This window comes from Panthera leo, chromosome A2 (genome assembly GCF_018350215.1).
Source record: "Panthera leo isolate Ple1 chromosome A2, P.leo_Ple1_pat1.1, whole genome shotgun sequence".
NCBI lineage: Eukaryota > Metazoa > Chordata > Mammalia > Carnivora > Felidae > Panthera > Panthera leo.
The window spans coordinates 124,478,107-124,622,285 of NC_056680.1; the positions used below are offsets into that span (position 1 = coordinate 124,478,107).

The 144,179-nt window shown below is 40.0% G+C and overlaps 1 protein-coding gene and 1 long non-coding RNA gene across 2 annotated transcripts; one reads left to right on the forward strand and one right to left on the reverse strand.

Annotated features, from left to right (window-relative positions):
* Positions 1 to 9,396: 9,396 nt before the first annotated feature.
* On the reverse strand, positions 9,397 to 65,803 carry TBX20 (T-box transcription factor 20). The gene is made up of 8 exons (XM_042927622.1): positions 65,677 to 65,803; positions 62,080 to 62,335; positions 60,876 to 61,040; positions 57,071 to 57,179; positions 52,793 to 52,951; positions 42,220 to 42,296; positions 11,681 to 11,793; positions 9,397 to 9,740 (listed from the first exon to the last, which is right to left on the reverse strand). The coding sequence occupies exons 1-8, from the start codon at positions 65,801 to 65,803 to the stop codon at positions 9,400 to 9,402; spliced, it is 1,347 nt and encodes a 448-aa protein (XP_042783556.1). The 3' UTR covers positions 9,397 to 9,399.
* On the forward strand, positions 31,793 to 47,550 carry LOC122213525. Its single transcript, XR_006199559.1, has 2 exons — positions 31,793 to 32,169; positions 47,144 to 47,550. It is a non-coding gene; the product is annotated as an uncharacterized LOC122213525 (long non-coding RNA).
* Positions 65,804 to 144,179: the final 78,376 nt, after the last annotated feature.

The window sequence follows — 144,179 nt, forward strand, 5'->3', positions numbered from 1 at the left end:
AAAAGTCTTAGAATATATTAAAGTGTGAATTGTAGAATATGTGTGGGCAGATTAAATGCAAAACATAGCAAAACAGCAATGCTGCATAAGGCATCTGTGTGCTATGTTTTATTTCACATAATATTTTAGATTGATTTAAGATTTAACTTTGATTATGACATAGTGGTCTAGAAATATCTCTGCACTGAGCCCAGTATGTTTTGGACCATTTACTTCTCTAGCTTTTATTTCCCCAACTATGGAATAAAGACTTTGGACTACATGGCCTTATTACATTCTTTTATTTGATTCTGGTTAGTATTTGCACATATACTTAAGTAGCTGGAAAAATGTATCTGTTGAGTCATATAGTGCCTTGTACCAACACTTCCCTTCTCTCCTTTGTGTCCAGCTATGTTTGGATTCTGCCCTGAGGGTCTTCATCTCTGCGGTCTATCTACTCCACAGTTTATCCCCATCCTGTACTCCAGATGCTACACTTCACTGCCAACCCAGATGAGCTAAGCCTATCTCTGTCTAACCTGTTCAGCCCAGCCCCAACCTGGCCCCTGCTCCATCCCTGGTCTTTTCTTCTGGTTCCTCCCTGACTCCACTTGCCCTCTAGTCTTTCAGTACGGTGGGCTTCATTGTTTCTATTTTCTAATTATTTCTGTGCTCTAGAAGAACTAACTTGGAACCAGAGTTTAAGGGAGAAGGAAAAGTGTCCCTAAGTGAGTACTAAGTGTTTACATCAAGACCACCAGTCTCTTGCTTTGGGCAGCAGAGTCCTGCTTTCACGTAGACATTGACCCATCCCCAAAAGATGAATGTGGAACTCTAAAATTCCCTCCTGTTCTTTGCCATAATCTGAAACTCTTCTTGAGACACTTATCAGTGACAATTATATAATCCACTATGAGAAAATTTGTTGGATCATGCAGCTTTTATGTTTCTTGATTAAGGTTGTGTGTATATGGGTTCAGTAAAGGCAATGTGCACGCTTTAAGTTTTTTTCTTAAAATTTAGAAGTATTTGTGGGGTTAGCACAGTGTCTCAGTTATGAGTACAGACAGGATATGAATCCTGCCTATCTCACTGAGGTAGGTTCTGAGAACTTAATTTCTCTCTGCCTCAGGTTTTTCGTACCTCAAATGGAAATAATACTAGCTCCTACTCCAGAGAGCTGTTGCAAATATTAAGTCAGATAATGTATATGAAGTGCATAGATATAGCAAATGTTCTATAAAAGGTACCAATTATTACCATATCAAGGCTCAGAGTGGAGAGGGAATTATTTATATCATCATCCCTCCCTCCCCCCACTCCCCAGGGAGTCCAAAGAAATAGCTATGATTCTTCCTAGGAAAATTAAAAAAAAAAAGGAGGGGGTAAAAATAAATAAGAATGGAGAGCCTAATAAGGCTGTACAAGGCTAAAAAATAGGCAGTATCATCTTCCTTTTACAGATTAAAAAAAAATGAGGCAGGGAGAAGATTCTAGATGGCACACTCAACTCACAAGTACATAAGATTTATTCCCCTGGAAGTCCTCAAAGTTGACAAGTTGGGCACTAAAGACTGGAAATAAAAAGATTCACTGCATAGCTTTTTCTTTCATGTTTTAAAATAACAGTGAGCTATAATTCAAACACCATAGAAGACATTCTTTTAAAGGGTAGAATTCAGTGACTGTAGTATATTCACTAGGATGTGCAACCATGACCACTAATTCCATGTTTTCACTACCCTCAAAAGAGACCTCCATATCCATTGGCAGTAATTCTCATTCCTCCTACCTTCCAGCCCTGGCAACCACCACTCTGTCTTATATCTCTATGAATCTCCCTATGCTGGATATTTTATATAAATGGAATCATACAATACATGGTTCTTTGTGTCTGGTTCTTTTACCATGTTTTCAAGATTCGTCCATGTTGTAGCATTTATCAGTACTTCATTTCTGTCTATAGCTACATATTCCTTTGTCTAGATATGCCAAATTTTATCCATTCACTAGTTGATAAACATTTGGATGGTTTCCACTTCTTGGCTATTAAAAATGATGCTATGAATATTCATGTACAAGTTTTTGTGTGGACATATGTTTTCATTTCTTCTAGGTGTATGCCTAGGAGTGGAATTCCTAGGCCATATGCTAACTCTGTGTTTAACCTGTTGATGAACTGCCAGACTATTTCCCAAACCAGTGCACCATTTTCCCAACACCAAAGTGCAAGGTTTATTTTCTGGACTATTGTTTTGTTAATCTACTTGCCTACTATTTCACCATACTGACTTGATTACTTTAGCTTGATAGTAAGTTTTGAAGTCAGCCTCCAACTTTGTTCTTCTTCAGTATTTCGTTGACTATTCTGGGACTCTTGCCTTTGCATATAAACTTTAGAATCAGTTTGTCGACAGCCATAAAACTTGCTGGGATTTTGATTGGGACTGTATCAACTTTATAGAAGTGGAAAAGAACTAATATCTTGGCAATATTGAGTCTACCTACCCTCAGACATGGAATCCCTCTCCATTTATTGATATCTTCTTTGATTTCTTTCATCAGAGTTTTATAGTTTTCCTCATATAGAGCTTGTATATATTGTATTTACACCTAAGTTTTTTTTCCCCTTTTTGGGTGCTGATATAAATGGAGTTGTATTTTTAATTTCAAATTTAGATTGTTCATTGCTGATATATGGAAAAGCAATTCATTTATTAACCTTGCATCCCACAACCTAGATATGATTTTTTATTAGTTCTATGAGGTTTTTGTTCGAAGCATGTTAATGTATGTTTTTTTTAAAAAAAATTAGTAAGAATGAGAAGGAAAGAAAATCCTTCTTTAAAATTAAAAGCAGCTGGCTGGCTTAGTAGGTAGAGCATGCAACTCTTTATCTCAGGCTTATGAGTTCAAGCCCCATGTTAGGTGTAGAGCTTACTTCAAAAAATAAATTAAATAAACACATTTATTATTTTAAAAAACCCACAAAAACAAAACTGTAAGCAACTGAACAAGTGAACCCAGTTGTATTGTGAATGAATAACATAACCATATAGGAAGATGAAGAAGGAACTAATCTAATGGCTAAACATGTGATTTGACTGTGTTCCTTTGGTCAAGGAGTGGGTAGAAGGGGACCAACTGCAAACAACCTCTGAACTCTTTTTTAAAATGTTTGTTTATTGCAGTTTTATGGATGAAGCAAGATGAAGTTATTTGGGGTTTATGGTTGAATTGAGTACATAAGTATGTTGATGTTGGGAACCAGGGAGAAGGTACATGCAGATAGGGAATGGGGCTAAGCAAAAGAAAAGGCCCCTGTGGGAGTGTACTGGAATTGGAGATAGCAGCACAGACTCATGATTTCTAATACGTGCTGTACACACACACACACACACACACACACACACACTAATGTGTGTGCTTATACACATATATGCATTCCCAACTCTGCTGGCTGAGAGAAGCTAGAAACAAACATATCCCATATGGTACATATCTGGTACCCAGATCTTGGTTTCTAATATATTCCCCAACTAAAAGGAATCTGGGCTCCTTGGAGAAATGGCTGGTTCCAGAAAAGGTATGAGATGAGCCCCGGACAACGTGTTATGCCAGAAACTGAAGTGCTAAAAAAAAAAAAAAAAAAAAAATCAAGTAGGGCATGTCAAAAGGACATAGGAACCAGCTTAAGGGGCTCCTGATGACCAAATCCGGGGTGATTTGAGCATCAAGATAACTAAGAATAGTAATAAATTATAAAACATTGAAAAATAAGAATTCTTTGCCATGAAAGACACAGAAAGGTTGCAGAGCTGTACCAGCTTAAATGAGACTGAAGGAACAGGATAACTCCATGCAATATGTAACCCTGAACTGGATCTGTACTGAAGGAAGAAATATGCTACAAAGGACATCACTGGGTTGGTCATTTAACAAAACTGGAGTACAGATGGTAGGTCACAGTATTATATCACCATGAAATTTCCTGAAATTGCTAACTCTTCTGTAGATATTTAATGGAATCTTCTTGGTTTTAGGATGTGCACTTTGAATTACATAGGGATAGTGGGGCAGGATATGTGAAACCTACTCTCAAATGGAGGAAAATAAATTGTATATATTGCATGTGCTTGGGTGGGGGGGGGCATATACTACTCAATGTAAATGCTAATTGTAAATCAAATGGGCAAAACATTAACAATGGGTGAATCTGGGTAAAGAATATACAGCATTTCTTTATATTATCCTTGCAACTTTTTGGTAAACCTGGAATTATTCCAAATGAAAGATTCTTAAAAGGTTGGCATTTGGCATGCACAAAAAATTAAGTATAATAGAGCAGACTTCTGAAAGCACAAGGTATGATAATGTCAAATACCCTGAAGCACAAGGTATATGATAATGTCAAATGTCATGTGGAAGGATTAAGACTTTGAATTTGGCTAATCTTATTTTGTATCAACCTGCCTTCTGTAATATCATTACAGCACATCCAAGAGTTTATGGCTAGAATGAGAGGTAGATCTTTAAGCTTTATGGAGTCTTCAGTATCATCCCATACAGAGAGGTGCAAAGTCCTGTAATTTTAAGATTTCATCAGGTGGAGTAAATGAGTGAGGGGACTAGGTGTAGGAGAATAGGAACCGGTGGGGAATTAAGGGCGCTGTTTTCTCTAAAGGCTTCCAAATACAATTAAAGACAAAACCCAAACCCTGTACAGTAATCCAGTTGGCTGTGTCTGGACTGGGAGTGGCCAGCTATGACCCCTACTCTTACCTAATCCTCCTTTTTTTTTGTTGCTTTTCAAGGTGAGGAAACAGGTACCAAAAGTCACAAAGCAAAGTGTGTAAGATAATTAAAGGTGTAAATGTGTGCATATATATCAAAACACACCATTTTTAATGAAAGAAATTAATATCCACACATTTGTACTTCTGTACAATTTTGGGTAATATATAATTTTAAGCTGTTTACAAATAACATGTAATGCTTCAAATATTACATAATGTTGATAATACATTTCTAGCAGAAATAAATATATTGCACTTAAAAAGAACTTCGTTAGGTGTTACTTCATAGTATTAGGCTTATAACTTCTTTTTTCATAAAACATTTCCCATGCCCTTCCCCCCACCCCCAACACACACACTTCATTACAGTGACTGTTCTCACGCAATTCATTAAAGCAAACGGACACAGCAAACGATATAACTGTGATAGAGTCTACTAAAGAGGCTATATCCAATTTTATCCTCTAGGAAATAAAAGGGTTTTTTTAGGTTTCTGAAAATAAGGAAAAAAACCACAACTAAACACATATTTTAATGTATCAGAAGTAAAATACCAAACTGTATTTTTTGTCCAGATGTATTATTTTACCAATGTTTTTATTTTCTTATTATCAGGGAAGGGGATTGGAATTGAGGAAGGGATAGAGAAAGAAGAGTGAGAAAATACTTATGGGTTATTTGCCTATCAATATTTATAAATGAAACTTTGCATATTTAAGCATGCCAAAGAAAGATAAGTATTAGAATATTTTATAACTGGCATGGAATAGCAGTGAGGAAATTATTTTATGGTTTTCTAAACATTTAAGAATTTGTAACCTTCTCTTTGCCTGTTTAAAATAAAATCCTTGCATTCTGAAATAATATAAAAATATGTAAAATCCATCCTCCACCCAAGCTGCCTAAAGGAGCCAGCTGAAAATCTTTCTGTCCAGTGCTTTATTTCTTTCCAGTCTAGATTTACAGTATAATATTGTTTTGTTTCTAATAATTATCAATTCCATACATGTTTAATAACAAAAACAGTTTCCTTACTTAGTCAATGGAAGATTGAGTAAAAATATTGTTTTCCTTGCAGTATGTGACCCTGGCACATTACATAACTGAATTTTTTGAACTTTAGTTGCTGAGTCATGGCTAAGCTTGACTGCATATTTAATGGAGTGGTAAAGTCCTTCTTGAAGCTCATTTTTTTCAATATGGTTCAGCTTAAATATAAACAAGACACCTGAAAAGCTAACATGAAATTCAGAAATGGATTAAATATCCCAACATCTCTCTGAAAAATTCATAGGTATGGGAATGGTGATCTTTTCTTCTAAAAATACTTTTTCTTGGCCTTTTGGAGGGTGTCCTTTTTATTTTTTTTGCATGGGGGTGGGGCAGGAGATGTTGTGGCTAGAGAAGCACAGTGACAGAGATGTGGATGAAAGTGAGGGAGGGGGGAGACCTTGGAATACCCCAGAAGTTAATGTAACTTCTATAGTATAGCCCGACACAGGGTTTTTCTCAATATCTTCTTAATATCTCCCATTCTGTGCCCACCTGCTAGGAATAACAACAAACCTTCGTCATAAACTCAAACCAGCGGTGCAACCTAAATTCATTAATGCAGACCTTATAACCTAATAATTTGTGATATGTTAGATACAAGATGGAGAGATTTTAGTTACATACCGCTAAGGGTCGGCAAAGGAGGGGGAAGACTTGTTAAGTAAAAGAAATAATTGAACTTACTCAGCATTACTGATAAGTGTTCTAAAAACAAATCACATACGCAGAACCTACGGAGTTACAAATTAATTCCTTCAGGTTAGACAAAGCAGTTCTGGAAGGGCCTCTTTGTAGCAGCACTGCACATTAGTCATGCTTTTTGATACTGTGATATACCTGGTGGGGGCAGGGGGAACCCTACATTTATTCCAAATAGTCTGCAACTCATGCTCTTAATTATTCCATTGGCTTTCCCACTAACTATCTAGTTCTTGCAATTACTTTTGGTAGAATTAGACTTTAAAATCTTAAATACCTGAGGAGTTCAGTAAGAATCAGCAACCAGAATAGTTCAGAAAGACCCTGGGGTTGGGGTAAATTTCTACCCTTGGTTCTCACGGTTAGAGTGACTTTGATCATAGGTTAAGTTCCATGTCACTTGTGCTTTTTCTTCCTCTTTCAAATAATGCCAAATACTTTAAAAAAAAAAATCCAATTTAGAATTTCAGGTGTTATTTCCCAAAAGCATGCTTTGGTATCTCAGTCTTTGCTTTTCTCTAAGCACACTACTTATTTTTAGTTTTATATTGCATAATTACAAAATAAAGTTATGAAGTCAGGAAATACTGAAGTAAAGCCATATTACAAAAACAAACCTACTTTAAGATATGTCAGTTGGGAAAAATGTCTAAATAGTATTAAAATGATGCTTTCATTCTCATTGAAAAGAAAACTCAGATACAGATTCACTGTAGTAGACCAGTAATTTACCAGAATATCGAGTAGCATCATGTTAAATAGCATCTAGTTTTGTTATTCCTGCTTTAAGCAGCAGTACTGTGTATTAAATGGAGCACTGGCAGCAGGCCAACTATTAAGTATCAAATCCCTATCCTAAGCTCTATGGATACTTAAACATTACTTATAGCTGTTTTTTTTTTTTTTTTTTAAATAAACGCACATCTGTGCTGTGTTTGAAAACAAACTACCTGTGGATACTATAGCATAACATGCAAGAAGTTAGAAATTAGCCTACAGTGTCTGCCATAGGACTTTGAGATGCTTGGGGAGCACAGTCCATGCTTCTCCATACTACGGGACACAGTGGAGAAAAACAATTGCAAAGTCCAACAACAATGGCATCACATAGACAGGCTATGCCATTATGCCTTGTTTCATAGACTAGAAATGCCCAAGAAAGGCATTTGATATGGAAAAGCCTAACAAAATAACTAAATAAAACCCCATGCACTCTGATAAGTATATTGCATTTACCCCCCTCTCTACTCTCAGCAGTGATATTTCCCATCTCTTTTAACAGATTTAATACTTTTGCAGTCAGAACAAAGTAGATACAAAATTTAATTAGGATAAAATAGAGTTGTGGAGAGTTTTCTAAAGAAGACAGGTTATATCTTACAGCTAGAAAGCATTATAAAGTTGAAGGACTATAAACTTTATTAAAGTTGCAAAATGCCAAATACTACCCTGACTTCAAATGCTTAGATACATATTGCCCCCTAAATATAGAGATTATATATAATTAAAATATAGTTAATTATTAAACATTAAAGGAAGGTTTAAGAAAACAATAAGAACTCAAAGTGAATAAATACTTTGGATTGACTTATAAACACTGCCAGTGTTTCAGTCAGAGAGTCATTGAGTTGACATACAATTTCATATAATGGACTAGGAAAATGATAACGGAGTCACTGAACGGAACAGTAAGAAAGAAGGACAAATAATTTGTATGACTCATAATGCTTCATGAACATAGGTTAAGTGGTGGTTATACGGGCATTCAGAATGGTCATTCATAAATCTTTGTCAATCGGTGGTAACAGCTAATCTAATAACAAAGCAGATTTACCAAAAATGAGAATTTGGCCCAGTGCGTTTTACCATCCATAAGGTCTCCCAAAGCTGAAGTAAAACTAAAGGGGCCTTTGGTACCCATGGCAGAGAAATTCCTTTCAGGACAGGGCAACCATCTTGGTACTGCAGATTGAGAGAAAGCCTCCCGTGTCATCATGTAGAGGCTTTAGAAGTGTTCCCCAGTGAATGAGTCAGCAGCACACTTAGAATGCAGCCCAGAAAAATATAACCTCAATTGTGTAATGTAACACATAGAGCCTCTTGCTTCAAAATTGTATATAGGTTTTTTCTATGTAAATGGCAAGTCATTGCAAGAAAGAGAATTAGGAAGAAAAAGATAAGACTGAGAAAGAGTTTGTCAGATACTGGCCCTTCAGTGTTACAAAAAGAGCTTTGTAAGGTCATTACCATCTATTCATCCACAAAATAGGATGTGTTAGCATTATCTCAGCCCTTTACCCAGCAGACTAATACAAAGGAAAACTAAACATGCTTAAGCTTCAGCACTACAAATATTTCTCTGTTGGCTCTCATTTTCCTCAGAGAGAAATGGACTTAAGTTAGTCATTATGCATTATGGTCGGTATGTTATACATATTGCCTCTTTGAAAATTCTTTAAACCTGTGGAAAGCAGAAAGATAACCTCTACACATTGATTTTATACATTACTGCGCTGACACAGCATTTTTAACTGCTAGGTATAATGCACCTTCAGATTCCTCTGCCTTGTGTTATTCAATTTTCTGGGTAAGTTAGTATCCTATTGGTTGTAGGACTTAGGCTGGCTAAGAACTTGACACTGATTCTCTCTTGAACCCAAGAGCTTTCTCGGAGCTACACATGAGTCCTGGTCTGTGGTGCATTCCCTCAGCAGTAGGCTTTATTGTGAGTCCAGCTCTCCTCTTTAATAGGTCCCATGTCTCCTGGAGAGCCCCTGCTCCACACCCCACATCCCACCCACCCCACCCTCTCCCACATTTCATACCCATTTGCACATTCTGGATCTGGATTCTCCTAGGTTTAGAAGAGTCATACAAATGGTGTCATCACCGCGGAGGAATGGCGCAGTCCTTGGATAGCAGCATAAGGCCCCTGCTGAAAGTAGTGATGATACCGGGGCATGTGGAAGGAGGGGAATGTCGGGCCGCTCCCCTGCATGGAGCCGGCAATGGCCGACGGGGTCAGAGGCACCCCAAGTCGGCTGTACGGTGGCAAAGAGCCCTGTATAGGGTGAGGAATGGGTGTCGCTATGGATGCTGTGCTGGTGCCGAGAGCAGCGAGGGACTGGGGATGCTGAAATCCAGGAAAAGTGGAAGAAGAAGAGACCCAGGAGCTGAGGGACAAATTATCAGATGTCGTAAAGGCTGACCCTGAAACAAAAAACCACTCATCAGACTAGAAACTCTATTTCAGTGTGCAAATCAAGAATTACATTATCTGTGCAGATTGATTTATTTTTTTAGAATATATAATAGATCTGCAATTTAAAAAGATAAACACGTGGGGCGCCTGGGTGGCGCAGTCGGTTAAGCGTCCGACTTCAGCCAGGTCACGATCTCGCGGTCCGTGAGTTCGAGCCCCGCGTCAGGCTCTGGGCTGACGGCTCGGAGCCTGGAGCCTGTTTCCGATTCTGTGTCTCCCTCTCTCTCTGCCCCTCCCCCGTTCATGCTCTGTCTCTCTCTGTCCCAAAAAAAAAAAAAATAAAAATAAAAATAAAAAAAAAATAAAAATAAAAAGATAAACACGTCAACCATGAGTCAGAACTACCTTTCCAGATAAGAAGATACCATTTATACTATAAGGAAGAGAGAATTTACTAAATAGAAAAAGACTTAACTCATTAGATGGCCTGTATGTTCCTGGAGAATGGTCAAAATACAAGTATTCTGCCTGAAAGGAATAACTGGATTCCCTTTAAAGGAGCTCAGAGGGTACCTGGGTGGCTCAATTGGTTAAGTGTCTAACTCTTGATTTGGGCTCAGGTCATGATCTCACAGTTTGTGACATCAAGCCCCACGTTGGGCTCTGCACTGACAGCGTGGAACCTGCTTGGGATTCTCTCTCTCCTTTTCTCTTTGACTCTCTCTCTCTCAAAATAAACTAAAAAAAATTTTAAAAAACAAAAGGAGCTACAAATAGCTGGTACCTGTCCTAAACTCTATAGCATCCCTATAAAGAAGGCTGGACATAAAACGAGACTCAACAAAGCTACTTGGTTTCTAAAGGCCTTGTGAAAACCCACAAGAATGTTTTTCTTTTTCTAGCTTCTTTTTCTAGTTGCAAGAAAATTTTTCCTACATCACAGCATCCACAAATTTAAACAAAAGTTGACGCTGGATTTGCCAGCTGTATAATTACCAGTAGTTCATTTGGATTTAGTTATAAGAGATGTCCTATGTTTTGACAGCTTACGCTATTCCATAGAAAGGACATAAAAATATGACAAAGGGCTCTCTCCTCACACAAACATCCCTATGCTCAGCGTGAAGCACCGTCTGGTTACTCTTCTCTGGACTCCCAGATGCAGACGGCTCCTCTGTGAGTCTTTGGGACAGAGGAACTTTTCAGTACTCCCCTACTGTCACCGCTGGGGCCACTGCCTCTACATAATGCCCTTCGCTAGGAACATTTTCTTTTTAAAAGGGTTTTCCATTTTAGTCATTGGTCCTAATAAGATATTCCTGGAACCTCTTATAAGTGGAACAGATATAGTCCCTGATTTTCGGATGATAAAATTGAGGTTCAGTAAGACTAAAGGATTGCCCCCAAAGTCTAATAGCTCTTTGGTGGTAGATCACAGACAAATAACTCCTGAGCCCTGACTCAGAGGCTGGGTGTCCTTTCACTAGAAAACAAACCACAGGAAACCATCAGGCAGAACAATCACTTAAGCCTCAGAGGCAGGGGCCCCTGGGTGGCTCAGACGGTTAAGCGTCTGACTTTGGCTCAGGTCCTGATCTCGCAGTTCTTGAGTTCGAGCCCCGCGTCCGGCTCTGTGTTGACAGCTCAGAGCCTGGAGCCTGCTTCAGATGCTGTGTCTCCCTCGCTGTCTGCCCCTCCCCCGCTCACACTCTGTCTGTCTCTCTCAAAAATAAATAAACATTAAAAAAATTAAACAAACGAACAAAAAGACTCAGAGGCAAAATAATGACCTGTATGAAAATCAGGCTCCAGGGCTGCCCTTTCCTCAAGAGACTCCTGAAATACTTTTGGGGCAGACTGCACGCTGAGGACTAGGAGTCTCATCACCTACCTGCCTCTTCCTCATTCTGGATGCTCTTGCTCTTACGTAGCCCGGAAGCTGTCTTACCTCGATTCTGTGTTGTCTGAACCTCATCCCCCAGCACATCATCTTCTCCTCCATAGGTACGGATGGGTGAGCGGGCATAGGAATGCTTTTGGATCAGGCTCTCCACACTTTCCCTAGGTTAGAGAATAACAGATCCTAAATTAACTAAAAAGTATTCAGAGATGGAGACGGGTCTTAAAGATAATTTACTAGTCAGTAAAACTATCTTCTCAGCCAAAAGACCCCCCGCTTCAAGAAAGACGACATTCAAAACATGTGTGTTTATGCCACTGTAGACTGCTTGGAAACATGACATCAGGCATATAAATACAAGCAACCATAACTGCATAGGATAGGAACAATCCCCTGAAATTCTATAAGATGAAGGACAAAGAGGTGAACAAGAACCTATGACACCAGACTATAGGAATGTAGAGTTTAATGAATGAAAAATGAGGAGTTGCAATGAATCTCTGACTTCATCGGCTAATGAATATAAAGCAAATACTCAACTGATATGAACTGCACTTATTCAACATCTGATGAAATGCTGGCCAGAAGTTCAGAATATCACTAGTCACGAAAAGACTCAATACTCACTAATAAATCCAGTAAATACACAGATTATATGACAATATGGGTAGTTTGGATAATGGACTATTTGAGATTCCTGTTTCTTTAAGATGGAAAATTATAGAAAACCTGTGAAGGACACATAAAATGGCCATTAGGAAATTGAGGCCCCCAAGTAAATTGGTCCATTGACTTTGAAAGTAGTCTTCCTGTTGAAACATAGTCTATCAACTAAAGAATGCAATTAATTTTAAAAGCAAGAATTATTTTGGTATTGACCCATTTGACTTGCTGCACTTGCTGCTGTTAAAAAAAAAAAAAAAAAGTCAGCAAGAATTTAGCCAAAGAGGGGCTCCTGGGTGGCTCAGTCGGTTGAGCATTGACTTCAGCTCAGGTCATGATCTAGCAGTTCATGAGTTCGAGTGTCATGTTGGGCTCTGTGCTAACAGCTCAGAGCCTGGAGCCTGCTTCAGACTCTAGGTCTCCCTCTCTCTTTGCCCCTCCCCTGCTCATGCTCTGTCTCTCTCTCTCTCTCAAAAATAAATAAACATTAAAAAAATTTTTAAATAAAAAAAGAATTTAGCCAAAGAATTTTTCGCCGGAAATGGAAGTTCATAACAGGTAGCTTACACAGTATACAACTCCAGAATAGCTGTAGCCTAAAGACCAACACTGCATTAACCATCAAAGGACAAAAGAAGAATTAGAAAATTGAAGAAATTGTGTTGAATTAAGAACAAATCAAACACCAAATTTCACATTGAGGGGACAAGGAAAGCAAATAGAATGTCATAATAACTTTCAAAATGTAGTACTTGTCAACATTTCACATAGATATACAGACTTGACTGCTAAAAAAAATATTGACTTATAGTGAATTTGGCCTTCTAAAAAACTTCTATACTCAGAGTTTCATGAAAGCGTTTTGTCAGATTATGTAGCTTGCAAATGAGGATTTAAAAGCAAGCCTAAAAGAAAAGTTAATTCTAGCAACTATCCAGTTACATCTTTGTTTCCAAAAAGTTTTAAAATAAGCATATAGTACCAACCTCAGGCAGTCACAATGACTGGGATCTATACCCAATAGATTCACATACAGATATTTTAAAAAGTGAAACCATTCCATATTTATTGCAATGGAATGAACTCCAAGATATAGTAAGTGAAAAAGTTAACTACAGAAAAAATGTATAAAGTATGCTACCATTTGTGAATTTAATTTTTTTTAAGTTTGTTTATTTATTTTGAGAGAGAATCAGTGAGAGAGAGCATGCATGAGCAGGGGAGGGACAAAGAGAGTGAGAGAGAATCCCAAGCAGGCTCCACACTGCCAGCATGGACCCCAATGTGGGGCTCAAACCCATGAACCATGAGATCATGATCTGAGCCTAAATTAAGAGTTGGATGCTTCATTGACTGAGCCACCCAGGCGCCCCACCATTTGTGAATTTAAAACAGGGAATATATATGTTTGCATATGCCTATATATACATAATATATGGAAATAATATTTCCAGAATGATCCAGTTTCAGAACAGGAAACTGCCTAGAATAGGTTGTCTCTGTAGGGTGGAACCAGGGACCTGAGGGACTGGAGCAATGATTCCCAACTTTGTCTTGATTTTCAAACTTGTCACAGATCCATTTGAGACACGTGGAGCTCTTAAAAAAGAAAAATTACATTGAGGTATAACTAATATACAACAAGTAGCACATATTTAAAGTGTACAATTTGACCACTTCGGGCTGATGTGACCATGATACCACTACTACAAGTAAGATAAACTACCTAACACCTACAAAAGTTTCCTCATGCCCCTCATGCTCCCTGGTCCCCATCCCAACAAGTTTTGCCAAGGAAACCACTAATATGACTTCTGTCCCTACAGATTAGTTTGCATTTTCTAAAATCATATAAAATGAAATCATATCTCATGTTTCTTTTTTTATCTGGCTTCTTTCCACTCAACATAATTACTTTGAGATTCGTCATTTTGGAGCATATATCAATGGTTCATTCTTATTCTGAGTAGCATTCTGTTTTCCAAGCCATAGTGTATACTATAGTTTACCTATTCACCTTTTGATCTATATTTGCCTTGTTTCCAATCACTGACCGTTACACATGAAGCTGCTACCCATATTCATGTGTACTTTTTTTTAAAAAGGACATATGCTTTCACATCTCTTTTTTTCTTTGCAGAAATATTTTTAGTTACAAATTCAAAACCATCAGATTATCTGTTTCTTCTTGAATGAGTTTTGGTAGTTTTTGTCTTCAAAGAATTTGTCCATCTCATCTAAATTATTGAACTTATAAGTGTTCATAATATTGCTTTTTTATCCCTCCTTCTGGTATCTGTAGAATCTGTAGTGATGTTACTCCTCTTATTCCTGACAATGGTAATTTGTGTTTTCTCCCTTTGTTTCCTAATCAGTTTGGCTCCAGGATCATCAGTTTTATTAATCTTCTTTGCTTTTGGTCTCACTGATTTTCTCTATTGTTTTCCTGTTTTCTATTTCACTTATTTCTACTCTGATATTTATTATTTCCTGTCTTCCACTTACTTTGGGTTCAATTTGCTCTTCTTTCCCTAGTTCCTTGAGATGGAAGCTGAAGTCATTGATTTGAGACCTTTGTTCACTTCTAAAGTGGGAATGTAGCCTATAAATTTCCTGTTTTAGCAGCATCCTACAAAGTTTTGTGGGCTGTATTTTCATTTTCATTCATTTCAAGACATTTTCTTTTTTTTTTTTTTTTAATTTTTAAAATATGTTTATTTATTTTAGAGAGTGAGAGAGAAAGCCTGAGTAGGGATGTGGGGAGGGCAGGCAGAGAGAGAGAGAGAGACACAGAATTTGAAGCAGGCTCTAGGCTCTAAGCTGTCAGCACAGAGCATGCACAACGTGCAGCTCAAACTCCCAAGGTGCGAGATCATGACCTGAGCCCAACTCAAACACTTAACCAACTGAGCCACCCAGGAGGCCCAGCTCAAGATATTTTCTAATTTCCTTTTTGGTATCTCCCATGATCCTTGGGTTATTTAGACATATGTTATTTAGTTTCTAAATGTTTGGGAATCTTCTAGTTATCTTTCTGCTATTGCTTTCTAATAAAATTCCATTGTGGTCAGAGAACATACTTTGTATGGTGACTTGAATGCCTTTAAATTTATCGGGACCCTCTTTTTGTGGCACAGAGTATGGCCTATCTTAGTAAATGCTCTGTGTGCACTTGAAAAGAAAGTATATTCTGCTGATAGAGAATGGAGCATTTTATAAATGTCACTTGGGTGAAGGTGGTTAACAAAATTGCTCAAATCTTCTGTATCTTTACTCATTTTCTGTCTACTCATTCTACCAGTTTTTGAAAGAGGGGCAGTGAAATCTACAACTATAATTGTGTATTATTCTATTTCTCCTTACAATTCTATCAGTTTTACTTCATGTACAACACTTTGAAGATCTCCTAGGCACATAAATATGTAGGATTGCATGTTTTTCCCATGAATTAAAACCTTTACAGGCGTACCTCAGAGATACTGTAGACTCGGTTCCAGAACACCCACAATAAGGCAAATACTGCAATAAAGTCAAATGAATTTTTTGGTTTCCTAGTGCATATAAAAGTTATGTTTACACTACACTGTAGTCTATCAAGTGTGCAATAGCATTATGTCTAAAGAAAATAATATATATACCTTAACTAAAAAATATTTCATTTTTTAAAAATGCTAACCATCATCTGAGCTTTCAGCAAGCCAATCTTTTTGCTTTTCAGGGTGGTGGTTGCTAAAGGTTGGCATGATTATGACAATTTCTTAAAATAAGGCAACAGTGAAGTTTGCCACATAGATTGACTCCTCCTTTCACAAATGATTTCTCTGTAGCATGTGATGCTATTTGATAGCATTTTACCCATGGTGGAATTTATTTCAAAATTGGAATCAATACTCTCAAACCCTTACTGATGCTCTATCAACTAAGTTTATAATATTCTGAATCCTTTGTTGTCATTTTAACAATCTTCACAGCATCTTCAGCAGAAGTAAATTCCATTTCAAGAAACCACTTTCTCTGATCATTCATAAGAAGCACCTCTCATCTGTTAAAGTTTTATCATGAGATTGCAGCAATTCAGTCATATCCTCAGGCTCCACTTCTAAATCTAGTCCTCTTGCTATTTCCACCACATTAGCAATTACTTCCTCCACTGAAGTCTTGAATCTTCAACTTGCAAAAAATGCAGTATTCACAAATCACAATAAAGTGACATGCAATAAAATGTGGTATGCCTACATCAGTATGAAATGATCTAATTTATCCACGGTAAATTCTTTGCTCTGAAATCTGTGATACTGATGTAGTCACTCCAGTTTTCTTTTGATTGGTGTTAATATAGGTATATTCTTTCCATTGCTTTACTTTCAACTTGTGTCTTTATATATAAAGCACATTTTTTATATGGCAGCATATATTTGGATTTTGCTTTTTAATCCAAACTGATAATCTCTCCCTTTTAATTGAGGTATTTAGTGCATTTATATTTAATGTGATTATAAATATGTTTAGGTTGAAGTCTATCATCTTTATCACCTATTTGCATCCTACCTTCTCATATGCTATTTACCTTTTCCTTTTTTTTTTTTTGCCTTCTTTTAGGTTGTTTCTTATTATTTCATTTCATCTCCTTTGTTGGTTTATTAGCTATAACTTACTTATGTTATTTTAGTGGTTGATTTAGTACTTATAGTAAATATTTTTTACTACAACCTTCTAGGCAACTTGAAGTACACTATAAGACTTACAATAATATATTTCCATTTCTCCATCTTTTGTGCCATTCTTGTCAAACCTTTTACTTTTACATAAATCCTACATTATATTATTATGGTTAATTTAAACAGTTATTTTTTAAGAGATGTAAATAATATGGGAAAAATTGATCTACTTATCCTTATAGCTACCATTCCCACTGCTCTTCATTTCTCTGTATTGATCCAGATTGACACCTAATCTTCCTTTTACCTGAAGAACTTCTTTTAACATATCTGTAGTACAGTTTGATGATGGTGAATTCTTTCAGGTTTTGTATACCTGAAAAATGTCTTCATTTTATTCTTTTTTTTTTAAAGTTATTTTTGCAGAGTGTAAAATTCTAGGTTGACACATACGTCAAAAATGGTGCTCTACCATCTCATTTACTTTGTTGTCTGACAAGAAATCTACTCTCACCTTATGTTTAATGTAATATGTCTTTAATGTAATATGTCTTTAATTCCCTGGCTTGCTTTCAATTTTTATCTCTTCATCACACTTCTGAGCAATGTGATTATGATGTGCCCTCCCTCATGTTATTTCTTCAAGTTTTTGAGATTGAGTTTGTTGGGCTTCTTTGGATGGTGTTTCCAGTTGTCATTAAATTCTCATTAAACTTGGAAACATTCTGGTTATTATTTCTTAAACATAATTCTTCTCCTATCCCTCAACTCCCATCTACCTTTCAGGGACTCCAATTATGCATATATTAGAAAATGCACTTCATTTTTAAAAGTTTCTCTTTGTTCTCTACGTTTAATTTTGGATTGTTTCTATTGCTGTGTCTTCAAATTTACCAGTCTTTTCATCTGCAATGTCTACTCTCATTAATCCCATCCAGTGGGATTAATACATTTTATACATTAGATACATTGTAGTTTTCATCTTTAGAGTTTTGATTTGAATCTCTTGGACACCTCCCATGTCTGTATTTAGTTTTTTGAATATATAAAATAGTTATAATAATTGTTTTAATGTCTTTGTCTAGTAATTATAATATTTGTGTCAGTTTTATTTTCAACTGATAAATTTATAACCACATTATTGGTCATATTTTCCTTGCATATTTCTTTGCATTTCTGATAATTTTTTATTGGATGCCAGACTATGAATTTTATCTTGTTGGGTGCTGGGTGTTTTTGTATTTCTATAAATATTACTGAGTTTTGTTCTGGAATATAATTAAGTTACTCGGAAATAATTTGATCCTTTTGGGTCTTGCTTTCAAGATATCTGAGGGAAGACTGGAACACTGTTTAGTCTAGGATTAAATTTTCCTCACTACTGACGCAAAACCTTTCTGAGAATTCTATCAAATGCCCTGCAAATCACAAGGTTTTCTAGTCCACCCGTTAGATGCTATTCCCACCCTTGTATAAATACTAGGCAGTGTTTCCTCTAATCTTTTCAAGTATTTTCTTTTTTCTTTTTAATATAATTTATTGTCAAATTGGCTTACATACAACACCCAGTGCTCATCCCAACAAGTGCCCTCCTCAATGCCCATCACCCATTTTCCCTATCCCCCCACCCCGTTCACCCTCAGTTTGTTCTCTCTCTGTATTTAAGAATCTCCTGTGGTTTGCCTCCCTCCCTCCCTCTCTGTAACTATTTTTTTCCCCTTCTCTTCTCTCATGGTCTTCTGTTAAGTTTCTCAAGATTCACATATGAATGAAAACATATAATATCTGTCCTCTCTGACTGACTTATTTCACTCAGCATAATACTACTCCAGTTCCATCCATGTTGCCGCAAATGGCATGATTTCATTCTTTCTCATTTCCAGGTAGTATTCTATTGTATATATAAACCACATCTTCTTTATCCATTCATCAGTTGATGGACATTTAGGCTCTTTTATAAATTGGCTATTTATAGTGCTGGCTATTTATTGTTGATAGTGCTGCTATAAACATTGGGGTACATGTGCCCCTATGAATCAGCACTCCTGTATCCCTTGGGTAAATTCCTAGTTGTAGGGTAGTTCTATTTTTTAATTTTTTTTTGATGAAGTTCTATTTTTTAATTTTTTTTGATGAAGTTCTATTTTTTAATTTTTTTTGATGAACCCCTACACTGTTTTCCAGAGTGGCTGCACTAGTTTGCATTCCCACCAACAGTGCCTTTTCAGATTTTCTACTCCCAGCCTCTGGTAGTTTCCTCAGATGCATATGCTAATCAGATCTTAGCTGAACACTCAAGAGGGATCCCAAGGGATCCCCTGAAGATCTCTGCAGTTCTCCTATCCTATAATCTATCCTGTGGATTCTCAATGTTTTAGTCTTATCAGACTCTAAGCTCCTACTGCTAACCTCAGGAAATCTGCCAAGCTCTGCCTGTATTCTCCATCCTTGTGCCATGACCTAGATACTCTCTTAGACTATAAAGCTGGTGCCATCAGAGGGCTTACCTCATTTAATTCCCATCCCTTGGGGATTACTGTCTTTTGTTGCCTAATGTCCAATGTCATAAAAAATGTTTCATATATTTCATGTGTTTCTTATTTAAGGCAAGAGAGTATACTTGCTACTTTACCTGAAGCAAAGTCCCCCCAGGGGATCTTCTGAAAATTCCAAATCCCAGGCCACACACACAGACTAAGTAAACCACAATCTCTTGGGGTGGGACCCAGACTACAGTAATTGTCAAAGCTCCCCAAGTGACTCCAATGGGCACACAAGTTCAGGAACAGAAGAGTGGTATGTGATGGATGCTTTTTGCCATATACTCCTCTGTACCATTTGAACTTTGGGCATATGTATTGTTTACTCAAAATTAATAGAAATTATAAAAATATCATGAAAATACTACCCTGCCAATGAACAAAAAGAACTGCCGAACTAACATCAATACTTGGTAGATTTACTATAATGAATTGATAAAAATTGTCATTAACATGCTGATTTTTTAATATAGTAAATGCACTGAAGGTAGAGAGTAGTATATTGGAAATGTCATGGGCTTTAAAATCATTTATCAAATGGATGAATGGAGAGATGAGTAGGTGGACCACCTAGAACTATTTTTACATTCTAGTTTTGTTACTTCCTTAACCTCTCTTCATCTGTAAATTGAGAAGAATACTAGCCTTACAGGGCCACTAATCCAGCCAAAAAATATTTATTGAGTACTTATTATGAACAAGGCACTATTCTATAGCAGTAAGCAAACATAAAAATCCCTAACAGGGAAGGAGGCTCAAGAGGAGAGAGAGAGAGAGACATTAAGAAAAATATGAAGCACATTAGATAATGATAATAGTGCTATGGAAGAATAAAGCAGGGACTAGTGCTAAGAATGGTAACTATGGGGATTAAATATGATAAGGTATTTGCACCAGCCAAAACGGTGTCTGGCACATAGGAGGTATGTAGTAACCTATAAAAGTATACCTAAAGCAGGTAAAATATTTTATTTTCTTAGATTATATTTTTCTCCAATTTATCTACCCATCTGAATCATCTTAATTCAGAGCAATGAGATCCAAATTAGAGGATTCTTCTTGTTGACAGAACATTAAAGTCAGCAGAGAACTTGACTAGAGTGTTATTTGCAGTATTTAAAAAAAAATTAATGTTTTATTTATTTTTGAGAGACAGAGTGCAACCAGGGGAGGAACAGAGAGAGAGGAAGACACAGAATCTGAAACAGGTTTCAGGCTCTGAGCTGTCAGCACACAGCCCGACGTGGAGCTCAAACCCACAAACCGTGAGATCATGACCTGAGCCGATGTCGGATGCTTAACCCACTGAGCCACCCCGGCGCCCCTATCTGAAGTTCTTCTATAAAATTATACCTATCATAAAAGGTAAAATGTTAAGCTTAAGTGAGTCCATATCGCTTGTTTAAAAGTGTAACCTATTTTTAAATCTCTTGTACAGACCTGTTTAATCCTCTGAGTTAGACTTGTTGAAATGAAAATAGTTTATCATGTACTAAGAGGCACCAGTAAATATATTAAATGCAGAAGTTAATAGAAAAGGATAATTTGGCAGGACAGGGACCCTAATTAACCAATTTCCCAACTGTCACATATTTTAACTTTTATATGTCCACACTCTGGTAACGTTGGACCCCCACAACCTTAACAGCAGATGTCACTTACTCGAGGACTTATTTTACTACAATATTAGAGAGTTACTGTCTTTTGGGGTAACCTGGGCCATTAAGAAAATAGTCAAGTAAGCTTAGCAATCCTTAAAATTAAAACTATAACATACATTCAAGCTGATGTCCTTTTAGTCTGAGCCATGTGTCGTACAGTTAATATTTAAAATGAACATAGGTGGTTATTTTCACCAAGGAACTTGCTTCAAATACCCTAGAAAACATTTTCTCTTTGTGTAGTTAAAAGGAATGGCCATCGATAGGCCCATTATGGATGGTATATCTCTGAGGTATATTCCTCTCCCCATCCTATGCATATAAGCTGTTCTATCCAAGCATTTAAATTCAAAAACAAAATGCAGTATTTGTTTCTCTAAAAATATCCTTGCATAAAATCACTTAAACATCTTTCACATACACAACCTGATAAATCATTTCCCAAATAACATAATGAGTCACTGCCTTATAAAATACCTTGCTTTTCTATAAGAAGAACATTATATTCACTTTGTCCTTGGTAGATCACTAGTATCATTACTTATTTTCATCTCTAGGAGGGAGAAGAAAAAAGGATTTTATCGAAGTGATTTACTTGTGTCAGGCCTGGAAGTGAATGAAAGCAATGGCAGGTCTTATATAAAGGGTGCCATAATTGAATTATTGCCTTTTAAGTGATTGAAAACAGTGGTGCAATATCAGGGCCATCTCTTCGAAGATGTTACAAAGAGTAGACAGCCCCCATTCTTTATATCTAATCCCTGTTTCTAGCAGAATGAAAAGTGCAAAGAACCTGTTTAGGCCTAGAAGCCCTATTGCAAGGACTTCTAAAATACTGTACCCTGAAAAATAAGGGATGACTCACCTAATGGGTTAAGTGATTTAGATATCACAAGCTATGAGTGTCTTGTAATGCTCAGTTCTCTTATAGCCTAAAGAAAGAGACTGTAACTTTAGTGGGCTTCCTTTGGATCTAGTAGATAAATAAAATGGGTACCTTTACTGAAGTATCATTACCGGCCTTTCTAAAAATCTAACATTAAATTATTTTTCTAGGTAAGAGAAATACATTATCACTTTAGGTATCTCTAAAAGATCCCTTTTGACTATAATGTAACCATCAATCCCAAGAATAATATACATGTGAGAGGCACTATCATAGCCAGAAGGTGGGCAAGATAAAGGGTAGCTACAATGATGATGTTGATATCCTGCCAAAATGTTTGGACCTGTTTGAAGTCACTGTTTGTTCAAACCCCAAACAAGCAAAACCAAAGCACTCTATGAGTATTGGAACTGACTGCCCATCATCTACCTCTGAAACTAGAGTGCAAATTTCTCAAGGTTCAAAAAGCAAAACCTTCCTTTCTCCCTTACATTCTCCTTTGCACCACCACTATACTTAATATATTCTTCTTTTACTGTACTTTCTAGATTGATCACAATCACGTGCGTGCATGACTATCTCTACTACTGCACCGCTGGCCCTTGAACAAAGAGAGAATAATACTTAATCTAGGCAGTGGTTCTCAAATTTTAGTGTGTATTATGAACTGAATGTCTGTGTCCCCCTGAAAATTCACCTGTTGACATCTTAACTCCCAATTTGACGGAATTAGGAGGTGGGGCTTTCTGTGGCTTTCTGCTTTTCAGTCATGTGAGGACACACTGAGAAGATGGCTATGGCTGCTGACCCAGAGACCATACCTAGAGAACCACTGCCCTAATGTGGTGGTTACAAGTATGCTTGGTGGGAACCTGCTTAGCTTGAATCCTAGCTCTGCCACTTGCTAGCTGTGTGCTTGTGGGCAAATTACTTCACTTCTCCACACCTCAGTTTCCTCATCTGTAAAATGAGAATATTAATATGGTCTAGCTCTTAAGGTTATTATTAAGATTCAATGATTTAATACACATAGAGAACTTATATTGGTACCTGGGATATAATAAGAATTCAATAAATGTTTACAGATAAAAATAAATTCTTGTTGTTATTATTGGGTATCAAGATTGTGTGTTCCTAAAGCTGGTTACAGAGTCATAATCATTTTAGATGAAGTTAGGACTTCCAGTAGCTATAACTTGCCATGCTTCATTGAAGCCATCCTACACTATACATGTCAGGGAGAAAATTAAATATTATTTCAATTTATATTCTAACTTTCTCTCCTAAATACACACCTGGAAAAAAACTATGTTTAGGGAGAAAATGTCAAGTCCACTAAAATCAATTCCAATCTCTAAGAAATAAAATATTTAAAGTTGTTCTTGCTCCTCAATTTGTTCAAGCTTATATCGTCTTCCTGAGCCTTTGTAAATAAGTCCTTGTCACAAAGATTTTCCCAAAGATTTATGCAGATAATGTTATAAATTACTGGAAGACAATCTATCATCAATATCTGTAGCTTCCACAAAGTACTTAATAAATGAGAACTTTACATAATATAATTTAAGATGTATTATAAATGGTTAATTTTAATTTGAGAACTGAAATGTATAATACAATCCATTTTGGAAAAACAAAATAACTTTAATTTTTTAAAAAGCTTTTAGACTCCAGTTTATGATTATTTATTTCACTTAATCCTACTGGTTTTTCTTTTCAGTGGTAATATGCATTTCTGTTTTTATATCATCATTAGCAACTTAAGTAAGTAAACTGGACCAATGAAAAAACCCCCAAAACTATTATGCTTAGTTTCTAAGTCTTACGGCTGTGACAACTAGAAGAAAGGTCTCAAGCAAAGTACAGATCACTCACCTCTAAATAAACATTAGTAAATTGTGAGGCAGGGAACAAATATCCTTCATACACAGATACAAAATCACAAGCAGGTAAAAAACGAGGACAATTCACAGCTAAATGCCAATTGTGAATAACTCTGCGACTCTAACTACCTGAGTCACGGGTTTAACACTGCTTTATAAAAGAAATGCTTTCTCTTAGAAACTGTGGATAAATGAGTTAACGTTTTAAGGACAGAAACACCGCTTGATAGTTAGAGGAATTCCGTGGTAACTAGAAATTGAAAAAAATTAATTCTGTTAAAAGCCATCCCTTTTTTTTTTAATTTTTTAATGTTTATTTATTTTTGAGAGAGACAGAGACAGAATGTGAGTGGGTTAGGGGCAGAGAGAGAGGGAGACACAGAATCTGAAGCAGGCTCCAGGCTCTGAGCTGTCAGCACAGAGCCTGATGCGGGGCTCGAACTCACAAGCTGTGAGATCATGACCTGAGCTGAAATCAGACGCTCAACCGACTGAGCCACCCAGGCACTCCCATCCCTTCCTTTTTGAGATTGTTGTCAACAGATTATTTTACTTTATTCAACTAAGAGATTTTATTTGAAAGCAGACTTTAATCCAGTCACCAAAGAAAATCGCTTTCCTTTTATGCATTCAGGCTCTTCTACTAAGTCTCCTCATTGGAGATGACTTTTTTGTTTGTCTTAAATTCAAGTTAGTTAACATGCAAGTGTAGTCTTGGCTTCAGGAATAGAACCCAGTGATTCATCACTTATGTATAACACCCAGTGCTCATCCCAACAAGAGCTCTCCTTAATGCCCATCACAAATTTAGCCCATCCCCCCACCCACTTCCCAGCAACCCTCAGTTTGTTTTCCGTATTTAAGAGTCTCTTATAGTTTGCCTCCCGGTTTTTATCTTCTTTTTCCTTCCCTTCCCCTAAGATCATCTGTTGTGTTTCTTAAATTCCACATATGAGTGAAATCATATAACTGTTTCTTTCCTATGAAGCTGTGTGATTAGATTCCTCTGTATCTGGGCTTTGATTCCTTCTACAAAATGAGGGGGTCGTAGGGAACGAGGAGGCTGGATTAGATGATCTCTAAGATTCATATGGCTCTAACAATTTATGAATCCTTAAATATGTAAAAAGGAAAAATTAAAAACAGCCATTTTGAAAAAGTCCATTAGTTGTAAAGAACCCTGGGTTCTAACCCCAGATCTTCTACTAACTAACTGTGTGACCTGAGCAAATCACTTGCAGGCTCTGGGCCCTCGTCGCTTCGTTGGTGTAATGACAGATTAATTGGATGGCTCCCCAAATCATTCCAGCCCCAAAATACATACTTCCTAGAAAGCTAGGTTTAAGGTGGTTTTTTTTGGAAGTTCAACTGCAAAATGTCATGGCACACAGGTATGAATACAATTTAAAATATTTTTCTCATGTTTTATTCTGTGTTTAAGAAAGAATGAACTATATACCAATAATTAAAAATAAAGTCATTTTCATTTATAGAAGATTGGAGTATCATATGTTGTTCAACAGTCTCAGAGATAAAATTCAATTTTTAACTCTTTGATTCCTGTCTCTTCATTCTGAGCAACGTCATATTCCTGGGGCCTGTCCCTCTATGCAGAGGTGATACAGAGGTCCTCTGTCCTCCCCTACTGCAGAAGCCCTGGCCTGCTCTGTGGCTCCTGTGACTGAAAGTGGGCCCCAGGGGAACAGTGAAGGTCGCTGGGAGCAGGGGCAGATCCAAAGGGCAGAGACTATTGTTATTAGCTTTTGCCATTTACTATTTTTAGCATGTTTATTTGCAAGTATCTTGATATGCCGCTGCCGTCAATATCCAAGGAGGGTTTTTTGGATTTGTTTTGTTTTAGCAGGCTTCATTAAAATTCTGTTTCAGTTTTACTTCATTACAGACACTCTGGAGTGTGCCTTTTAAGAGTGTCCATAAGACTCAGGGATAGTTGTACTCGTGAAAGATTAAGGGAATTAGCAAACTTTATGAGCCATAACCAATTCTCTATTCAACTCAGCTGAAGTTTAATCTATTTATTTTCTTAGCTAGTATAGTCCCGTTCTCCCAATATACATATTTCTCTCCTTTGCCTAAATCTATTCTGTTGGTGTTCTCTAAAGACAGGATATGAGAGTGATATGAGAACTTACGTTGTTGGCTATCTGGGTAACAGCTATTAGGCTGAAGTAACCACTTCCAAAATGCCTGACTGCAGGAGCCCTGACTGTCACAGTTTTCTTTTTTCCAAAGCTAGCCCAAATGCTTAGAAGAAAGCCCACATACCAGCAGATATCCTAAGTAGGGGAAAGTGAAGACAGAGAGGAAACATGAACTAATTGCACAAAAGTATACTGCATTAGTCTTGTTCTAGACCAATCCTCAAGAAAAAGATAACTATTACATCCAAAATTCAAAGGTAGCGGAGGATTTTTAAAGAAATACTTCTACTATCCGACATCTGGAAAGAGTACGGAGCATGACATCCATTCCGCTCTACCACTGAGTCCGTCAAAACGGTGTGAGTGCCAGCTGTCTGGAGGGGACCCAGGATGTAGACACAGTCCTCACATTTCACTTCACCCGTGGATTGCCACCTCTCCGACTCTACAGTTATCAGCACTGCTTTTAATTCAAAAAGGATTCCACCGGGAAGCTTACAAGAATTCAGTGTAGGGAGAGTCTTGGATTATACACCAACGACTACTCCTGATAAGGAAGCATGAAGTACAAGAGGAGCAAATGAGTAAAGTTTCAAAGGACTGATACCACCTTCTTTCTGTTCCTTAACAACATCTATGAGTGAAGGAAACAGGGACACAAGTCCAGATAACCCTCTTCTGGGAAGTAGGGATGCCCCTCTGTCTTTTGATCAAGGACAATTAACAACAAAGGAAAAAGAAGGAAATCTTTTGGTCATTCCAGAAAAAAAGACTAAGTCATTTAAATGGACAGGAATATTAGATGGCCATGAGACTGTGAAAGTGACATTTTATATCAGGAGACAATAACAGCATAATTAAGATATGACAGGAAAGAAATGTGAGGCAAGGATTACCTACCAAATCAAACCGACTTTCACAAATAAAGGCCACACACTGTAATGTGCATGCAAAAGACAAGGAATATTGGCCCCACGAGCCTTTCTAGAGGAATCTAGTGGGAAAAAAGAGCTTCAGACAATCAAAATGACTGGGAAACACTGATATAAGATATATCAGTGGGCATTAAATCTATATTTACTTGAAGAACTAAGGTTAAGCCATAAAAAAGAATATGGGGGTGACTGGGTGGCTCAGTCGGTTAAGCATCTGACTTCAGCCCAGGTCATGATCTCATGGTTTGTGAGTGCAAGCCCTGCACTGGGCTCTGTGCTGACAGCTCAGGGCCTAGAGCCTACTTCAGATTCTGTGTCTCCTTCGCTTTCTGCTCCTCCTCTGCTCGTTCTCTCTCTCTCTCAAAAATAAATAAACTTAAAAAAAATTTAAAAATAAAAATAAATTTTAAAAATCTTTAATAAGTAAATAAAAAAGAATACATTGTGTAATGAATATATACTCTGACAAGGTAAATCAAGTATAATTCTCAAGAATGGGAGGAGAATGGGGAGGGAAGATGCTAAGTAGAATAAGTTTTAATTATTTATTAACTGAGATTAAAGGAATATTACTTCCAATGCTTAAAAATAGAGAAAATGAGGGGAAAAAATAAGTTACTAGTTAATTTCAATACTGCTTACAGTAGGGGACCTAGAGAAAATTAGAAAGGGGAGACTAGGAATTTTTTAAAAATATTAGTGTACAGGAAGACAAAATAAGAGCACAAACCTTCATAGTTATCAAAAAATTATAAAAAAGAAAGGTTGCTAATAAAATAGACCACATAGTAAAAGATTATTCACATAAAAGCCTCATTTATCTATTTAAATATAACAAAGCAATACAACTGAACTGAACTCCAATGTATTAATATGTATATCACATATATATTTTATACTCACATAGTATAGAGGTAGAAAATGTGTAGAGTATGTTAATATTTAAGAAAAGAAGGAAGTCAGGGCACCTGGGTGGCTTAGTCAGTTAAGCGTCTGACTCTTAATTTCGGCTCAGGTCATGATCTCACGGTTCCTGAGGTCAAGCCCTGGGTCAGGTTCTGCACTGACAGGGCAGAGCCTGCTTGGGATTCTGTCTCTCCCTCTCTCTCTGCCCCTCCCTTTCTCTCTCTCTCTCAAAATAAATATATAAACTTTAAACAAAAAAGAAAAAGAGGAAAAAATATAAATATGTATCTTCTTATAGTAAAAAACACAAAAAACAGTGTTTTTTTTTTTTAATGGTTACTTATAGTAGAAGGAAATAGGGTGGAAAGGATAGGATAGAATCTTGACACCTCTGAATAAGCCACATTCTGTAGATCTGTCTTGAAACTACGTAAATCATTTACTAAGTAATCGTGTAAGAAAATTACATTTTTAATTAAAAAAAACCCAGAAAATACAATAAAACAAACGAACCTAAATGTGTATCATTGGGTAGTAAGCATAACTACATAGAGGAATGATTCCAAGTGACTTCAAAATACTCTAGTAGTAAAATACGGAAAAGAAACTAAGCAAACAAGCTAAAAACAAACACCCGAGTAGAATCTACACTAAGGACACAAAGAACCACAACAAGAATTTTAGCTATTTTTAGGTGCCATGTTGTTGGAGGTATGTGATATGTGTATTGTGAGATCGCTGTGTATCTACACACTGTGAGATAAAGCACATGAGTAATGACAGAACAGTCTATCATTTCCCTCGTTAGTGAGAACTGGATTCTCAGCATGAGAGAAAAGATACAGGTGTAAGGTCAAAGAAGTTAACTAAAGCCTTATCACCCTGAATTTAAATGGAAAGTATTTGTTTGAACTCATGGTGGATTTTATCTTTTTTTTTTTTTTTAACATTCATTCATTTTCGAGAGACCGAGTGTGAGTGAGGGAGGGGCAGAGAGAGAGGGAAGACACAGAATCTGAAGCAGGCTCCAGGCTCCCCACTGTCAGCACAGAGCCTGATGTGGGGCTCAAGCCCACAAACTGTGAGATCATGACCTGAGCCGAAGTCGGGTGCTTAACCGACAGCCATCCAGGCGCTCTATGATTTTATCTTTAATGCCCACATGTGTGTGCACACACCCTTCAAACTGAAAGCATAAGTGGAAAGGTGGAGGCTCACATTTTACTTATTTGAAGTTTGAGTACCTGATTCTTACACATTTCAAATACATCATTTTGCCATTTTAAAATGTGAGTCTGAAAAATATTCAAAAAAATATTTTCTAATTCCCTAACAATAAACTGGATGAGGATGTGTTAGGAGTCTTTCTAACACCTGCTTTCCCAAAAGCCTTTTATACTGTTTTCTAAAGGCCCTGAAAGTTTCTGGTGCTTGGAGAGAAAAAAAAAAAAAAAAAAAAAAATCACAGCCTATTTTCCAGTTCTTCATCATAGCTGAGGTACAAAATTAGAAAATGGGTAACAATACCATAGGTGATTGAAATCTGCAGGAATTCTTAGAAAGTATGCATATCCAGGCTGTTACTTGGTTACCCTACTCTGTCATCTTTCTTCTGGCTTGAACTACACCTGCTAAAATGCCCCTGCGAGCACGTCTCAACCACCACCGCAAAGACAGGAAGGATAAGGTGTTGGCAGAGATCAGATCTCGCCAGTTTTGTCAACAGGCTCAAAGCGAAATTCTGAGTTGCTTCATTTCAGCCCACAGAGAGGAAACATCATCCTATGGACATAAAATTGCTGGGTAGGAGTTTTCCCCGCTGCTAATATTTCCACTGTCCCTTAAAGCTCTAAGCCGGGAATCCTCAAACTTTTTCTAAAAAAGCCAAACAGTAAATGTTTAAAGCTTCACATGCTTTATGGTCTCTGTCAGATATACCCAGCTCGGTCACTGTAGCATGAAAGCAGCCAAATGCAATACATGAACAGAAAAATGTGATTGTCCTCCAGTAAAACTTGATTTATAGACAACAAGACTTAATTTCATATTCTTTTGCATGTCACGAAGTATTATTTTTCTAATTTTTTCAACTACTGAAAAAGGTAAACCATTCTTACCTTGCGGCCTGTACCAAACAGGTGGCAGATAGCTGTTTGCCAACCCCTGCTCTAAGCCGCTTACCTGATGAGAGATAGGCCCCACTGACCCTGCACCACTTCTAATGAACACCTTACTGCCTCAGACACTCTACAAGCAAGCTGAGAGCTGTGTTAGGACCAAACATCACTTTCTTTTTGAAACTGTAAGTCATCACGAAAGACACAGAAATTGTCCACAAAATATGAGCCTCTTTAGCAAAGCTGCCAAAACATTGGTTGCTCTGTGGCTTGATGCAGATGAAACTTCCATCAATTCCCAGAATATCAGATTTGCAACTTTCCTGAAGTTTCCTTCCTCGTCTAAATTAATACAGTGGCTTTGAGCTCTGAGCGAAAAGGCCTGATTCCTTCTGGGCTTCTGTCCAAATTTCATGTGTTTGCAAGTTGTATTCAGTGCCAGGGGATTTTAAACTTATTTTATAGAGACTTTCAGTATGCATCCTGAATGAATAAGGTGAGATAAGCCTATGTATTTAATTCTCTGCCCCACTGACATGACTGAGAAAACAGGAAATCAGGTAGAATGCCAAATGCACGGTTTAGCCACAAACAGGAGAGGAGTGAGGGAAGCACCAAGCAGCGTGTCAGTCATCACTGGCAAGCTAGCTGGGGAGGGAATAAAGGGAAGTCCTCGGTCAGAGCTTCACCTAAACCCCACCTTGGAGCAGCAGAGATGAATGATAAAGCCAGGTCTGTGAACAGCTGACAAGGAGTGGATTCTCGCACTCTGGAGGCTAGGACTAAGGAATCCCAGAGCGAGGCTCTCAGCTAACCCGGGGTGGTTATCGTACACTGAACGCTGTGGGCCCATGGCCGTGGTTGGCTCTGCTCACTCTGACTCTGGAGGAGGGCTGCAAGGCTGCTCTGCCGGGCTGGTTGGAAGAGGTGCTAACTTCTAGCCGCTGAGGCAGACTGAGAGGGGAGCTCAGTCACTGCACGGTGAAAACTCCCTTTCCTACATTCCCTACCCCACCAATCCACCTGCCACAACTCCGTACCCCAAACAGAATAATTATACTTCCACAGTGGAAAAATTATAAAAAATTTAAATTATCACCCTATTCTTGGGTCTGTACCTGAAAGATTTAACAAAGATCCACATGCTTTTATTCAAAATTAATCTCAACTCCCTAACACTAAGCAATCAGATATCCCATTCTGTAGATGAGCTGGGGAAAAGTAATTGGACATTAACAAAACATTCGGCATTTCAAAAGAAGAAAACTAATTTTAAAAACAGGACAAGGGGTACCTGGATGGCTCAGTCAGTTAAGCATCTGACTCTTGATTTCAGCACAGGTCACGATCTCAGGGTGTATGGGATAGAGCCGTGCGTCAGGCTCTGTGCTGATGGTGCAGAGCCTGCTTGGGATTGTCTCTCTCTGTCACCCTCTCTCTCTGACCTCCCCTGCTCATGCTCGTGTTCTCTCTCTCTCAAAATAAATAAATAAACTTAAAAAAATAGATAAAAGATAAAAGCAGAACAAGTGCTCTCTTCTGAAACAGACTTGTTTCAAGAAACAGAAAGAAATATTTTAGTGTCTAATATATATTTTCAAATTTTCAGCAAGATTTAAGACCCCATATTAACAAAACAGGCACTAACGGGCATAAAAAGGAAACCATCAGGAGGCATAAGTATACTCAGAATGTCAAAGTAACAATAACCACATCCTAAAAGAACTCAGAACACAGAACACTGGATGCTGCAGGAAACAAAATCAAACAAATGAGAAACCTTATATAAGAAATTCTCCCAACATCAGAGTAAAAAACTTAAGGAGACGAAAATTATTAATTAATAAGAGAAACAGGGAACAGATTTGGGAGATGTAACTAATGTACATATAATAGGAGTCTTGGAGGGTCTGAATAGAGCAGGCCACTTAGAAGCAAAAAGAGGAGATAAAGAAGAATAAGAAGACAGTCTGCCTGGGCTGAAAAATGACCTGAGTTTTCAATTTAAAGGGTTTATTTATAGAGGAAACACTAATTTTTACAAATCTACAATCAGACAAATACTGGCCAATTTCTGAGTTTCAAAGAAAATATTCTAAAAGCATTTTATCCAGAGAGAAAAAAAGGTAAGTTTCCAACAAAGGGGAGGCAGTGGCACCAGCCTTTATTCCACAGTATTTAAAAGCCAGATGGCAAAGGACAGTTGAAAGGGTCTGGGGGGAAAGACTGCTACCATAATGCTGGCAGATCATCTGGGATAAACAAGAACTCATAAAGCAAAGGATGCACACATCCTTTCCCAGCCAATTACTCAACGTTTACCAACAACCGGGAATAAAGTCAGAACATGATTCTAATAATTGGAAAGACTACAGAAATGAGCAATAAACAGTGAAATGACTAGAATTCAATTTAAATGACTATAGTTGATGTACTGTCATCTTTAACAAAAAATCTTTTGAAAAAGATAAAGAAGATACATGAATAAAAATCTGGATTTAAAACCCCAGATCAGGGGCGCCTGGGTAGTTCAGTTGTTTGAGCATCCGACTTTGGCTTAGGTAATGATCTTGTAGTTTGTGAATTTGAGCCCTGCATGAGGCTTGCTGCTCTCAGAGCATAGCTTGCTTCAGATCTTCTGTCCTCATCTCTCTGTCCCTCCCCCGCTTGTGCACACACACTCTCTCTCTCAAAAATAAATAAAACATTAAAAAAATATCCCAGATCATGTAAACCACAATTATGGATGGAGGGGGAGGGGTAGCACAAAGAAAAATCATATACTAAATATCTCCTATTTTACAAGAAAAGAAAGTATATAGCTTCTGACAATAACAGAAATGTCAATTTTACAATTATGTCTTTTAGAATTTGAAAGCATAATTATTAAAAAGAAATACAGTTAACACTAGAGCAAAGACTTTGGTTTCATAGAAACTATGGTGGGTGCGAAGCTCAACTCACAAATTGTGTGAAGAAAGTACCGATCTCTCCAAACTTCTGCTATCTCATCTACCAAATAGGGATGATAATGGTTCTTTATTATAGGCTTATTTTGACGAGTGACTAAAATCAAGTGTGTAAAGTATATAGCCCACTGCCTGACTGTGGAAGTTCAGCTATAATAAAAGGGGTGGGTGGGGGTAAGGTGATAAATATAACAAAAGAAGAAAAAATAAAATGTAAAGCAAATAGCCGAATTAAACAGTGAGCAGAAATATCAAACATATCAAATTAATCAAACATATCAATTATTACGATACTGAAGAGGGATTACATTTTTCTATTAAAACACAAAGACCTTCAGACAAAATTTTTTAAAAAATACAGATACTCTTGTTATTTTTAAAAAGACAACATCATTATTTACTCAACATAATATGTGAGTATATACTATGTACCGGCCACTGTTCTAGGACCTAGGGATATAGTAGGAAACAAAAGACAAAGCCTCAGACCCATTCAGATATGGGGGCAGCACATTCCAGGCAGAGGCCTGGGCATGCTTAGAGAAAAGTGACCAAGAGGAAGGTACATGAATTCAGAGACAGAACTGAGAAGGTCGGGGCCAGATTCCGTAAGACTTCTCAAGCCATGTCTGGACTGGGATTTTACTATCAATGAGAAGTGAGTCACTGGAGAGCTCTGAGCAAGAGTGATATGGTCCAATTCCCTTTCCTCGACAGTGAAAGTACACCATTCTGACTGGTGTACTAGAAACTGACCTGAGGGCAGTAAGAGTAGAGGTAGAAAGATCAATGAGAAAATTAGTGTAATAATCTAGTAAAGAGATGATAGTGTCTCAGATAAGGGTGGTAGCAATGGAGATGGTAAGGAAGCAGTTGGACTCCTCCGGACATAGTTTGAAAGATTAGCTGACTGTTTGGATGTAGGAAGAGAAAGAAAAAGAGGAGCCAAGGATGACTGCCAGCCTTTTGGCCAGAGCCGTGGAAGGATGTGGTTGCCCACAGCTGAGATGGGAAGGGTAAGGGAAGAGCAGGTGTGGGAGACAATGACTGGGCATCCTGTCTCAGATGTGTGAAATCTGAGAAGCCCTTTATGGGGAGAGGGAAGAGTAAAAGAAATAGCCAGTCAGATCTTTGAATCTTGAGAGGACAGAACCAGAGATGTACATTTAATAGTGATCAGCATATAATATCATGAAACCAGGTCAATTTATCCAGGAAAGAAGTGCAGATTGAGAAAGAGAGGTCCCAGGATGAAGGCCTGGAACACATCACTGTCTAAAGATGGAGGACAAGAGGAAGAACCAACCGGGAGGTGGAGAAAGAATGGCCAATGGAGTAGAATAAAAACCAGAAGAGTGAGAGGTCTTAGAAGCCAAGAGGAAAGTAGGAGAGAATGAACAAGTGTCAAACCTGACTGACAGGACAAGGAAGACGATGACTGAGACTGTCCATTGGATTTAGTGATGGAGAGGTCACCGGTGACCTGGACAAGGGCGGACTGGTGGAGAAGAGGGGGAAAGCCTGAAAGGCAGGGTAGGAAAGACAAAGGGAAGAGAATAGACACAACTCGTAAGGAGCTTTATTATAAGGAGCAGGAAATTGAAAACATCAGTAATTCAAGAGACAAATGGGATCTAGAGATGATTGTCAAATGTCAGGATACTTGATGATGCAAGAGAGAGGGAGTATATTGCTATAGTGACAAAGATTTTTAAAAACTAAAAGGCAAATAAAAGAAAGCAAAAACTTAAAAAGTACAGCAATGTAAGAATAGGCAAAGTAGAATCCAAGACAAAAAGCATTAAATGGGATAGAAATTAATATATATTTCTGATAAACTATGGAACTTAACTAGTTAAACAAGTCTTCCCCGTAAGAGTACTTCACCCAGATGAATTTATGGGGAAGACTGTAAAACTTCCTTGCATTTTTAAACTGATCCCGACTCAAAAGGAACATATTTCAATTCATTTGAACAAACTAGCAGAAACCTGATACCAAAAACTGACAGAAAAGGGAAGAAGAAACAAAGTCAAATCTCTGTTACAAAAATTGATAAAATGTCTTAAAGAAAATAGGAGTAAATTAAATCCAGCAACGGATTACAAGAAAACCAGGTAAAATCCAGACAGGATTTATTCCAGAAATAAACTGATAGCTCCACATAGACAACAGGACTATAATTATTCATATTATTATTTAAAAGTAGAAAAATAGGGGCGCCTGGGTGGCTCAGTCGGTTAAGCGTCCGACTTCAGCTCAGGTCATGATCTCACAGTCCATGAGTTCAAGCCCCGCGTTGAGCTCTTTGCTGACAGCTCAGAGCCTGGAGCCTGCTTCAGATTCTGTGTCTCCCTCTCTCTCTGCCCCTCCCCTGCTCATGCTCTGTCTCTCTCTGTCTCAAAAATAAATAAGAACATTAAAAAAATTTTTTAAGTAGAAAAATAATTAAAATTGTCTCAGATGTTAAAAGATTATTAAATATAAATTCATTTAATATTCAGGACAACAAAAAATTATTTAGGCATAGAAAGGTATTGCCTCAACATGATAAAGAATATCCATCTGAAACCCACTGCCAATGAAAACCATATATGATGATCAAACATTTGAGGCATTGCTAAACAAGTCAAGAACAAGAGAATAATGCCAACTACAACCATTACTTTTCAATAGGGTCTTGGAAATTTTAGTCAGTGTAGTAAAACAAGGAAAAGACATTTTTAAAAGCATAGCTATAAGAAAGAAAAAAGATAAAATTATCATTTTTTTGCAAATTATACAGCAATCTGAGTAGAAAACTCAAGAGACTAAAAGGAAAAATTATTAAAACTCTTTTTTAAGTTTCATCAGAATGGCAGTATGCCCAACACGGATAGGAATCGATAGCTTTTTACAGACTATACTAGGTAGATTCTAATTAAAAATTCTACTTTCAAAAGCAAGCTCTCTCTTCCCAAAAATCTCTCTGGTGCAGTGCCATCCAGTACAAAGGTAGTGTGAGCCATATATGTAATTTTAAATAGTCTAGTTGTCACATTAAAAATAGGTGAAATTAATTTTAATATGTTTAATATGTCCAAAGTATCATTTTTTAAACTTTATTTTGAAAGAGAGAGAGAGAGAGAGAGGGAGAGAGTGTGTGAACAAGCACAAGTGGAAGAAGAGAGAAAGAGAGAGAGAGAAAGAGAGAGAGAGAAAAAATCCCAAGCAGTCTCCAAGCTATCAGCATGGAGCCCGACATGGGGCTTGAACTCACAAGCTGTGAGATCATGACCTGAGCCAAAATCAAGAGTCAGATGCTTAACTGACTGAGCCACCCAGGCACCGCCAAAATATTATTTTAACATATAACAATATTTTAAAACAACTTTTGAGATATTTTCATTCTTTTTTCAAGGAGCCTTCAACATCATAGGGTTTGTTTGTTCTGACAGCACATCTCAATGGGAATAGCCACATTTCAAGTCCTCACCTGACGTCATCTATGGTGACCATCAATGGTCAAGCCATCTATGGTCAAGGGCCATTGATGAAATAGGACAGTGTAGCTCTAGTAGACTTAGCTATGTGCCTAAGAAAATTTGGGGCCTAAGAAAATATGGTTGGGACTTACAAACTTGAAAATCTCAAAACTTCTAAGGAACATAAAAAGACATTTTAGTAAAAGGACAAACATGACATATGCCCAGAAGGAAGTTCCAATACTGTAAAGATACCAATTTTCTCCTCCAACTTATTATATAAATGGAACATAAGCCCGGTCAAATTTCCAATGACTTTTTTGGGGGAAGATCTGACAAAATGATTCCAAAGACTGGAAGCATAAATGCCAAAGAATAGCAAGAAAATTTGAAAATAACAAGTAAAAACGTTTGGAGTTTGCCATATCAGATATCTAAGTATCAGTTTCTTTTTTTTTTTTTTTTTTATAAATTTTTTTTTTAACGTTTATTTATTTTTGAGATAGAGAGAGGCAGAGCATGAACGGGGGAGGGGCAGAGAGAGAGGGAGCCACAGAATCGGAAGCAGGCTACAGGCTCTGAGCCGTCAGCACGGAGCCCGACGCAGGGCTTGAACTCACGGACTGCGAGATCGTGACCTGAGTGAAGTCGGCCGCCCAACCGACTGAGCCACCCAGGCGCCCCTCTAAGTATCAGTTTTTATATATTTTATCAATTTATAAACATTAAAACAATGCAATACTGGAAGTTTGATAAAGAGACTATAAAAACTACTACAGGTAAGAATTTAATATATGATAGGAGGAATTATAAATAAGTGGGAAAGGAATATGTTAGTAAATACATGTATTGGAACCACTTATAAAAAATGTACAGTACACATGTCTATTTTATATCTTACACCAAAATAAATACTGCATGACTTTTTAAGTGAAAAAATAGAAAGCCGTAAGGTGACAGAAGTCTGTAGTTGAACATTTACATATTTATATAATTCTGAAGTAGGGGGCCTCTTAATAGAAATCATAAAGTAAAAGAAAAACAGATTGGTGATAAAATACTCTATCAAAAACATTTAAAAAGCTAATTTCAAACTGGTAAAATGGGTCCAGTATACATAAACAATAAAAATACTAATACACACTAAATATTATATATAAAATACTAAAAATACTATTACATAAGTAGCTTGCATAGATCAGTAAGAGAAAAAATGAACAATACAAAAGAAAAAAGAGAGGGTTAATGACAAACAGGCCAACTTACAAAAGAAAGGACAAATTTTCACCTATCAAATTGGCAAAGATGAAAAGACAGTGATTATGTTTGACAAAGGTACAAGAAATGGGCACTCTTGACCATGACATGGACAATCATTCTTGAGGGAAATTTGGCAGTATGTATGAAAAGCGTTAAAAACATGTGTATCTTTCCCTTTTTCTGAGGTACCTAGACTAAGCAAATTCACAGAGACAGAAAGTAGAACAGATATTACCAGGGGCTGAGGGAGGACCAATGGGGAGCTAGTAGTGAATGAATACAGACCTTCTGATTGGGATGATGGAAACATTCTAGAAATGTATAATGGTGATGGTTGCACAACACTGTGAATATACGTAATGCCACTGAATTCTATACTCAAAAATGATTAAAATGGCAAACTTTAGGTTGCAATGTTACCACAATTTTTAAAAGGTTTTCCATTGCATGACTATAAACATTCATTAAACCATGTTTCTACTATTGAATATTTAGGTTTTTCCCAAATTTTTAACAATTAAAAAATATGATTAAAACTTAGACCCAGTATTTTCATTTGTTAGGATTTATCCTATGATAATAATGAAGGATATGGGTAAAGATATGTATTTTCCTCCTGGCCCTGTTTATAATAATAGAAAGTGGGAAATGTAAATAACTAATATATACAATTGGTCAAATAAATGATCACACACAGTGGAAAATTAGGCAGCTATTGAAAAGTATACTACAGACAAACATCTACTGATATTAAGGGGAAATGATTAAAAACAGTATGTATGTAAACTTTAAAGGAAGTAAATGCATAGGAAAGTACCTGGAAGAATATATAAATTTTTGTTAGCAGTATTACCACTGAGTGAATGGGATTTGTTACATATTTATGCTTTTTTTTCTTGTTAGTATTTTTCTGCAATGAGCATGAACTCTCTTTGAAAAAAAAAACTAATAAAAGAAACTTAATTTTGAAGAAATCATTTAGTAACCCTCCCAGTTATTTCTCCTTTCTCAGAGGTAACACTGTGCTTTCACTTACTATACAAAGTGCCCCCCCCCCAAAGAAAACATCAGCTTGACAGATTGTTTATTATTATCTGACAGACCAGCAGGTATTTCTTTCCCTGAACTAAATAACTATGAATGTGGTTATATGAAGAAATCCCTAGGGCACCTGGGTGGCTCAGTTGGTTAAGTATCCAACTTCTACTCAGGTCATGATCTCACGGCTTATGAGTTCGAGCCCCACGTCAAGCTCTATGCTGACAGCTCAGAGGCTCCAGGCTTTGGATTCTGTGTCTCCCTCTCTCTCTGCTCCTCCCCTGCTCACGCTCAGTCTCTCTCTCTCTCTCAAAAATAAATACACATTTAAAAAAATAAAAAAATAAGAAATCCCTTTGGGCTTTTGTTTGCTTCTAAGCTGTGCAAAGTATCCAATGAAAATACTTTCTACTTTTGCTAAAGAGGTGGGTTTCCTTTTAGAAATGAGGGAGATGCTGTCACTGAGGAGTAATGCTACATGTGAAGCATGTTAGACATTCAAGTATCTGACCGGAACCTAGTAAAATTGAGAGCAAGAAAACCGTAATGCCTTATACAGTATCCCAAAAGCATATGCAACTGTAGAAGAAATAATATTATAATAGAGGTATATAGCAAACAGATCCAGTCCCAAAGGCGTTTTTGTTTGGGTGTCCCATATAGTAGTTGTAAATCTAGAACAGGAAACTTAAAATAATTAAGATCACATATTTATAACATCATATTCGATTAGGTTAGAAAAGTGCAATTTCTGTCATCATGTCATAAAAAGATGTGTTTTTCTCTCAGATCTCTTATAAAGAAAAGTCTCCTCTATTGTTACAGATAGGGCTGTTTTCAATCAGTTACAAGGAGCAATTCAATTACTAGATGGTTTAGTGCAGTAACTGACTCCAGACTAATTTAATTTCTTTAGGTCTCTAAAGATCAATTGATCTGATTTGACCCATCCCCAAAGGCTGTTTAGGGAAAATTCAGACTTAAATACCTGGAAATGAAATCCAAAACCTTGGCCAATTTCACACTAGTTAGGTCATCTTGCAAACTTTCAGCTGGTCACAGAAGATGCTCTTTTTGCTCTCAGACCATTGAAAGCTACTCAGCTTCACGTTCATGTGACTGCTCCCCACATCAGGATGCTTATTCAATAAGTGGAAAATGTGCCTGCATGTATTATTAAATCTGCTGTTCTAAAGGGCAGTCAGTCTGGGGACTCACATCTCGTGAGTGCACGTGCAACTAAGAGGCTATTTTTACTCTAGGAGTAGTTTATTAAGACTACTAAAGTACATTTAGATGGGGCAAAAAAATAACAATATAATTATTTCATATTTTTATATTTATAAGGTATTTCATAAATGTTATCTTACTTGATTCTCATAACAAACCTCTGAAGTGAGCAGGGTTATTGTTCCCATAGGAAACAGACTCAGAGGCTAGGAGACTTCTCCAGGATCACTGTGCCAGTAAAAGGCAGAGCTGGGAGTCTAACTGATGAGTTTGTCACCCAGTATATTATACCCATCCCTTGATTTGAGACAGAAGATAGGGCACACACTACAAAAACACACCACTACGGCCCCACTGAGCCACTGTCTTCATTCTTACCTGCTACCCGACTTAAACAGACAAGTTCACTTATGATTCCACCTGTACACATCTCCTTTGCATAAGTGCCTCTGGCGTTCCAGAAACAAATGAAAAAGGTCACGCTTGAATGAGAGCAGCCTTTGCAAATGGATTCATTTGTCACCCACACTGCTGATGCTACATTCTCACTGACTTCAGTCTCAAGGCCTATCTGCTTGCCTTTGTCCCACCTAATTAGAGAGCTACCCACTTGGAGTCTCTCTGCAGTTTGCAATGGATTTTCTTTTCTTTTCTTTAAAAAAAATTTTTTTTAATGTTTATTTATTTTTGACAGGGAGAGAGAGAGAGAGAGCGAGCATGAGTGGGGGAGGGGCAGAGAGAGAGGGAGACACAGAATCCGAAGCAGGCTCCAGGCTCTGAGCTGTCAGCGCAGAGCCCAACGAGGGGCTTGAACTCACGGACCGCGAGATCATGACCTGAGACGAAGTCGGACGCTTAACTGACTGAGCCACCCAGGCGCCCATGCAATGGATTTTCAACCACAAGCTCAATTTTCTTTCCCTGATCTCAGCACCCACAGCCACTTGTCAAGCTCCCCAACCACTTAATGTCTCTCTTTTACTCAAATCCCATAGCACTTGCCCCACTTTCAGCCTATCCTGCTGGCTTCTCCACCTCCCCACTGAGTCTCTATATCTGTTTCTCCAACTCAAAACCACCCACCCCCCATGCTCTGCCACTCGGGAAGGCTGAGGGAAGGATCAGAAAGATGTTGTTAAAATGTGTAATTAGTTCTTCATCTGCAATTGCCAGGACAGGTTGGAAAGAAGTGCGGAGGTCAGGAGACGTGACCATGTGGTAGGTAACACAGGGTGTGACAGAAACGTGTAGCAGTTAGTAGGGAAATCGCACAAAGATTTGGAGGTAAATTAAACCTAAAGGCTGGTGGTGAGGGTACACCACCTGTCAAAGACTTCAGGCCACATGAAAGAATAAGTTCAGAAGATAAAAAAGGTCTAAAGATCTAACGTGTAACATGGTGACTAGAGTTGATAACACTTTTTGTATAATTGAAATCTGCAAAGAGAGGAGAACTTAAATGTTCTCATACAAAAAAAAGAAGTACAGAAAGTTACATAGTAGGTGTAAGAGTTACAAATAATCAGGTTGAAAAATCTTCTCCCTATAAAAAACACACATTTTTTTTGACATTCCTATGGGCAAGCTATGGATCTCATTATAGTCATTACTCATCACATAGATGGCCTCGCAATGTGTGAACCATTTCAATTAAGTAAAAAGTGAAGTTCCAGGCACACGATTGTCACTTGTCTTCTTAAAGGTCCTGAGATCTGATGTCTCTCCTACAACATAGACTCAGTCTACACCATAGGTAAAATATGTGCCTTGAGTTAAATTAGATCTCCTTGCTTCGACATTCCAAACTACTCATATTCTTCATGCTAGCAAATATGTCCACTTCAGAAGGCAAAGGCTATCAAAATTCCATTTCTCTACAGATTGCCACTCGAGACATGAAGCTTAGTATCATCAAAAGGATTGAGTCATTGATAACGAAGAAACCCTATTTTTTACAGTTGAGTAAATGTCCCAACCAAAAAAAACACTTCCTTGGAAATAGCACAGAGCAGACGCAGACATAGCAGCTGTCAAAGCTTAAGCAGCTGCATATCTAAGGGTTTATAGGTGGAAGGGGAAGTGGGGTGGCGAATCGGAGACTATCTACAGCAAGGTTATGGTTCTTTGGCGTTGAAAGGAGTGTGTTCCTACAAACTCGCTCTTTTTTTTTTTTTATCTTATCTGGACAAAAAAGTAAACAGAAAATTCTCATTACCTCTCAATGTCAGTGAGCCTGGAGGAGTCCCGGAATCCTTTGGCAAAAGGGTTGCTATCTATTTTCAGCTTGGTTATCTGGAAAGGAATGAATGGGCAACAAGACAGTATCATTTCCGAGGTTTGAGTTTGTTTTGTTCATTTTCCATGCCACCCCAAGAAAACTTAACGTCTCTCAGGACCGTGGGAAGGGTGGAAAGTGACAGAGAAGTTCGCAGGAGGGATGGATCACAGCCGAGTGGGACAGCTGATCAGGGAAGGCCTCAGAGAGGAGGGACTTGGAGACCGGCTGGTCCTGGAGAACAGGCTGAAGGTCAACGTATAGAGACAAATGGTGGGGGTGGAGCTTTGTGAACACTGTGGCTGCTCTGTGAAGTATTGAAGAGGGCAGGGAGTGAGGGAGCTGTCTAGGCCAGCACTGGTGGGTGATGGGGAATAGAAACAAGAGTGTTGCCTCATGCTGAGTTGGCAGCATCATTTGTGAATCCTATAGGCACATACATATACCACAATGGATGCAAAGATAAAATGGCCAATAATAGCTTCATGTTCAATACTAGATTGAAATCCATGACATAAATACATGATATAAAGCTTTCAGAGTATAATTTACCCCTGCTCCCCTTTCCATCTGACCAAATTAGAATCAGTCTTTTGTTATCCTCCCGTACAATGCTATTTATAGACTCCGTGCTTACACAGGGAAAAAAAAAAAATTCCCTAATAAGAATCATAGTCTGAAGTCCTGAGTACCTACAATGTCCTAGTCATAATTCCCACAGTATTAATATTAATGTAAAAAGATCCATTAAATCGTATGTACTGTCCATCCAAAGAAATAGACATCAGGTTAAGAAGCAAAAAAATAAAAGAAACACCGATTAAAAGATACCTGACTTGTAAAATTCATGATTAGAGCCGAAAAGAACCCAGGAGGACCAGGACACGGCTAATAGATATCTGAATTAGAACCACAGACACCTTTAAACAGAGTCATAGGCCATTGGTATCAAAACAAGAACCCATGTAAATCTTTAGAGAGAAATGCACAAAACAGTCTTAACCTGAAGAAAAAGTTACAATTGAGGCACATCCTCCTCGTAAGCACTAAACAACAATCAAAATAACCTGAAATACTCTTATGCCAAAATGCAACTATTCCTCTGATCAGAGTGTATCCGCTGTTCATTTTAAATAACACCTAGGGGTGCCTGGGTGGCTCAGTCGGTTAAGCGTCCGACTTCAGCTCAGGTCACGATCTCACGGTCCGTGAGTTCGAGCCCCGTGTCGGGCTCTGGGCTGATGGCTCAGAGCCTGGAGCCTGCTTCCGATTCTGTGTCTCCCTCTCTCTCTGCCCCTCCCCCGTTTATGCTCTGTCTCTCTCTGTCTCAAAAATAAATAAACGTTAAAAAAAAAAAAAATTAAAAATAAATAAATAAATAAATAACACCTAAAGAATTGCTTTTTTTCATTACAAAAGAAAGGCATTTGTTTCCATTTTGAGTTTTCTAAGTATGAACTAACCAATGTACAAGCTGCAAAGAAGCTGTTTGCCTCACGTAAACTAGAACTTCCTGCACTATCCTATTCAGAGACTGCACTGCTCTGCCGTGAACACTGGCAGGATATAAGATTGATCATTGGATACTATTAAGTCTTAAGAGTACTCGACAATATCTCACAAATGTTCATTTTTAGCCTTTTCACACTTGTGCAGCCAAAAAAAAAAATTACTAATTTCCTTTTCAGCTTAGTTAATGGACATTGGTAAATAAGGAAGGAAATAAGAAAACTGTTCTTAGTGAATAACAACAGCTAATTTAAGTTTGCATATAAAGAAATAGCCAGGACCTCTGAGGTTGCCTGGTTGATGGCCACCCAGGGTTCATACAGAACCTTCTCTACCTCTCCACCACCACTTCCATAGCCATGGATTTCTCAAGGGTCAAGTCTGTGTCAGTCCTATTTTCAGAGTAGGATTTAGGTTTGGGCTTTTGTTTGTTTGTTTTATTTTTGTTTGGGGGGGGGGCAAGTGAGCAAAGGGCAGAGAGAGAAAGAGAGGAGAGAGAGAATCTCACAAGGGGCAGGGAGAGAGAAAGAGAGAAAGGGAGAAGTGGGGCTCACCCTGAAGTGGGGCTCGAGCTCACCCAATGCAGGGCTGGAACGCACAAACCGTGAGATCGTGACCTGAGCTGAAGCCGGATGCTTAACCGACTGAACGACCCAGACGCCCCAGGATTTAATTTTCAGGATGAAGGAGAAATTTTTTATTTGTTTGAAATAAACTGTAAATATCCTCTAAAGCACAAGCAACTCCAATGTTCTAAAAACACCAACAAGAGTTTTAAATCCTCAGATAGGAGCTATGTCTCTTTCTACTGAATAATTGTAAGTTAAAACGCTTTCTATTTCCAAAGTGCCTTATAGTTCACGAAAATGCTTTCACAATCATTCATCAACACATCTTTAATGAGGACCGATTACCTATCCTGTACTATGCTAAATGTTGGATCGTGCAAAACTGAAGAACACATGGTCCCTGCCCTAACGGAGCTTAAAATTCCAAGGCACAAAGCAGAGGGATACATAGCTTCCCAGAACAGACGGTGACTTACAGGCCACTAAAGATGGTGGCACCATAGTCACTGAAGTGCTAGTGATGTTAAGGGTGAACCAAACCCAGATGAAAATTTCAAACCAAAACTGTGAGGTAGGACAGTAAAGGCTTCCTTCAGGCTCAAGTCCTATAACCTAATGAATAAATTTTTTTTTAATGTTTATTTATTTATTTTTTTAATATATGAAATTTACTGTCAAATTGGTTTCCATACAACACCCAGTGCTCATCCCAAAAGGTGCCCTCCTCAATACCCATCACCCACCCTCCCCTTCCTCCCACCCCCCCATCAACTCTCAGTTGAATAAATTTTTAAAGTGAATAAAGTTTTATGGAGACAATGGCAGATATCTGATGGAAAAGCTAATTTTGAAAGAAGTTCTTTTACAACCATTCCAAATGTGACTACCAAGCTTTGTTTGAGTCTTCACAAACTAATAGAAAGTATGATCTATCTGGCATAATGAGTAAAAAAGGCTGTTGATCTGCTTTGTCCCTGTAAAGGATTTTAAAAATTATATTCGCTCTTCTTCATTATTTTCAAAAGGTAAAGACTAGTGGCTCAGAATGTGATGACTGTCGTAGAGAATAAATACTCTCAGCATGTGTGTGTTGTTCGAGTGATACGTCACCATATCTCATATTACTGCCATGACTCTGAAGAAGTGAATCACATTCAACAGGTGTTCAGATTTCTTTGGGATTTTCTTTCAGTATTAGAATTTTATTTTATTTTATTTTATTTTTAAATGTTTATTTATTTTTGAGAGAGAGAGAGAGAGCACGAGGAGGGGAGGGGCAGAGAGAGAAGGGGACAGAGGATCCAAAGCAGGTTCTGTGCGGATAGCCTGATGCGGGGCTCAAACTCAAGAACCGTGAGATCATGACCTGAGCTGAAGTCATAAGCTTAACCAACTGAGCCACCCAGGCACCCCAGAATTTTCTAGTTCCAACATCTTTTCACTCCCTCTTTCGTAATCCCCAGGCAGATCAATGGTAGCTTTTTTCTTCACATTTTGATAGGATTTCAAAAGTACAGGAAAGATTCAAGAATAGTACAAGGCACTCTCATACACCTAGATTTACCAATTGGTTATAGCAACGATTTGACTTTAGTGTGCTAATTAGAAAAGGGGCTCAAGACAATAACCAGCTATTTACTTTTCTCTCTAGACCATTTATCGAATTTCAGGGAAAATAATCGCTTTTGGAAGTCAGAAGGAAAAAAGCTGAATCGATGTCTAATTACTAAAATTGTATGGGGGCCCTGGATTACCACTACAATCCTGAACAGGTTTTATTAAGACCTGATTAGCAGCACAAGGACTAGGAGTTAAATTTCCTAATGCATCCACCGTGTCCACAGTGGGTATCACTGGTCTCTGAGTTTGCTGGGGTGTTAACAATAAGACCCCAGAAATGTCTGTTGAAGTTTGCTTCAAGAACAAGCAATCAGAAATACGATTTCATCTTTTTGCCAGTGATGGGCTAGCAAAACTCTTCTTGGATTGACACAAATAGCATTTCATTTTGTTTTCTAATTTTAAAATAAAATAATTTTTAAATAGCAAGATTTTAACATTCTAGGTAATCATGCATTTTTAAAAGGTCATGCATAGATTTTATTCCATGGATATTCCAATAAAAACGAGTAGTTACATCGAAAGACATTTGTTTCTGAAGATAGAGTTGTACACCCCTTTGTGAAATTTGTGATAACTGAAAAAGTTATACCATCCAAGAACTGATTAGAGAAAGGACTTGAGTTACAGACGGTGATCTAAGCTGGACATCATTTCATTTGTTCTCTAACACAGAATCCCTGCCACCACATGCAACACTGTTGAACAATACCATCCATGTCGAGGGTAATACTACAAAAGGGTCCCAAAATAGTGATCAAACATAATACATTCGAAATAAAATGAAACTACAGGTATAGTTTATAGTTCAAAAACAAATTTTAAAAGCAGCAACGTTTTTCATTTTGTGAGGAAAAGCATTAAAGGGCAGGCTTCCTGCAGTCTGGTGGGTGCCTGCATTTATGCAAATCGCTGACTACTTCAGGCCAGAATATACTGCTGTTTCTTCACCTGTTATCTTAATAGAATACATTTCTTTTTTTGTAAGTAGGATTCTTGCCCAGTGCAGAGCCCATTCCATGGCTTGAACTCATGACCCTGAGATCAAAACCTAAGCTGAGACCAAGGGTCGAACGCTGACCCGAATGAGTCCCTCAGACACCCCAAACATAATGCATATCTTAACCAAGAAAAATTCACTCTTTTAACATCTCCTTTATCTATAGATAATAAATGTATGCAGAACTGAAGAGCAGATTTTGACACAGCCAGCTGCACCAAGGAGAAGGGGACCTTTCCCAGTGGTTACTACTCCATGTGATATCACTGGACTCTGAATCCAGCTGGCCCTCAGAGACCATTTCTCCAACTATCAGGAAAAGATCTGTCCAAAGGCATTTTAAAAATGAAACCTGACCTACACTTCAACTCTACGGCAATGGTCTGCCTGCTCAAAAACAATGTATGACCTTTAAATCTTAAATTATAAAATAGTTTGTTGAAAGTGTAATGTATTTAGGTTTTATCTAATAACGTAAGGAAATGCAATCATTTCCTCACGAAAACTGGAGGGAAAAAAAACAACAAAAACTGTCCCATTTTCATTACTTACAAATAAAACTACCAGCCACAATACAGGAGAAGCTTTTTCACAAATTCTGTTGAAAACTGATTTCACTTTTAATAGATATAAAAGTAACAGTGCTATCTAAAGAGATACAAAGGTGAGCCTCAGTGTGAACTTCTAAATCTCTCTCTTCTTTCTATTCTTTGTGCACAAAAAATTCTAATACTTATCCTAAGTACATGTTTATTTCCTATATATTTACTTTATTGTATATCTGCTGTAGGGAAATAGTACACAAGCATGGGATAGCTGTGAAAATGCAGTAGATGTGGGTAGGCTTGAGAAAGAATCAAGGATAACTTTAGAAAATTGCTTAAGACTAAGGAAAACATTAACCCCCAGACTGATTTATTCATCCCACATGTGTTTATTGAACACATGAATTTTGATTGGTCTTGTGAGGTTTATGAACCATTTACAAAACTGGCTTATTAGTATACCAAATTAAAATCTTCCACTATTACCTGAATTTCAAATATATACATGGCATGGGAATTATGGTTTAGCAGTACATGTAAAGAAATAAACTCAGACACAGCAGGATCTATTGAAAAAATTCGTTCTGAATTTAATCACTCCTATTAAAGGTTATTTAGCAATGAAGTGATATACTAATCACATTAATATTTATACTTTATGATGCAGTGAATGATAGCTAGGAACTGGTGAATGGATTTTAAGCCCACTTATAATCTCAATTAGAAATAAACATTTGCAAGATGAAAAACTAGTGTCAGGATGTGTGTTTATTAGTATCTTAGTCTATTTTAATGTATTTTACAAATTCATTGTCCAAACCTTAACACTGTCAATGGTCATTTCCTTGGGCTTGCAATGCCAATAAAAAGGAGAACCTCAGTTTTTTTCATCTACAAAATGGGTCTCATGGGGTCTTCTCCAGGAGACGAGTGTCAGAATTAAACGAGATACTGAGAAAAAAAGAGATTTTTTTAATTTAAATTAAAACGAATAAACCCAAACCATGAACTGTAGTTGGATCCTAGTTAAGAGGGGGTAAATGAAAAATTATAAATTTTTATAACAAATTACAAATTTGTTGGTCCATCCTGGAAATTTTAGTATGAACTGAATTTTAGAAGATATTAAGGAATAATTCTTATTAATTTTCTCAGCTGTGATAAAGATACTGTGCTTACAAAAATAATATTCTTATTGTCAGTATATACTTGTAGAAGTATTTACAGGGAAAGTATCATGACGTATTCAACTTAGTTTCAAATGATTGAAGGGAGGAGGAAAGTACATACAGAGAAACAGGGCAGGTGAGGTCCAGCAAATTTAGCAAAATGTTAAGTGCTGAATCTGGGTGCAGAATACATGAGGTTCATTTTACCATTTATTTAACTTTTGGATATTTGGGGGATTTTTTTAGTCTTTTTTTAAATTAACATACAGTATAATATTAGTTTCAAGTGTATGATATAGTCATTCAACATTTCCATACAATAGCCGGGGCTCATCACAGCAAGTGCACTCCTTAAGCCCCATCACCTATTTAACTCAGATCCTGACCCACCTCCCCTCAGGTAACCACCCAGTTTGTTCTCTATAATTAAGAATCAATGTTTTGGGGCGCCTGAGTGGCTCAGTTGGTTGGGCGTCCGACTTCAGCTCAGGTCATGATCTCACACTCCATGAGTTCGAGTCCCGCATTGGGCTCTATGCTGACAGCTCAGAGCCTGGAGCCTGCTTCAGATTCTGTGTGTCCCTCTCTCTCTGCCCTTTCCCCTGCTCATGCTCTCTCTCTGTCTCAAAAATCAATAAAAACATTTACAAATTTTTTTAAATAAAAAAAAAGAATCTGTTTCTTGGTTGGTCTCTTGGTTTTTGTTTGTTTCTTAAATTCCATACATGAGTGGAATAGTATGGTATTTGTCTTTCTCTGACTGACTTCTTTCACTTAGCATAGTACTCTCTAGTTCCATCCATGTCATTACAAATGGCAAAGTTTCATTCTTTTCATTCTTTTTATTCCATTTTATACATATATATGTATATATATGTATATTCATCAACTGATGAATGGGTAAAGAATGTATATGTGTATATATAGATATCCACACATATAACATCTTCTTTATCCATTCATTAGTCAATGGACACTTGGGCTGTTTCCATTAATTTGGCTATTGTAGACAATGCTGCTATAAACATTGGGGTGCATGTATCTCTTTGAATTAGTATTTTTGTATTCTTTGGGTAAACATCACTGTTGAGTATTTGAAAATTTTTCTAAATAGGAAGTTCAGTGGAAAACAATTAAATGAGAGAGTGTCATTAAAGTGTCTGGCTCCTATTAGCTGTTAGTTTAGGATGATTACTATGTCATTACACTAGCTGCTCTACAGAGTGAACAGTGCCCTGCACGCAGCAGGTAAGTAGTGAGAACTTCCTGAAAAGAAATTTAAAAAATTAACATAAAGAGTTGAAATCCTCTCAAAAGGATGTCTCCGAGTCCATGAGGGTCACAAGCTGAGAGGAAATAAAGTTCTGCTTTCTTGGGGACACCGGGCACCTAAAGCTTAGAGGTTAAGAACACTGACCTTTGAGTCTAACCCCTTGGACTTAAATCTGTGGTGGGAGCAGTAAGGTCACCTTGGATGAATTATTTAATCCCACGCCTCAATTTTCCCAGCTGTAAATGTAACATAAAAATAGTTTGTTCCTATTTCGTAATATCCTTGTGAAGATTAACTAGGACAATGCACTTTAAGTGGTGCCCTGCACACAGTAAGTACCCAAATACTAGTTATTATTATAATTATGTAGGTAAAACCTCCTATCCCATTGTACCATGATCTGAGAGGTGCTACCAGTATTTATGCAGGATTGCTCCTTCACCTACTAAACTGAATCTATGGTGTTATTCTTAGAAACTTCCCTTCAATTTTCTTCAGTTTGTAAGTTTCACTAAAAGCCCACAATTTACCTATTCTTGCTTTGGTTTTCTTTACAGAGAATTCTGATAAAAGCAATGAAGTTTTCACATGACAAGTCTCTATTTGAGTCTCAAACATCAATGGGTTTCTTGTAGTAGTACAAATCTAATGTTTTATAGTACAAATGCTACAAATTCAATGTGTGTAAAGTGAATGTTTCAGGAATGCTTTCCAAATCTATGATATCCATATTACACGTGTCCTCAAATAAAACCTAGTATCATTGGTGTCAGTGTTTCAGATTCTCAGAGAAACAGTACTAAAGTTGTAGACCTCCGTAGGCGTCATTCTATACCCAACTCTTTAGCTTGGGCATTCTCTGAAAGTATCTACTCTCGTGTTGTTACCTTAAGAGATAACCGATCCTGCTTCAAATTCTATGTCTCCCTCTCTCTCTGCTTCTCCCCCACTCATGCTCTGTCTCTCTCTCCTTCAAAAATAAATAAAAAGATTAAAAAAAATTAGAAAAAAGGGGCGCCTGGGCGGCTCAGTTGGTTAAGCATCTGACTTTGGCTCAGGTCATGATCTCACAGTTCATGAGTTCAAGCCCCACATCGGGCTCTGTGCTGACAGCTTAGAGCATGGAGCCTGCTTCAAATTCTATGTCTCCCTCTCTCTCTGCTTCTCCCCTGCTTATGTTCTCTCTCTGCTTCAAAAACAAATAAAAACATTAAAAAAAATTTTAAAAAGGGACGTCTGGGTTGCTCGGTTGGTTAAAGCGTCTGACTTCGGCTCAGGTCACGCCACTAATGTGTTAAAATCCCGAAGGTGACAGATCCTCTTTGCACACTCCGGAGACAGTCCAATAGTAGCCACATGCCTTATTTATAGAGTGCCTTACCATTTCCAAGGCATGTTTACACACAGTACCTCATGTGATCCTCACAGCAATGGTCAAGATGTTCTGGGTAGTTCTTAGCCCCAGTTTACAGGTAAGGAAAATGGCGGTCACAGTGGTGAAGTGATGTCTACTCCAAGTCACAGAGAAATTATAGGTGCTTATGTCTTACAGACACACATCCACTCCTGCCTTTTGCTCACACCCCTTCTCTGGGCTCCCATTTCCTCATTTGTGTAGGGCTCCCCGGGCTCCCAGCTCTTTCCTGAGAGACTCAATACCATACCTCCTCTGGCTGACCATCCCACTCTGGACTCTGAGCCATCTACCAGGCACACCTTACAAATACTCATTCACTCAGCATCCAAAATATAACAACATCAAAACAAGAGGAAAGCAATAGTCCTGGTTATCTTGAAACTAATCAAATAAAAGCAAGATACAAAGACCTTAGAGAGGCCACAAACAACCAAATTTGTCAAGTAAACTTAATGAGTTCCTTTTAGAACAAAAGGAATTCTACCTTTGGTCCTTTATGACCGTGTAAAAGTTTCTTGTCGTCTCTTAGCTTCAGCTTCCTCACTACAGAATGTTCCTATTACCCCCAGCCTTCAAAGTTATGTTGACCAAAAAAGAAAAAAAAATATGGGAATGTATCTAACAGTACCTAGCCCTTAGTTAAGACTTTGATAATTACTTATTGAGTTGGACTAAACCTTATAGATGAAGAAATACATAAGCTTGAAATGTGACATATACCAAAGAGTAAAAAGTATAAAACTCAATATTATAAATTAGATGTCTTGATGTTAATTAAATATATACTGCTTACATGCTCCAGTTTATTATCTAAAGAGATCATTCTACTAGAATTACCTTAAATTACACTAAATAAGCTTCACAAAATATCTAAAATATCAGTAGTTTGGATAGTTGGCTGGAATATGTGTGTTAGTTTAGCAAAAAAACTGAACCTCTAAATTTTATGAAGAAATAGCTATATAGGTATGATATATATATATGTGTATATATATATACATATACATATATATACATATACATATATATATACATATATATATATACATATATATATGTATATGTATATACATATCATGAGGCTTTACCAGAAGGAGAAAAAGGAAGCAGGTGATTTTCTCAAGAACAAAATTTGAGAAGGCAGATAGGGCAGGTTTAGCGGGGGAGAGTGGGCAGTGAACAACCTGACCAAGAGTATAAAGACTCTAGACAAGATGGTATAATACAGACCATCATAACTTTGAGCCATGGTCACTCAACACGCTTAGAGGTCCTGGGGCTGATACTCCATAGCATTCACCAAAGTCAACTTCGATACTAAGTTCTGGGATTTCATTTCTCTCCACGAAAATGAAAGCAGCTCCTAAATCTTTACCTTATTTAGGAAATAAATGGTGAATGCCAAACTCACCAGTTGATTCTGGTAGGCAGTGACTGCTGTGAAAACGGTCTCTGGAAAGATGAATGTTCTGAATTCTTCAGACTTCAGATTGAGCAATGAGGCTGTGTGGTCTTTCTTCTTAATGATGTGCACCCGTGGCTGGTACTTGTGCATGGAGTTCAAAATTATCTACAACAAAGAGATGGGAAGTACTGAATATTAAGTATTTATATTGCAAAACAGGCCAAACTGCAATGAGGCAAAGAAAGAACCATAAAATCTAGTTTCAAATTTAAGTTTTAAGAGTAGAAGCCACCCTTTCCACTCTTTTTTTTTTTTTTAATGTTGATTTATTTTTGAGAGACAGAGACAGAGCATAAGCAGGGGAGGGGCAGAGAGAGAGGGAGACACAGAATTGGAAGCAGGCTCCAGGCTCTGAGCTGTCAGCACAGAGCCTGACATGGGGCTTGGACCCACGAACCCTGAGATCACAACCTGAGTCAAAGTCAGATGCTTAACTGACTGAGGCACCCAGACAACCCCACCGTTTCCATTCTTAAGGCAAATCATTTTCACAGGATGCTGCAGAAACATAGTTGTGAAATCACATTTTACCATAACAAGTGTAAATAATACAAGTTGCTTCAAGGGTCCTTTCTAAACTGATGGGGGGGAAAACATCTGAAGGATAAGTTTATTTGTTTTTTTTTTTTTTAATCAAGTCTTTAAAATATATTTTGTTAGTCTGGTTAGACTGAGGATGTATGTCTAAATTTTCTAAAGTAAGAACTTATATATTCCAGGAGGACAGATTGTTATTTATGGTAGTAGAGGGGAATAAAAAGAATTAAGAAAGGTTAGGTGACATTAGATCTTAGAGTGCAGAAACTGTTACTTTCTAGCTCCTTCATCTTGGGCCAAATGATCTCGCCTCTCCAACTTTGTTTTCTCAAATACAAAAACTTAATCTCACAAGGTTGTGGTGAGGATAAGATGATGTTAACTCTCATAAGTTGCACAGCAAATAGGAAGTGCTCAGTAAACCTTAGTAGTCGTAGTAGTATTTCTGACAATTTTGTTGATTCCTGACTCACTGTTATGAACCAAACATGAATGACAGTGATGACCATCTTCTGTTTTACAGCCAGTAAAAGTTGCCTAAAACTTAGAAATCATAAGTCTACCTTGATTAACCAGGCAGTATTTCTCATGAATGTTTTAAACAAAATATAATGATTCGCCATTATGAAATCCGAGCAACAAAATTCACTTTCATATATAAAGGATTTTCTACATCTTCCCCACTGCCGCTCAGACAGCTACCTAAATCTGCAAAACTGGGCATGTCCTTCCTAGGATAACAGTGCTCACACTGTATGCCCTTCACCCCAAGGGCCTAGCAGAGAGCCTGACTTTCCTGGGCGGCATGTGATAAATAGTGTGGCAGGAGTGTGGTCAATGGCAGTGTTGATGCATCTTCTAGACTAACATGGGTGTGGTAGATGAGTATTTTTGCTGGTTTACTTTAGCAGAGTTAAATACTAGTCACTGTGAGATAACTAATATAGAATCAATCTCTCTCTGTGCTGAGATATAAGCCAACTTAAAGTTACAGGGCATTAACTGGCATTGAATTTTGAACATGCCATCCTTTTATGATCCCAAACCTGAAGAGGAATAACTAAAACAAATGAGAGCTCCAAATGAATTGAAATAGACTTTAAAAAAGTCATTTCTTTATATAAGACATTTATTCCAAGGAGTTTAAGATAATTACGCTCACTCATAAAACTGGAATAAACTCAAAACAAAACAAAACAAAACAAAAACTGGAATAAATTCAAAGTGACAAAAGTAAACTCTTAAAACTGATATAAGAAAAACGCTGGGCATTCATTATGTGTTGTAATAAGAAGTTACAAATAATTTTCACACACATTCTCTCTTTCTCTCTCTCTCTCTCTCACACACACACACACACACACACCCACACCCCCCCCCCCACACACACACACATACACAAAGGACAAAGCCCTAAGCTTTAAATAATGTCCCTTCTCCCATACTTACACCATCCCTAGGTCAATTTCCTTCGGGAAAAGGTGCTGGAGAGGGTCCAACCTCAGACTGAATCTCAGAGCCAGGGCTCCTTGACTATCCGCTCAAGATCTCATTGGGTTAAGGAACACTAAAAGAAATGTGAACTTTGCTTCACTGAAGAACTAAATTCCCTGAAGTAAAAAATTTTCCTGTTATAAAACTAAAAATGCATCTGTAAGAAGGGCTTCTTCCGGACTAATTCAAAGCACTTGGCTAAACTACACAAGATCTAAAAATCTTGCCTTGTAGTTTTCAGAACACACTATTTATGGTGATAAAGGGTTACATTAAATAATAAAACTTTAAAGCTAAAATGGATATTAACAATCATCTAAGACTAAACAATTTGTCAAGGTCTAATCTTGGCATAATCAGACTAGAACCCAGAGCTCCTGAAATCCAGCTTGGTGCTATTCCCACCCATGAAGTTGATATTGAAAGGAGAACATATTAATTCTGGACAGGTGATTTCAAAATGAACTCTCAAGTCTTCCTGGAAAGACTCAAACAGTGCTTCTCAAAGCTTCACATATGGAAAATATCAGAACCATTAAAAATTTCATTTCTCCCTGCAAAGATTTCAGTGGAGTCCAAGAAATTTTAATATGAATATCATTAAGAATGATCTGGCCTACAGAAAATGTCTCTCAGATACTCATCATTTTTAACCTGAAAAAAAAATCCATCAATGAAAACATCTTTTTTAAAAAAACAGAAAAGGACAGTTATCCCAACAGTCTTAAAGATAAAAGTCAATTATCTTTTCCAATACATAAAATAACAGAAACCTATTAACCTACTTGCAACATCCCAACAGCAGAGTCATGAGTACCCGGTTACTCTGATTTGGTCATGATAAACAAGGTCTCTTGTGGGCGAATGGATGGTGGCAACGTCTGAAGTGATTTGTTTGCTTCCAATTTCATTGGAAATTGATTTTCCAATTTGAAACCATGTCTAAAACTCTCTAATATAGGGGCGCCTGGGTGGCGCAGTCGGTTGAGCGTCCGACTTCAGCCAGGTCACGATCTCGCAGTCCGTGAGTTCGAGCCCCGCGTCGGGCTCTGGGCTGATGGCTCGGAGCCTGGAGCCTGTTTCCGATTCTGTGTCTCCCTCTCTCTCTGACCCTCCCCCGTTCATGCTCTGTCTCTCTCTGTCCCAAAAATAAATAAAAAACGTTGAAAAAAAAAAAAACTCTCTAATATATATCTATTTATAACCATCCTTTCTGAGAAAAGTTCTGAAACTTCTAAAGTGCATAGATCCAATAAAAACTAAAACCTGAAGTAACAAGAGCCTTAATAAAGGGGTAAGAGAGAGAATAATGATAGAATATCTAAGCCCAGGGAAGCAACCAGTGAAATACCAATGTGCTTTCTGGCAATTGAGGCAAAACCAAATAACCCAGTATTCTTATCAAAAAGAAGTATGCAAGTCTAAAGTTTTCTTAGCATAAAATCTAAAACAATTTTTATGTCAATCTTTATTTAAGAGCATGGACTAACATCACAATTCCTTACAAAGTAGTCTTACCGAAAGTGTAAAGCCATGCGTCAATGGCTATTTGTACTATTAATTACTGATATGAGCCCAGAATTCAAATTTCTCTTTTTCCATATTTTGATGAACTCCTTATGACATAAAATCAAATGTTTTGTTTTTCATTTCAAGACTTCTCTGTGCCCTAATATTCCTAACACTCTCTACAGCAGGGGTACATAATGAGTAAAGAGCCCTTCGTCAAGTTTATTTGGGCATAAAACCCTTTTGTCCTATTGCGTCTCCCATGAACATGGTCTATAAACACACTTTGGGAAACCCCCAAGGGAGATGTCCGTCCTATTCCCCCTATGCTGTGTCATCTAACATACCGCTGACAGAAACTAGACCTTTAACCCAAGAATGGGCTACAGTAGCATCCAGAATGCACATTCCCTTTGTTTGGTTGGTGCGGTCTTAGGACATTCATAATGCCATAGGTCCCTGACTCTCTTGCATAGAAATGGCACACGGCATCCCTGTAAGTGATGTCTTAAGAAGAGGAAACAAAATTCCCTGAAGAACAAATGGATGTTTTCAATGAATGACTCATAGATGGAGGATGGGATGGGGAGAGGGAGGGGAGGAAGAGATTTAGAGGGAGGAAGTTTTGAGGGACTCCTCCATTCCATCCCAGGGAATCCACATAATCCAAGGCACTGTACTTACATGGCCATGCTGATCTAGTTCATTGTTGGTGAGTTTCACCTTTTCAAAAGACACCATCTGCTTGAGCAGCTGCTCACCAGTAAAAGGAGAATCTGGGTGTACATACAGCCTAAGAAAATTATGAGAGATTTTGTTAATCTTTAATATATTTTTAAAATCTGTCCTCTGTGGGTCATAAAATACTCTGATTCTAAAGGAATGCAAAAACTTCATGTTGGTGAATTTTATTTGCCCCACGTAATCTCAAATTTAATAATACAACAACATCAAAATAAATCTAAAACATCTAAACATGTTTCTTTATGTACCAGTGATCTAAAAGGGGTTTTACCTAATAAATTTTCTATTGTCTGTTCAGCAAGCCGTTTTTAAAAGGCAAATATTGTTCCATCTATCTAATCAACTACTGGTCTGTTTCTGTAAAATATAAAATCTTATTACTGTTGTGGGTATTTTCAAAAGAGAGACAAGCTTATACTAATTGTGTAACAAGTACCTAGTGTAAATACTGTTAAAAGTAAAAAGAACAATGAAGGGATGAAGAACATAAAAGACAAAACAATTCTAGAGAACCCATTCATTTAAACTTGAAGATGATGCAGAAGTCTATAAATATAAGACAAAGTAATTTTACTACAGCGGACTGCCTAACTTTTAATAGTTCACAGATCACAGTCTGTTATTTCTTCTAGTACCTTAAATACTATGACTTTTATCTAGTTAAGTGCCCACTAGATGAGAGTGAAAAAAAGCTGGGTAAACCTCATATTATTCAATGTATTTATTCATATACAACTTAAAGGGGGGGGAGCTTTGATGGGAAAAAATGTATTTACCACGTATTTATCATTTATCAGCTGCTACGTGCAAGAAAACTCACAGTTAGATGTAGGCCATTTGTTCTATCTGCAAAGTATTACACAAAGTATAACTCTGTAAATTCAAATTCTGGTATCCACTGGATATAAGCTTGTCTGAAGTCAGGGGAGATACAGAACTCAAGAAAGAAAAGGAAGTATCCCTGATTTAATAGGACAAATCCCTTTATCCATTTAACAGGCTATTTATATCTCAATTTTATACAGGATCTTTGTATCTTTAACCAAACATAAATATTATGGTTGGGGCAACATCAGTGGGGAAAAAAAAAATCACAAAACATTTACTTGCAGTGTTTCTTTAAAAGAAAGAAAGAAAGAAAGAAAGAAAGAAAGAAAGAAAGAAAGAAAGAAAGAAAAGAAACCAGAAGTCTATGCCATGCTCTGTCACAAACAGGACTAAGAACAGAAGAATTAGGTAGCCGTACTGAAATGTGAAAGCCCGCCAGAAGCAAAGCACAAAAAAGACTAACAGCACTAGAAATTCTTACTAGACCCTTATAAGAACTTTAAAGTCTTTCAGTGTATGTTTGTCTGTCTGTTGGTTTTGGAGGAGTGTTTAAAAATGCCTTTCAATCGAAGTATATTCCTTAATGATACAACCATCATAACATTTCAAGTATACCCCTCCAAGGCTATCACTATATGAAGTTGCTTTACTGGCCAGCACCACATCCTACCTACCCCACCAAAAAAGGTTCAAAAATATTTAAAGTCCTAGAAGTTCATGAAATGTTCCTTCTTTATCAATTCAACATGGGTCTTCACAATAATAAAGACTAACTTATTTAAATATCAATTGCTTTAAAGACAACAAAAGGTCCTATATGAAAATATGACATTATTTTTTAAAAAAAGAAAAGATAACGTTACTTTAGATAATGTATATATCTTGCCATTGTGGAGATCAAATGATACTGTCCAGTATTATTTCTTCTGGTTAGGAACAACTGACTGGTAAACTTTGGTCTGAAACAATATGTTTCAAGGAATAAGAACCACAAGGAACTTCTACCATTAATACAAAAATTATCACCTCCCATGTTCCTCACCTTTCCCTTACAGAGTTATACAACACAGCACTATTTGTTTTAATAATAATAAAGAATATTTGTTTAAAATTGGTAGAATATTTCTACCCTATAACACACCAAACACTTTTATTTAATATCAGTATTAATATACTGAAGATGAATGAAAAAAAGCATACAGGAAGCCCCTCCTCTCTCAAGTCCCCCAGGACTTAAAATTCCAGCAATAGCTTAAACATGCTTCAGTTAAGATAGTGTATTGGTACGTGCTTTCCTTCTCCAACCAGAACAGATTAGTAACATAAACAAGGCATGTCATATTTCCAAAGTCCTGCTGGCCTGCACCAGCTCCTCATACCTTCAGATAGGAAGAAAACAGATGCTAAATAAGAGGGATTAACTTCTTAGAGGAAAGACTTTGGGGAGAGAAAAAAAGAAGATTTGATTGTAAAAATGGTTAGAATACTGCTAAAGCTCGCTCTCTCTCTCGCTCTCTCTCTCTCTCATTTAAAAAGAGTTTGTAAAGTGTGGAAGTAAGCTTGAGAGTAGTAAGAATCAGCTCTTTAATGATAAATAGTAAAGAATATTAATATAATCATTTTAGTACCAACTATAAGACGGTGAATCTTGCTCTATTTAAAAAAAAAAATGGGTGTAACATTTTTGTAAAATGTCTTAGGCCTGCTATTTAGTATGTTATTTAATATACTGATTTGGAAGGGTTGGGAAGATGTCCTTCCTAGTCTCCTGTGGGAATGGAAAAGTCTGAGAGGCTTCTTTTAATCTTTTCTCCAGTGTATTTAGCATACCGTAAGCTCAATAATGTGATCAGTGACTAAATAAGCTTAATATTCCATCTGAACTAGTGTGTGTAAATTGTGTTGATTCTGTGCCTTGATTAAAACTCCAGACTAGATACTTACAAAGAATCAACCAAACTTCAGAGTTCCTAAGTCTGTACATGTAAATAAATTATTCATTCTGATAGGAACTTCCGACAAACTACAAAAATTAGGTAATCATAAAACAACTTAAAATCAGCGAGGCTTGGCTTTAGAACCCTAACTGTAAAGTCCGCTAATATCCTTTGCTTGTATTAAAGTATTCAGTTAGATTCCTATAACTTCAGCTATTACTATTTGCATAAGCTAATATATGCTTTTTTCCCCCCCTTAGAAGGCTAATTTGGGCAAAGCAGCAACAATAAAAAGCAGCATGTGATTTTTTAAACAGAGTTCTCCTTCAAAAACATTACCAATGAACAGCACAAAAATAAACATATATGATCCCTAACATGTTGAGTAACATTTTGCATAAAATAATATTAACCTGTTGTTGAATTACATCCACCCACTGAACTTATTATGGAGAAGGGGTGAAAAAGAGTTTGCTTTTCTTATGTAAAATTTCTGAGTCCCTTACTGGTCAAAAACAAATGCATTTCACCAAAATGATGTTTATTGTGTGCAGATGTTACCATATTACTAAGAAGTACTTACTACGAACAACCACTTTACTCAAATACACTCTTCTCAAAAGGATGTTAGGGCAACCACTTCAGCAGCAGGTTTATTCAGTCTGGTGTTAAGCAGCCAACTAGAAATGATGGCTGCCATATGAAATAGGTCTGGATCTCTAATGAATATTCTAACTGAAATTAGGAAAGCTTGAAAATGAATTACAAAAAAAGAAACAATTAAAGACGACTTTCCGTCTGTGCACAAACTCTGCCTTTCTCAGATATTTTGTAGTCACTCCTCTGGGCTGGGAATGCTCTCTACCAGAGCTCACCACTGTAAAAACAGAACTGCTTAGAATTCAACCAGCCAGACACATTCTGCTCTCAGGGTTCATACGCACTGCATTTGCTCTTCCCGAAAATCTGGAGGCACAAACCTGGCTGGTAGTGGTGGGTCTGCCTTGCCAGCCACCAGCCAGGAAGACCGGTGGTAGGCGTAGCGGTACCTCTTGTTGTCCACGGGGACGATGTCCATCAGGACTATGTACTTGGCCTCAGGATCCACGCCAGAAAAGGATACTCGAATGGTGGGAAACATCCTCCTGACACAAGGAGACAAAGAGAATCCGCTGGAGCTCCTTCCTGGAGGCTAATGAATCACTGAATAAAAGGGCGAGGTCCTACTCCCTCCCCACTGACCCCCACACCCTTTTTGTTTCCACAGAGACTTGAGTACTGAGACCCTCCTTCTCCCACACCTACATAATTTTAGGTGTCACCATCATAGGAGTCCCCTTTGCTACGTGAAAAGTTTTGTTTTGCTTTTTAATACTGGAAGGTCTTCAAGTAGGGAAAATCGTATGCTGTATTATCAAACGTGTCAGACTCCCCCAGACCAAAGTCTCTGGAGCAGACCCAGTCTCCCAACCCTCTTGGGTTGCAGGGAGAAAACTCAGTTCAGCCACAGAAATCTAGGGCAGGTTGGGTTCGGGAGACCCTGCGGGTATTTCCCAGAGTCTACAGAGCTGGAGTGACCAGGGCTGCAGGCCACTGACCTTTAGAGTCTTTGTCCCAGGCCTGGGGAGCCACCTGCACCCCCATGCACTACCCCGTGCCTGCCCCACTAAGGCACCAAGGGGGCCCGCCGCACCAGCACTCCATCCTACACAGTGTGAGTTTCAAATTTCATTCCTCTGGGCAGGTTTTAATTTTAGTTTTTAATGGGAACTGGCAGCTTTTGCAAATTGAGGCCAATAAAAGGGAAGCTACTTGCCTCCCTGGAAGCACCCAGCAGCCTGCCCTACACCCCCAGCAAGATTCCTGCTTCCCTCCAGATGCCAACTCCCCACCCCAAAGCCCTCCCAGATGGCAGATCACTGGTCCCCACATCCCTCTCATCAAGGCCACGGCCACCATGGGGTTTTCCATGGCCAGATCCTGAGAAAGCAAATAAATGCTCAGAAGTCTGTCTCGCAGCTCTTTCCAAAAGCAAGTTGATAGAAAGCAGCCCTCCTTAAGGGAAGCTTCCTCTCGGTGCTCTGGACCAGTGGGGTTTCACCCAGCTCCAGTGAACACCCGAGGCCACTGTCATCCCTGTACCCCTTACACACTAAGCGCCCCACCGCCACCACGGATCGCTACCTGCCCGACTTGGTGATGATCATCTCTGTTCCCAGCTCGTGGAATTTGTCCCAGAGCTCCTTCGTCTCCAGGCTGCAGGCAATTTTGGCCATTTCCTCACTGGGGATGATGGGGGTGGTGGGGATCAGCGGCTCAGTACACAGAGAGGAGGAGGAGGGGCTGCCACTGCTGCCGCCACCGGCAAACTCCCCGTGAGCATCCAGGCTGGTCAGTTCACCCAGGGGCTGGGCACAGGAGGACTTCTCAACAAATTGTTCTGCAGGCAAAGAGAATGGAGAATGACAGCTAACGCTGTCAAGCAAAGACACAGGAAGGAGAACAGCACAACCCAAACAGGTACTGGACTCGACTTTGGAAAAGTGAAGTTCAGAAACTCCAAGAAGGCCGTGATAACCCATCACTATATAAATTCTCATGGAATGACATACCCAGCGCTTGCTTACCGAACCAAATGAGTTCTAGAACTGTGGCTTGTTACTAACATTATGAAAGCCACTTTGGGGACTACAAATGTAAGGAGTGCACAAAGGGAAAGGAGGTGATCGTGAAAGATGAAAAGCAAGTATTCCTACTGTTATCCCTGTCAAGTTCTAGACGTTGTAGCTTGTGGGATCTCCTGCCAGTCCTGCCTCTTTGACAACCAGGAGAGACTTTTATCCAGGGAGACCAAAGGGAACGAAGAGGTCAGCATCTTCCTTACTTTGAGAGAAGCTTTCCCTTCCGTCCTGAGCCCTCTCTCCACAAGAAAAAAGGAAAGGTGGAAGGGAAGGGAAGAAAAGTGGGGATGCGGTTAAAACAAAAACTCAAGTCGCTTCACTTCTCTGCCTGGCTCTCAGTGTGCTAGGCTTTAATAACAGGGCAATTTTACAATACCCCTCCCAGCCTGAGATCTTACAAAAGACTCTAACATATAGCTTATTAAATCACAAAAGTGGGCTCGCTAGGCCATTTTGGGAACAGGTGTGAAAAAATGTCTTGAGGGCAGTGTGTGTATTTTTCTCCCTTTCTCTCAAAAAGGTCCTGGAAGTGAGGGAAACAACCCTCAACCCAGGCTAGCAGAGTATTTAAAGTAGGAAGAACACCATCCACCATCAGGCTGGAATACCGCTGCCTATGAACCAAACATTCTACTCCACAGCTGATAAGGGCCTAGGACTACACCAGTCACTTTGATGGAATACAGGGGGACTTTTGTAATTGTCCCAATTATCTTGTATCCCTTAAAAAAGAAACTACTTGAATCTGTAATGTGAAACTGATCTCTAAACAACTCTGTTCTAAGTGCCAAGGAATTGAAACAAGTTCTAAATGTAGATATAGACATGTATATGTTATGTATCACATAAAGCATTTTATTTCCCATATTTCTCCTTGGCTTAGGGCAGGCAAGCAGGAAGCAGGGAATTTTTACCTTTTCTTCTCTTACAATAATAATCCAACTCACTGTAACATTTTAAATTAAGAATAATCAAATTAAGTATCTTGGCCTTAAATTTTCAAGTTCAAAGAACAAAAAGTACGCCAGGGCAAAATCTTATTTTCAATAAATATTTTCAGAAACACATTCACATGATGTCTTTATAGAGAATTAACACGTAGCTTCAGAAATTTTCTTATTTTTCTGACAATTGGAAAAGGTAGACTCCCTAAGCCCCAGACTAAGGACAGCCAGGGTGGGAAAGTGGAGGAAGAAGAAAATGATACCGAATTTCTGCAACACAATGTTATGTGTCAAGGGTACCTCAATAAAAAAGATCTGAAAGAAATGCTCTAGTGGTTTAAGGAAGGCAGCTCTTCTAAATAAATTTTACGTGTTGAAATGCGCAATCCTGATACACTTTTGAGTCCCTACCCCACAATTGCTTCCACACCTCACACCTCTCCATCCAAAGTACCATATTCTCTGTAACAGAACCTCTAGGTGTTTCTCTTGCGGGAGTCCTCAGCTTAAAGTCACTAATTACACTGTTGAACTACTAGCCCCTGGAAAGGACAAGAATGCCTTCTGGGTCTTTCAGAGCCCGTCTCATAAGCCCAGGGGAAAGAGGTTCATTTTACAGACTGTGTATTTGCGGTGGGGGAGAAGGTGGTGGCTATATAGTTTAGAATTGAGATAGAAAGCGAGTTTTCTCAGGAAAAGAAATAGAAAAGAAAGCAATACTGAAATGACAGTGGAACTGAAAATGGCATGTTTCCCAGTCTGCTGTCTGTAATTCTGACAGGAATATTAACCCGAAGGGCTCTTTCCCTGCTAGCTACTGAACTGTGATGGGGAGTTCATAAAGAATTCAGAGGCCTTCGAAATAGGAGTGGATAATGTTGGGCTGTCCCACCAAAATCACTTTGAAATTGGTGGTTAATATATCTGCAAACAGTTTGGGTTTGTTTCATTGGTTGTTTCCTCTTTTTTTTGGCAGATTTCAGGCAGGTGAGAAGAACCAGAGAAAGTGAGTGAAACCTTGCAGGGGAGACTTTTTGACATTATATTTTCTGGAGATCTTCCTGTTTCCTTTTCCTTGGTTCTAAGTTGCTCTGGGGTTTTAGCTTTCTTTCCTTTTTGCCCAGCCCTCTTATTTTTCATCTTTAACCCTTTGTCTTTCATACTAGGATTGCTGTTTCAGATGTGGGATGTTAAAGTGTTGGGAAGGACAGGGAGAAAGAAAGAAAAAACACAGGGGAGAGTCAAAAAATATATTACCCTAAGTTTGCTATTTGATGTTTCTCACCATTTTCGGGCTATCAGATGATCAGGATGTAAAATAATTTTTTCCTGGGGACCCAAGAGGTGATGAGAACACTCCTTTCTCTGTTAATTGTAAAGGGACTTTGAAATACTCAAGTCCAGCAGTCTCTTTCCCACACAGTTCACTTGTGCTGAGGGGAACATAATCCCTATTTTCCCTTTACTCCAAGCCTAGTGTCTTCTATAAATGGTAAAGGTTGTTAAATAAACAGTATAGCTAAAAGTTGAGGAATTTGGAAAATGGTTACTGGCTAATGTTTTTGCCAACCTCCACTGAAAGTGATGGCGGTTACAAAATGATGTCTCACTGATAAGTTTGGAGCTTCTGTGAAGAAAACGGTTCATGGGGGGACAACTGGCTTATTCTACAGCATATGACAGTGGCTTCAAGGAGTTAATTCTGTTTATTCAAGTCAAAGGAAAAACAAAATCCAACTAGTTTCTTGTTAAGTCGCTAAGAGTCTCCTCGGGATCAAATGCACACGCAGGTGTTACACGCATGGTAAATTCTGTTGAGTCTTAAAAGGGGTTAATTATCTATCTCTGATTGTTTTGGTACCAACCAAGTTACACACTCTCCTGCACAAGTACGACTTGACCTGGGGATTCTAGATGAATAAGTAGAGGATGTGGCTAGCGCACATCCGAGATGCGAAACCGGTTGTCTGTGAAGCCCCCAAAGAAAAGAATCTCCCGACCCCGGCGTGGGGCCCGTGGCCTGAAGATCAGAAGCTGCCTAGAGCAGGGAAAGGCGGCCACCCTCTCAAGCCTCCCGCAGGCAGGGGACAGAGGGACAGACAGATGCGCGGCGGCCCGCTCCTGTCCTAGGCGGACAGTCGGGCAGCCCGACTTACCAAGTGGTTTGATGGTGTTCTCGGCGGCTTCCTTCTCCTTAGAGCCGCCGCTCGACATGAGCGCGGCGATGGAGAAGGCGTTGGCCCGGGAGGAGAGCTGTGGCTTGGGCGACGCCGTGAACTCCATGGCCCCCAGTGTGCGGTCCTGGCCACGCACGGGGCCTGCCGAACTGCCGTCCAGCTTCCCCAAGGGAGACAAAAACCAACACAGAGCGCAAAGTTTCCAATTGCAATCTCAGCGGAGTCGGGAACTCCAGATGAGTCAGCCCCAACCGGACAAGAGCTCCCCACTGCCCTCTGTCCCTCACTGCAAAGCCCTCCAGCCGCAGAGACTTCCCACTAGCCGGAGAGGACAGGAGAGGACCAGCCTCGGGCTCCACCGGGCGCGCGAACCCTGGGGCGCTCCGCAGGACCACAGGCTGCGCCGCCGGAAGCTGGAGATGAGCATCGGGCGCGCAAAACCCGGGGGTCTCGCGGCACCCCTGTGCGTCCTTCCTCCGTCCACGCGCTGGGGACAGCCGGAGCGGCCCAAGCTGCAGGAAGGAGGCTACGGGTGGAACTCCGCAGCGAGGGGGCGGACGCCGGACAGTACCGGCGCCGGCGTGCGGAGCACAGCGCGGCGCGGAGGACACTGCGCCCGGGCGCTCGCAGCCCTGCGCCTTAATTTGCTGGCGGCAGCTATCCCAGCGGCCCGCAGCCAGTCAGCGCCGCCTCACGTCACCGCTTCCTGATTCCGCCGCCGGGGGCGGGGCAGCGGGCTGGGTAGGGAGGGCGCGCCCCGGGCGCGGTGCCCGCTCGGCCTCGCGCAGCAGCCAGCCGCGAACCTGGCACCCGTTCGGAAAAAGTGCCACCACCGAGCTGCCGCGGACTCGCCTAGCCCAGGGCGGAAGGGACTTGCGCGCGGTTGGGAGGGGGTATTTTTGAAGCGGCTAGGACGCGGGATCCCGAGAGTGGCCCAGTGCGGGAACCTAGACCAGAAGTAGCCTGGGGGAGTTCCTGCTTCTTCCGTTCTTTTTCTTGAGCGTGCTCAAAGTTCCAAAAGAAAGTTGGGAAGCTTTAAGTAGAGCGGAAACCCGCGCCACAGAGCCACCACGTACGGGCCAGGTCCTATTCTCTCTGGGCAGTTCCCAGGGCTGGGTGCCCTCACTCGTTGGGCTCCAAAATCTGTCTGCTTGACAGTGGGACTGGAGATACACAGTCCTGCAAAAGATATGCTGAGGGAGGGATGGGGACATTTAGCAAAGGCTGCTGCTCTCAGAACCACGGCTCCCGCTGCACACCAGTGCGCCACTTAACGCGCTGTTCCTGTTCCCGTAAGGGACTCTGGGGAGTGGAACCTCCACCCTAGGGAAGGTGCGGGGCCGGCGCGGGGGCCCGGGCGTGCACCCTGCGGGGACCGGGAGACACGCAGTGGGAGAGTGGGAGATCTACAATGCTTGAACTTGGTAGACAGGGAATCTGCCTTCGCAAACTGGGTTGCGACCAGGACTTCCCACGGCCTTATGGGGGTCGTCCTGTTGGCCTTGTTCAGCTTGAATAACTCAAATTCTCCGAATTCGCAGGGTAATCCGCTTCACTAGGAGCCGTGTAAACTCAGGCTGACACACACACTCAAGCTGTACATGTAAATATTTGCGCTCCTTTCCAGCCAGCCGGTCTGGCGATTAGGAGCCTCTTGGTGGGTCTTAAAATTTTAAAGAAAAAGAAAACATCTTCCATTTCCCACCAACCTTTTTCTCCCTTCACTGCACACGCTGCCGTCCTGAAATAAACTTACAGTGGAAAAAAAGTCAAAGGTTGAGAACTTTTATGAAATGATGACATCTGGGGAGTCGTGATTTAAGCCACTCTTGCCAACGTGTATCAATAGTTTCTAACATGGTGCTGCATGCAGGTGGTAAGAAACGCATTCTGATATCCGTCTTCATGTACAAAGTGTATTTGTGCAGATATTTGGGGAAATTCGTAAAATCATAGGTTTTATTGCTGGAAGGGGTTTGCACCGTGAGTAGCGTATCTCCACTTGCTTTTGAGAGGGAAACACCAGATCTGGCATGGAGGGGACCATCTCGTTTCCAGTCTGCCCAGCCGGCTAGGGGCAGACCTATGCGCAGGACCCGCACTCCGGGCCACCGGTTTGGTCACACCCTGGCCCTGCAGCTGTGTCCGGGCTGTTCAGGGGAGATCGATCCTAGAGCTAACGCCAGCTGAGAGCAAAAGGCTCTCGGATTTTCATCCTCAGTAAGAATAGAGGCTAAGCCACCGGGTGTGCCTAAGGATCAGTTTTCACTTTTAAGCCTTTAGTCTTTGACTGTTTTTGAACAACCCAGACCTTTCGTGGTTGCTGTTGAAGGCCACTTCGCCCCCCAGCATATACCCCATCTCATTGCACCAGTGACATATCCCTCTTGAACGTAAGGAGCACAGGGGTTCCTTCCCTATCTCAGAAGGGAAGATTTCTGACGAGAGGGTTTCTCTTTGTTTTTAACTTTTTATTGGCGCAGGGGGTGATGTCATGGTCAGTCTAGAACTTATTATATGCTTCAAATGGGTGGCAAAGATCTTGTTGGCTACGTTTGGTTTTCAAACACTTATTATGGAATTATACCTCAATTTTTAAAAGTTGCCATTACTTTTCTACACAGAGGAAACCCCGTTTCTTTTCTTAATTATCCTAATGGTTTAGAATGGAATTTTAATAAATTTAATAAATTTCATGACAGGGCCTTTTTTTTTTTTTTTTTTTTTTTTTAACTGGCCCAGCGAGGGGAAAGCTGACTTGCCTCCAATCAGCTTCCACTTTTTTTTTTTTTTCTCAATTGCCACGGCCACGCCGAAGCCCAGTTCTGGGTCTCTCGTGGGCAGGCAACTCCGACTAGTCCTCGTATTAAACGTAAAACAAAAAGCCAAGAAGGCCAAGTGAGCGCGCGGGAGACAGCGGGCAAACCTGAGGAGCTGAAAAGGCCACTTTAAACAAACCCGGGCGCGAGAGGTGGGCCGTTTGGGGATCCCTAACAAGCGATGCATCTTGATGGTGTTGAAACCGTGGCAGTAAAATGTATACTACAACATAATTATCGGGGGTGGGGGGGATGCTGTCCCTTCTCTTAGATTTATTGCCTTTGCAAATCAATATGGTGCTATAAAAACGGAGAACCGGTGCTTGGCAGAGAGACGCGGTCAAAGGGTGATTTAAAGCCATCCCGAAGCGGAGAGCGCTGAAGTTCTGAGGTCCCTTCAAAACCTCAGTGTTAGAGCGGGTTAACAGGTAAAGCCGCCGAAGGGGGTGGAACAAAGCAATATGTTAATTCGGAACGCTTCTCTCCAGGCCCTGCTCAGGCCGACGACAGGCGGGCGGGAGCTGCTTTGGGATACTGGAACGGGCAATCGGACCTGGAGAAGGCTTTGAATCTTGACTTAGCCTTTGCTAGCCCTGAGACTTTGTGGAGGTGTTGTTTAAGCCTCTCGAAGCCTCAGTTTCACCGTCTTCATTAAAACAGCGACAATAATGTATTCCTACCTGGAAGATGGCCCCGTGGATTAATGAGATAATGTGTGTAAAGCTCCTAAACCACAGGTAACCTTAACAGTAACACCAAAGCACGTAAAACATCAGTACAGAATTTTGTTATGTCTAAATTTTGAACTGCAACTTCGCGATCTTAGACATGTATCTATCTCATAGTCTCGCCGAGTTAACTGTATAGACAGTTGGAATGTGCACAGGGGAGAGGAGTCACATGGTGATAATGGACCATTCCTTACATCCCGTTAAACTTTGGAGCCTGAGAATGAAACGTTTTGATTATACGTCTGAGTTTGGTTCTACGGAGTTTGGAGAACTGGAAGATGTCTCTTCGTGCACGCCACCCTTTCAAATTCTCATTTGTCGTCTCCGGAACTCAAAAGTTAGTGGTCCCAGAAAACAGCCTAGGAAGTAATCAGATTCCCGCTTTTTGGCCAACGGTCCCTCGCGTAACGAATGCTAGCGCAGAACCCTCCGCGGACCGCAGCAGGGACCGGTTCCCGGCTGGTCTTGGTCAACCGCCGCCAACACCAGGAGCGAGAGCTGAGCGAGGGCTGTGGGACCGGGTGCCAGACCGACAGCGCCGCCGTGCACCCGAGGGTGACAGCGGGAGAGAAGGTGAGAAAGGAGACGTGCTTCTGGGCACCCTGGCAGAGCTACTCGCGGACTTGGCCCCAAATCCCCGTTCCCATGCTCCTTTCCGCTCTCTCTGCTTTAAAATGCTTCAAAAGCGACAGTAATGGTGCTTTGGATTCCTAAATTCGGTTTGCCGAACAGAAAAGTCCCAAAGCAGCGTAGGGAGGCGGCCGCAGCCGCTCGGAGGCCCCTGAAGCACCTCCCCGGGGAGAGAGTAGCGCGCGTCCCCGCGCCGGGTAGGGAGCGCGCGGCGAGGCCTCGGATTTTGACCGCCCGGCTGCAGGGGTGCGAGCCTGAGCCTTTCCCGGGGCCACCGCACAAACGCACAGCCCGGTGGGGTTAAGTTTTCCTGAACCCGACTGATCCCCCTGAAGCGCCCCCTAGCCCGGGCCGCAAGCCTCCAGGCTTTCGGGCCCACCCGGAGGCCCCTGGGCCTGGCGCTCGAGGCGCATTCGCCCAGCTCAGGCTTTACGGGCAAGGCTCCTCGACGGGTGAGGCCGGAGGTTGTCATCTGACGGTCCCGGGTGGTGTGCGTGCGTGCGCTTTTGGCCTGGGACTGCACACTTGAGACCGGCTGTGAGACTAAGGAAAGAGATATTTTGCGGGCCTAGGGAGGGCCGCACCCATTTCCAGGGCCCGTGTCCTCAGGTGGTGAAGGGAAAGGTCCTTTGGGGCCGGGGCCCGCCGTACTGCGACGTTACCCAGCCAGGCCCAGGCTAGCGGAGGCCTGCAGCGGTGGGTGCCCCCGCTCTTGCTCTCCCCAGGCCTCCCCCACCCCGGTTTCCACTAAGCGGCTCCCCTCGCCGGGGGCCAGAGGTCAGGCGTGGGGCCTCAGAGACTCCTCACAGGATGCTCCCCTGAGGCCGCGGCCCTCCGGCTCCTTCCCGAGACCACTCGCTTCCCAGGTCTTCCCTCCTGAGCTCGCGACTGCAGGGGAAAGGCCCTTGGCGCCCCTCAGGCCTCCCCCTGACCAGAGAAGAACCCGTGAGCCACAGTTGGGTGCAAAACTCGCAAGGTGATCCTAAGAACAGCATAGAAAGATTTCTCCTAACGCCGCGGGGGCGAGGCATCCAGACCCACTCTCCCCCCGCCCCTCCACCCTCCTTTCTCTCCCTCCACGCGCGCCCCCGCCTTCCTCCGCCAATGCTGTTCCTGCGCGGTCACGGTGTTCCAGCTCCCAACCGCCTGGCTGAAGACCGATCCTGTCTCTATTTAAAACTAAGATATTTCGTGCATCGTGAATTTTTGCATGAATTTTGACTTCTTAAATTACTGCATTAAAATATTGTTTCTCGATTACTGAGACTTTTGTCGACACTTAAATTTGGGGCTTTCACCCTAGTCCCAGCTTTGTCAAGAAGGTTAAGAATTTGAGCCAAGTTACACTGAAGTAAGCGGTACAACGGGGATTCCGAGGCAAATCTCTAGCTGGAAAAGCGTCGCTCCTGCCATTACGGTACACTCCGAACTGATTAAGCGGAAACTCCCAGGAGCAGGAGAAACGCGGACAGAGGACAGTCCCCTGCTTCAGGATGAAGGTCCTGTTGGCCTGGTGCCCACGTCTGCCCAGGCGGACTCATGGGCCCTGCGGGGACAGCCAGACAGGTGGCTCGAAGGCGCGCTTCCTGAGCTTAGGCTTCTTAGGTGTTTAAAAAACATACCCAAACCTAAATGAGACAACTTCCGCAGAAGAGCAACTACAGCTTGCCAGCGCCCTTCCTCTGGCAAAGTAGCGTCAGTTTTGGAGATGTCACCTAATTAAACTTAAAGCAATTGCCACATTTCAGACGATCCAGCCTTCCAGCAACCAACCACTCCCTGTCCCTTCTGGTGATTGCTGGAGCACGTCCTGCCTTCCCTCTTCAGGAACCAGAGCTAGCTGTTTGGTGACAGTGTATCTGCTCTTTTTTCAGGAGGTTTGGGAGACCGAGGTGGGGAAGACACAGACAGGAAGTAGTCCTCCAATGTCTCTGCTGCCAGCTCCCACTACAAGTTACCCCAGAAGCCATTGATTAAACTCATCTTATTCCTTATGGAGGGCAAAATACACCCAGTAAGATCTGCGTTCCTATTCCCATGTGAGCATGCTTCAGAAGACGTGAAGCATATATTATGTAAGGGAGCAAAGATGTATGCATCTAACACAAGATAAAGAATGCAGAGCGTTTGTTCATTCATCCAATATTACCTGGTACTTACTCTGGACTGGGTACTGTGCTAGGTTCCAGGAATTGACCAGTGATTAGAACCCTAATTCCTTCCTCATGCAGTCTGGTGGGAGACACCAATAAGAAGCACATAAAAACCAGAAGAAATAGAAATTGTGATGAAGACTTAAGGAAGCAAGGAGCAGAGGTAGCGAATCCAATCTATCTGTAGGCATTCATTCATTCTGGACCAGGCACAGCTTGTTGGGGTGAGGTTAGTGTTGGACAGTTTGCATACCATCCCTGTCCCTCCAGGTTTCAAAGTCCAGCTAGAGATGTGTTTTAAAAAAGCACCAACATGAAGAATATACATTACATTCTCGTCAACACTGAGCTCATAAAATAAAGGGGCATATGGCTTAATGTTAATAAAATAAGGCAGAATAAATAACTTTAATAAAAGTCCTGGCAGAAGAAAAGTGTTGAGGTCTGACATTAGAAACACTGCTTTGGAGCAAGCCATGCTGAATCCTTTTCCACATTTTCAAAATATACTTCCTGATGGGAACATCTACATGGAGAGTTTTTGCAAGGATTAAATGGTATAATGTCTGTGTGAGGGCAAAGGACTTCATAGGCATTACTATTTGCCATCTCTGGGAAAAGCCTCCTCTTCAATTTAGGGATGATGTAAATCAACTCTGATCAGGAAGAGTGTTCAAGAGCCCCAATTTCCACCCTGCACACAACGAATGTAAGAAACAGCTTTCTCGCTGGGGTCTGTAGAGGCTCTATGTCTCACTCAGGAGTCCTATGGTGGAAGAGAAACCCATATGCCGCCTGCCAGGTGGAAAGCATCCCTTCAGATGCTCGGACACTCAGCCTCTCTGCTGTGAACACCCTCACTAGAAAGGCTGGAGGCCCACCGTTGGCCTCTCCGCTGCAGTCTTCCGTTAACTCACCTAGTTTGAAAGCGTTTTGCATTCAAATCCTGGAAGCTAGTTTTTCAGTGCATCACAAAGAGCTTCTATCGTGAATTTGATATGTGCCAGGCTTCCCAAGAAACCTATAATGTTGACACCATCAATCGGGTAGCATAATCGTGTGCGTTTTAAAGTTGCAGAAAATGAGTCCAGGAAGGCTAACTCACTTGTTCAAGGGCACACGGATAGTTTCATGGTGGAGCAGTAGACGACCCTGGGCTGTGTGACCCAATCGCTCCTCAATCTTAACCTCCATCGCATATCGAATTCTATCACTAACTTGGTTGGTTTCCGGTTCTGGAAGCAGAGGCAGTTCCGAGGGGAGGGCTCAATTTTCTTGGTCTATTTGTAAATAGCACCCCCGGGGCCCGGGAACACGTGCAAGTCTTTGTTGTCCGCTAGACGCGACGAGGAACTTTGTTCCTGCAAACAAGGGCAGATGTGACTGGCGTGACCACCGTCCACCCTCGAGGCGCGCAAAGCGGAAGGCAGGCCAAGTAAAGGTCTTTCGGCGTCGCACGTGGACCTCGGGACCAGACGGCCTTTGTAATTTTCTTTTTCTGGGGGCAATTACCGAGTAATCTGTAGGTTCCGCGGAGACTGCAGAGTCGGCGGCTGGGTGGCGGTGGGCGGGGTGGCCGGGGTAGAGATGGAGGCGTGGCCGGCTGGGAGATCACGCACCACTTGGCTGGAGACTGTGCAGGCTTACCGCCCTCATACCCCAACTTTTGGAGGTAGACTGCCAACTTTTGGAGGTTCGAAGCCAGGTTTGTCATTTGCCGGCGGTGTGAGCTGGGCTGTCTGGATTGTCCTTAGTGGGAGAGGTTCGCACAGAGCCAGGCGTTGGCTGAGCTCACTGGGAGCAGCGACCCCACTGAGGGTGATGTGATGGCAGGAAGCGGGTACTTTCTGCAGCCGAGCAGCGCGGACGCGCGCGGGGCGAAGGGGCCAGCGAGGCGCACTCCCGCTTCTCGAGTCTGGGATCTCCCGGTTTTCTTCCTTCAACCCACCCCACCCTTTGTGACGGTCGTCAGTCCCAGACCTACGCTAGGAGAGGCCAAGGCACATCAGAGTAAAGGGGACAACGTACGCCCGGTGTTAATTAGTGAGTTCCACCACTTGGGGACTCTGGAAGCGGACTCTAACTCCTAAAGAATCCTCCCAGGGCGACGCCGTCGGGTCCCTGTGAACGGCTGCCCAGACCCACTTCGGCTCTCGGGGCTCTCGGGCCGTCGTCCCACACACGCGCTTCCCAGCCAGGACCCGAGGCCAGGGACTGCGCCCTCCGCTCGGACCGCCGCGGTTCCGGGGACTGGGACACAGACGTCCCCGTTAGAGCCCCCGCCACTGCGGGTCCCTGCTTAGTCTGCGCGGTGGCGGTGACGGTGGCGCTGGCGGCGGCGGGGGCCTTCCCTTGGCTGCCCCGCCATTTAATCAGGGCTATTATCAGACCCGGCTTGCAGGATGGCGCCGGCGGAGCTTTACCCCCATTAGCGCAGGGCGGGGTGGGGGCTGGGCCCCCAGATCGCCGCCGGTCGGGCCGCCGCTGCAGGGGTTCTGGGGCGCTTAGAGCGAGGCCGAGGCGCGGGGTCTGGCAGCGGCTTGGGCGGTCTCTCCCCAGCCCTTCTCAGGCTGACGGGTTTTATTCCCCAGCTCCCAACTCGACCCTTACTAGCTCTGACGTTGGGGCAAATCGCTGCACTCCCCTGAACCTCGGTTTCTCTTCTGTGAAATAGGTTCGGAAAGCTACTTCGCCCAAGGTAGTCGCGAAAATTAGCTGTCCGGCGATGAACTAAGATGATGCACCTCAAGTGTTATGTGGACGACGTGGCACGCACAAATCGTCACTGCTGTTATGACACTAGAAATAGGTCTGCCTTTTTAAAAAGCCTACCCCCGCCCTTTTTTTTCTTCATTAAAAAGGAACGGAAGCGGGGCGCCTGGGTGGCCCAGCGATCGAGTCAGACTTTCTTGATTTTGGCTCGGGTCATGATCCCAGCCTGGTAGGATCGAGCCCCGCGTGGGTCTCCGCGCTGCGCGTGGTGCCTGCTTGGGATTCTCTCTGTTTCTCTCTCTCTCTCTCTCTCTCTCTCTCTCTGCCTTTCTCCCCCTGCTATCTCCCAATAAATAAATAAATAAATAAATAAATAAATATTTTTTAAAAATTTTAGTGTTTATTTATTTTTGAGAGACAGAGAGAGATCGAGCATGAGCGGGGGAGGGGCAGAGAGGGAGGACACAGAATCTGAAGCAGGCTCCAGGCTCTGAGCTGTCAGCACAGAGCCCGACGCGGGGCTCGAAACTGTGAGCTCATGACCTGAGCCGAAGTCTGACGCCTAACCGACTGAGCCACCTCGGCGCCCCAGAATAAACAAAAATTTTAAAAAGGAGAGGAAGTGAGGTTGAATGTTTCAAAGAAGTCCAAGATTGCTTACCGATTTGCTGATTTTATTCACGCCTAACTGGTGTTCCAGGTTCATCTCTGCCACTGGCTAACCTTGTGACTTTGGGCATTCCGCTTGCTGTCTCTGTGCCTCCTTTGCCTTAGCTATGAAATGGAAGAAACACTAGCACTTGCACTGCGGCACTGTTCCGCACATAAATGAAGGGTGCATACAGAATGCTGAGCAGAGTAGGCTCTCCTCAAGCACAGGTCATTTATTTGTTATTAGCAAAACGATTTTGCAAACCACAGTCGTCCTTCCTTCTTTCCTTCCGTATTCCCTCCCTTCCTTTCTGTCTCTCTCTTTTCCTTTCTCTCTCTTTCTTAAACTAAATCTCTCTACAAACAGGCAACTCGACTCACGTTCAGAGCTGAATGTCAGGCTGGAAATGCGAGGGAAAGGGAGTGTGAATCACTCAACAGTGCCTTCTAGCCTCCAGAGTTTCCTCTTTGCATTCCCATCACAATGCCCTATTGACACTGTCCATTTAAGATAAAAGGCAGACAGCAAAATCAGGCACTATTATTTTCAGATGGCTGCTAAAAAAATTAGCACTTGGGAGCAAACCCAGTATTGTCAAGGGTAGTTTCTAATCAGTAAAGTGTAATTAGCAAAGCAAGACTAATTATTAAAGTGACCTTCTAAGTAGTGAATGTTTATAAATGGTTCTTAAGTGGGATGTGTTTGGGCACACAGCCCAATCCTTAAGGACTGTGCTCCACTTCAGCCAGCGCTGGCCCCAGCTCTCCTGCTTCCCCCAAAGCCTAGTCTTGCGTTTGGATTGACTTTTTCCGTCTGGCATGTAAACAATGGCTCATAATAACGGTCAAGTTATTTCAAGTGCTTGTATGTGCCTGGCAATATCCTAAGCACCTTACCTGTATTATCTCATTTGATCCTTCCCATTTTACAGGTGAGGAAACTAAGAGAACTTATGTAACTTACTATATAAATCACACTGCCCATAGGTGGTGATAGGTTTGAATTCTTGTCTGCTTTTCTCCAAGGCTCCTATGTCACCATCTCCCAGTACTTTTAGTCTCTACTCTTCTACAATTCTAAAAACACTTCAAAGAGGATAGGAACTCAATGAGTCTGGAGGAAAACAAACAGCAAACTCATGGTGTTTGCTGCTTCTAAGGAGGCACCCAGGGGTAGAGGCTACAATACCTGGTAGGAGTCTGAGGGCCTCTACTCCTCAGGATGACTTCTTGTCAGTCACTTCTTTGAGCCACAGTTACTCTTTTATTAAAAATGATTGCATGCTTCTTATACTGTCTTGTATAACTAACATTTAGTGAGACCTAATATATGTCAAAGCCTGTGGGAGGTGCTTTGGGACACATTATTTCATTGTAAAATAAATTTCATGAATTTTATTTTGTAATAAATACTGTCTACTTCTCAGACTTTTGTGATGCTCTAATGAGCCAAGTTATTTGGAAGTATTAAAAAAATAAGAGTTTATGACAACAATTTATTTTAAGCATTTAAAAAAAAAATTTCTTCGGACAGTGATATTTTGCAGTATGTGGTTCAAAGTCTACCTGCATCCAAAGTACTTAAGATGTTTGTGTATTTCTTGGCTCCACCCAGAGTGACTGGACTTAGGGCCCCTCGTGCCTGTCTGGGGGAGGGGGGGGGATGAATATGCTTCTGAACCAAGCGCTCCTAGAAGCTTCTGAACTTCTAGTCCTCTTTGTAGCGCTCCAGTCCTCCTATTGGCCATATCTAGCTTTAGATTCAACCAGAGCAAAAGAGAAACAAGGACTTCTCACCTCTTCTGAGAAGCCATCTGTGAATAATCAAAAAGTCCCACATCGAAACCTGTAACTTTTATAATTTCCCACCACTCTTAATCAGAAAGGGTGGCTTCTGGTTCTGACACATCTGTTGTTTTCTTTCAAAGGTGAATACTGGAAAAGCATGACTGACTGACTCTGTGCAACTTGCAAAAAAGAAAAGCCACCAGCAAGTCCCACCCCACCACACAGCCACATTACAGACAGGGCATAGCTAGAGGTGAGGTCTTTAGCTGAGATTAGCACAGCAGGAACCAAGACATTTTAGAATGTTTGAAAAGACAAGCATAGTCCCTAAAGTCCCCCCTCTTTCCCTATTTATGGATGAGGAAATTGAAAATTGAAGCTGGGTCAGGAAGTGACATGTCCAAAGTCATGCTGCTGGCCATATCTTTGGACCCAGGTTGCCTGACTTTGCATTAATGCTGACCCCTTTGACAGGAGCCCTCCTTAGGAGTAGGAAGGCCTTCTCATTATCTATCATTGGTTTCCTAATTTATGCCACTACATTCTCTGAGTCGTGGCCCACACATATTGGGCTTTTCGGTGGTGATCACAAAGACCACACAACTTCTCTAAATATTGCACCTGAATTCTGCAGTTGCAGTATGAGAAGGGAAGATAATTTGGAGTCTTGCCCTTGACATCAAAGATTTGACTTCCCAAAGAGTTCCTTGCTGTCTGGGTTGCACAACAGTCATCTCTGGATTTTAAGGTTGACTGACCTTCAGGGTTGGTTTGCTCTTTGTTGGGGAAAGGGGGGGAGGTGTCCAGATATACATATGACCAGATAGAATTCAAGTATTGGAAACAAAATTTTAAGTAAAGGGGGTTGAAGTCCTGTGTGTATCAATTAAGATCTTACGTTTCATATGTGGAATTTAAGAAACCAAACAGATGAACATAGGGGAAGGGAAGGAAAAATAAGATAAAAATAGAGAGGGAGGTAAACCATAAGAGACTCTTAAATACAGTGAACAAACTAGGGTTACTGGAGGGGAGGTGGTTGGGGAGATGGGCTAAATGGGTGATGGGCATTAAGGAGGGCACATGTTGGGATGAGCACTGGGTGTTATACATAAGTGATGAATCACTGGGTTCTACTCCTGAAACCAATTCTACACTGTATGTTAACTAACTTGAATTTAAATAAACAAATTTAAAAAAGAGATTCTATGTTTCCAACAATGGGAAATCCTTATCAATCTAGTTTAACAATAAAGGGAACTTGTTACCCCCCCACGTGTACAGTTTAGATACAGCTTCTGATGAAGTATGATCCAAGGCTCACAGAAAATCTCCATTTCTCATCTCTGGCTTCCTGCTGTTAGTGCTATTTTTAGGCAGGCTTTCTCCTGGGGTCACAAGATGTCTATCAGCAGGTCTCATGGCTACGTTCTGATTTGTTTGCACCCATTAGGGTCTCTCTCTTTCAGTAGCACCTATAGGGAAATGAACCCAGGAAATGTCTTTACATTCGTTGGACCTGGTTTAGGATCATGTCCCTTGAATCACGATCAAAGGATGGGGTACCCTGATTGGCTTAACCAAATCAGGGGTCTAGCCCTGGAATCTGGGGATAGTAGAAGTCCTCTCAAACCATGTAACTGAGAGCAGCAAAGAGGTGAATTGATTAAGGAGAAGTGGGATTAGTATCTGTCACAGTAGAGCTTGGGAATCTTTGCTTGAGAAGATTTTTGTTCTTTTCAGGAAACCTGGATTCTGTTTCCCAAATGAAGCTTTGCAGAACACAGGTTGCTTCAGATGTTGCCTGTTTTTGTACATCCCAAGAACTAAGAATGGCTTTCACATTTTCAAATGGTTGTGGAAAAAAAAACCCCAAAAGAATAATAATATTTTGTGACATGTGGAAATGATATGAATTCAAATTTCAGTGTCCACAAATAAAGTTTTATTGCTAGAGTTGGCAAACTTTTTCTGTAAAGGGCCAGATAGTAAACATTTAGGCTTGCAGGCCATATGGTCTCCATCACAATTATTCAACTCTGTCATTGTAACATAATAACAACCATAGGCAATATGTAAATATATGAATGTGGCTATGTTCTGATTAAAATTTTATTTATGAACACTGAAATTTGAACGTCACGTAATTTTTACATGTCACAAAATATTATTCTTCCTTTGATATTTTTTTTCAACCACTTAAAAATGTAAAGACCATGCTTGGCTAGCAGGCTGTGTAAAAACAGGTAACTGGCTAGATTTGGCACATTGGCCATAATTTGCAGACCCCTGTTTTATTGGCTGCTTTTGCAGTACAGCGACAGAGCAGAGTAGCTGTGACAGAGACCACATGGCCTACAAAGCCTAAAATATTTACTAGTTGGTCCTTTACAGAAAAAGTTTGCTGACCCTTAGTCTGGAATGGTACTTCTCAAGCTGTATTTTGCATACAAAGCACCTGGGGATCTTGTGGACATGCAGATTTTGATTCTGTAAGTCTGGTGAGTCCAGACATTCTGCATTTCAATAAGTTCAGAGGTGGACCACATTTGGAGAATTTTTCAGTCATTCTTGGATATCCTGTATCAGAAACCTGAGAGGAAGTCCCCTCTGACCTACCCCCACTTGTTGAATGAGAAGCTTCTTTGCTGGGGGATGGGAATCTGCATATTAAATAAGCAGATACTTAATCTGTGATTTTTTTTGAGAACCACTGATCAGATGCTTTAACAGAGATTCAATGACAAATTCATTGAGGGCTGGGTATTAGCCAAACAATGGGCTTCAGGGCACAGGTGGGTGGCTTTTTGTCCAACGATGGATTAATACTATATTTTTTAAGTGTCATTAATTATCTAATTATTATAGCATAAGGATTATTTATTTGTTGGTTAATCTCCAGGGCGTTAACACTCCTTACCATGTCTTGATTTCACATGAAGGCAGTGACTTAGGCATATTAATTGTTAGCAAAGCCCTTCCATTTTTCCCATTTCAGGATATGCATTTATGACCTGTGAGATCTATTAATGTTCAGATAGGTTTAAAGAGCAAGGATTGGGTTTTTATCTATTTTTCATGTAGTAGTAAGGCAAACTTTCTATAAAACCCCATTAAGCACTTTCTTTATTGACCTCTTTCCTTCTTCCCTCCCTTCTTTCCTTTCTTTGGTGTGTATCCATCATGAATTTTTTATTTTATTTCCAACTTTACTAACTTCTAAAGAATTAAACTTCCCAAACTATGCAGCTATTATATTAGTGGAGAAAGAAGAGAATAGAGAACTTTACTAGACATGGGATTTGGGGTTTACAGAATGTGAATCAGACTCTGGTCCTAGACAGCAAGGAGCAGCCAACATAGGGGCCTTGAAGGATGAGACCGAGCAGCTGTGGAAATAGAACACTCTGGCCCCAAACCTAGTGGGGAATCAGTGTTGTGATATGTGATGTGTCAAACACACTGTTCAAACAGCGTTTATGACACTGTGTGGGTCACATGGATGGAAAAGCACTACTTGTTTTCTTCTGTTTCATACTTGTTAATGACTCAAAGCCAGCTTTATAATTCAATCTGTGCATGTGGTCATACAAGCCAGGCCTGTCAGTACTGTCTGCTTCTTAAAGGGGAGGGATAGGACAATGGGAAATGAGGACATGGGTGGAGGAGAACATTGCATTTAAAGGCTGCAGAGAAGCCTAGGGCATCTTGAGGAACTACTAATCCATTATTCAGTTTGGGTTGCTTCACATTGGATCCTGAGGGGTGTTTTTATTTTTATTTAAATTAGCAGAATTTCTGAGGTGTCTGGGTGGCTCAGTCCATTGAGCATCTGACCTTGGCTCAGGTCACCATCTCACCGTTCATGAGTTCGAGCCCCCACATGGAGCCCTGCTGCTGTGAGCCTACTTCAGATCCTCTGTCCCCCTCTCTCTCTGCCCTTCCCCTGCTTACACATACTCTCCCTCAAAAATAACTAAAACATTAAAAAAAATTAGCAGAATTTCTTAGAAAAACAGAAAATCAAGGGGATGAAAGTGAACAATGATGTTTTTGGAAGGGCTATCTTAAATGCTCTTAAATAGTTAAACTCTTATTTAACTAAGCCGTGGTGGTGGAGAAAAGCAGTATTCTCCCACCAAAAAAAAAAAAAATTAATAATAATAACAACCCCCAAACCCATACAACTAACTTGTCAGGGTTGGAGCCTGTGAGTACAGAGAACCCTCCATTCTTGACTTGATGCTCACCTCGATGCAGAATGATTAGTCTCCTTGCCTAAAAGGCTACAGAGTAAAAGAAACCTGAAAATGAAAATCCCCTCAGACCTCTTAGAATAAATTATGTGGATTTGCTAAGTACACAGACTGTCCCTCTTAAGAGGGAGATAACCACTTTAACTATTGCTTTGGAAAGAGAATCCATAAGGCCAATTACGAGTCTTATTTGACGTTAGTGATTTTCCACCAGTAAAAATTACTACTGTGGGTCCTACCCAAAGTGCTGCTTTAAAACAAAACCCAAATGAATTTGGAATTGGTTTACATTTCAAAGATAAAGTAGCAACATGTAATAAAGAGCCTGCCAGACTAGAAGTCCGAAAACCGAATTCTCCCAACTCTTGAGTAACCTCAGCAGGCCAGCAAGGCTCAGACTTTTTCATCTATGAAAGGTAAAGAAAGATATCTACTTCACATTCCTCACAGTATTTTTCTTTCTTTCAGTTAATTGTGGTAAAGTTCACGGTACTTTTGTGAGGCACAAGTGAAATAAAGGATATAAAATTCCCCTTTGAAAATTATAAATCCTAACAAAAGGTATTTTGAGAGGTTGAGCTAGGTTTATTGAAACTAACAACATTTACATGAGCATTTTAACATTAAATCATGTTCCATTTTCCTCTTTTCCTGGCTAGCCTCAGCTTTCTGAGTAAAAATTAAATATAAAGTATCCAAAAGAGAAGGAAGCTAATCTTCCTTAATGACTGATCATAAGTCATTCTATGGTAGCCAGCCTTTAACATCCAGACAAGCTGCTATCAAATTCCCCACCTAGGGATGCATTGTGAAATAATGTGTTTGTTTTTTTTTAGATGCTGTTTTGGGGTAATTTGTTATGCAGCAATAGATAACTGATACAGGTTCTAACAGGGAGAGAAAGAGGCAGAGATGTCAGGAGGACTTCTTTTTAACTTCAGAGAACTTGACCAAGAAAAAGAAAGCCTGTTGGGCACACATTCCCTTTCTCATTAGCTCAGCTTTGGTAAGGATTTGAAAGGCAAAATGTCCCTCTATGGTAATTTAACCTAATGAAGTGTATTTCTGAGTTGATGTTGCCCTTGACAAATCATAGCACACAGTTGAGGCAACTGTGTAGCATAAGGAGAAGAGGAACCTCTGAGAAGCAACATGGTTTAGTCGGGCTCTTTCAGGAAAACAGCCCATGCTGGATGGCTCCGTAGAGGGAATTTAAGGTGGGAACCCAGTCACAGAGAATGAGAGAGCTGAAAAGCAAACAGAAAGTGGGGAGGCAACTCAGATGAGCAACACTGAGAAGCTGCTATCGTCCCTGTGACTGGAGAAACCAGGGTCATGTGCCAGGGATTAGAACAATAAAAGCAACATGGCTAGAGAAGAAGCAGCTATTTCTGGAGTTGCTACCCTCAGTGGAGAGAAACTGGGATAAATGCTTTAGCTCTGCCCCCTCTGCTGGCCTTACTTATCTGCCAGTCCCACCATTGGCTAACCTTGGAAACCCTTGGAAATATACTTTGCTAGAGTCATCCCCTTGTGAAACAGAGCAGGGGAAGGGTGGGGAATGGATCTGAGAGCAAACAGTCCAAAAACGTAGTCCACCTTTTTTTGCTATTCAGTATCTGTTATCACATTCCTACTCATGTTTATTTCCCAAACAATATCAACTTCATGTGTCTATCATTCACATAGATGAAGACTCTCACCCTCCTATTATGGGGAGACACAAAGTTCCATCAGTCATGTCAAAGTCCATATCTACCCATTTCAAAATCTGGAATTGTCAGGTAATACAATTATCCCCTTTAGGATCAGATATGGCTCCTTACGGTCTGGTAATCTATAAATAAAGAGCCACCAAATTCCCTACTCAAATAATAGAAGCAGAAGGCAGAAGGAAAAGAAATCACTGCGTGTCTGTACAGCTATATAATATTATATAGTATTATATTAATTACATTATAATTTTGTGAATATATAGAGCAATAAAACATGCATTGTTACTACAGACCTCATTCTGTAACTGGAAGCCATGTTAGTATTTATCACTTTCTTCATCTATCACCATTTCATGTTCTCTTTGACCTCAGCTGGCATCTCAGCTAGTCAGGGGTTGTTTTTTCTCTCTTTCTTTCTTTCTTTACTTTTCTTTCTTTCTTTCTTTCTTTCTTTCTTTCTTTACTTTTCTTTCTTTCTTTCTTTCTTTCTTTCTTTCTTTCTTTCTTTCTTTCTTTCTTTCTTTCTTTCTTTCTTTCTTTCTTTCTTTTTGATGGGAAGATCCAAAGTTTCACTCAAAGTTCCTGAGGTCTTAGTGTTATTGTCCTTATTGAACTGCTGTAGCCTTCCATTAAACATATATAGAACAGATAAGAAGTGTCCCAGTGAATTTCAGTTCTAAAGAGTTCTCCATACCCCTATTATGTAGCAGCAACCCAACTTCTCCTTGGTAATTAGCATCTGACTCTTCAACCAGCATCCTACCTCCTTCTTTTTCTGTTGGCTCAATGCCTTGAGCAGCACAGATTCAGAAGCAGATTAAGTAGAAACATTGTGTCTCCTAGTGGAAGCTTCATCCCTTGGGAACCAAGGCTTCTAAATAATCATAGCCCAAGGTCTTGGGATCGGGAAGTGAATATTCTTCAAGAGGGTTATTAAGTGTAAAGGGGCCACTCCTACTTCCATTTCTTCATATCTTGACCTCTGTATTATGGAGGATTGGAGAAACAGCACCATGTATTGATTGTGCTTCAGAGTATGTATTACATCCTGCAGGATAACATCTGTGGTAGACAGAATAATGCCACCCCTCCTCCCAAAGATGCCCATCTCTTAATCCCTGGAATCTATGAATATGTTAGCCCACATAGCAAAGTAGAATTAACATTATGGATGGAATTAAAGTCGCTACTAAGCTGATCTTAAATTAGGGAGAATATCCTGAATTATCCATGTGGGCCCAATAGGCCCAAGAATCCTTAAAAGTAGAAGGGAGCATGGAAGAGAATCAGAGGAGCAGATGTGATGATAAAAGCAAGATCAGAGTAATGATATGTGAGAAGGACTCTTTTAATAGTTTTGAATAAAGAGGAGGGGAACCATGAGCCAAGAAATGCAGACAGCATCCAAAAGCTAGATAAAGGCAAGGGGATTGATCTTACCCAGAGTCTACAGAAAGAAAGGCTGTCCTACCAAAGACATAACAGCAGTGAGACCTATGTCAGACTTCTTACTTACAGAACTATGAGATGATAAATTTGCATTGTTGAAGCCGTTAAGTTTGTGGTGATTTTTCTGCAGCAGCAATAAAAATGAATACAGTCCTTTAGTCTTGCAGGGTGTTTATCTCCCAATTAGTGCTGTAGCTGAATCTGCAGTAAGCCATCCTGCCATTCTATCAGGCCAGATGCTTCTGAGTGCTGATTATAATGTAAGATCAATAACTTCTACGAGAGTGATTCCATTCCTAGATTTTTCTCACTATGAAGTGAGTTCCTTGGTTAGAATTGTAATGGTGAATTAAGCATTTTGTAATTCCACAGGTGGTGGTTTTGGCAGAAGCAACGTGGGCAGAGAAGGTGAATCCATGGAGTATCCAGATCAGATTGGATGAAGGTAAGTCTCATGAATTGTCTCTCCTGTACCACCATGGCCATTTTGTACATGGGCCCGTGACAATTTTGCATATGGGCCCACTGAGCAAGCAAGCACTGTGGTAGCTGAGGAAAGAGGACGACTTTCATTCACTGAACAAGCCACCTTTTTCACCTGAATATTGAGTCTTTGTCATGGAGGCCCTTTGAAGAGCATTCACAGGAGACTCAAATATCTTCACACTCTGTTGTCATTTTAGGAAGTTAACCTACCTATTCCACATACTTTCTTGCAGTCAGCCTCATTTTTTTTCCCCAAGCCTTTGATCAGCTGGGAAACTTAGATACTGCCTATGAGTAAGAGTAGGTTCACCATGCCTTAGGACATCTCTCCTTTCAGGCAAAGTGGACAACCAGATGTACTGCTTAAAGATTTTTTCACTCCTCTTCTAAGACTTCCCTTCTTTATTGAATATAAAGCCACCCTAGAATGGAACTTTAGTGTGGCAGCTGTAATTTTCAACTTATCATGTAGATTTATATGTGAAATAGTTCCAAGTATTTCCTTCCTTCAACAACTGGTCATAGGGAACTCCTCATGTGACCATAAGAACGGACTGAGGGAAGGGTGGTATTACATGGAAGAAATTCCCAGATAGCCTAAGTCAACTACATATTCAAGCATTTTCTTGAGCTTTCCAGACCTGCAAAGGCACAAATTTATATATATACCATTCCCACTTGATGATGATGGATAATTTTTGTGACCACACTAATTTATGACTTGATGGCTCAAATGACACCTGAGTTTTAATGTGGGTGGCTCTGTAGCATAGTCACTTGGTGTCCTGCAGTTAGGTGTTCAGGGCCCAGTAATAAGCCAGAGGCTGTTCTCAGAGGGGAGAAAGTTATCAGCAGAATGAGATATGGCTATGTTCCAAAATTTAGAAGGCTGTGTAGAATCTTTTTAATATGTCTTGCCATAGGGCCCATATAGCATCCTGATTTGCAATAGACACTTCAGGCACTTTTGTATCTGCAAAGTCAGAAGTTCTGAGAGTTGCAGAGGAGCTTGCATCACAACTTGGAGAAATTAAAGGGCCTCTAAAAACTAGTAGTCTTCCAGGTAACTCAGTAAAAAACCTGAAGTAGCAAATTCCAATGAGGAGGCTCTTGCTTTCAAAATGATAAAGAGGCCCACTAAGCATTTTATCAGCAAGCAACATGAATCAACTTACCTTTCATTGTCACCAAAGTGGTCTACTTGTCTGTCACCAAGCAGCAGGCTCATGAATTTTTATGGGTTTTATCTTCTATCTGTTAGAATGTGTGTGTCTTCCTAAGGCACCCAGGATGCCTGCTCTTACTACTCACCAGGTGCAGTCAACATGATGTTCTCAATGTGGTCGGCCACCATGATGTTCTCTGGGATGCCCAAATGATCAGAGATATACTGGACAATACTGTGACAAAGAGCAAGAGAGTTGACATAACCCTGAGGCAAGATAGTGAAGGTGCACTGCTATTCCTATCAGTTACTGCTTCTGGTTGAATTTGCTAATTGATATAGAAGAAAAAACATTTGTCAAATCATTAGTTTCTAGGGACTCTTACATTTTTCCAGATGTCAATTGCAATTTATATACCACTTTATTAACTTATCAATAATTCCTGTCATTCTGTAAATGGAGTCATTCTGTATCTGGCCATTCTATATCTGGGTTAAAATGGAGAAGGATAGGAATCACCACCCCTACTTCTTTCAAGTCTTATATGATAGCATTAATCTTTGCAATTCCTCCAGATATGTGGTATTACTTTTGGTTTACTATTTTGGTAGAAAGGAATAGTTCCAGGGTCTTCAACATGGCCCTCCCTACCATATAATCCCTCACTTTCAGTCAGGGAGCCAGTGAAGATACTCTCCTAGTTCTCTAGTATTAATGTCTTTTCCAAATATGCAATTACTGGGAAATAAACACATGGATGTGGAAGCAGGTTTTCTAGGCCTATTCTAAGACTGACCAGGTCCCAAGCTCTATTTACCACCTTAGACTTACATAAACTTCCTATTATGCCTAGTGGATCACAGTGAAATGTAAACTGAAAGCCAGTGCCATAATAACTTCTGAAAAGTTACTTTTTTCCTCTTCCTAGTGTATTGTCACTTAATTAAATGGTTGTAGGTCCCTTTGGGAAAAGTGTGGAGGAAGATTTATGGTACATACTTAAGGCAATGGGAATGGGACTTGTTTTTCCCTCTGATCAAAGGCTCTGGGTCTATCAGATGGCTTAGGTTTGTGAAATGGGTGAATGGTTTTCTTTATCTCTTATTGTGCAACACAAGTCAGAACTATGCTCCTAAGCCTACAATTTTTCTGAAACTATAAACCAAGTAATATTTTGCTAAGCGGACTATTTCATTCCTAGAAGCACCATGATCAGTTATCATATATTTTACTTTATACATTTCATAGACTCCGTAAGACATCATTATTGTTGTTTTAAACAATTAATATTTTGAAAATTTACCCATACATTTACCTTTTCTTGTGCTTTTCCTTCTTCCCTGAAATTCTATGCTTTCATCTGAGATTACTTTCCTTTGGTCTAAAGAACTTGCTTTGGCATTTTTTTGGAGCTCAGTTCTGGCGACAATAACTTTTCTTAGCTTGTGTTTGTGTCTGAAATGTCTTTATTTCATCTTTATTTAATTTTCCTAACTCCAGTCATCAGAAAAGTTTTTAGACTTACAGAAATATTGCATAGACAGCACAGAGTTCCCAAATATACCGCACAAAGTTTCACGTATTGTCAACATCTTATATTAGTACGGTACATTTGTTATAAATAATTAACAAACATTGATACATCATCACCATTATTAATGATACATTATTATAAACTGAAGTCTTATCCAGATTTCCTTTTTATCTAATGTCCTTTTTCTATTTAGTACCCCATCTGGGATCCCACTTTCAATGTGGCCACAGTTCACGTTAGTGTCTCTGTGGCTCTGACAGTTTCATTATTTTTGGAAGTTATTTTCACTAGTTTTTTCACTGATCACTTTCAAGATGTCATTCCCTTATCTTATGGCATCTGTAGTTTTTGATGAAAAGTTAGGCAAAAGTCTCCTCTTGCTCTTGTGGCAATAGTAGTCTACCTAGGAGTTCCTGGGGTGGGAGAGGGGTTGTACTAACGGGTTGAGAAAGGACACGAGAAATGCTTCTGAAGTACTAGAAATGTTCTATGTGTTGATTTGAGTAACAATTACATGAGGGTGTAATCATGTAAAATTAACTGAGCTGTACACATATGGTATATGTACTATATCATATGTGTATTGTATTTCCAAAAAAAGCATTTAAAAAATATCAAAGACAAGTCTTGCTATTGCTAGGGGCACATGTACCCCAATATTTATAGCGGCACTATCAACAATAGCCAAATTATAGAAAGAGCCTAAATGTCCATCAACTGATGAATGGATAAAGAAGATGTGGCTTATATATACTACTTGGCAATGAGAAAGAATGAAATCTGGCCATTTGCAGCAACGTGGATGGAACTGGAGGGTATTATGCTAAGTGAAATAAGTCAGTCAGAGAAAGACAGATACCATATGTTTTCACTCATATATAGATCTTGAGAAACTTAACAGAAGGCCATGGGGGAGAGTAAGGGGAAAAAAAGTTATAGAGAGGGAGGGAGGCAAACCATAAGAGACTCTTAAGGACTGAAAACAAACTAAGGGTTGATGGGGGTTGGGGGAGAGGGGAAAGCAGGTGATGGGCTTGGAGGAGGGCACTTGTTGGGATGAGCACTGGGTATTGTATGGAAACCAATTTGACAATAAATTATATTTAAAAAATAGTGAATTAAATAAGAAAAAAAACTATGATTTTTGTATGATCTAAGACAGACTGATAGGTTTTGTTTAATATTGTTGTCATGATAAATAAATGATATACCCATGGTTATGGCAAATAAGTAATTAAATCAACTCTTGTGGTCAAGAAAGGTATTTTGTGAAACAAGCTCATGTTGAGTGATGATATAATTTGCTGGTATGAATCAACCTTATTAATCAATAGGGCAATGAATGCTCTCACTAGACCACCCTCATATTCAATATATCTTCATACTATAATTTAAAAAATGCATTAATTAGCAATGAACAACATATTCAACATATTGAAAAGAATATGATATCAGATACAATAGAGTTTGAGCTGGGTTCCATTTCTTGCTAGGTGTAGAATCTTTGTGACTAAGTTACTTAACATCTCTGAACTTCAGCTGTCTTACCTATACAATGAGGATAATAAAACACATCTCACAGAACTGTGGTAATGAGTAAAATTATAAAATATATATAAAGTACCTTGACATCCCATAGATGCTCAATAAGTGATAGCCATTAATAATGGCAATAATTATTATAATATCATTCAATCAGATAATTTTGGATTATACTATTCGTTTATTACACATGTAATATTTTCCCCCATCTAAAATAGTTTATTATTGTCCATTTGGCTTTATAGACACTATCTATAGTATTTATTCTGAAGCACGCTAGCTGTGCTTCCGAATGAGTTGCTGACATCATGATTTTTCCCTTCCCTTTATTCAACATTCCCTGGGAAAATGCCCTCTTAGCATAGTCAGTGCAATGCCATGAATGCTGCCAATTAGTGCTAAAGAAGTTCTCTGGCAAATGCTTATCTCTTGAGTTCATGGTGACAGGTTGGCCACAAGACTCCTATCGCTATGAGATGACTCCATCTCATCTCTTTCTGTCAGGTGAATCACAGTGACTTATTAATAAGAGAGGAAAACAATAGCAGCCTTAGAGTATGGAAATTGTTACTCTTTAAGACATGCCCTCCAGATAATTTAGAGTTGTACAGTGCCAGTTTTTGAAGAATCATACTTATATGAATATGAATTATATGAATATGGAATTACATGAATTATATAAAATCAAATCTCAAGTACCAGCGTGTTTTCTGGGTAAATAATCAATAAATTATGAATGTGCTGGGCACCTGAGGATGCAAAGAAGGCTAGGACTTGGCTCTTGCCCTTGGAGGATGTATGATTGAACATCTAGCACTATCAGATTAGAATGTGATTAAATTGCAGGAGTTCAGAGCAGGCTGGGAGGTCCTACTTGGATCCAGTTGGAAATCATGGATGAGTAGGATTTATATGAGTGAAAAGAAATTCCAGAGAAAAAGAGTCATATCACTACTACAAGGTTAAAGAGTCAGGGTGAGGACAAATCGAGGAGGGGGAGTCTCTCATATAGAGATTTATTCTGTAGGGAAGGCGAGCTGGGGACCTTGCAAGCTTTAAGACAACCCAGTGGTGGTGAAAAGAGGGAGAGACAGAGCAGGCATAGTAGATGGGACACACAGTAGCTGTTAGTGGTCTAGATGTAAGGTCTTGGGGTCACACAAGGGATAGATGAGAAAGAAATTTCTAAAGAAGGGCCAACAGGCCTTGAGAGTCATTGGTTACAAAGATGTCTTTGCGGAGAGTGGGTGAGGTTTGGAAGGGAGAGGGAAGGTGGCAAGGTAGAAGTCCCAGATGATTCACAGTGTTTATATCTCCTTGGATTGAAGAATGACATGTACAGAGACATGAAAGTCAGGGAATAGATGATGGTGAGTTTGGTTTCAGAGTTTGTGAGTTTGTGATTATTAGAACATCTGTGTGCAAATGACCCACAGCCGGAGTGGGAATGAAGCAAAGTGATGTAAACAGGAGTAGTGATAACAGTTGTTAGTGTTTTGGAATAACCTCTAGGCATTAATGGTTATGTAAAGGGCTCGCTTCTCCCCTCCCCACAACCTTCTATATGAAAGTGAAACCTTATAGATTCATGAACACTTATATCCTACAACGATGCAACACGTTCCTGCAAGCTTGGAAAAGTCCTGCTCTGTCCTTCGGCTCTCTGACAAGTGCCCTGCCTGAAAGGTTCTTCATGTGATAGGTGCAATGATATTCTGACGCCAGGAGAAAACAATCTATTGGTCATATGAGGCAACAGAGTCACCCATTAGGTGTGTGTGGTGGGGGGATGGACACAGGGTGAGCACAGTGGTAAGCTGAGGGTCAGCCAAGAGCTAACTGTACCTCTTTCGGTAAGGGCAGAGCCCATAAAATCTCTCTAGCCAGACTTATATCACGTTTGCCACTCTTTTCACTGATTAAACATGTTTTTTAACAGCCCTTGTACCGAATAACACTCCCTGTAATGCAGATTTAAATAACAATGTTAAAAGTGCTGGTCACACATGCACACACAGTGGTATGGATTCCTGATTAGGGCTCTTCACCTGCTAGTGAACCAGCGTCCAGGATGTAGACTAAGCTTAACTCACATGCACATACACATCCTACATAGAAATATTTTATAGAAAATGGCGGCACAGCAGGCATTCCCAAAGAGATGAAAACTGAAACCACAGAGCTGCTCCCGCAGAGGGAGTCGCTATCAGAGGAAGGACACACTTCAAGACAGTAAAGGGGGTCCGGTAGCAGTAACTACGTCAGAGAAAAGGGTCACTGGATTTTAGGTTGGTAACTGGTGACCTTTTGAGACTGGTTTGTGCAAGTAGGTGGGGCTGAGGCCAGATCACAGGTCTGAGAGTGAGGCTGAGTGTCCAAGAAATGGGAGCAGCAGGTGTGAACCGTATCCTTGAGAAGTTCCCTCCCCAAGGTGGATCGTTCTGGGGCAGCTGAAGCATCAGGGTTGGAAGTAGAAAGCCATGCTGGTACCCTGGAATTCCTTTTTTTTAAGTTTATTTATTTATTTATTTTGAGAGAGAGAGAGAGAGAGAGAGAGAGAGACAGTATGAGCTAGGGAAGGGCAGAGACGAGGGAGAGAGAATCCCAAGCAGTCTCCCTGCTGTCAGCACAGAGCCCAGTGTGGGGCTCGAGCCCACAGCCCTGGGATCACGACCTGAGCTGAAATCAAGAGTCAGACACTCAACCGACTGAGTCACCCAGGCACCCCTGGAGCTCCATTTGAATGCTACTCTGAGGGGTATCAGCAGCCAGGCTACCTTCTGATGAGAGCCTTTCAGACTTGGTAACTCATCTTCTTTGGGCAGGCCCACGTGGCCTACCTTTTACCAAATGCCGGGCAGTTCTGTGGAAAAGCTTCAGAGTATATGATTTCCGTTCTGCCGTGGTAATGATTAAGTCTCATCTGTATGTAGTGGTTTCCCTCTCTTCCTTGCTGGGGCAAAGGTATAGTGAGCCTCCGGGTGTCTGGGCTCAACGGCCGGCTCAACAGAGGCTCTGTTTCCAAGGACACAGAGGTGAGTTAGGCACGAAAGGGAATGGCCACGGCGAGGTAAGCCCTACCAGAGGCATGGGACCAGTGTTGTGGGAAGGTTGCCTGGGAAGGCTTCCTAGAGAAGGTCTCAAAGGGTGGGTAGGAGTTTACAACCCAGCTAAGTAATAAAGCCAGCTAGAATTGATAAAAACAAGAGTTTTTTCTTTCTTTTTTTCTCAGGGGAAAGAGAGTTGGGAATCTGAAGCGGGGGGGGGGGGGGCACGGTCAGAAGAAGCAGAGCTTATGTTCCACCTCTCATGCTCCATACTATGAGACATGCCGTGTGCATCCGTGTCCAACAGCTTAAAGAGAAAATAAAAGCATGCTTGTATGCCAGTGGCCACAGTAGAAAGAATTATTTTATACATGTGGGCATGAGCTCCAAACAGAAAATAAGTGATTCAAATCACATTAATAGTCATGTGGTCACAATGAGATTGGGCCAGGAGCCACGCGCAGAGATGTGACTTGCCCAAAAAGCTGACACTTGAAATAAAACGCAGACCCACAGTGGAAAGTCAGGCCAACCCACTGTGCGAATCCAGGCAGTAACAAGATATCATACCCAGGCAGGCTTGTCTTTCTCGAGGTCTGGGTCTGGCCAAACCCTCAAAAGTAGGAAACTCGTTTCTGCAATGGCTGGATCAAGGTGCAGTGTGGATGTCTTCTCTAATCTTTTCTGATGACAGGCCCGGTGACCTTCGGTGGCACACAAACTTTTTAAGGGGAAAAAAAGTATAAAGTACAGAAGTCTAAACAGCCCAGTTCCCAGGATTAGCAGACCATGTCCAGCTTTCACCCTGAATTCTTCATCTTGCTCAGTTTCCCATTAACACGAGACAAGGTATTAAAAAAAGGTCGGGGTTTTGAACCAGAGACAGTGTGTTCGGTTTTCCTTATAGGTCGATCTCCGAGGCATAATTAAAAGCCTCACTTCACAAATTAATTTGCAGCTCACGAGGCCAAAAAGAAATCTAAAAGTAATTTTCAGAAGAATGTTTTGTGGCCTGGACAGGGGCACTCATGGTATTAATGTGAAGCTACCTGTACCCAATCCCCTTTCAATAGCCTGTCAGGGAGTAAAGCCTCCCTTATAAGATCTGACAAGCGTATGTTCTAGAGGAAGCGGAGGGGAAGCTCTCTGTTCATATGACTAATTAGACGGACTTCATGCTGGGTTGCTCTTTTTTGATGCAGGTCCTGGTCCTAATTGACAGTTTGCTCCTCAGGAAAGTAAGGTTGAGTTCAAATGCTTACATGCCCTGTTTTCTTTTAGCATTCCTGACCTGAAACTGATGCGGGGTGACAGGGAACAGACGGGAAAGAGACTCCTTGTTTCACTTAGAGTAAACCTTTTCAAGTTCCCCACTAGGAAGACTGGACCGCTAGGAGCTCCTTCCAAAAGCTGCATTTATCAATTAACATGGCTCACTCCAGCTGGAAATTTTGTCCAGGATAGTGCCAGGATAGTGCCAGACTCTGTGATGGGAAACTAAGCCCAGGTGAAGGGACCACAGATAGTTATTAGCCAAGTCTGCTTGGATTGTTCTCCAAAGGCCAAGACAGTGATTGGCCCATATATGGCAATGTGGGGATAATGCTGGTAAATGGGGTGTGAGAGATTGATTGCAAGAATGGTTGCAATTCTTTACCCCTCCCTATAGCCGTGCTCTTTAGACTGTTCCTTCTACAGAGGTGGAGTCTGTTTTTCCATCTTAAATCTGGGCTGGCTTTTTGACTTGTGTTGACCAATTGAATGCAGCAGAAGGAAGTTGATGTTAGTTCCAACCCCAGATCTTAAGAGGCCTGAGCACTTACACCGTATCTCTTGAGAGACCGCCACGTGCACAAGAGCGAGGGTGAGAGATGACGTGAAACAAGGCTAAAGCATCCTAGTTGAAGCCATCTTAGATTGTTTCGGGCCCGGCTGACTCACCCCCTGACTGTGATGCATGAGCAAGCCCAGCGAGGTCAACCTAGCAAGACTCAGGCCAGCAATACCACCCAACCAACCTGTGGTCTTCTGAACAAAAAAGAAATGCTCATTGTTTTAAGTGATTAAACTTTGGGATGTGTGTTAGTTCATATCCTCTGAGGAGCAGATGCCAAGACGGAAATAGACGTACAGGATATTTGTTAGGTGAAATGCTATTGAAGGATAAAGAGGAAAGAGACAGAGAAGGCAGGGAGATCCTTCAGACTGAGACTCAGGACTGACCTCTGTATAACAAAGAAGGAAGGAAAGAGTGAGTGGGTAGGGCCTCAAGCTGCAACAGAGGGCTCAGGAAGTTCTGGCTAGCCTGATGAGGAGTCCTTGAGTCCACTCTGGAAGGAGTGGATCTGCATTAGTGCCCCCACTGTGCTCTTCATTGGAAATGTGGCCTCACTGACTTGGGGGTGGATCCAGAAGGGCAACAACTGGGGCCATTAATCGGTTCTACTCCCCACAGCAGGAGGTCTGAGCAGCATTGGTCAGTTTGTTATGCGGCATTACTGGGACAATTACTAACTCATACGTGGGGGAAATAAATTTCTATGCCTCTGCAGATTTTTGTTGTGGCCTAACTTTGATCTAAAAAATGTCTCTTTGACTATAACTAGAGCAGAATCTTTTCCTTGAGGAACATCAAAGTTTTAAAATGTTCTTGGCCAACTGTACCACCTAGACCTAGAATGCCCGGACAAAAATGCAACAGACCCATCATTCCATCCCCAGAAGCCATTTTTTTTGTTCATTAATTTGCCCAAGACGGTGTCACATGATGTCTTCCATGCCATGCCAGGAGGAAACAGAGTCCTTGGCTAAAGGCTTTAATTACTTAGATTTGAAATTGGCTTCAACCTGTGAGACAAAATTTGTGGAATATTGTTGTTGATGGCAAATTCTTTATGTATCTGTGTGGCCTAGATTAGCATGCCTCATTATTATTGTTTTTATAAAGCAATTTAATCACTAAACATTTGCAATTACTGTCATTAATTACTTTTTTATAGATATCTGGGAAGAAGATACAACCTCAGATTCAATTAACATTTACGGAGCTCTCTTCATATGCTAGGCACTTTGCCAGGGACATATTTTATTGAATTCTCACCAAAACCATGGGAGGTGCTTATTATCTCAATTTGTCTCAGCAATTGTACTTCTGGTAAGTCGTAGAGCACAGGCTTAGAGTTGGGTCCTCTGACCTTGTAATTCATGTACTCAACAATATTCACTAAGCATCTAGAGTGTTCTAGGAGCTATACTATTTGATAGTAATACAAACACAATTCCTGTTTCAAATTGTCCACAGATGAGAGGGGAGACACATACCAAATTTGTCTCCCATACCCAATGAGATGCAGCTATGACTGAGAACCACAGGGCACTGCATAGAGAATGGCATCTGTTATGGCTGTTATGGCTTGTGTCCTCCCCAAGTTCATATGTTGAGGTCCTAACTCAGTACTCAGATGTGACAGCATCTGCAGGTAGAGCCTTTAAAGAGGTAGTTAAGGTACAAGAAGGTCAAATAGTTTGGTCCTTATCCAATATGACTGGTGTTCTTATAAGAAGAGCAGAGTGGCCACAGGCATGTGCACACAGAGAGGTAAAACCATGTAAGGGCACAGTGAGATGATGGCCGTGGGCAAGCCAAGGAGAGAGGCCTCAGAAGAGACCAAACCTGCTGATGCCTTGATCTCAGACGTCTAGCCTCAGAACCTCATCTCTGGTGTTGAAGCCACCCTCCTGGGGTATTTTGTTACATTAGCCCTAGCAAACTAATGTAGCATCTAACCATACTGGTCAGGGGGTGGAGAGAAAGCAGTTACAGGAGCATCTCAAACAGAGAGGCAGGAATTAGGAGAGGGCAGGGAGGAAACATGGCTTTTAGTTCCTGCCTGGCTAGGGAGTCCCTGCATCTCCTTCAACAAGTCACTTCCTCTTCTGGGCATCAGATTTCTCATCTGTGAAATGAGGGGATAAGCCTGGAAGACTGTTTGTCAAAATCTGTTTTATGGACCCTTGATTCCCCTGAGACACTTCTCAGGAAAAGGGCAAGGAGGGTCTCCATGGTCAGGTACTTTGGGGAACACTATGTGCTATATGCCTTTCTGTATATTCATAACACAGAGCTGCACTTGGAAATTCTGAGGAGTCTTGCAGGAAAAATAAGCCCTGTTTTATATAGAATTCACCCACCTTATTTAGCTACAAAACTCCATTTCCACATCATACTCATTACTGCCAGTAGTCCAAAGGATCCACTTTGGGCAACTCAGGCCCAACTACCTCATCTCTTTCCTTTCCAACTCCAATACCTAGTGACTTAAAAAAAGAAACAAGCAAACAAACATTAAAATCCCAAGTATAAAATCTTCAGAGATGAGTGGTTAGATGTATGACTTAAACAAACCACCGATCCAGGGAGGCAGTGCTAACTCCAGGGAGAAATGGAAAGGAGATGGCATTAACTGGGTTGATGTTCTCCTGCTTGATATTCTTCATTTCTAATATTTAAACTTAGTTCTTTTATTTTTCTTGTCCTATTTCTTTAGCAAAAAGTCACTGTACAATGGTGAATAATAGTAGTGATAATGGGAATCCTTGGCTTGCTTTTACTATAATGCAAACACTATAATGTTTAACCCTTAATTTCAGGTTGGCTATTGATCCAAGCAAGTTGTCTTTTACTATGTTAAGGAAATATCTTCTGTTTATTTATAGTTTTCAGAGATTATTTAATAGAAAGTGCTATTGACTCTTAAGATCCTTTTTGGCTTCTATGAAGAGAATCATGATCTTTTAGTCTTTGAATTATTAATTTAATAAGTTATGTTCATTGATAAAATTACTCTTACATTCTTATGGTAGTGGTAACTTGGCCATGATATATATAATATGATGCATTGATTGATTTGAGAATTTCAGCTGAATATAATTACTGACTTATAGCTGACTGTAATTAGATGCATATATTACAAAAACATTTAAAATAGATTTGTGCTATTGAAAACTTTTCCAAATTATATCAGGATAATTTAGTTCCCTTACATAATCAAATTGCCCAGCTCTGTTTCAAGGTGATATCAGGCAATTGTTAATCTATTAGAAATTCAGTAATGCATGCATAGAATTTGACAGAAATATGGTCAATCTGCAGGGAGGGTATCCTAAAGAAAATTCAGTCATGTAAATCTCAGTTTATATACATTAGTTATAGGAAAAACAAATATTATAGAAAGAGTTGTTTATTTAAGGGCAAACTGCAAAATAAGATAATGAAAATAGTATTTAAAAAAGATGTATTAGCAATTATTTTTGCAAATTATTCTTTAACAACCCCACTTAACAAAATATTGACATGTAGATTCTTTTTCTGATACTCAGTTATAGTTCTCTCTGTGAAGATACCACATTTGATCTCTAATAACAAATACACTTACCTGTTTCTTGTCATAAGATCCTAGTTGAAAAATGTATTTTATCTAAATCTTTTCTCAAATTGACTTTTAGAATATTTAAAAAACAGAGCTGGACTAATTGTTATGATAAAGTAAAGTGGAAAACATCATCAGGACTGATATGCTCTATCTAATCTTGATAATGTAAAACAAAATAAAGAACATAAGAAACCAAAGGAAATGATATCGGGCTGATTTATTTGGTAGTTAACCAGTTGTTTCAAATTTATTATTGACTTCAATGCTTATTCAAATCTTGACAGCAATAGTCAGATACACATCAAGGACAGATTATTAATTTAGGCCCATGTCAGCAATGTTTCTCAACCAGAGAGAAAATCAGACTTCGGAGAGCTTGAGAAAAACACACACACATTAAAGCCACTAACATCATTAGCCTCTTAATCTATCTTAGGACCGTAGCAATAACCATGTAGCTCAGCCTGTGTGAAAGAACTGCTACTGAAACCATACAGTTTTTCCAGTCCCATGGATTCTTGGACAACTTTTTTGCTAAATAAGGAGCATGACACAATGGATTATAGAACATTAGGGCTAGAAGGGTCCCTGATTTGCTGTTGATAGCTCAGTCAGCTTTATCACATGCATTCCCTTACTTTTTTGGACATTATTGAAAGTGCTAAAGACAAATGTCATATCAAGAAGTGGAAGGAAAGTCTCAGATAATAGCAGAATGGTTAAACACCTTCTTCTCTTATGAGCAGACCATGTCTGTGAACCCAAGCTAGAGATATTCTCCTATTTGAGAACTACAGACTGCCAGAACCAAGTGTGAACTTCGAGATTCTATTGTTCCACTACCTCATTTTATGTATCTTTATAAAGTGAGTGCCAGAGAGCTTGAATGATGTGCTTCCTTACTAGGGCAGACTGCCTAGGTTCTCATCTGTCTCATTACTCCGGTTGTATTTACAATACCTGTGATTATATTAGAGAGTTATGTTGCTACACATGAGATGTGGGCACAAGTGATGTGTACCATTCTAAGCCGGGCACAATCCCCTTCTCTCACTCATTAGGTGAATGCAAAGGGTCTGGTGAGCGACTCAGGAAATCCCCAAAATGGAAGCACAACAGGATGAAAAGAACTGGCATCCCTAAAATATTACATTGAAGACTGGACACCTGATTGGACCATGACATGGGTGAGAACGATAGCATCAGACTACTAACATTTTGGGAGTTGTTACAGAAGCTGGTGAAATTATCCTAATACGCTGCTGGTGTACTTTGGTGGTGACAAAGCTGAAAACAGGACTTCTAATATCCTGTCTGTACTGTCAGTTATATATCATTGTTTAGGCAGAAATCACCTCCAGACCACAAGGAATGTTTTTCTTATTGAATACCTTCCAGGAGAAGAGAAGTTTAACTTTTGCAAAGCTGAAGTGACAGGCGTGGGTATGGTCACACTTAAGAGTTCTCAGTTTCTCTACCATTTTTATTATTTTAGATACAACTGATGGATGGTTAAGGAATTGTCCAAAGTGCAATGAGCTGTGCTGGAAACTTCTCAGGAGTCAAGGGAAATGACTAAGTCTGCTTGGGGAAAATGGTCTCATCTGCTTTTAGTGATTTCTTTTATTCTTATCATTAACTTAGAAAATGACTAAGAAGGCTATAGTTGGGGAATTTTCCACTTGATTCTCTGGCCTGTTGATTGAACATTGAAGTCATATTAAGCTGTATGGATGGCTTGTCTCCATAAATCCACAAATGAGCTCCAGATCATCTTATTTTCATGTTTTTGTGGAGGTGGACAGAATATGGTAGCTACTTCTAGCCACTATAGTAGACTCATGGATATACCCATCTGTGCCAGAAAGGGTGAATTCTGTTTCCTACTTGGAAATATTCAACTTTTTAGTGATATTTCTTGTGTGGTTTTTTTGGTCCATGTTATTTCTTTCTGATGGACTTAATTTTTTTTCAGACTGTGAGGAAGGGTACTTTACTGTTAGTCTTTTTGTATCACTTATTTTTAACTTTCTTAGAAAAATAGAAATTTTTGAAAAGAATAACATTCTTAATGAACACCTTCAACTTGTGTTGACCAACTGACATGTTGTTTAGTTCCCAGATTGGCTTCCTTTGAAGACTACAGCATAATTTTCAGGAGGGATTAGGAAGCAATTTGACCTAAACAAACATCTCTTTGAAAAAGTTAGAAAAAGAACAGCAAAATAAACTTAGATAAAGTAGGAGGAAAGAAAGAAAGTTGAGAACAAATTAATAAAATAGAAAACAAAGATACAATATAGCAGATCAACAAAACCAAGAGTTTGGTTTTTTGAAAAAGACTATTAAAATTGATCAAGAAATCAGGAGGCTCCTGGCTGGCTCAGTCGATAGAACATGTGACTCTTGATCTCAGGGTTGTGATTTCAAGCCCTACATTGGGTGTAGAGATTACTTAAATAAATACACTTTTTTAAAAAAGAAATCAATTGGCAGAACTGACCAAGAAAACAAGAGAGTCTCTCTTATTTTCTAATATATTCATTTTAAGGCTATGATTTTCCTCTTTAGAAACTCTTTTGGCTGTAACATACACATTTTTATTTTTTTTATTTTTATTAAAAAAAAATTGTTTTAACGTTTATTTATTTTTGAGACAGAGAGAGACAGAGCATGAACAGGGGAGGGGCAGAGAGAGAGGGAGACACAGATTCTGAAACAGGCTCCAGGCTCTGAGCTGTCAGCACAGAGCCCGACGCAGGGCTCGAATTCACGGAGTGTGAGATCATGACCTGAGCCGAAGTCGGACGCCTAACCGACCAAGCCACCCAGGCGCCCCTGTAACACACACATTTTTAAATGTAGTTTTGTTGCTGTTGTTGCTGTTGTTGTTGTTGTTAGCAGTATAGTCAAACTTAATGTCTCATTCCAGTATGATTTCTTCTTTGACCCACAGATTATTGAGGAGTTTATTTTCGCATTTCCAAACATATGGGTATTTTTAAATTTTTTGGTTTATTTCATTGTTACTAGAGATCATTCTCCACATGATTTCAATCACTTGAAATTTGATGTGATATTCTTTATGATCTAGTATACATTGCCCTCCGCTTCTTGTTACGTTCCATTTGTGCTTGAAAGATGTGTGTTTGGCCATGTTCTACATTTGTCAGTTGGTTGAAGTACAAAATCATGTTGCTAATGTCTTCTTTTCCATGTTTTTGCCGATCTTTGTCTGTCACTAAGGATACAGAAGATGCTTGTAGATTTGTCTATTTCTCCTTTTAGCTCTGTCAAAATTTCTCTTTAGATGTTTTGAAGCCAAATACGATGTTGGTGAACCAAATCTTTATCATTATATAGTGGTTTTTTTAACCTATAGTAAATTTTTGACCTGAAGTCAACCTAGTTTAATCATAATATGGTCATACCAGCTTTCATTTTGTTGTTGTTTTCATAGACTACGTAAAAATTTATTTATGGTATATATAATTGGTTTTTACCTTCTACCCTCTTTGTTCCTTATATATTATGTGTTCATCTTGTAAGCCATATCTAGTTTTTTTTCCCTTAACTCCAGTCTGATAATCTTCATCTATTAATTGGAGTACTCCATCTATTTATGTAGTGAGAGGTATTAGAATAGAGCAATATGGCTAAATTTGTTTAAAAAAAAAATTAGACCCAATTTAGCAGCTTGGCATTGGAGTTGTAGACAGTAAAGCTTGTTTGTAACTACAGACTGAGAAACTCCTTTCTGTGTCTCTGGATGGTACCCAAACAAGTCATAAGAAAAGGTCCTGTGAAGCTTTCCTTTTTCGTTTCTCAGAGTCCTGTTATCTGATGGAGCACATGGGGTGGGAGGCAGGGGCAAGCTGCCTGGCCAGCCAGTTCAGCCCCATCCATCCTGGCTCCTTACACACGACAAATGCCAGGGCTGATTGTACTGACATCCAGGATGCCCTGAGGGGTGTTCCGTTCCTTCTCTGATCCCTGGTGACTGGAAGCAAAGTGGCCATGTGCAGATTCTCAACCTTCTGGGCAGAGTTGGAGCTGTGATGTGGGTGCGGAGTATTTCTACTTTTGGTGTTTATCTCAGAAGATTGTCCTTCTGAAGGATGACATTTCCCCCACTCTGTCCCAGGTTGGAAAATCTGATGGCATGATTCTGGTGCTACCAAACTGTGAGTCTCTAGATAAGTCTTTTGTAACTGTATAGATCTTGGTTTCCCCATTTGAAAATGTAAAGGATTGGAAGGTCTAGAAGACCTCTTTCAGCTCTTACATCCACTGAATCTATAATTTCTAAGTAAAAGACATATGAATGGTCTCCCTGGATTCTAAAAAAGAAATTAAGTGTACCCCCAAACAGGAAAAAGCTAAGTCTGAGATGATTTTCCCCAAAGAAACTAAACATAGGCAGTGAATTAGAGGCATTTATGGCTTGCTTCTATTTGTATGGGGGTGGGGAATGGGAAGGAGATTAAATAAAAAGAGAGTAAAAAAGTTTCATGATTTTAAGTGAGTTTGATGAGAAATAATTTATAATGTCATTGCTTGCTTGTTTGTTTCATATTTAACTCCCCCTCCCCTCTCCCATCTTAGCTCTTCTCCAAGGGCCAGGCTTTTATCACTGGGATCATTTGATAAAAGTCCTACTTTGCTGTGTGACATTGCAAAAAGGATCTGTATACCCAGGAACATTCTCACCATATCCAAAGTATCCAATTTTTGTCTCACTTGCTCTGTAGAAATGTTTCCCCTTGGGGTGTTCTTACTCACTTGAGTGCTTTAAGTCTACATTAATACACTTATTTCAACTAGACCTTTAATCAATATTTCATGGGATGTATCGAGAAGACCCACTTAATCTCTTTTAGTCTCTGCAGGTGTAGGAGTGAGAGAAAGCACTGGCCCGAGAAGACGGGTGTCATTTACACACAAATGAAGATGTTCCTATCGATCATAGGCTTGTTGGGATAATACTTGTGATGAATCATTTATAGGAAGGGGACAAGGCATTTTATGTTTTACAGAATGGGACTTTTGGATCCTTAAATATCTATCAGAGTTCCATTACTGAAGGAGTCAAGGATTACCATTGGATTGACTTCCTAGCAGGGAAAAAAACTAATATAAAAAAGTGACTCAAATAGGCAGGACCAATTGGGGCCACAGACGATTCTATTTGTAAATTGGGATATTTGAAGAGACCTCAGAGCATTATCATCCATAGACAAATAAGATTCAAGTGGGAAGGCTGGAGTGGCTTGTGGAAAGGTAATTTCTTTCCGATGATGTTTATAGTACAGTGGTAAGTCACCTGGGTCTTAGAATCAGTGGGATTCTGTCCAGATTCTTGCTCCAATACTTATTATCTGTATGACTGTGGCCATTTTATTTTATTTAAATGGCACTTCCTGATACATAAAATGTTTGAGTAATAGCTCACATATGTTAAGCACTTACCATGTGCAAGATATCTAAATTCTTAGCATATATAATCTTTTATAATTCTCAAAATAACTTTAATAAGGGGACACTATTGGTTACTGTAGCTATGTAGTAAGTGTATGAAGTGGAATTTCTCCTACTTTTTTCTTCTTTTCCAAAATTGTTTTAGCTGTTTTAGTTCCTTTGTATTTTCATATAAAATTTAGAATAAGTTTGTCTGTACTACAGAAATTTTGCTGGGATTTTTGGTAGGAATTGCATTAAACCTATGAATCAATTTGGGGAGAAATATCTTCACTGTATTAAGTCTTCTAATCCATGAAAATGGTATATCTATTTAGATCTTCAATTTCTTTCATCAACTTTTTGTAATTTTCAGCATGTATATCCTGTACATTGTTTTTAAAAGATTTATTTGTAAGTACTTCATTTTTGGAGTGATTGTACATGACATCGTGTTTTTAATTTTAGTTTTCATACATTCACTGCTATAGAAATATGATTGGTTTTTGTTTGTTGATCTTGTATTCTGCAACCTTGCTAATAAACTCAATTAGTTCTAGTATTTTTTTTTTTCAGAGAATCCTTGGGATTTTCAACATAAGCAATCATGTTATGAGATAGGGAAAGTTTTCTTTCTTCCTTTCCAAACTGTATGTCTTTATTTCCTTTTCTTGCCTTATGAAGCTGGCTGAGCCTTCCAGTATTATGTTGAATAAGAATGGTGAAAGTTGATATTCTGCTTTGTTTCATAGTTTTGGGAGAAAGCATTCAGTTTTTCATCACTAAGTATACTGTTAATTGCAGGATTTTTGTAGACTCTCTTTTCCAAGTTGAGGAAATTCTTTTCTATTTCTAGTTTACTGAGAGTTTTTATTATAAATGAATGTTGAATTCTGTCCAATGCTTTTTTTGGCCTCTGTTGATATGATCATGTGGTTTTTCTTATTTAATCTGTTAATATAATGAATCACACTGATTGGTTTCAAAAGTTGGTTTTCCCAGACTTGCTATTCACAGGAAGAACATCACTTGGTCGTGCTATATATCCTGTTTTTGTATTACTAGATTTGATTTGTTAATGTTTTCTTGACAATTTTTGCAACATGTTTATGGGAGATATTGGTCTTAATGTCTTTGTGTGATTCTGGTATCGAAGAAACATTTTTTTTTTTTTTTTTTTTTTTTTTTTTTTTAATTTTTTTAAATGTTCATTTATTTTGAAAGACAGAGACAGAGACAGAGAGTGAGCCAGGGAGCCAGGGCAGAGAGAGAGGGAGACACAGGATCCGAAGCAGGCTCCAGGCTCCGAGCTGTCAGCATGGAGCCAGATGTGGGGCTTGAACTCACGAACCGTGAGATCATGACCTGAGCCAAAGTCGGACGCTTCACCGACTGAGCCACCCAGGTGCCCCTGAAGAAACATTTTTTAATATTACAGTTTTGAATTGGTGTGTAGGAAAGCTATTAATTTTTTCACTTTTTTCTTATATCTAGTCAGCTACTTAAAATTTTGTTTTAATTCTAATAACTTTTTAATTGGTCTTTGTATATTCTAGGTTGGCAATTGTAACTCCTGTTTAAAAAAAACTCTTTGGTCTCTTCTCTGTCCCAAATCAATACACTTTTTATTTGCTCTTACATTTGTGCATTATCTAGTGCTCTCCAATCTCCAAAAATTACAATTTTGGTAATTTATATTTTCGTAGATTTGTTTATAGTATTTACTAATAAATTTAACTACCTTCCTATTTATATTCTCTTTCTTTCTCCTTACCGATCAGACACCAGAATTTTAACTTTGTAAATTAATTATTTAAAAGTCCGATATAATTGATATATAACATTTTGTTAGTTTTAGATGTGTAACATAATGATTTGATACATGAATTTATTGCAAAATGATTACCACAAGTTCAGTTGACCTCCTTCATCATATATAATCACAATTTTGTGTTGTTGTTGTGATGGGGACTTTTAAGATTTACTCTCTTAGCAACTTTTAAATATAGAATACAGTATTATTATAATAATCACCATGCCATACATTGCATCCCCAGGACTTATATATTTTATAACTGGAAGTTTGTACTTTTTAACTACTTTCACCTATTTCACATACTGCCCCCACCCTCCACCTCTGGCAACCATGAATCTGTTCTCAGTATCTGTAAGTTTGAGGTTTTTTTAGATTCCATAGATAAGTGATTCCAAATGATAAGATAAATCATTTAGTACTTGTCTTTCTCAGAGAACTTTAACTTTCTAATTGACCTTTAAAATAACAGCCTTTGATTTTATAATTATCTACTCTCTGGTAGTTTGTTTTATAATTTATTAATTTATGTTCTTAATTTTAGTTACTCTCTTCCTTATTTAGTTTTTTTTAGCCTCATTCATTGACTGCTTGGTTTCTTTATTTTCAGGCTGTTAATTTTTCTCGGAATACTCTTTGGACACATTTTAAAGATATCAAAGTGTACTGTTTTCATTACCATTCATTTATTTCATTACCATTTATTTAAGTAGTTTATAGTTTCAATTTTGTTTTCTTCTTCCTTCTTCCCTGGCAAACACTGGTATTTTTTTCTGTCTCCATAATTTCACCTTTTCCAAAATATTATGTAATTGGAATCATACAGTATGTAGCCTTTTCAGGTTGACTTCTTTTACTTAGTAATATACATTTAAGCTTTCTCAATGTCTTTTCATGACTTAATAGCTCATTTCTTTCTAGCACTGAATAATATTCCATTGTCTGGATGTACCACAGTTTATTTATCCTTTCACCTACTGAAAGGTATACTGGTCTCTTCTAAGTTTCGGCCATTATGAATAAAACTGCTATAAACATCTGTGTGCGTTTTTGTGCGAACACAGTTTTAACCTCATTTGGGTAAATTCCAGGAAGCATGACCACTGGATCATATAGAAGTATATTCAGGTTTTTAAGAGACTGCCAAACTGTTTTCCAAAGTGACTGTACCATTTTGCATTCCCTGCGGAGTTCCTGATGTTCCACATCCTTGCCAACATTTGGTTATGTCAGTATTTTGACTTGTGGCCATTTAAATAGGTGTGTAGTGATAGGTCATTCTTGTTTTAATTTGCATTTTCCTAATGACATATGATATGACATCTTTTCATATGCTTGTCATCTACATAGCTTCTTTGGTGAGCATTATTCTATGACTCCAGTGATCTTAAATTTTTAATGAACATCTTTAGAAAAGTATTTATTATTTTCTTAAATTATAAAAGGAACCCAAAATTGCTGTAAAAATTCCATTAGCATGGAAGTCTAAACAGTAAAGGTGAATGTCCATTCTTACCCTTGGAAAAGTTAATAAATATTACACTTTCACATTTATTGATGCATAAATAAATACACATATGGTTTTCTATACAGATATGCTTATTTTACTTTCCTTATCTGCCACCACAAATTTCTATTTAGTTGAAATTATATCTCATTTTGTTTCAAGACTGCTCACTTTTGTTTCATATTTTGCTGCAATATTTTAAAACAATGGCATCAAGATCATAACCATAATACAATCCTTTAGCCTTGTATTTTAAATTGTTTTTACTTACCACCAAATTTTTTATTTCAAGGCTTCCTCTTTGGTAATTTTACTTTTTGTCTTGCTGAAAAAATTTCCTTGCATAATTTTTTTGAAAAATGAAAGTACATTTATTTTGTTTTACCTTACACATTAGTGATAATGCTGTTGTCTTCTAGCATTCTGTGTTGTAAAACGGAAGTGGGACATTGCTCAAATGCTAGTTTCTTTGGAAGTAATTCATTCCTTTCATTTTAAAATGAGTTAACAGATTGTCTAAGATGTCTAGATAAGCATCTTTATTAATTATTTTTGCTCAGTGGTCAATAGTGAAGTCCCAAATCTTTGTTCATGTAAATAAAATTATCCTCTGCTATTTCTTTTCTTGTTTCTCTCTTCTCCAGTATGTTTTCTCTTTCTTTTCTACTAAGTGGATGCTGGAGCTTCTAAAAATATCCCCCAAGTCTTTTGTGTCATATTTTTCATTTCTTTGTTTATTGTTCTGTTTTATGGGACATTTCTTTGCTTTATATTCCACATCTCTAATTTGGCCTTTGGGTAGTCCATTTTAATTGCTTCAATTTTTAGCGTTTCTTTTGAGTAATTGCTTCATATGTTTGACTTCTACCTTAAAAATAGCACCTAGTTCTAGTTCTTGTTTCATGAATCCTCCCGAAAGTTTTAGAGGATGCTAGTTAGAATTTTAAAATTTCTCTTCCATTTTTCCATATCTTTTATTTTCTTCAAAATCGGTCATTCTGCTTGTCTGTCTTTGCTCTCTGTCACTCCTGCCTTTCTCAAATGTTTGGTGATCTTTAACTGCTCATTTATATTTATCAATGAAATGTTGGATGATGAGTATTTAAAGTTGGTGAGATTTCCTTTTTTGTGCATATCTGTTTCTATAATAGGTTTCTCCCTAACTAAAAGGGATAACTGTAGATCGGGCCTGGTGATGGGCATGTATCTCTTTGAGGGTAGAGGGCGAAGGCACATTGGAGCCCCATAAGCTTGCCAAGGTGAGGAAGGCTTTATCCCGCTACTAGAATACTTCAGTGTTTTCATTTCTAGAAGAGCTGCCTTTATTCCATACTCATGTTTCCCTGCATGGTCATTATGTAGGACTAGAACTTAAGAGTTCTGTTCCACTTTTCTCTCTTTTCAAACTCAAAAATGTTAGGACACCCTGTCCTCCTGGCCCCCAAAGAGGGATTTGCCACCATAGGAAGTGTTCTCAAGGCCTTGTCCTGGAGGCAAACACTATAAGGAGCCTCTCTGTTCATTTGCAGGGGTGGATGGGGACAACAGACCCAGGGGCTCAGCAAGCACTTCCTTACTTAATTGACCTGTGAATTGCACTGTGGCCGGGGTCTCCTCTAGTTCTGCATTTATATTCTCTGAGTTTGAAGATTGAAGATCTATTTGGGGAAGAACAGCTTTCTTTTCTGCAGCAGCCTTCCCCCTACCCCACCCCCCACCCCCGCCCGTTTTGTGTTATGGTTTGTTCTACTCTGGCTTCACTATCATTTGATTCTTATTAGGTTTTTTTTTTTTTTAATATTTTTTTAAAGTTTATTTATTTATTTATCTAGAGAGGGCATCAGCAAGGAAGGGGCAGAGAGAGGGGGAGAAAGGGAATGTCAAGCAGGCTTCGCACTGTCAGTGTAGAGACTGATGCGGGCTCCGTGTCATGGTTCTTGAGATCATGACCTGAGCCAAAATCTAGAGTCAGATGCTTAACCGACGGAACCACCCAGATGCTTCAGATCTGACCAGTTTTTTAACTTCTAGAAATTTTCCAAAACGTAGTCTACTGGTAGTATCCTTTCTTGTTTTCCAGGTTGTTATAAACTTATTTTTAAATTATATACTTTGTGTCCCTTAAAACAGATTTTGGCAGAGGGAAGAGACAAATGTGTGTGCTTAGCTTGCCCTATTGAAATAGAAGTCTTCACCTGCTTTTAATTCACAGTTAAAGTTCTATAGGCTAATTAAATGGAAACTGTCACTGGTATGTAGATTCTAATTTAAATTATCTCTTAGTTTCTAAATGAAATCGCTAATCCACTCTTGACGAGATTCCAAGAGAACGAGGTAGAATAAAGCCCTTAAAAATTTTTTTTTCATAGACTACTTAACATGGCAGTGGACAACTAATGAAATATAAATAAAATCTAAAACTGCACATACCATTCAAGAAAATTTATACCAGCTGATTTTTCCCTAGCATTAAAATATGACCATTTTTAACACAGAGAGAGGTTGAGAGAATTGTACAGCAAACACCCATCTACTCACTTAATTTTGACAGTTATATTGAACTCTGTTTGCTTTATCTCATATCTATCCTTTCCTCTATTTACCAATAAGTTTTTCTTTTCTTTTCGATGTATTTGCAAGAGAGGTACAATCAGCAGTGCACCTTACAGGGTACCTTTAAAATGACAATACATTTCTTTCATTTCCTTTGCTCTCATTTTCTTTCTCTCATTTTGCCATCACATTCTCATGACACTAAGAGGTGAGCTTCCCTCTGGATGGCAGGTCTGGGTCAGCCTGGTTGGCTACTTGAGTGTGTGTTTAGACATACAAACCAGATTGATTGCTTTAAGGACCAGCAGAAAGCTCACCTCTTTGGTAAAGCCTTCCTTGATTGGATGTCTTGACAACCCTTTTTCCTGTGATCTTGGAGCACTTTGGGCAGATCTCTGCTAAGCTATTTATCAGATTGGTATTGTGAGTCATTCCCTATAGGAACGTATCCCCTTCTGACTATAGAATCCTGTGTACGTATGTGTGTGTGTTTGTGGGAGACAGTGGGTTAGAGATTTTGTCTTATTTATCTCTGTGTCCAAGAGCTAAAATAATTCCTAGAACGTATTAAATCAATAAATCAGTAAATGAAAAATGAATCAATGCTTGTCTGCTTTTTTAATGTTTATTTCGTTTTGATAGAGAGTATATACTCACGTGTGAGTGAGCAGGGGCAGGGCAGGGGGTGGGCAGAGGATCCAAAGCAGGCTCTGGGAAGAAGTGGGCTCTGTGCTGACAGCAGCAAGCCCCATGTGGGGCTGGAACTCAGGAATCAATCTGGAACTTCTCACAAATATGAGATCATGACCCGAGCCAAAGTCGGTTGCTCAACCCACTGAGCCACCCAGGCACCCCAATGCTTGTCCACTTTGACTAGACAAAACAGTTCAAAGTTGTTTTTATGATCATTGCTTTTTTATTAACTTAGTAGATTAAATTAGAATGGTTGTTTTGCTTAAGAGTGTTTGCAGTCTTCACAATTGGTATGGCTTTGGTGTAGTTCTTAAAGAAGAAAAGAACATGGCCAAAGTGAGGCTTCTTACGTGATCGTAGATATAATATCTCAAAGCCAAGGGTGGATATCAGAGCACAAAGATAGAATCTGTCAAGCTGTAATCTCAGATTCAAGGACAAATATCATACCATCTATACTCTACTTGCTAGTGTCATCAGAAACTTTTCAGGTTCCTTTATTAGGAATAATAGGCACCACACCATGGTGAAGAAATTACATCTGATTTTTACTTTTTCTCATTTTTAGAAATTTTCCCAAGGTTAATTTGAGTAACTGATCTAATAATAGAGATCTTGATAGCTGGAGTAAAACCTTGCATCTTGACCCAGCTTTTCGATATGTCATACCTTCCTTTCAGCATAGATGATTCATAAACCGTGCACAGTGAAGAAATGCAGGGCAGGTGTTAAATGGGAACCAACATTTATTGATGGACTATGACATGCTTGGCACTATACTATGCAATTTATATTGGTTGTTTTTTCTGAAATGGCCTTTAATTGAGGGAAAATTGGATTAGCTGGCTGAAATCACTCACTTGAACTATCCACATGGCTACTGGTCATTGGTTGCTTGCTGACTTGAGGCTAAGAAACTCCTCCTCCTCTTTCATGTTTATCTTCATGATTTAACATCATACTCAAAAGTAGTGTCAGAGAGCTTAGCCGCCAAACAAGGCCCACAGATGATGCTGGGATCACAACCATATTTACCGTTCAAAAATGAAAGGACTTCAGAGAATTCCTTGGTGGACAAGACCTAGGGAAAACCTCTTGGGCCCAGTTTTTGCTTTTGTTCAAGTCAAAGATCTCCTGATCTTTAAGATAAAAGACACAGACAGATTCCTCGTCTGTCTCCTCACTCTCCTCAAGCAGGCTGTAGCCCTCTTGCTTCTTGTTGGTAGCTTTTTTGGTAGGAGTTCACGACCAGATGTAATAAATGTGGCCTAGGAGGGGACTGAAGTGTGATTTACTCTGGGACAACTCCATAGACTGAAAGCCTTCCTGAACCCAGTACACCTACCAGAACTGCACCAAAGCCTGCCCCTGTCTTGTGGTTTGAAGGCACTTCTCAGGCACCATTGGGTGGCTGGGTTCCCTAGGATCCTGCTTTAGGGCAGTCTGTGCTTGTGGGAGCAGATAAGAAGTGAGCTTAGAGGGGCCTTTTATCAGCTGCCATGTTCACAGAGGCCAGATGATCTTCAAGGAGTTGCTTAGAGATTTAAAGCACTGATGTGACAAGGATGCTTTGATTCCAATGTTCCAGCCATCTCCCTGCAGCCAGTGTTTATGTAAACTTGAAAAAACCTGCCACTACTGTTCATCACCCTCGTTTTTCAACCTTAATGGTAATTACATTCCATGGACCAGGAAAGATGTAGCATCCTTCAAGTCTGGGTTGTAGTCTCCCTTCCACGTGGCGGTGGAATGTTGTAGTCCAGCTTCTGGAGGCACGGGCAGAGCAGGCTGCTGGGGACAAGGGAGACTGCTCTCCAGTGGAGGTTTGAAATCAGTCTCCAGAAAGCTTTAGCGTGTTGATTGATTATTATTATATATGCAAAGTTCCGACTTAAAAGACTTGAAGTCTCTTTTTGCTTTCATGTATGAATCAAAATTCAAGAACTAGAAGTTGTGGCTTTGTACCTGCACTCTCTAAGCCTGTGATCTCTTTCTTAGGCCCTCAGTTTTCTGAGTCCCCTTCCTCCCTTTCCCTCTCAAATTCAGTTCCTGCCTTCTCTCTTCAATGGCCCTTCTTTTAATAGCAAAGATGGGGCTTTGAGAAGGAGAGAGGTCTGTTCCATCAGTTCAAAACCCCAAATCAAGACAATATGAGGGAACATTAAGAATTGAGACGCCCCCCCCCCCCCACCGCCCCCAGTCAAGGGCATATGCTTGCCCTTTGGTTTGTTTTACGTACCTCTTCCTTGTCTTCCACCTCTAAGATACCTTAGATGTCCCTCCCATCATCAGTTTTCTTCCTCAATCTGTCTTCATTCCCATATCTACTGTCCTATGAAAGCAAAGGGAAAACAAATGACTTTGTATAGGGGATAGAGTTATGTATGAGAATGTTAAGTTTTCTGTCTCTTCTTCACTCCCTTTCCCTAATCAAGGCCTGAAGGATGTAATTAGTGCATGCCAGTGGACCATACCTTGGGTCTTGACCATCCCAGCCACCTCTAGGGCAATTCTCTAATCTCTGTTTGGCACTCTTGGTGCCACTGAGCCCTAGCCCCGGAATGGTGCCATGGCGAGCCCTGCCTTTAGGCTGATCACTGGAATGGTGCCAGGGACTGTAAACACAACCACCCAGATGAAAGGAATTCAGATCCTGTCCCTGGAATCCAGAGCCAGGATCTTGATGGAGCCTTTTTCTTCCTCTCAAAGGCCCAGCCACTGGCAGACTTCTTTTCCATCTGTCCAGGAAAGCCAGCTTTCAACAAATACAGTTTTCAGAGCTTTTATCCTGCTCTTGCATCCAAGAGTTGGCCCAGAGCACAGCTCTTGGCTTTTCTCAAAACCAGCTCTGCTTGATATGAACTCCATTGGGTTTAGTACATGGATACTGGCACTTTTCAACTTGCCTATCTTAAGTAGAAATACAGGCCAAATGCAGGTTTTGTGAGGCTTGAAAGCTTGTACAATTTTTAAGGGCTGTCTTTAGGAAAAAATTATATAATATTACAAAAACAAAATTAAGTACTCAACTTCCTCTTGGGCATATCCCCAAAATGACCATGATATTTCAAAACCACCAACCGGATGGGAGGTGTAATGAAGTAGAAGATGGAGTGGAAAGAGACAGCAGTCTTGCAAATTGGGTTAAAATGTCTTACTTTGGCAACTTCAAAAACAATCAAGTAACATATGACCATATGAGCACATTACTGGTGATCGTCTAAGGCATAGGAAGGAGACTGTGCAAGCGGGGAGCTCTGCGGGACGTGTTTCATTAGCTTCACTGTAAATTTACCTCTGTAGGAATGCTTTCTTCTTAAAAAAATGAAAACACAGCCTTCCTTTTCCCCAAACCACAGATTTTATGTCTCTAAGAATGTTTTTCAAACGATCTTTGCACAATTTGATGATGACTCAAGAGCCTGAAAGCATTCATGTTTTATCCCAATAATTCTACTTCTGGCAATCTGGTCTGAGGAAAAGCATCTAGATTATGGAAGAGCTTTATGCACAAAGACATCTGCTGCAGCATTATATATAAAAATGAAAACTTGGGTAAGTTTTAATGACCAGCAACATGGGAATGACTAAGGGAAATGTGATATATTCACCTAGTAAAATACTATATCATTAACACCAATGATTTTTTTTTCCAAATCCTTGTAGTAATCTGGGAAAATGCTAATATACTAATATCATCAGAAAATAGCAGCACATGAAAGTTATATAAACTATAACATATAAATAACAATTGATAACATTGCCTTTGAGTTTTTAGCCCTTTGCTAGTATTCTTGAATTATACATATCTTCTTAGGTGAGGAAAAGAAAGTTCTGAATCCCTTGGATCTTTGGAATTTCCGAAGCTGGGGACTAACATTGATCACACTAGAAGAAAGGCTCTTTTTTTTTTTTTTTAAGTTCATTGATTTTTGAGAGAGAGAGAGACAGGGCATGAGGGGGCTGGCAGAGAGAGAGGGAGACACAGGATCTGAAGCAGGCTCCAGGCTCTGAGCTGTCAGCACAGAGCCCAACGTGAGGCTAGAACCGAGGAACTTCAAGATCATGTCCTGAGCCGAAGTGAGACACTTAACCGACTGAGCCACCCAGGCACCCCGAGAAAGACTCATTTTAAAATAGCCTCTGATTTCATATTATTTTTTAAAGATAATTCTTGATATTGATGGCAATAAGACGAAATCAACACTTTTATTTATTGTAGATAGAACAATAATAAATGAATACAACTTTTTTGGAAATCACTTTGGCAATACTAATCAAAAGCCTTAAAAATGCATTCATACGCTTTGACACAGTGATCCCAATTCTGAGCATTCTACTCCAAGGAAATTACCAGAAATATAAAGGTATTATGTACAAAAATGCCAACTGCAATAAAATATATTATAGAGAAACACTACTAACAACTTAAAGATCCAAAAATAAAGAAATTCTTTTTAAAAATCACTGCATTTCATAATGGCATATTAGCTATTGGAACGGTGAAATTAGGTGACAAAGAAGAAGGATAAAAACAAAGATAAGGGCATACAATGGAACTATTAACGAGGTTAACACAAAGCTGCATATTGAAGAATGTATTTTGTTAACAAACTATAATATATACCAGTCACTGTTCTTGGTAACAATCTTATGAGGTTTGTTTTATAATCATTTCCATTTATGGCTGAGGAAGAGCACCGCTGGTGGAGCCACAGTTCTCATTCAGCGGTCTAGTTCCAGAAGTCTCTGCTTTTATCCTCTATGCTGTGCTACCTCAAATTTAGACCTCAGCTTTCTGGTAACCAACATGAAAATGGAAACTAGATTAGTTAGTTCAACATTAGTAACAGGACAATAAAACAATTTAGCATATGCTACTCCTGAAACTAAGACCGGCAAAAAAAATTTTTTCTCTGAAATGAATGCGGTGTTGCTTAATGAACACCACCCTTGAAGGAGAGACCACACCACACTTGATGCCGATTTTGACACCCTCTCCTCATTATAGGCTGAGCCTATGACGTCGCACACCAAAGGATACTTCAGAAGAGTGGTTCTATAGGGATTGAGGGGGGGAGGGGGCAAGAGTGCTACATAGTAATGCTCAAATGCTTTCTTTAATGAGATGACTTAATTCAAAGATCAAGAATATTCAAAAGAATAAATACAGTGCAGATTCTTCATGGATTCGTTCTTAAAAAAGTGTTTCTCTTAGCCAACCTTTTGGATAGAGGTTAAGACACTGCTTTAGGATATCCCCACAATTCTCTGTAGTTATACAAAATAGGCGTATTAGCTAATTAAAGAAGGGAGGTAAAGAGACACAGCGGTTCAGGTGTTCCAACCCTCAGCCCAGAATTTTGCACCATAGAGTATTAGTGAAATCAGGTACGGTCTTGTGTCCCTTACCTTCTACGTCCCACGAGGGCTGTGCAAGTTTGCAAGTAAGCTGCGGGGGCAGACCAGAGGCTGTGTGACAGGCTGAGGAACTTCCTTCTCTCTCAGTCTCTGGGCATGAGAATGCATTTGTCAACGCATGAAAAATATAAGGTAAAAATTTCAATAGGATTTTTACGACAGATATTTATCCTATCTCCATACCTCTTCCCTATATATAATGGTGAAAAAGGAAAAGAAAAGAAAAAAACAAAGCCAAGGGTGATTTCACCTAATTCCTGCTAGACACAACATCAAAACCAGTTCGTCCCTCTTCTCCCCCATCCCAAGCGGTAGGAATAAGCCAAGTCAGAGCAATGGTATGCTTCTGAGTGATTGTCCAACAATGTCCTGTCTTTCTCAGCCAGTCTCCCAGGGAGTCATAGCAAAAACAAACATGCAGGAGAGAGCCGGAATCCTTGTTTATGGTTTTTATTTCTTCAAGAAAAAGGGCAGGAGAACTGATGGGCTAGCTCCAGATATGGCGCACAGCCCAAGAAGCAGTGAATGAGTAGCCATTTCCACCTCAGCAGTCTTGGGCTTTGTTCTGGGGGCTGTCAGCAAAAAAATGCCACCCTCTGTTCTGTTCATTAAGGCATCCAACACTTATTATGGATATGTGCTTATTTTTGTCTTATTTTGGGGTGCTTCCCACTCCCTGCCAAACCTCATTGTTACAGTGTCCCATCTGTGAGGTCTGAGTTACTGTCATTAACTGGGACCTAATCTGTGTTAACTTGTCGTGGAAATTTTATTGGAACCACTGAATAAATATACACATAAGGAATTACGGCTACCTGCAGGGGACTAATCTGTCTTTTCAGAGTATACTACTATACAAACTCTGCCTTTCACACTTGTGTACTAAGTGCAGCAGGGAGCAGATTTCATTCCCCTAGGGAAAGGACCTCATTCCTTTCCATAGACTTGGGTCTTTTGAGGTGTTTCCCCACAAACGCAGCCTTTTCTCTCTACACAGAAGTACACACATCCATACACTTGCTAGACACTCAGTCTTTCCTCCTGACCAGAGCTTTTCATCTTGACCCTTCACCCCCACCCCATCTCCGTTTCTCCTGATAGGAGTCTGGGCCCCTGACCACACCCCCAAACTGTCTCTTGTGACCCAAGCCACTTTTGCAGCTCTACTCCCAGCTCATTTATCTGAGAAGCAAACAGTGTTTAGCTACCAGTGGATAATGACGGTTTAAGAAAGTGCTTCTCAAATTTTATTATATACAAAGGTCACTTAGGATGTTTGTTTTAAAAAGGTAAATTTCTAGGCCTTTGTCCACAGAGATTGTGATTTTGTAAATCTATTCCCCATTTTGTTTGTTGTTGATTTAAATCAAAATAATGCAAGTGTACGGTTGAAAAATTGGATAATATAGAGGTGCTCTGCTTGTAATAATGACAATCTAGATTTAGAATGACCTTTTCACTGAGGACGTCTAGATAAAAACTAGGCAAGATTTTTTCCTTAATTTTTTTTAACGTTTATTCATTTTTGAGAGACAGAGAGAGAGAGAGAGACAGAGCATGAGTGGGGAAGGGGCAGAGAGAGGGAGACATAGAATCTGAAGCAGGCTCCAGGCTCTGAGCTGTCAGCACAGAGCCCAACGCAGGGCTCAAACTCACAAACTGCAAGATCATGACCTAAACCGAAGTCCAATGCTCAACCAACTGAGCCAGCCAGGCGCCCCTAGGCAAGATGTTTTCAAAAAATAGTTGAATGCTTCAGTGGAGAATTCCAGAGCAAGATGCTGGAGGAAGGAAACTCAGAGGTGACCAGTTCCTATGAGTATTTTGCAGATTCAGAGAGGAGCTCAAAGTTGTCAAACTTAGTAGAACTTTGACAGAGTCATAGACTATAAATACTACATATTTATATATGAATATTATAAATACTAAATTTGTATATATATAATATATATATGTATATAATATATATATTATGTTATATGTTATATATATGTGTGTGTGTATGTATACGTGTGTGTGTGTGTATATATATATATATATTTCAAAAGTTACATAGTCCTATATGACTTTATAAATAAAGATAGTTATTTTTGACAATGGTATGTTAGGGGTGGGTTTTTTCATTCATTCAATTTTGTATTTTGTAGATCTTTTCAATTTGAAATTTACTTCTATATTTAGCTTTGTAAAGTGCTGGTTTTCTTTTTTCATTAATAATTGCTTTCTCTGCATTTATTTGTTGTCTTTTATTTTGCACTTCTCTTAATGGGATGTTGGATCTCCCGGCCTGACACTCTATGTCTCTTATCTTTATTGCTCATATTTTTCATCCCTTGGCCACTTTACTTTTATGCTCTGACAGGTTTTCTAGACTTCTTCCACAATGCTTCTATTGCATTTTTGTATCACCTATCATATTTTTAATTTTTGAAACTACTTTCTTGTACCCTCATGATTCCTTTGTATAGTTTCCTATTTCTTTTTTAATTATCTTATTTAAATTCAAGTTAGCTATCATACAGCGCAATATTGGTCTCAAGAGCATAGATTCCTGTTTCTGGATTTGTGGATTAAATAGCTCCTCAAATCTCACTGAGCCTATTAATTAGATTTTTTTTTAAATCACTGAACTTGAATTATGTTCACGTTCGAGTTCTCTTGGACTTTCTCTTTCAAACTGCTGTTTTTCCTAAAGTGTCTGATACCTTATAATGTTTGTTGATATTTAAGAGTGTGGACTAAAAAAAAAAAGAGTGTGGACTAGGAAGATAAATCAGGAATTCTCTGTACATTGGTGTGGGCTTGTTCTTGGCAGCCATCTCTAACATGAGCAGGTAGAGAACTATTATTCTGAAGGCCCTCCAAAAACCAGGATGAAGACTTCTTTACTTTTAGGCATTCACACCTTCGGTAGTTGCCTTACTTCACTCCAGGTATATTGTAACTTCTTTATTTTCTTTTTCTTCCCTCCCTCTCCTTTCCTTTTCTTCTCCCTTTCCTTCTTCCCTTCCTTCTTTCCCTCCTTTATTCCCTTCCTTCCTTCCTTAAAAATGCCCATGTTTTTTTGGCTGGGGGTAAATGCTTGCCTGCTTGAGCTTTGTATAAGGATGGAGGTATTTACTATTTTGTATATAGTCTTTTCACTTATTTTTAGACCTGCTTTTTATTTCTCTCATATGTGTTCACTCTGAGTCAAGAGGTTCTATGGCTCTGCTGCTTTTGGATTCCACAGCTTCCTCAATGCTGCTGTTTCCCCTGTTTTGCTTCAAGCCACTGATGCTTCTGCATCTACCTTCTATCGTCTGGAAATTTGTTATGATCTCTTGTCTGTTGATGAGTAACTTTCTAGTCATTTGCTGTTATAGGGTTACTTGTGCCTTTTTGTTGCCTTACTGTCATCTTTCGGACAGCTCGGGAGATGGAGAGTCTAACATGTGGATTTAGTCTGTCATCTTGAAGCTGAGTCCCTTAATGTTAGAGGAGTCTTAAATTCCATGGAAGATGTTTGATTTAAGCCCAGTTTTTAAAAGTAAGTCAAATTTGTATAGAAACAGATGATTGTCGCAGATCACCTAGAGGACACACGTGAGTGGCAGAGTGGAGATGGGCATAGCCATGTTAGGTTTGAAAAATGAGTACCTTAGCCTAACAATCCTAGTGTTTCAGGGGGAGGGTCACAGGAAACAAGATGTGAAAAGTAATCTGGATTGAGAGCTTTTAGTTCTTTGTGGAAAACTTTGGCTTTTGTGAACAGAGTAGAAAAGCAATGAAATCAATATTTTACAAAGATTCATTTGGCAAGACATGAAATATGCTTCGGAGGGGAGCTAGACTGGAGGCAGAGGGCCAGTTAAGAAATAGCAGTAATCACCCATTTGTGAAATGATGGATGACGGCAGCAGGAATGGAAAAGTAGGAAGAGATGTGGGCAGATTAAGAATAAGAACCTCTAGTACTTAATGACTGATTAAATATGGAGGATCAGACACATTTCAGATCATTGTATATAGAAGATCAATAAGTTTTTAGGACTAGATAATTATAGAGAATTATTGGATTGATGTGATTGGGAAATTCGTAGGCACCAATCACACTTCTACCTCCTCTCTCCGCCAGAGTAGGTTATTCACAGTGAAATTCTTGTTTCCCAGCCTAGGTTTTCGACAGATGGTGGCAGCAGCTATAGTGGTGATCGTGGTAGGGGGTTGTAATGTTGAAAGTGGTCATTGTGGCGGGGTAGCAGCAACAGAGGGGTGGCGATACTGATTGTTGTGGTAAGGTTTCATACCAGGAGGCACATCTTACCTATGCAACTACAGCTTTAAGTCTTGAGCTTACTCTTGTTCACACGTATCATGAATTTAGGAGAACAGGTGAAGACTTGGTTGTCCACAGAGCTAGGCAACCCTGTAGCCACAGTTCATTAGACTCGAAGTGGACATCAACTTCAGGGGAACAATTCTTAGGTTCCATTGAACTAAGAAGACTTTCAACCTCTAGAATTTAACAGACTCGGAAATAGTAGCTGTAAGAGGCAGACCTTTGAACTGAAAAGGTTTGTGGAGTCGGAGCCTGAGTCATCACCACGGCAATGAAATGCTGCATACAGTTAAGGTTAAGAGAGAGTTCATAGGTGATGCATAAGCAGAAAAGGGCAATTTGCTGAGAGAGGCAGGAAGTGAGGGACAGAGCAGCAGCCTCCTTCCTAGCTGATAAGGCCCAGGCCGCATGGGTTCCCAAAGAGACCATCCAAGTCCATTCTGATCTTAGATGGTCATGAAATTGCCGTTGTATTCTTTCCATAAACTTTCCTTTTATTGGAATTACTTTGTGTAGGCTTCTGTTTCTTGCAACCAAATAACAGGGACTAAGAACTTCGTGAAGTAAATTGCTTATTTTCCATGTTGCTTACAGACGTCTTCAAAGTCACCAGTCCCTAGATGCCACTATTAGACGCTTTTGTGTTTGGGTCACTCAGCCATCTTCTGGGAGCTTACCAGGGACAGATCATGAACCTAAGAATTACGTTTAATATCAGGTCCATTCCACACAGGCTCTAGGCTTTAGTTAATATAAGCTATTACTTAACAGTGCCCCTTAATATTTCAAAATGAGAGTTTCTCACCCTGTGGGATATCGCATCCTGTTTCTCCAAAGGCAGGAATGTCTCTAGATTCTGTCTCCTGTACTCTGTCACTGTGCTTTTGTTTCTCTGGTTTGTATTCTCTTGACTTACACTTTGAGCCTCCTTCTCTGGCTTCCCCTTTAGATCCTGAACCTGGACTCTCCATCTGACTTTGGTTTTGGCTCACTCATAAGATTCTGATTCTGGTGTTTTTCTCCCAAGGACACAAGTGCACAGCTGACTGACATGCTGTACTTAGGCATGATGCCCCACACTTCTGCCAGATTTGTAAGAGAGACATGGAGGGGAAGAATCTTGATCTGCTGAGTACCCTGCATGTGTCCAGTATTCTATCACCTGGGAGGTTAGCACTACTGCTTTCTTTTATAGGTGTTAAACCTGAAGCCCAGAGTGTCGAAAGTGACTTCCCAAGTTTATAGGGTGAATGAGTGGCAGATCTAGGGAATGAACCCAAGTGTGTTTGACTTCACTTTTTTCCTTTTAAACTGTGCTGACTTGTCAAAGATGGAATAAAACCAAGACGTGTTGAGCACCATGGCAGTGACCTTTAGGGGCTATGCAACATCCATTCTCCCTTTCTTTCTAAACAGCAAAAACCATAGTTTTATTTCATAAGAAAATTTGTCCCTCCCTGCCCAAGTCTCCATATTCCAGGCTTCCCGAAGCAAGATATGGCCACGTTAAAGCTGGTATGATGAAAGTGGATGGGTCTTGTGGGGCTTACAGGAACACTGCTCAAAGCTTGAAGCTGATCTCACTGGGAGGTTCTTCCTTCTTCTTGCTGCTCAGACACGAGTGGAGCTCTGATAACCACCTTGGGGGTGAGGAGATCCTGAAGACAGAATCCATATTCTAAGGTAATGGAGCCTTTGTCCCTGAAGGCCGCAGTGCTGCAGTATCAGTTCTAGAATGCCTACCTCTGGACTTTTATGCAGAAGAGATGTAAACACCTATTTTGAGTTACTTTTAATTGCAATAGAATACAATCACCTCCCCTACGTGAAACACTGTGCTGGCACTTGGACGTTTGGTTGCCCCTCTTTCAGATGAGGTCTTAAATTTCAGAAAGCTTAGGTAATTAACTAGGATCACACAGCTACTTAAGCGGCATGTCTTGACATTAGAGCATCTTGCTCTAACAAAATAAGAATCTAAATTCCTTAGCATGGCGTACAAAACACCCATGATCTAACTATTCTTACCTCTTGAGTCTTACATTTTGTTTTATATGCTTTTGAAAATGCTATACCCTCTGCCTTCAATTATCGGCCCCTACTTTTCCTTTTGAAAATACCCACCTATCCTTTAAGACCCACTGAAGATACTTTCTCCTCCGAAGTTTTCCTAAACAGCTCTCATGAAATAGGTCTTCCTTCCGTGTTCCTGTTTCTCCCTGATGTACCTTAGTAAGACATTGTGGTGCACACAGCTTGGTAATTGGTTCAAAAACGTTTTTGAGTATAGTTGACACCCGACGTTACATTAGTTTGAGGTGTGCAACAAACATAGTGAATCAACCTCTCTCTTATGTTGTGCTCTGCTTTGCACAAGCATACTGCCATCTGTCATCATACACTGCTATTATAATACTATTGACTATATTCCCTGTGCCGTGACTTTTATTCCCATGACTAGAAGCCTGTTTTGCCCAAGTCTCACCCACGCTCCCCTCTGGCAGCCATCAGTGTGTTTCTTGTATTTATAGGCCTGATTCTGCTTTTCATTTGTTCATTTGTCTTTGTTTCTTTTTAGATTCCACATAGGTTGTAAAAAATTGTAAAATACGTGGTACTTGTCTTTCTCAGTCTGACTTATTTCACTTAGCATAATATCCTCTAGGTCTCTTCATGTTGGCACAAATGGCACTATCTCATCCTTTTTATTGGCTGCGTAATATTCCTGTGTGTTTGTGTGTAGCATGTCTTCCTTCCTTATTCATCTATCAATGGCCACATAGGTTGCTTCCATATCTTGGCTATTATGAATAATGCTGCAATAAACATAGAGAGGCATATATTTTTTTTTCAGTTAGTGTTTTCATTTTCTTTGGGTAAATACCCAGTGGTGGGATTACTGGATCATGTGGTAGTTCTATTTTTAACTTTTTGAGGAACCTCTATACTGTTTTCCAGAGTAGCTGGACCAGCTTATGTTCCCACCAACAGTGCGTGAGGGTTCCTTTTTCTCCACCTTGCCAACACTTGTTATTTTTTGTCTTTTTGATTTTAGCCATTCTGACTGGCGTAAGGGGATATCTCATTGTGGTTTTGATTTGTATTTCCCGGATGATCAGTGATGTTGAGTATCTTTTCATGCATCTGCTGATCATCTGTATGTCTTCTGTGGAAAAATGTCTATTCAGGTTCTCTGCCCATGCTTTAATACATTTTTTGTTTTGTTTTGTTTTGTTTTTCAGTGTTCAGTTGTATCTGTTCCTTTTCTATTTTGGATCGAAACCCCTTGTCAGATACATCATTTGCAAATATCTCCTCCCATTCAACAGGTTGCCTTTTTGTTTTGTTGACGATTTCCTTTGCTGTGCAAAAGCTTTTCATTTTGATGTAGTCCCAAGAGTTTATTTTTGCTTTTGTTTCCCTTGTGTGAGGAGACACACCTGGAAAAATGTTGCTGTGGCCAATGTCTGAAAATTTACCGCCTGTGTTCTCTTCTAGGATTTTTGTTGTTTCAGGTCTCACATTTAGGTCTTTAGTCCATTTTGGTTTATTTTTGTGTGTGGTATTTAGCGTGGTATTTGTTTACATATCTGACTCCCCTCTAAAATATCAGCTTCCATCTCTGTATTCTCAATACTAGTTCATTGCCTGGCGCACACACACACACACACACACACAAAACCAGTATTTTTGAATGTCGGACTGCCTGAATGAATAAAAGGCAATCAAGTTGAATGGTAATGTTTTAGTAAACTTCAGGGGATAAACAGCACATAATGAGGCTTATCTCTGGGTGTGTCTCCTAAGCTACCCGGGAAGCCTGTGGGAGCATGTCCCAGGAGGGTTACTTTAAACAGAGATCCAAAAGAGCCCATGTCTTCATGGAGACCCTTCAATTCACTCTTTACTCCCATTCCATAGCCCCTGCATCTAAGGAAGACTGGGGCATATTTCCAACTCAAAATATCGTTTTGTGAGGGAATGTGACTGAAAAGATGATAAAGGTAGATCTGATTCTTGCTTTAATCCTTTAATCCTTAAATTGAATCAGTTCTGACACAGCATCCTTTTTCAAGATTTTGAAAACTTTGAATCCATTTTAAACTAGATTGTGATCGACAAACCCACTGGAACATTAGCAAACAGTTAAATACTAATTAGCCAAGTCCCTGCTAATCTCTCAGCTGTCAAAGGCAGAGATAGAAACAAAAGCTTAAATTAAACCTGAGTTGGTCCCTGAGGAGGGAGAGGTCAGAGGGGAGTGTTCAGTCAACTGTGAGATTTTGTGAAGGAAGTCCCAAGTAATAATCATAAAAACATGCAAATGTCCCTTCACTCATTTAAAAAGACATTATATTGACATGAAAACTCCTTTTGTCATATTACTCTCCAATCTGCCCCATCATTTAAATATTGCCCATTATTTTTAAGACAAAGTTCAAATTTTTTCCCCTCACTTTCTGTCCCCTAAGATTTCCTGTTGTATTTGTCACTTCCTCCTCCTCGTCTTTCTGCTTACAAGCTAAACGTGCCTCTAGGAGCATAAAGCTTTGGAAGATAGTGAGTGGCAAGGTACGAGATGGGACAGAGATATCGTGGTTGTGATTGTAAATGGTGGTGGTGGGGGACGTTGTTGGAGAAAAAAGGTGGAAAAAGTTGCCTCCTGAGGACCCAGATTGGTCTACACAGAAAGACTTCACTTCCACCACTGTGGGCTAGTTCTCTGTTTACACTTCACTGCCCTGCAAAATTTCTCCTAATTGTCTTTCAAAATTTGAGCAACTGTAACCCAGTATTTTAGCTCAAGTCCCCTATCCTAGCAAAGCCCTGTGAAAACCCATCCTTTAAATAATCCTTTGCAGTGAGAGGCTTTTCTTTCACTCCTTAGTATGCAGGTGGATTGGGTGGGGGAGTGCCCATCGTTTCACATAATTCTCACAGGTATTTAAAACACCCCTAAAGATTAAGAAGCATCAGGTTGGAGGAGATTGGTATGAAAGATTAAAACAGAATTTCTTAAATTGTGGTCTGCAGACCACTGATGTTAGGATCAACTGGAGGCTTGTTTTTAATATCGATTCTTGGATCACAACCCCAAGCTCTTGAATTAGAAAATCCTGGCTGGGAACCCCAGAATCTTCATTTAAAAGTCCTCCTTGAAGATGTAGGTTAAAATTTGAGAACCACGGGCTCTAACTGGATCTAAGTTCATGTTCTGCGGTATTTTACTATTTGTGGTTCTTTTATAATTACCCATTTTCCTGACTTCTACTAGTTTGCTCCTTGGGTTTTTCTGAAAGACACTCATAACATCAGAAATAATTGTAAGTTTTCCTCCTCCTTTCAATTTTCTTTTTTCCCTCCTTCTCTTATTGCACTGGCTATGTTGTAGAATAGGGGTTAGCAAACTATGGCCCACAGTCCTAATCTGGCCACCACCTATGACCCGCAAGTTAGGAAGGGTTTTTACATTTCAAAACGATTTTAAATAAATACCTGTATAAAATCCTCCATGTTGCTTCTGGCCAGCAAAGCCTAAAATATTTACTATTTGGCCCTCTACTAAAAAAGTTTGATGACCCCTTCTGTAGACTCTGAAACACATCATCCAGACCCCACTGCAAGGAAGTGCAGCCTCCCCAGACACACAGGGTGGGCAGCAAAGAGCCTCCAGCTTGCAGCTCCTCCAAGGCTGGTCTCAGCTGCAGGGAACCAGCTTACAAGGAGAAAAACCCTCTGGGGAAGCTCATAATAGATAGCCAATTGAGATGGGGTATAAAGGTCCATTTCAACTCATGAGCCTGGGAACTCCCTCCAGGCTAGTCTGACTCTGTTGGACTACATAACCTTGTACTTCCTCCTTTGCACGGTCCCCCCTTCCTCCCTGCTCCCTTCACAGGTATTGACCCCTTTAAATATCTTGCACATGTGCTGCCTCAGCATCTGCTTCCAGAGGACTCCACCTTTAACAGGTTATAATTTTGCGTACAACGTTAGTAATATTGGTAATAATGAGCACTACTGTTTGATTTCTAACTTTGAGAGAACAGTCTCTTGTTCGTTGTTATATAAAAAGTTTGGTATAGATTTCAGTGGATATTCTTTATCTCTTTGAAGAAGTCTATTACTAGTTTTAAGAATTATATTTATTACAAGTTTTGTTAGGAAGGAGTTTTAAGTTTTATCATATATTTGGAGCATTTTCCACTTTTTTCTATTAATATAATGGACTACATTTAGAGATGAAAAATTTAATGTGTATTTAGTTTTGAGAGAGAGGACTACATTTAGAGATTTTTGAAAATTTTTTTTAATGTTTATTTATTTTTGAGAAAGAGAGAGACTGAGCACGAGCAGGAGAGGGCAGAGAGAGAGGGAGACACAGAATCTGAAGCAGGCTCCAGGCTCTGAGCTATCAGCACAGAGCCCGACGTGGGGCTCGAACCCACAAGCCATGAGATTATGACCTGAGCTGAATTCGGATGCTTAACTGACTGAGCCACCCAAGTGCTCCAATTTAGAGATGTTTTAACACTGAAATATTCTTGTACTCTAGACTAAACATGGGTAATAATAGGTAAGTTTTATTTATTTGCATAATATTTGTTCATCTTTTAATTTTTAACATTTACAAAAATTAATAATACTATAAAATTAATTCTTTTTATGGAGTACAGTCCTCTAAATTTTAACTTACATGTAGATTTGCATAGCCATCATCACAATCAAGATACAGAATAGTTATATCATCTAAAAAAAATTTCCTCACGTTCTCCTTTGTAGCCCAACTCTAGCCACATCCCTAACCCCTGGCAATCACTGACTTTTCTAGTTCCATATAAATGAAATCATACAGTATGTAACCTTTTGAGATTGGTTTCTTTAACTCGGCATTATTCCTTTGATATTTTTCCAAGTTGTTGCATGCTCTTGTCTTTATAATTTCCTTTCCTCTACTTGGCATCTCTATTTTAATTGCTACATTATCACATCTCCAAACTTTATAAGTTAATTTTGTTGTAATTCTTAAATGGTGTAATATGTCTTCAACCAATTATTTCCAAGAAAAATAATACATATGTCATATAGTTTTTTTAACTTTTGCCTCCCTGAAAATTTCTCTCTTGGTCATACGTGAAAGCCAACTTAGCTAGGTATAAAATTCTTAGGTTCTAATATATTTTTCTTCAAAAATCTATAGATGTGCCTTCATTGTTATCTAGAATTTACATAGAGAGATGTTTGAAGCTACGCTGATTTGTGTTCCATCGTAGGAAACTGGTTTCACTGCCTGCTAATAGAAATTTTGTAATTTATTTTTGTAATTCAAAGCTTCTGCCAAGAAGTGTAGGCAAATTTCCAATAATTTTTCCTTGGAACTTAGTGAGTGCATTTAGTCTTCAGGTCTTTCTTCAACTCATAAAAGTTGTATTAGATGATATATTTGATTATTGCTTTATGTAATATTTCTAGTTATCTAATAGTTCTAGCATCACCTTTGTAAATACTATTATCCAAATGGTGATTTGCCATTCTCTGTTCTACGTATCTATTGACTTTCAGTGGTTTTCTTTTTTTTTTTTTTCCTTTTTTTCCTACAGTCTGTAAAACCTTCTTCTTTTGTTACCTTTTTTTTTTTTTTTTTTGTAAGTAAGCTCCATGCCCAGTGTGAAGCCCAGCATGGGGCTTGAACTCACGACCCTGAGATCAAAACCTGATCTGAGATCAAGAGTTGGCCACTTAAACAACTAAGCCACACAGGCACCCTGTTACTTTTAAATCTTATTCTCTTGATTTCAGGGTTTTTTGCTCCTATTTATTGTGATTATTCCCTCTTGCATTCTTCTAAATATACCAATTAGTTTTCTGAAATTTTATTTTGAATCTTGTAGTACATATTTCATAGGTTTATGCTTTTCTTTTGAGTCTTTATTATATGGTTCTTTTTACTTTGAATTGCAGTACTTTTTAAAAAAATGTTGGTTTTCTTCTTTGTACTCAGTCATTGCCTAGAACGGGGCCTGGCATACAATAAAGGTTCAATGGACATTTGTTTCATGAACAACTCATAAGTATGGTGAAATCTTTCTAAACAATGGGTGTGTGAATTGCTCTTGGCCCTGCTTTTACTCTGTTTATGAAATGGTCTAATTTCAGATCTACAGCTGTAGGCTAATTGATGTACACAGTTTCCAATCTAATTCCCAGACTTTCAACTAATGTGTGTCTCTTCAGTTAAGTTGATATGTCTCCCTGTGTCTGATGTCCACCTGTCTAGTATTCAACTGATAAAATGCATGAACAAGCATAATTCCCATGGCTACCAACTTTCTTCCTATGTCTGTGCATATCTATAAAGATTTCTTGTGGTGGTTACCTATCTCATGGACAATGAAATGAAAGTTTCCTACCATACTTTCTACCCACGCGTTACCTAGCATTTGTTCTTTGACTATAGGAAGATGTTAGAACAGAGAGGTTTGTAGGCATTTGTAGTCCAGCTGTGTTTAGTAATTGAAGGAAAGACTCATGCCCCATTTTTTGGGTGGTATAGATGGAGTCTCTGAATCACTGGTGGTATAAAATGCAGTATGATTTTATCATTCATATCTTTTAAAATTTAAATTAAAACAATTTAAATGCAAATTTGATTTTAATTAAAAATTTGAATTAAATTTTAATTTAATTAAATTCGTGTTTAATATATTGAGAAGTTAGGCAATATTAAATACAGAGCTAGTAGCTAACACTCTTTTGAGCTTGAACTTCATTTCTAGCATATTTTAAAGTATTAGAGGGGTGCCTGGGCGGCTCAGTCAGTTGAGTGTGTGACTTTGGCTCAGGTCATGATCTCACAGTCTGTGAGTTCAAGCCCCATGTCAGGCTCTGTGCTGACAACTCAGAGCCTGAAGCCTGCTTCGGATTCTGTGTCTCCCTCTCTCTCTCTCTGCCTCTCCCTTGCTCATGCTCTGTCTCTCTCTGTCTCTCAAAAATAAATAAACATTTAAAAAATGGGAAAAACGTATTAGGATTTAATTTAAAACCCAGCCAAAATTTAGGGCAATTTATTTTGAATGAAGAAACGTTGCTGTTCCTTCTTATCAAATACATCTCCTCCTACACATTCTTACACATAAATATGCCCAAACTAAATACCCACAGTGTATTCTCACTGCAGATGACAAAAGATTTTTAAAACAATTTATAAATATTTATTAAAGTAAAATAACTCTGTTGCCAAAAATGGCATCCTATCTAAGTATATGCATAACCGATGATCTCCAAAATCACTTTATGCTGACTCATATTTTCATTTTATTCCAATGCTGACATGTTCCTCTCTCCCAAATCACTTCAGAGTTATCAGCTTCTCCCTCATGAATTTCCAGTCCAATTAGCAAACCCTTATGTATCCTATTACACTATCTTTCACAGTGCAGTGCTTAGTTCCAAGTCCAGCGCAAGCTATTTCTAGTCTGTGGTTCTTCCCACAGGAATTTTTTGCAATTCTTTAATGTCAAAGAATTTATTTTCAAAATAAAAACTGATAAACAAGTTGTAGAAAAATGTGTATTTTCCTCCCAAGAAAGATTACTGCAAAATGTCAAAAAAAAAAAAAAAAAACCCTCATCGACTTATTATTTACCATCTACAATAATCCTGTTTTACACATTGACCTCCACCACTCCTGGACTTCTTCCCTTAAGGACTGAGAAAACATAGTCAGGGAAACTCTATTAGCTGCAGAACTAAAAGCAGGGAAATGCTGAATTAGAAAATTAGGAAGCCATAGACTGTATATATTGATGCATTTTTCATTTAAGGTATTTTAGCAGCCATCTTACTGATCAATTCTCTTCACCCTCTTTTGACATTTTTAAAAGCAGCTAACATGGTCTAAACCACTGCATTTACTGTTTTCGGATCTGATGTTTGTCTTTGTTTGAACAATGGCTGTAATCATGTTTTCTCAGGTCTCTAATAAGAAGTAGCAGACGGTCCGCTCCATGCATTCTAAAAGCAGATTTCTCATGTGGCAAGACAAAAAAGGAAAAAGAAATCATTTAACATAAAATAAGGCCCTCTATCTGAGACCCTGTGAGGTCATGTCTGTACAGCAGATTGGAGTCCTGCTTAAGTTTTTCTTATGGAGGCAGGAGTGATTTGGTGATGACATAAAGGGGCCCTAACAGGGGACTGTCAACTTTTTTCTTAGGTGCCAAGACTAGTTCAGAAAAACAAAAAATATTATCCAATCATCTCCTCCCGTGGCTTGCCCAGGGCAGAAGTGGAGTTGAGGCTTGCCTAAGTCACCTCTGTCTGCCTCCTCTAAAAATAGGGGTTGATGTGAAAATTAGGTCCCTCTAGTTCTTACCACCAGCACTGCCCTTACCCGTGTTCACTGGCAAAAGTACAAAGTTGGCCAAATGTGTTTCTTGAAAGTTTATTTCTAAGCTAAACCCAAGGTGCTATTGTGCTTACAGAACCATCAACTGTCTTATTGAATAAGTATCAAAAAATGTACAGGTGCATGTGTGTGATTGGAAAGAAAGGTTAATTTCAGAATTGGAAGAAGACTTTGTCAGAGGCAAATGTGTCTTTGTTTTGTGAATTGCCTTGATGGGCCATTTTGTTGTATAAAGAGCTGGAGGGCTGAGTGAGACAGAGAGAAACAGGCTTCTCTCTGAAACTCCGATGTAACTGGTAGTCCTGTAGTCTGGCTGGCTACGCTAACATTCCAAGATTATTTTTGTAGTGTGTCAGTCAGGGTTCAAAAGCAGATCCACTGAGTTAGAGAAGAGATTTATTAGAGTAATTAGGCATCACACAATTGTGGAAAGAATTGGGGAAGTGAAAATTCAAGGAGGAAGTTGAAGGATCAAAGAAAGAGTCACCAACCTGTCAGTCTCAGGGGTTGAGCACTTCCAGCCACCAAAGTGAACATGGGGAGGTCTGGGGAAAGCTGTGTCTTCACGTAGCTACTGCTTCTCAGCATCTCCTGCTAAATGTCTGTGGGTTCTGGGGGCTCGTGGTGACCCTGCGTCTGCCTGGCACCACACCTCATCATGACGACCTTAAGAGAATACAGGCTGCTGCTTCCTTTCCGCTTCCAAATATTGTCTGTCTGCCTCTTTTGGTTAATTCTAACTAAGAACAATACAGGGAAGGGGATTCTGGAAAACATAGTTCCCACTTCATCAACTTGAAACAGTATAAACCACCACACTCAGGAAGTCTGGAGGAATCTAATGAAAAGTTATTTAAATTAATAATATAATTTAGTAGCTAACAGGGAAACAAGACAATAACTTTCTAATAAAACAGTGATCAAGAGTTAGAAAATATAGCAGGAAAAAATCCCATGTGGCAACCCCCAAATCTAAAACACTCAGGGATAACATGAACAAGAACTGGGTGGTGACTGTGTGTAATAAGCTTCATAATATTACTCAGGAACATAAAAGCGAATTTGGATAAATGGAAATATAAACAACGTTCTCACACGGAAACTCAGTATTGCAGGGCTATTGGTTATTTCATTTATAAATGTGATATGATTCCAATCAAAATTCCAATAACATTATTTTTTGGAACACATAAACTTATTTAAAATTCATTTGGAGGAATAAACGGGGGAGAATAACAGAAAATGTATTAAAGGAAGAATAATGAAGGAGGGCTTGCCTTACCAAATACTGGGACACACTGTAAAGTTTAAATAGTGCAACAACATAACATAGGATTGGCACCTAAAGAGACAGACGTGCCCATCACCGGAATGAATTGCTGAGATTTGATAAATATGGCATTTCAAATCACTAGATGAAGAGTATTCAGTAAATGATACTGGGGCAAATGGCTAACCAGTTGGAAAAAATGAAACTGGAGCTTAAGGAAAAATCTAACCAAAATAATTTTCAGATGACTGTAAGATGGAAAACACCAGAAAAAAGAAATATCATGAGTACAAGTATATTTCATTTTGGGGTGGTGAAGGCCTTTTTAAACATGATGTAGTCAGAAATCATAAGGGAAGATTATGGTATAATCATGGTATAAAAAGTGGCATAAAAATTTTAAACCGTATAAGCAAAAAAAAAAAAAACAAAACAAAACAAAACCCAAGAGCAAAATGATAAACTGCAAATTGCGCTTGCAATATTTTTGACAAATGGTTAATGATACTAATGTAGATCATTTTTAAACAACTAAACAATAATATAGAAAAACATTTAAAAGATATGTCAAGAAATCCCCTCCCCACAAAGTATAGCTAAGGGCAAAAAAAAAAAAAAAATCACATAAAGTCACAGTCATTAAGTAGTCAAGGAAATGAAAATTATAATGGTGTAAATTTTCCCCCATCAAATGGTCAAAGAGAAAGGGAAAGATAACATCCACTGTCGGACTGTCCTATTGGGAAAATGAGTCTGCATCTACTGTAGACAGGGACACAAACTGTAAGGTGTGTGGAGAGTTCATCAGTAAGGGATATCAAAAGCCAGGGGTAGATATCACAAGTTTTTTTTTTTTTTAATGTTTATTTATTTTTGAAGGAGAGAGAGACAGAGCATGAATGGGGGAGGGGCAGAGAGACAGGGGGACACAGAATCCGAAGCAGGTTCCAGGCTCCAAGCTGTCAGCACAGAGCCCAACGCGGGGCTCGAACTCACAAACTGCAAGATCATGACCTGAGCCCAAGTCGGTCGCCCAACCAACTGAGCCACCCAGGCGCCCCATCACAAGTCTTGAAAATGTGCACACATCCTGATCCAGCCCACCTCCTTCTGGTATTTTTTTTTTCCTAAGAATATTATCATGAATGTACGTCTTTAACTACAAAAATGCTCATCACAGCTTTGTTCAAAATAAGTGCCCATCGTATGAAGTTTGGTGAAGTAAAACATGATACATATATTGATAATATCATGTAATCATTAAAGGTTTGTTCTCATGCATGGGAAGTTGTCCACAATGTGCAATGTGATTAGTGAAAACTCAGTTTATGAAACAATGCCATCAGTCATTTATAGTCTGCTGAGTAGAGTGACCTCCCCCCTCCCCCAATTATCCAGAAAGGAAGGAAAATGGCACATATTTGAGTTATCAGAGACTCAACACACAGCAAACTCCTCCTGGGAGCAGCCACTTCCGTTTCACCTGCACTGCCTTTCCCTGGATCCAGCTCCCTGTGGTCCTTCCAGCCTCCAGCCTCTCCTGTGCCCTTCACACAGGTGGCTGCCTCAGCACGGGCTCTCCTCCTCACGCACCTTCAGCAGCTCTCTGCACCTACAGGATACAATCTGAGCTCCTCATCCTGACGTTCAAGGTCCTTCATCCTGTCCCCACGCTCCCGATTATCTTCATCTCCCCTTTCAGTGCAGGCCCTCCAGACTGCTTCCTTCCCTGCTCTGTTCTGTGGTTTTGCTCAGGCTGTTGCTTTCCCTGGGACTGTCTGCCTGCTCAAAACCCACCCCGTCACCCAAATCTCAGGGCTCAGATGATCCATTCTCCACAAGAGTTCTTCACAATTTTCCTGCCAGTTTTCCCCATTACAGAAAGTTTGCTCCTTGACTACAGCACATGCCAGACATTATGGTTCTTTAAATGAGCTGTGTCTTTTCTTTGTTATCTTCCTCCATGCAAGGAAGTCAGTATGCATTTGCTCTACTGCACTGAGCATGCTCACTACGAGTGCACGATTTTCAAAGGATTAGCATGTGTAAGTACACTCACCACTGGAGACAGTTCAAGTATTGCATTTTTAATTAACAGTGCTTTATATAGTGTTCTACCATTTCTTTATAAATCTTTCACATGATGAGAGCTAGTCTGAGCAAATATTTGCGTTTTCCTGGGGAAGCTGATTTATCTAATGTTACATGGATAGAAGGCAGAGTTGGGGTATGAAATCTGATTTCTTCCTTCCTAATGTTGTACCTTTTGGTGAACTAAGTGGTTCAATGTGGAGGGGATCTCAAGATCTTTTGAAATGAGGGGGCATCATTTTAATATCCATTGCCTTGATACGGGCTTACAGAATTTAGGATTACAGGAGTTTTTTGGTTGTTTAGAGTCTGAATAGATTGGAAGTATTTGGGATTAATTCATCTGGCCTAGGAGTGTTGCATGGATGTCCCAGCTGACCATCGGATATTTGTCCCTGGACTTGTGGAGTGACTCCGAGGTTTCTCCTTTCCCAGGTCAGGGGAGGACCACCCTGCTTCATGGCCGACACTGCGCGCTTGCCCGGCCTCCTTCGTGGAGGTCATTGGACCCTGTATATTCTCCTACAAACGTCTCTGGCATCTGAGAGGCAAGTAAACCCTACAGCGCCTGCTTGTTCACAGAGGGCCTTATCAGTTGTTGATGAGACCCTGTCTAGGCTCACAGACAGGCAGTTTCCTCCAGCCCCAGAGCCCGAGCCCGCTGTGGAGCCAGAAGAAGGTGATAAGCCTCCGAGAAGATTTTTTAGGAGCCTTGCCTATCTTTCACACCAAGTCGCCAGGGTACATTTTCCATGGTCGCCATTTACAGATAGGGTGACTGCTCTGGATAAGGCTGGGGGCGGCAGTGGGTGGAGGGATGTTAAAGGGGGCAAATGGTTTTTCCAATTAGCTACCCTTGGGAATCCCTCAGGACTCTACAGGCTTTGTCTTTGACAACTTAGTTTTTTTCTTTTCAGTTGTTAAAATCCCTCCCTTGCCAGCCAAACAAACCCTCTGTGGCTGGCTCCAGAGCAATTAAGCAGGGTAGGCCCAGAGCCTCCTGGTGAAAGAGTTGAGTTTTGCTGGGCCTTAACTCTGGGGAATGTTCTGCCTGCAGCTGCCAGGCAGGAAGGCTGTGGTGATAGGGGCGGTGGGGCTGCCACAGAAAAGCCCAGTGTGAAGCCCAGCGTCTCAGACTAGTCGGGTTACAGGAAATATGTTCATAGAACCTCCCACAGCCCAACCCCTTGACAGAGTCTCCTCGCCAAGTGTTCACGCAAGGCCGGAAGAAAAGCACAGAGAGACTGGCCAGTGCTTGACTGGGAAGCAAAAGACAGGTTCACGTTCCTGGGAACCAGAAAACCTACTTTCTCTTTGGACACATTTTCCGAGCGGGAAATGGGTGATACAGAGCGTATATTAATGCTTTACAGCATTCATAAAAAGTTAAATGAGGGTTTCAAAAGGCATTTAGAAAAGGTATTACCTTGGTTTCTTGTTTGGACCAGTAAAGAAGTGTTCTAGACTTTGCAGAGAACTGAAGTACAATCCGTTTTTAAAGTGTGGTGTTTTGAGTTATTTGTTAAGTGCCTGTCCGTTGCATTGTCTCCTATAATTGTTCTTGTCACCCTTTTCCAATGCAGAGCTGAGGTCAAGGGAATAAAGCCAATGCCCAGTGTCACTCAGCTTGTTAGGGGCAGAGTGGGGTTTCAGTGAATTACCTCCTTCCTTCGTTTCATGCTGCTTTCGTTTTTTGAACTGTTAGTTTTGTCTTGGTCATTCTCCCAAAGAGCAGACTGGGACAGAATGGAGCCTTGGAGGGTCAATGTAGGAGTAAAACATAATAATATGACAGTGCGTATGTTGGCAGGTGGGGGGTGGGGGGCTAGCAGAGGGTGGCAGTCAAGTCAGGCTGTCTGGTCTGGAACGGGGCTTTTTATGGCCATCCAAAAGATTGCTCCCTTTCTTGATTCACGTTTTCCACGTGATAACAGCCAGACTATTAGCAACACTTTTAGACACACTGTTGTGTTTTTCCCACTGTCGACTCACAGCATAATCTCACTATCATGTCTCAGATACCATGGTGGAGAACATGCAGTTTGGGTGTAGCCTCATGTTCCTGGGTGAGAGTATGCCTGTACTGTCCATGGTACAGTGATGGGCATGTGGAAAATGGACAATAAGTGGTAGCCATAACTGTCGTAGTTTCCAGTGACAGCAATGGTGTAAAACAAACTGGGTCCTTTGCTACAAAGAAAAATGCATAAGCAGAGTACAAATGACAAATACAGATGATGGGACTTCATTTCAGGCTCCCAACCAGTCACAGAGAGAAAGTGCTCATAGGCTGTGGGACCACTCTCTAATTATGGTGGGGGCAGCTCTCCCATTTCTCTACAGCTGGAAACTTGGAACTCTTCTTTCTGGTTTCTATTTATCCTAAGGAATGTGAGCCTTGGGGAGACAGCCATAGATGGAAATGCCTTTCTAGTCCCCACTGGAAGAAGGATCTAATTAGTGGTCTGTAGAGGAGACTCCCAACCGTAACATTGACCTTCCTGCCCAGCTTCCTTTATTTTGGAACTTGAGAACTCAAGGCGTCCCCCAGCAAAGACCACCAACCACTCACCCTCTAGGTAAGATTCCACATGAGAGCTTGGCTTTGGGAGTTTACTTTGAAGGAGCAAAGTGGGTGCCAACAGCCATGGCTCGTGCTATTAGCGCTGTTGGCCACTGGCTACTGCCCGCTCCCTGGCAGGTCTCTTCTAAAAGGACAATTTGGACCCAGCCCAAATGGTTGCAATGTTACTTAGATATCCCACGTGGCCCTCCACCTTTTGAGCTCTGGGGACAGACTCAACCTTTAAAGATGCCTGAAGAATCATTTCATAACGCAAATGCCTTTTCTTTTTAATACAGTGCTGGGAGAATTATTATTAGGAAGTTTGTTGTTTGTGGACAGTGCCACGACCTTGGCAAGTCTGGATTGATTCAGAATAATAACAAGGCTAGGACAGGGTGGGTAGTAGGCATGTGTATGTCTATTTCATAGGTGAGGAAATAGAAGGAAGAAGGTTACACTGAGCACTGGGAATCTAAATCTTGGAAGATGCTGGATCCTGGAGAGCACACTGCCTGGGTTTGTCTGGTTGTGCATTTAATGCCGCACGATAGACCAGCAGGAGGGGCCGTATTTCCTAGCTTCGTGCACCACTCTGGATAGTATGCCTCCTGGGGACACTAAGGAGCTGGTTTTAGTATTCCCAGGGCCCAACAGTCTGTGACTCAATACCCTCACTTGACCACTAACCCTGGCCACGTAGATGTCACACCTCCCTTGCTCATGGTGCAACATTACCCCAGAGGTCTCTCTCACCAGGATGGAATGTAGCAAATTGTGCCCTGGGGAATCCTCATTACTTGAGTTACTACATGTCCCAGCATTTATGAGTCTTCCTTCTCACATATTTTTACTGGTAAAATTGAAAGATAGAAATTATCCATTGGAAAAATAAATACAATGTATAATTTTATGTTTCTTGAAATGAAAGACGTCTCTTTTATTCATCCTTTAATCCATCATCTAATCAACTAGCAATTCAGTAACCCAAGATTTTCACAAAATACCAGTTGTCTTAATAAAAGACAAATAATAAAGTTAACACGTCTCCATTAGGAAAGATTTTTTTAAAGCAATTTTCAGAGAATGCAATAATAAGGATCGGTATGCCTTCCACTTAATACCCAAAGAGGTGTTAAGGTATGTGTCCTGGGACAATCAGGTATCAGAGGCCCCTTCAGGAAGGATTCCTCTTCTCTGAAATCTCAGAAACTCTGAAATTCTGAAAAAAGCCTGCCCCTCTCACATATGCGGACCTATACCAAAGCCTGGAGGCATGATTCAGATTTCTCAAAGCTCCTTCCAGATCATTTACTCTCATTCGAATGGCAACTGTAGTTTTATCACCCTTTGGTTCTGAGAATTAATTAGCTATTTGGTGCAAATGGCATAACTCAGCCAACTGTCAGCGTAACTCGTAACTCGTAAGTTCCCGGAGTTCTCCTACTTTCTCTCATTCTGGAAAAGTTGGGGGCATTTTACATGCATTAAAAAAAAAGAAAGGTGACTTTTTTTTTTTTTCCTTTTCCAAATTTGCTGAGCTGTTTTCAGTGGGTTTCAAAGATGGCCTTAATTTTGTTCACTACTCAGTTCCAGGCCACACAAATTTTTCCTTCCTCTTGCTGTCGTGATTTCAGAACTTAAAGTAAATATTTACTTTACAAAAAATCTGTATCCCGAGCAACCAAAATGTCCACCGATAGGTAAATAAAACATGGTATTCACACACAATGGAATCATATTTGGCTTTGAAAAGAAGGAGGTTCTGACACATAATACAACGTGAATGAAGCTTGAGGACATCATGCTCAGTGAAATAAACGGGATGGAAGAAGACCAATACTGCATGGTTCCACTTATCCAAGGTACCTAGAGTGGTCAGAGAGTTGGTGGGGGTCAGGACCCAAGGGACGGGGGTGGGGAGTTGTTAGCGGACACCGAGTCTCAGTTTCGCAAGATCAAAGAGTTCTGGAGGTGGATGGTGGCAATGGCCTCACAACACTGTGAATGGGCTAATGCCATGGAAATGTACGTTGAGAAAATGGTTACATTGGTACATTTTACATTATGCATATGCTAAACGTTCTTTTTTTTCATTTAAGAATCTTTAAAATGTAACTAAATTAAAAAAATATTTAAATGAAAAGCAATTGGGAAAAACCCCTCAATTTCGCGCCGTAGGCGTGTGCCGTCCTTGACCGTGGTTCGGGGATTCTGGATGGAGTCTGGAGAAAAGCTCTCCCCACAGCACTGGGGGCAGCTCCATAGTTTTCAGTTCTGTTAAGCAGATGCCAGAGTTCAGCCGCCTGCAGTCAGGATCCCTGAAGTCCAGAACATCTAACCAAGGCCTTTTCCTGTTCTTTTTGGCAAAGTGATAATGCTCCTAATTAGTGCAGAGACCTGACTCTGCTAGCCTGACAGGCCCAGATGGGAGGGAGCCAGAGGAGGGCTGTCTGCAGGCCCAGGGGAGTGGCTGGGCACCCAGCAGTTGCAGGCAGAGGCTGGAAGAAAGAGGGAGCCCCTCAGCAGAGAGGGGAAGAGGGGAATGTTGGCTGACAGAAAAGAGACATAGTTTAGGCTGACTTCTAATGCAAGTAATGTTTAAATCTCATTGCCAGTGCACAGAACTCTCAGGATAACCTGAATTAATTCAGTGTTCTCCGTGCTCTTCCTCTAGTGAGGACCCAGGGAGACTACGAAAGAGTGTCTTTCTCCCTCTCCTCTCTTTCTGCTTCTCTCTCATAATCAAAGCCCATGAGGACCCTTGCTGAATGACTGAATCCAACTTGGGACCCTGACAGCAGAAGGTCATCTCCAACAAAGCGGCCCCCAGCCCTTTCTCTCAAGTCCTGGAGATCATCTCCCTCACTAACCCCCCAAAAATGCAGTAGCGACTTGAATGGTGGCCCTCCAAAATGTTTGCCCACCCAGAACCTGTGAATGCCACTTTATTTGGAAAAATGGTAATTAAGGATCTTGAGATAAGATCATCCTGTATTACCCAGGTGGGTCCTCAACCTAACGACAAGTGTCCACACTGAAGAAAGGCAGAAGGAAATTTGGGACACAGAGGAGTAGGCCTTGTGAAGGCAAGAGACAGAGATTAGAGGGTAGCAGACACAAGGAACTACAGGAGCCACCAGAATCTGGGAGAGGCAAGGAAGGAAAGACGGTTCCTCTCTCTAGAGTCTTTAGACCAAGTGCAGGCCTTCTGGCCCCTTGATTCTGGGCTTTTGGTTTCCAGAGCTAGGAGAGAATAAATTCCTGTTGGTTTAAGACATGAAATGTATGGTAGTTTGTTACAGCAGCCCTATAAAACTAATACGTGCTAACACTTAAAACCAGCGTGGCAGGCTCCTTTGCTGCTGAATTGTAGCTGGTGGGACTCCAGCTTCCTTTCCTTGGAAAAGAGCCATGGCGTGGCATGTAGGAGCAGTGTTCTCACACGGTCGTGTATACACGCAGCACCGAGGGACCCTGTCACGGGTCAGTCTGTGAGACAGTTGCCGGGCTGGGGTTCAGGATTCTGCATTTCTAAGATGCTTCCTGTGATACAGATGTTGCTGTCAGTGTACCACACTTTGAACCCACAGAAACTAGTTTGGGATACAGACTTTCAAACAGAAGCATCATAAATAAACATGTTAATTGTGTCCTGTTGGGAGCCACTGGCCAGCATTCAGTCTTTATCTGGGCCTCCACAGGATCTTTACCTACATTTGTGATTTTCATCCCAATATTTGGCTTAGTCTGTTTGGTGCTGTAGATAGAATGCCATTATCCATGATCTCTGCCCAATAAACTTGGAACCAATAATTAGTTTTGCATAAAGATCTCTGTGCTGCATCTTCCTCATCTGCTAAACAAGGGACTTCAGCTAGGGTTGCTCACATTTCCTCCACCTCGAACTTTCTTTGAGTAGGGGCTGCTATGCCCACACACAGACCTAAGACTCTCTGGAGTCCTTGTCTTCAACTTGAGGCCTCTCTCCTCATTTCACCCTAAACCAAGGGCAGAGAATTGTCCTGATTCTCTGCAGCATAAGGGAGAGTGATAAATTACTCCTATGTTCGTTGCTGTTGTGATTTTTCTCACTGATTAGTTGAGGTACTTCCCCTGCTCAGTGGGTTGTGAGCTTTCCTCTGAAGATCTAATTCCCATTAACCAATCATTAGTGAACCTCTCTGATATCTCCTCCATTTTAAGGTGTGTGTGTGTGTGTGTGTGTGTGTGTGTGTGTAAACATTACTGACCAAATCCTTGTGTTCACCTCATGCACAAAACTGAGTTAAGTCTAACTATCCAAAGCATGTATGTGTTCCCTTAGCACAATCTGGAAAATACCCATCCTCTGTGTATTGCTCTGAGGGCAAAAATAACCATGGCCTTTATCTGAACGTCACTCCCTTAGTAAGTGATATTTACAAAAAGCACTTCACTCCCAGGATTGACACTATAGAATTTTGCTAAGATGCTATATGATTTTCCAATATCCCAGCAGGACGGCCATTTTCAAGAGTCACAGTTCTGTTCCTCTGAGTTTCCATTGCCCTACCATACTTCTAGATGTAAGCACTTTAAAGATTTGGCTTAAACCACATGCACACACACAACTGATAATGCAGGAGCTGCTGTTCAATGGCCCAGGTTCTCCAGCTCATCGAAAATGCATTTACCTTCCTCACAGGTCTAGCAGATAGCTCCTCACCGAATTTCACAGACAAGTGGAATGAGAGGGCGTCAGTGGAAATGGAGTGAGGTTACATTAATGTGTCCCCAGACGACATATGTGGGAAATATTTATACTGGAGAGTTAACAGTGACTACTTGCCTTACTTCACTCGGATTCATTTTGTTAACTCACTCACTCGCCTCTCCCCTCTCCCTCTCAGTCGTCTGGAGATGAAAATCGAGACCCTCACAAGATACCTCATAGCTTTGGGGGTTGATAGTAGGTTGATAGATTCCTGAGCAGGCATCTGTTTGTGGAATCTGGAACAGAAGCATGTCTAGGGCTGTGGTCCTTTCCTGGGACCCCTGGTTCTGTCTCAACAACTGCGTCATGCTCTGTTCTCTACCAGCAGCTTCTCCTGCTCAGGGTTTCAGCTCCTCTGTCACTTAGTCTTATATATGGTTCTTTTCAAACGCCCTGACCTTTTTCTTGCTACATCATGCTTCACCTCTGACTGCATAGTTGCCAATTCTTGCTGTGTGTTTCAGTTCCAATTCTCAAGGGAAAGAATCTGATCATAGGGAGATATTATCTTTTCATGGGGTCACTCACTGGAAGATTGCTGGCCAGCCCTGGTGTGACCCTGGTTCATATGACTTGACTTGAGCCAATCAGCTGTGGCTTAGGTATCCCACGACATAAACCATGGCCCAGGCAGCAAAGGGCTGGGGGGTGGGCAGATTCTCTGTGAAGAGGGTTTGGGCAGGGCTTGTAATGACCCAATTTCCAGGGCACATGCTTCCCTCATCTTACTCTGAAAGGGCTTCAGATAAAAGTCCGGGGTGAAGATTCGAGGGACTTGGGGGTCATATCTGTACAGTAAGTACCAGACCCCCCCTGTTTTCAATTCTCCAAGGTGAGAAGGGATGAAGCCAAAGTCACAGAGAATTGAAACTGATCTCCTTGAAAACACCAAATAGGTGCGTTCAGGAACCCAAAGTTAGCTAGTGCCGTTGTAGAGGCAGCCCCACATATCAAAACATTGTTGGGGAGAGCAGGCTGTGGGATTGTGGGGAAGTGCTAGGTGTGACGGGGCAGGAGAGGCGAGCTCTCAGCTGTGAATGTGTTGTGTGCACTTGGATGCGAATCGGGCTGCAGCCTGCCACACGGCACGTCAAGGGTCATGGCACTGTGTGAATTCCATTTGCAGGTCCCCTTTTTAAAAGGCAGAGCTGGCCTCCCTGGCTCTAATGGAGAGGGACAGCTCTGACATTACAACTAGAGAGGAGGGGGTGCCCCCAGCACTCTGGAGACTTCAGTTGTCTGGGTTCGGCATCCACTTTGCTTCTGCTGGCCTCAGCTCCCACTCTATTGCCACCTCCTTCCCATTTTCCGTACTATTCACGTTTACTAATGGTTTCTTATATTTTAACAGCCTAAGGTAGTATTGAAAATGCCCTTGCTCTTGAAATACTGTGATAAAATTTCTGGAAGAAAATAAAGAATACTTTCATACCCTCACATCTGGGGTTAGGTAAAAGATTTCTTAGACAAGATACAAAAAGCACTAACCGTAAAAAATAAATAAATTGGCCTTCATCCGAATTAAAAGTTTCTGCTCATCAACAGACACCATCAAGAAAATAAAAAGAAAGCCAAAGACTGAGAGAAATATTCACTATATATATAACTTGCATCTAGAATATATGAAGCACACCTACAAATCAGTAATGAAAATGCCAATTTTGGGGCACCTGGGTGGCTCAGTTGGTTAAGCATCCAACTTTGGCTCAGGTCATGAGCTCACAGTTTGTGATCAAGCCCTGCATCAGGCTCTGTGCTGACAGCTCAGGGCCTGGAGCCTGCTTCAGATTCTGTGTCTCCTGCTCTCTCTGCCCCTCCCCTGCTTGTACTCTGTCTCTCTCTCTCTCTCTCTCTCAAAAATAAATAAACATTAAAAGAAAAGGTAACCCAATAGAAAACAAACGTCTTTAGACATGAACACTTTCCAAATATAAAAATGGTCTGTAAACATATGTAGGCTGCTCAATATCATTACTCATTAGGAAAATGCAAATTAGAAACTATAAGGTATTATCACTTCACAGCCACTTGGGTGGCTATAATTAAAAAGACTGACAATACCAGGGGTGCCTGGGTGGCTCAGTCAGTTGAGTGTCCAACTTCAGCTGAGGCCATGGTCTCACAGTTCATGAGTTCAAGCCCAGCACTGGACTCACTGCTCTCAGTGCAGAACCTGCTTTGGATCCTCTGTATCCCTCTCTCTGCCCTTCCCCTGCTCACATATTCTCTCTCAAAAATAAATAACACATTTAAAAAAAAAGACTGACAATACCAAAAGTATATCGATTGGAGGTAGAACAATGGAGCTCTCATATGTTTCTGGTAGAAGATCAACATATTATAACCACTTTGGGTCATTGTTTAGCATTTATTCTTTAACTGCTAATACACCTACCTCATGACCCATCATTTCATTTCTAAGTATTTATCTGAAAGAAAAGTAAGCATATGTCCACACACAGATGTGTTCAAGAGTGTTCATAACAGTTTCATTCTTAGCGGCAAGAAACTGAAAAAAATATCTATCAGTAAGTTAATGTAGAAACATTTGTAGTGTAATCATATAATAGAATACTACTAACAATAATAAAAATTCTGATATATACAAAAATGTGATTGAATCTATAAACCATTATGGATGCCAGACACTGCAGACTATGTTCTTTGTGATTCCACTTATAGGAACTTGTAAAACTCACAAAAAATAATCTGTGGTGATAAAAACAGAGCAATGGTTTTCTCTTGGTGGAGGTGGGAGCAAGGTGAGGGAATGGAAACTGATTGCAAAGGGTACTGTGAACTTTCTGGGGTGATGGAAATGTTTTATATTTTAAGTGGGATGATGTAGTAGAGAATATGGTGCTTCCGCCCAGATGTCCTCTTTGGGAGCGACATGCCCCAACTGTTGGGAACATCAGCCAGGATAGCCCATATCTGCATTTCTTACTGGACATTGCCATCAGGGAACTGCCTTGCCCAGTTATCTCCCTTGTAGGAGGTTGCCATAACTAATGACTGTCCAATACAAGGATTCAAAAGTCTGATCCCCTTGTCTCACTTTGGGACTCTCTAAAGGGTCATCCCTTCTCCAAAGCTCCTCATAGGATTAACCAAAGCTTCAACTGAAACAACATTGTGGGTCAGCTTCTCCATCTGCCTAGCCCTGCCTGCACACCTTTACAAGTTTGTCATCTGTGAGTATGCATCAGTAAACTTTCTGCAATAAATTTTCCACTTAAGCATCTGTTTGCAGAAAATAGAACCAGAAATGGTCCTAGGAATGGACTCTAAAATGGGATTTGGGGGCTGGAAATGTCCCACTGGCTGGCAATGAGAACTTATAACTGTTGGTAGGCAGAGCATAAAGAGTACTTAGCATGTCGTATGGTGTGATTGTTACACCTTGTACTGGTGGTGGACATGGTTGAGATATCAATGTAATGCATTAGGTGGTAAAGTTGAATGGAATGAGGAAAGTAGTAACCACAAAGATTGTGTAATCGATTGGCTGTTGTACAC

Excerpts from the sequence above, each read along its gene's own strand:
- TBX20 (XM_042927622.1), bottom strand. The coding sequence starts at position 65,803 with ATGGAGTTCACGGCGTCGCCCAAGCCACAGCTCTCCTCCCGGGCCAAC. Across the intron at positions 62,336-65,676 it reads GAACACCATCAAACCACTTG|AACAATTTGTTGAGAAGTCC; the intron begins GTAAGTCGGGCT and ends CTTTGCCTGCAG. Across the intron at positions 42,297-52,792 it reads CTGCCTACCAGAATCAACTG|ATAACCAAGCTGAAAATAGA; the intron begins GTGAGTTTGGCA and ends ATTCCTTTCCAG.